A 144,179-nucleotide genomic window follows, 5' to 3' on the forward strand; every position below is an offset into this window, starting at 1 on the left:
AGGAAGACCTAACACCCGATGGACATGATCAAGGTTGATGTAATTACCAAGATGGACAGTGGATGATGTTCTCCATGACAAGTTGTATATGGACAGGAAGAAGTGGAAGAGGCTCATTAACAGTACCCAGGAAACTGGTATATGGAATGATGATTACGATAGTAACTGACAGGGGGAAAGCACAGAACCACAAGAAAAAAAAAAAAAACATGTGGCCTACAATTCCAATGAAACTATGCACAGAAACTGTTAGTGCGCAAACCACACAATAACAAACTCATTCTTTCATCCCGATTAATGGAGTCGCTAGTGCACACTTGTCTCTTGCTTGTAGGAAGATTGCAGTCCCAAATCGTCGACTGTAAAGCACACGCGCTGCTATGGTGATTGTATTGCTACTGTGAAAGTGTTTCATTGAGGAATAAGGGATGGTTTAAAAAGAGACTAGAAAAGATTGCATGATTACGTCCTCACACTTTTTATTCAGGTTACTGCATTACACAAAGCATGTACAAGTACCAAGTGAAGAAAGAATGCCCTGTGCACCTGCAAAGTAATAAAAACCTGATACGATTGTTATATAAAAAATCAAAACACTGGTGGTCATGCTTAGGCAAAACCTTAGTGCTAACAGGGTACAACATAAAGACAGTCATCAGTCTAAAAGTACTTTAGTATTAAATGTTTTTGTTGTGGAATGAATATTTTAAAAAAAAAGCATGCTTGTCCTTCTCAACAAAAACAGATCAACTTTTTTTTTAGAAACACCAGGTACTGATATGAAAGTATCAAGGGAATGTTACAGGTATTCAAAGTCAACTTTACATTACAATACTAAGACAAAAATTAATACTATTGTAACCTACTTAGCAAAGTCTGTCCAAAATTGTTGTATAAAGCACACTTTCAATAATAAAAAAGCTTGAGTATACTTTTCATACAAAGTTAAACCTATCTTGGAATATTCTCTATGTATCCACCGATAAACCAAGTTTATTTAAAAAAAGGTCTTTTCTTCCATCAATATTTTAGTAAACTGGAGACATTTCACTGAATAGGAATGTGTCCACCAAACACATGTAGGGTTCCAAGACAGGTGAAAGATGGCTTGGTGGCTTAAATAAACATCGTGGAAGCACTCGGCAAAACCATTCTTTCGTTGTCTAGTGGCCGGATAAGAAAACCCTCTATATTTTCCATATAAATAGTGACAAAAATGTCCAGCACAAATAAAAGAACCCAGGTGATGCTGCTGTGATGGCAACAGCTTCCCACACGGATGTTTTATGCCTTCTTTTCTTCATCAATAACTGCAACAAAGAATTCAAAGTAAATACAGTATTAAATTTCAAATTAAGAGTAGGCCTATGTTACACTTGCCAACAGTGTTAAGTGAAAGGGTGTAGGTAATCCAGAAGTATAACAGAACCCCAGTAATCAAAACAATTTGCAAGAGAAATCCACTGTAAGGAAAGGAATCCTAGTATTCTACCTAAAAATGACACTAGCAACCGTGCCATTCTGTCTAAACTATCCAAGTCTGCAAATTCTACCATCTCTAGCAATATTTAAAATACCTGCTTACAATTCTTATGGGCTCTGTTATAGCTAAATGTTCATGGTCCTGTGCAGTAACAAGTTCTGCACTAGATTGCACTTTATCGATGTTTTCATTACATATATTTTTCACAAATCAAGGATGCAGTGCAGAGAAGTGGAAGAATTTAACGTATTCATCTATGACTGTAGTAGTAACAATAGTGCAAGAAAGGCTAAGAAAAGAGTGTAGTTAATGAAAGAGACAAGACAGACAACTTTGATAGTGAAATTTAAGGTTATGTATTGTAAACAATTTTGGGTAAGCTTAAACTATAATGTTTCAAATACAACTTTTTGAATTTTAGTCCTAAGTTCTGTAATGAAAATGTTACGGGACATAACTTACCACACCAAAGAACATTAGGATAGCTTGTGAATTAGTGAAAAGGTATATACAATAATTGACTGCAGCACCCTGTAGACCAAACATAAATCCAATAGAGTTTTGACAGACAATATCAGAAGTGAAATTTATGGGCAAAATCTTCAAACCTTTTGGAATTAGAACAGATGACAAGGTGATGTCTGCACTTGGCGTTCAACCTGGTACTAGATCAACCTAAAATCCCTTTCCTTCACCGACAATCTAGCAATAATTACCTGGACTCCTGAGTAAGCCAGACATGTCATTGAAAAGGTTCACTAGATAACCATCAAAAAGAGTCTCCGAATTACTTACGAGAAAAAATTGACTCCAGGAACTAAAACATAGGATCAATTGTGACAAAACACTGCCAATTCAAGCAAGTTAATCACTTCAAGTACTTGGGAAAAATTATCAAACCAATCACCATTGATCTGCATTTAGGGCTGTCACCCAGGTGGCAGATTCCCTAACAGTTCTTTACCTCGCCTGTTCTTAAATGATTTCAAGGGGAAGTTTGAAATTTATCAAAGATCTCCCTTGATAAATTATTCCAATCCTTAATTCTTGTTCCTGATAACTAATATTTGTCCCAATTTGTCGTCTTCAATTCGAACTTCATCTTCATTTTGTGATCTTCCTACTTTTAAAAACTCCAGTCAAGCTTATTTGTCTAATTATTATAGGAAACGCTGGTAATGAAAGAGTAGCCAACAAAACCTGTGCAAATTATGTAAATCCTTCACAATCACTTGGAATAACTGCAAAAATAAATCTCTTTCCATCCAAGCTAAACTCTTGTCACTACCACACAATTGTTCTCCCAGAAGCACTCTATGCAACTGAGACATCATAAACCATGAACATTGAAGACATTGAGAAAATGGAACAGCAGATACAGAAGAAAATATTTGGACCGGCTGTCTAAGATGGTATCTGTATTCATAAAAGCTTGGAAGAACTTTATTCGCTGACCGAATAATTCACTTCAGTTGCACGGAAAAGAATATGAAATTCTATGGACATACAGCATGAATGTATGACTTGATTGACCAAGAAAATAATCATAAATGGAACCCGACAAACTAAAGTACCCTGGATAGTGGACACCCAAAGGGATCTCGTAGCAGTCTACATTGACCGAATGGCAAGTGCACAGACTTCATGTGCACCGAAAATCAACTTTCACAATTTCACACCCAGGAACGAACGGCAAGAAATTTTAAACTTAAAAAACATGGATGCAAGAAGACTGACTTAGCAAAAGGATAAAGGAGTTTCAGGAAGATAAGAAACAAGACGACCAATGCTAATTAATAGTTCCATGTGCTCCTTAAGAGAACAACAATGATTACGTTTGGTATCCAAATAGTCCGGGTGCAGGTCTTTCGTGTTTATGCCTATGGGTAACCGGGTGTCCAAGTACAGGGCCCTATCTAGAAACGAATGTTTTATTTGGCAACTATCAGAATGTGGGAAGCTGACATGATCAATAAATTATTTTCTCAACAAATGCTTTATTGCTTGGAAAACTGACAGCAGAAGAGTAATAATTTCAGTGTTTGTTTTGCCGGATGCCACACTGTACCCTAGAAAAAATTAAGGTGTGGGATGTTAACATACGATTACTCAACACTTGAACAAGATGGTTGCCACGCTCTCAAAAGAAGACTTGCCAAGTGAAGCAAATTCAAGGTCAACTCACAAGTGCAGTTAATACATAGCTTGGTACAAAGGTCCATGCAAGGAATGATTCTTCGTTGTGGACAAGGCTCTGGTTTTGGAAGTAAGGTCAGATTTGTAGAGTAAACAAAGGAAGAGGGAATGCAAGTTTTCAGAAAAAAAATTGAAATTTTTAAATTTCTATTCAAGAAATGAAATGTAAAGTATATTCTGGGAAAATGAAGTACTGTACAATTAATATTCGAAAGTTTATAGACGAATGAAAGTTGTAACAATCGCTGCTCACCTTCTTTTGTGGGCAAAGGGTTTTTCTCGTGCGTCTCTGTGTGCTTCAACTTGCTGGTGTCGAAGTTCTCAATTCCAGAGATCAGGTTCTTCTGCTCCTTTTCTTGCTCAATGGCTGTTTTAAACATAAAAACAATCACAAAATGGATTATTAAAAGAGCTATAAAACATTTTAATACAGCTTGTCACAACCAGTAAACAGATATGCACACAAGATGGACATACGAGCATAACATGTACTTGCAGAAAACACTTCAATATGGCCCTCATCTTCCAAATATCAGGGAAATTATACAAGAAAACAATATAATGCGAAATCCATCGTAACATGGAATGTTACATGTACATTAATTACATAAATTTTATGTTATTAATGCTATTTTACTATGGAGCAATGTATCAAGATAGTTATCCTGTTATGGCAATCTCTGATGCTGGGAAGTAAATTAATGGATTGTAATTCTTCAATGAAAAGTTTCTTGTAATAATACTTTACATTCTGTATACATTTGGTAAGAATCACACTGCCATTATCTGGGTAAGTGTGAAAAAGCCTACTAAAGTAACAATAGGGAATGTGTGATAATCCGTGAAGAAACCCAGTGTGTGAACTCAAGTGAAGAGGAAAAACTGTAAATCTGTTAACAGACATTGGTACTGTTAAATGATGCGTTTAGGGATACCCAAATAAGTGTTGATATTAAGAAAACAGTGGGTGAACTAGAAACTGAATTAATTTAAATTGAAGTTAACATTAAAACGTGGTGGGTTATATAAAATGTAACTGAAGTGTATGGCTGAATAAGGGTCTATGTACACTATTTCCACAAGCTATTTTAGAGAATTAACTTTTGCAGAATAAGGGTCTGCGTGCACACTTTCCCACTGCCAAGCTCTGAAATCTAAACAAGGCAGATGTAACAGACCCTTATCCAGCTGCACGCTTCAATTAATCAAGTTTAAGATTAAAACATGGTGGTACATCTAAAAACAAAGTGTACAAATATATATAAACTTGGGAGAATGAGAAAATACGTCGAAGAGCCGTAATATCAGCTATGAATTGTTGACTTCCCTGCTGTTAGTCACATCTAAATTAGTGTGAAGTTGTGGACATTGCCGTATTTTGATCATACCAGTGAAATAATTATCTATGAAGTGTGTTAGTTTCTAGACTTAATCTGTGGAACTGTTAAGACAGTTGTGCTAGGTGGCAATAGTCTTTCAAAGATCAGGAGTAACAGACAAAATATAAAAGGGACCATTCTGAGGGGACCAAATGTCTTTCGAGGAGACTAACCAACCCAGGTCTAGATCATAACTGTATAGATCCAAGTTATCTTAGGCTTCAGATTAAGGGATTTCAGAATTAGAGAAGGCTGAAACAATAAGAGTATCACAACAAAATCCCAGAGATAAATTTCAATATAAATGTGCAAAAATGTCAATATTAAAGTTAACCTCACACCAGACGACTTATTGTGATAAGCTTGAGATTTCAGTGCAAATGATCAGACTTAGTTCATATGCATAATATCGTACAGAAGTAAAAACCTCTTAAAGCAAATGATTTATCTGTTAACTTATCACACATGCTTTAGAGTAAAAACACCAAGCAAATGCAAGCACCAGCAATTTGAGGAATGATTATTACAAATATTTTACACGGAGGGAAATTAATATTTGAATACATTTCGTGATGGGGCCTGAATTTCCTCTGAAGTCGCTGCCAACATCCTCATTAACAGGCAAAACAAAACATCTCGATGAAGAAATATCTTATTTTTTGTATTGTTGATTTGTATAACTGTACACAGTGGCAAAAAAAATGACACCAACGCAGTTTATCATCTGGCTTAATATCCCATTACAGCGCTTGGGGTTTATTCAGCATAAGCTACAGCAATGTAGTAAATTTAGCTTTGGCAGTTACAACTACAAGGAATAACTTTACATACAAAACTGTCGTTCAACAGGTGCGGAAATGTCCTACGTCCAAATCTCTACGTCTTCACTCTTGATGCCTCTTCTGCCCACACTTGCCTGTCATTTCTACATGTTGCTGCAATGGTGGTTTTAAGAGTTCTTAAGCAAGTTACAAGCAGCTTTTCCATGTCACCCTATTCTGTACTAACCTTTCCACTTCTATACAACTACTGCTGCATACATCTACTCTGACCTGTTTTGTCAAATTCGTATCTGTCTCACAATTCTTAAACAGTATACTTCCCTCAATCGACCAAGTTCTGGACATCTTAAGAACAGTCCTATTAATCTCTTACTCCAACTGTTCTGCTAACTTTATTCAATTTCGCATTGAGATCTATATTCGTTTCACTGACAATATTCTTCCTTTACCACCACGTTTGTTAAACTTCTATCCTCTCAGCAGCAGTTATCTTCAGGTTTACTTTCACAGATGTCAAGATTATACAAACCTTCTCAGGAAGCATACCTGTAGCATGCTTGTGTCAGTTTACATCTTATGTCCTCTGGTTCAACCAGGTAGTTCATTAGGTTACATTTCATTATGTATGTATGTATATTTATTTATTTATTTATTTATTTAATCCATGACCGTCTATACTACTCATAAACTTGTCCAGATAATGAATGAGAAAATATGTCGAAGAGCCGTAATATCAGCTATGAATTGTTGTCGGACTTCCCTGCTGTTGGTCACTTGTCCAGATACTCCACAGACTAGAACTGAGCCAGGGTCTCTGGACCTGAAGAAAGCACCACTGTGCCAAACCTTTGAGTTTGGATTTCTTTGTAACGATTCCCTTTCGAAATTTCTCAAATTTCTTTAATGTCTATTCTATATACTGGTAAACATTTAAAGCAAGGAGAAGTTGAGTGAAATTTTAAGAACTGCAACCTCCATTAGCTACTTTCAGGATAGCCATTTCTCTTTCATATCTTGCAATTCTTATAATGCATTTTGATATTTGTATGGATTGTACATAACACTTCTTTCTCACAAAATGATTTCAAACGTCAGAATCTTAATGAGCCAGGGCCACTACATGTTTGTGCCATCAGTCCATAAGACTGGTTTTATGCAGCTCTCCAAGCCACCCTATCCTGAGCTAACCTTTCCATTTCTATGTAACTACATCCTACATCTACTCTAATCTGTCATTCATACCTTGCTGTTTAAGTCATGGATACCTTAAGAATAATATGGCTTTACATCCCACCAACTACTTTTATGGTTTTCAGAGACGCCAAAGTGCTGGAATTTAGTCCCACAGGAGTTTTTACTTGCCAGAAAAACTACCTACATGAGGCTGACTGTATTTGAGCACCTTCAAGTACCACCGGACTGAGCCAGGATCGAACCTGCCAAGTTGGGGTCAGAAGGCCAGAACCTCAACCGTGTGAGCCCCTCAGCCCAGCAAATTTTGGTCAAATTTTGCCAAGTTGTTCTCTCACCAATACGATTCAGTATCTCTTCATTTGCGATTCGATGTATCCATCTCAACTTTAGCATTGTTCTGCAACACCATATTCCAAAAGCTTCTGTTCTTTATTTTTCTTTCTGAGCTCATTGTCCACGTTTCACTTCCATACAATGCCACACTCCAGAAAAAAAGTCTTTAAAAAAATCCTTCTAATTCCTATGTTATTGTTCAAAGTGTGCAAATTTCTTTTAAGAAAGACCTTCCTTGCTTTTGCTAGTCTGCATTTCACGTCATCCTTACTTCTTCCATCATTAGTTAATCTAATACCCAAGTAAATCTACTTCCTTTTAAGACTTCATTTCCTAATCTAATATTTCCTGCATAACTGGACTTCATTCAATTTCACTCCATTACCTTTGTTTTGGATTTATCTGTATCTTATACTTCTTCACCAAGACTGTTCATACCATTCAGCAATTTCTCCACATCTGCAGACTCAGAATAACAATATCAGCAAATATCAGATTTTTTTATTTCCTCCCTTAGGACTGAGATTCCTTTTCCAAATTCCCAATTTCCTGTATTGCCTGTTCTACGTAAACACTGAAAAGGACAAGTGACAAAACTACAACCTTGCCTCACTCCTTCCTGGATTGCTGCTGCTTTTTCATAGCTTTTGATCCTTAACACTGCAGACCGATTTTTGTACAGATTGTAGATAATGCTTAGTTCTTGGTATCTAATCCTGGTCACCTTCAGAATCTCAAATAGCTTGCTCCAATCAACAATAATGATTGCCTTCTCTAGATCTACAAATGACGTGTAGACTTCTCTCTTAATTCGATCCTCTAAGGTCAGACAAAGTCAGGATCACTTCACGTGTTCCTACATTTCTTGTAAAGCCAAATTGATCTTCTCCCAACACTGCTTTAACTTGTCTTTCCATTCTTCTGTAAGTAATACATTTTAACATTTTGCAAGCGTGATACTAAACTAATGGTGCGGTAGTTTTCACACTTGTCTGCACCTGATTTCTTAGGAATAGGTATAATAATCTGTCTAAAATCAGATGGCACTCTTGTATCATACATCTTGCACACTAAATGGAATAAACTCCCCATGCTGGTTTCTTCTACATATGTACCTATTTTAATTACACAGAAAGCATTCCTAAGATGAGTAATATTTTTTAAAGACATTACAACTATTTAAAAAAAAATTTAAAATCCACCAACCAAGTTCATTTAACAGCTACCGACTATAGAGTGTGTTCCCCCCTTTAACGAAACATCTTCCCCAGTTCCTATTATTCCCTTTCTCACAGAATGGGTTTGAAGGCAGTTTGGTTCCTCAAAATGTGTTTATAAAGTGATACATTTCTCCAGCAACTTGGTTTGGTTGTGGAAGAAAAGATTTCCTGTTGAAAGAAAGTGCCTAATTTTGTATAATTTTATCTTTGCACCATAATTTAAATACAGCTCCCATACAGATTATGAAATTATGAGAAAACCGCACAAATCTAACCCAGAGCTCATGAAGCACATTATGCCAGGAGACAACACGGAATAAGGTGGCATTTCCTTTTCCCCGTCTACTGTACACAAGAATATTTAATGACAAAACTATTAGCTGTTAAAAAACGAAGGTAAACAATAGGTTTTCTTTATTTTTATTTTGTTATTGACAAAATGGTCTAATGGGATGTGCTGCAAAGAGAGGTTTCCCAAATTGTAAGCAGTTAAAATTGCTCTTCTATGCATTAAAGCTTTTACATTCTATACCTACCTGCAGGATCAGGCAAGGAGTTTTTCTCTTGGGTTTCGGTGTGTTTCATGGACGTCTTGTCAAAGTGCTCCACACCTTCCAAGAGGTTCTGGTGGACCTTCTCCTGCCTTACAACTGTTGCAAGCAAATCATAACATGCAACATCCATGCTTTGCAAAGCTTAACAACCATTCCATGCCATCACTACTCCAATAATAAAAGCATAAAAATATTAAATACCAATATAAATAATTGTTATTTGGAATCTTTTATTATAGACTTGTTAACAGATAAGCAGCAAACTCTTGATTATCTATGCATACGTAACAACAAATTATCCAAGTATTATTTACAGTTCAGCTAAAAGTATTCCTCTGAACAAGAATGATAGTCTTTCCTTACTTTTACGAGTAATGCCTATTTTATGTACTTTTAACAAGAGCCACAAAGAGTCCAAATCTTTAATAAAAAGGCTTCAGTATTCAGCATATGGCTTTTAGTGTCGAATGCCTAAGGGCATGTTATGCTTGCCTAATGCAGGTCTTTCTATTATGACTCCCATAGGCGACCTGCACATCTAAGTGGAAGATGGTAAGAGGTAGGGAGAGTGTGAAACGTGGTGTGTCTATCCAGCCTTCATCTTATCCTACAATTCCCACATCAAGATTGAAGATTTGTTAAGAGTCCCTCAATGAGGGTTTATGCCAGCCTTCCTGATGGAACCGGGAAACAAACAAGCTTCTGCCGAGAAGAAATGATTGGTCATTTAAATGCATAAGATGCAATTTTGTCATTATCAGACAAGTTATTATACGTCTGGCAAAGGTTATGGCAGATCATCTGCCAGAGCACATCTGTCATACGATGCATGCCTCCTTGGCAGAAATGATATGATTACACTAGTCTGCAATGAAATTGCTGCCTCCAAAGTTTGATTGTTTTGGGGGCATTTTTAGCATTCTGAATTCAAATTCAAAACCAGAAAGTTCCTATCACGTACCATATAATTTTTTAAAATTCTATTTTATTTTCCTTATAGTGTAATTTCTGTATGCCCAAAGCGAAATTATGTAAACTAATACTTTACCAGACACATTCTTATCTTATCTATGTGAAAACTTACACATCCTGTTTTAGTTCCTCACATTGCATTAGTGTGTGTCATCTGGGAAAGATATTAGTTTCAAGCTGTATTGTGGAGTAGAATAATGTGAGTTTGTAGTTCAGTACAAAAGTATATTTACCATGTTGCATCACTCATGTGTAAATGGTACAGATCAGTTTTGTTATACTGTATATGTGGGAAACACACATTGCCTAAGCAAAGGTGTATTTTTACAGATTATGTATATATCATACCTTGCCTATTTTGGAATCAAACTTTTTGAGACCAAAATAAACCTTGAGCACCCCACAAAGTATGTAGAGTATGAATTGAAGATATTCGACGTTGGGTCAACGGCAAATGACCGTCGCTATCTTTTGGAATGCCTATGGTTTGGAGACTGCTAATTCTGTTCGTGTGATAAGGGATACAATTCTAAAAATAAAAAGCAGCGCTCTACATTAGACCTTTTCGATATAAATTTTGTATCCAGTTGTTCGGTCAGCCATTTTATCTGTCCCCCATAGGCTTGATATACCAGTCCCTGTACGACCAGAAAATCTAACAGTTTTCATCCGAGTCTGATGTATAAGTGATGGAAAGTGATAGTGACTACCTAACAGGATCGTCTGCTGCAGAACGTGGGTGTTTTAAACAGAGTGAATTAAATGACTTGGCAAGGAATCTTGCCTTCTAAAGAGTTCCTGAGTTTTTGGTTTCTAGACTCCTCAAGAATAAAATCGGCTCTGTCCAAAAGTATCATTCTATTGGTACAGAGAACGCAAAATAGCATTTAAGTCCTTTTTCTCTAAAGATGGCTACCTTGCATATTGCAATAATGTGAAAGAACATATGCTAAAAATTGGACTTCCAAACTATGATCTAAGTGAGTGGAGACTGTACAATGAGGCTTCCAAACCAAGATTAAAGGGTGTTCTCCTTTGTAACAAATTTTTTTGGTTCAGTGCCTGTTGCCTATTCAGTAATCCTGAAAGAATCATACGCACGTTTACAACTGATGTTTTGCAAGTGAACTACAGTGAACACTAGCAAGTTTGTGAAGACTAAGTTCTTACTATGCTGCTGGGTCAACAATCTGGTTTTACCAGATTTCCATGTTTTCTTTGCCTGTGGGATAGCAGGGTACGAGTTGATCACTGGACTAAGAAAGACTGGCCACCTCTAGAAAGTGTGGAAGTTGGTTCTAAGAATGTTGTGCACCAAAGTCTTTTGCACCCTTCTAAAGTTTTGGTGACACCTCTCCACATTAAGCTTGGCTTAATGAAACAATTCCTAAATGCTTTGAATAAGGAAGGAGACTGTTTCAAGTACATATGTGAGAAATTTCCAATACTATCTGAAGCCAAATTAAAAGAAGGTATATTTAATGGTCCTGATTAAGAAAATTGATGTCAGATGCAGCATTTAAAAGCAATGTGGATGAAAAGGAAAAAGCAGCATGGATATCTTTCTGTGAAGTTGTTCCAAAATTTCTAGGTAACAAGAATCCCAATTACCGAAACACATTGTGGCTAACATGCTTGAAGCATACAAGGAACTTTGTTGTAACATGGGTATGAAAATTATTTCCTTGAAATTTTAGGATCTTTGAGCGAAGAACAAGGCAAACGATTTCACAAGGATGTGCTGGAGTTTGAAAGGAAACACCAGGGACGCTGGAGCATCAATAAACTTGCAGACTGTTGTTGGATGTTAAAGTGTGAAATACCTGAAGACAAACAAAGGAAAAAGGAACAGGAGGACTTCATTAAATAAGAAGCAAAGATTGTAAAATTTGTGGGATTTCCCAACAGTGAAGTAAATAAGACAAACTAAAGCAAGAACACTATAGTGATGTGTACTAACAACCATACGCATTAATTTCATCAAGTTGTGTATATTAAATATTGTTTTTCTTTAAAATTTAAATGTATTATGAAAACATTTGTGATGAAATTTGCATAATTTATACAATACATGTAAAGTGATTTTGCAATTAAACCTCACGTGATAGAAGCAAACAGATTGAAAACTCAGATTCAGCACATTTGACATATATAATCACATTTCTTACTGTAGGCAACAAACAAGGTTTAAATTTTCAGGCTAGTGTTAATCTATTTTTCTTAGGCAAAAAGTGGTATCTTCACCATGCAATTTTAATCTGTTTTTTTTTGTATTACCATTCCCCTGATCTGTTTTCAACTTGCATTACAATGTGATGGCTTCTATTAGTGCAATTTTGTTTTGGCAGAAGTTTAGTATATTAGGCATATTTTACTCTCAAGCAAATAGTTCTGATAAGGAATGCATTTATTTTGCAATTTTACCAAACTACACAATTTTCAGACAAACTCTGCAGGTTTTATAATTTTCAATGACAATCAAGAATTCACTGCATTTTTAATATGAAAATGCATTTTGTAAGTTTTATAGGACAATTTTAGTATGGCAATTAGCTTATATACAGCATTTTTCAGATGAGAATATTTTAGGCACAGTAAAAGAACATATTCAAACAACTTGAAGCTCTTATCACAAAATTATTAGATAAAAAATAAACTTGTTAGTAAAATAGCTATACGTTGGTCAGTTTAGTCTATGAATATAGAATAAAATTAATATGCCAGCTTTGTTAGTACTACATCGGCTATAAGTTGTCTTTACATTTTACAGTGGGTATAAAATACAGTGAATACACACTGTAGAAAACATCAGATGTCCTCAGGACAACATCTTAATTTTCTAGCTTTCTCACCAGGCTCACTAGCCTCAGCTTAGAGCACATACAAGATGTATAATGTTATCTCCGAATAAAAAAATTTCACTCCATGTTGGAGATATTTGGATATTATTCCTTTCTGCCACAGCTCTTATACTTGCAACAAAAATGAATGGCTAACTATAAATTTTAAACAAAAACAAAAAAATACAACAAATGAGGACTGCTTTAAATTGTAGTTTAAGAAAGATCAATATCCAGTCTAACTGTTCCATTTTACCTTGCTGCTTCTGTCCAACTAGCAACCTACATTTTGGAACCACAGTTTCTATTTACATCTTATAACATATGAACCAGCCAAAGCATTGACCTCCGAAGAGTTCCCAAGGAAAAATCTACTTTCATTCAGATAAAAAGGTTAACAGGAGCGATAATATACACAGTGAACTATTACAGCCACAGCACATAGAGCTCATTAGGGGACTTAAGTTTGCCAAGATTGCTCAGCCAGAAGGCCTACAGATAATGGAATGCCATGTGGTCAGGATGGCAATCAAACCTTGGACCAGAGATTTTACTTGGGTGAATGATCAATTAACAAACTAAGTTTAAATGGTTATCATTTTGCTGTAAAATCACTGGTACCGGTAGTGCTATAACTGCTGAAATAGCTGGGAGGCTGAGCAGTTAGCTGATTACTTTAGCAGTGTAGAAATATACCAAGTCCATTTTTTAAAAAGTTTTATACCAAAAATGAGAATTTGACAATACAATGAATTTTACTCTACAATCCTATTTTACACTAATACATACAGTACAGGAATGTATCAAAATAGTAGGATTTTAATACTCCTAAACAGAAGCTACAATCTCGTATTATGAAATCTCATCTACTTAACATTCATGCTATTAACACACATTAACTGCTTACTAGCACAAACTAGAAAACTGGTGGATACCTCTTCAAAATCCCACATTTTGTCATGCTGTGGACAGCCCACGCAACAAGAGCAAGCATGCAGCAATGTTCTGATGTCTTAATTGATCATCCCTAAGTTTCACTGAAACTGGTCTGGTCAAACCAACTCTGAAGTTCCCTCGTCAGTTGTATTGCTTGGATTTAAGTCTTTTGCCTCTCGTATCAGCCAGCTATTCAGTTGGTCTCTGAAGTTCAGTCCACCAATTTCCAATCTTTATTCTAGTATTGAAATCCTTGGACTGGCCTGTAAATGAATGCTACCCCTACACCATGGAATTTGCCTGTTTACTTGTAAAGCCTAAACTAAATGATTATATGATTACTATAGTACTTGCAAAACTAACAACCCCCATTTAATTCCCCACTGATGCCTGGCTCCACTAAATCATGTTTCAAAACAGTCCGACATTAAAAGTCGGAAACATCTCCAACCCCTCTTGTCCTTGTCTTGCACAACTCCAAGGCTGAGTATCGACTGAACAGGGAAGAACCCAACCTTAAGATTGGGTCGCTCCTGAACAATGGATCTCAAACTAACACTTCAGCAAGATTTATATGTTTGTCTAAGAGCAAGTGAAAATATATTAAACACACCTAGATGCCATCATGGGTTGCTGAAAGCACTAATCCATAATGCAAATATTCACCACAATATTCCCTATATTTCCTTTTCAACAGAATACCTTGAGATGCAACTGAACTGGATGATTCAATTCAGAATATTTTTATCATTATCATCCAAGTATAACTTTCAATTCATATTAAGACTACATTTAAGCCAACGACCATTCAAGGAAAAACTTGAAAAATGTTATCACTGTGGTTAAACTTAAGTCTTGCACTGTTTAAGAAATTGTGAAGACAGTCAAAAATAAACAAACTAATTCATAAAGTTGTTCCAACAACAATTAAATTTAAAACTAATGCACTTCAATCAAATTAAAAGAATTCTGCTCAAAGAAGAAAATTTCTTCCCCAAAATTTTGGTCTGCAGGCCTCTTAACACTTTGAGAACCACTGTTCTAGAAGTATCCTTTGTTAAAACTTTTTTGCACCAAAATTAAAGAACTAGAAATGAATAAACAACCATAGTAAACATTGAAAAAACACATTCAACTTATTAATGCAAGCAATCTAATTGTAAAATTTTCCAAAAAGCAACAGAGGAGAAACCCTTTATGAAAAAAGAATCCTAATGATAATTAAAAATTATTTGCCAACATACAAGTTTATACAATCATGCAACACACATAATTATTTTATCACTAGGGTAGAGCAAGAACACAGATAATTTATTCGGAGGGGGGGACACAAAGAAGTGGGGTGGTAACTATGAGCCTCATCTCATTACAATGCACAAATTAACCATTGTTACCAAACCATGCACAGGACATTTCCAATTAAATTTGCTACTTCCATAAAGTCATCAAGAATGATACAAAAATATTAAAAAATACAAAAAGTTTGCATTAACACAAATTAAAATATATTAGTTTTCAGAAACTAAATTCAGTCGTCAGCAACGTGCTTAATAGTTACAATTAAATCTCTAAAACGTCTACATAAAATGCGTTGTCGATTAAAAACTGGAGACTAGTTCGTTTTGATCTACGTTCTTCCAGTAAATAAGGAATCTTCCTCTGCAGATGAATTCAATCGGTCTGAGTCTTGCTAAGAACATTGCGAGTGTATTCGGCTGAAATCAGTCTCTGGCAGACTATTGTAAAATTTCAGTAGTACTACCAACTACTGGAATGAGCAGCAGCAGGAGGGATAGAGCACATTTACTACAATCAGTGTAATGTTCCTGTCGATCAGTTTTAGAACATCACAGGGCATTATTATTTTGGCCTGGGTGAGCAATATTAAAGCATCCATGATGGGGAGTCTTTCATTCCCTCAACATTCCCTCTAGATAACTCATTACCGTGATGACTGAACAGTATTTTCGTGTCCACATACCTCGCCACTGATGGACTTCACAACAACAAAAAATCTTGAAAAACTCCTGCTACCATAGTTCTTAGAGTAAAAATATAAGAGGAATGAAAGATCAGAAACTGAATTTTCTACAACTATAATTTTTTATATGGTTAATATCAACTGAGAAATTTGACATTTCCTGTTTTGGCCCCCTTAATGTTGCTATGTCACTATACATTAACGACATCTATAGCCTAGTGCATAACCCGGCTATCTTGAAACTTTAACACTGAGTTGAGAAATTTGATTAAACTATTTTCCTGTAATGTAGAGAGTAGAGAAAAATTAATGTTAGTAGGACATATGTACACATCTCTTTGAGAGTAACATTTCACTTACCACATATTAGCATTAAGGGTGAAGCTTTACTTAATTACATAAAAATGTCTTGGTTAACTTCAACCACATATACCAGTACCTCTAATGTCCAACCAAGATATAAACAAGCTTTAGGACCAGAGAGAGTATATGGGCAAGTTTCTGTGAAGTAGGTTACAGGTTTAGGGACCCCGAGTAGATGGGTAGTCTCAATTGAATTAAAATATATCAGGTTCCAGGTATCTACAACATTATTTTATTACAGAACATGTTTCGGTGTTTCATTTTGACACCATCATCAGCTGTATAGTAAGTGAAAAAAAATTGGCGATATAAACAATGAAAAATAATATATTGCTAAACTTAACTCCTAAGTTATACTAGGTTTGAAAACTAATTTACAGCAAGAAAACTCTTGTGATGTCGTAAATATAAAATCTCATCTGGGTGATGAGTTGTCTTCAAATTCCGTAATGGCTATAATTCAGTACACTCGTCATGTCGGATTCAAATACGATCTTAAAATTGAGGAGTTAAAGTTGAATACAGTCCTTTAATGCTAAAATGTTCATTTCCTATATATATTGTTAGCCATATGTAGATAAAAACTATTGTACAATAAAACTGTTAAACTGCGCCGTCTTCTAAGTTTTGTTAATGTGTAGAAATGTAGTTTTTTGTGCTGTACGTATAACGGTTGGAACTGATTTGATTTGCCCTGAAGTTGTTAGGTGGGTATAGCTTCTCAGTTCAATGCAACCCTCTACGGCTGTGTACTTCGCGTGACGACTGCAGCACTAAGAGTGCGGGTAGTCCTAACCACCCGAGCTCGAGGAGGGCCAGAATATGTCTGAGAAGCTTACTCTTATTCCACAGCAAATGATATCCCAACTCTTAGGACAAATTACTAGGCCACTAAGCTCTTACTGTGGATCAACGTTAACAAATCTGCCGTCAGAACCCAGTACTGTAGGCTAAAACCCACGAGAAGTAGCCAGATTTGTAAAGAGTAGGCAAGTCCATTCAATACTCTTCGTCACAAGATATCTGCATCCATTTTCCATCTACCTTTCATGACCGCGACATGCAATCTAGGTCAATAATTGCAATACCTCCACATCATACATCTACTTTCAGCAATTCTTTCCTTGCGTCAGACGCTAAAAAATGGAATGGCTTACACCCTGAAATTAGAAATTGTTCTTCATTAATTATCTTCAAAGGACTATCTAAAGATTTCCGTTCTTTCCTCTTGAATACGTTGAATATAGTTACATGTGAATGTCTAGTGAATAGTTCCTAGATGTTTCATAAATTACTTTTATGTTACATGAATTTCACCTAGAGTAGTTAATATTGAATTAATTATGGTTATTTCAGACTTAGGATGTAGATCTTTTAGATTTAGTCTATATTAAATTATTATATATATGAAGTTAGAACATAGGCCTATATAAATGTATTCTGTATCAAGCTGCATAATGTGGTTAGAGCCAATTAATATGAATAAACAAAAATTTCTGGCAACAATGTTTACTCGACAAAACTAATTAAAACTCTGCTATAGATAACCCAAAAGAGTTTAACTTTCTCCGCTGTTCAGTAATAGTAAAACAGGACATTTAAAATGATATGCAGGCATCCTCAACGGCATCAAATAAAAATGTTTACAACCTGGTGGTTGACAATAGTCAGCCAATCAGCTGTTGATCCTAGTTCACAAAGGACAACATGAAGTAAATTTGTGTCCTCTTCCCGAGGTGGTGAAGCTCTTTTCAGGCACATCCCCAATGGAGGTGAGTTGCATGTACTATTTCAACCACAAACCAGCCCTTCTGCCGTTCTTAAACTTCTGGCAGAACCGGAAATCTAACCCGGGCCCCCAAGGATGGCAGGTAACAACACTAACCATTACACTACGGAGGCGGACAACTACATGACAGGAAACCACACTACAAACCACCGTATTCATTATTAGTCTATTGAATCAAGTTTATTAAAAACTAATACAGGGTAGAAATTATGAAGTTATAATGAAAATATTAACTTAGAAAAAAGAAATTCTCTGTGTTCTTGTCCAACTACTAAAACCAAACTGTACTTCCCAACTGCTTTCATCAAATCATTACTTTGAACTTTTTAGTCTTACACTATATAAGTACTCCAACACACAAAAACGTCACCTCGCAAACTTACCATCCTTATCTGGAAGAGGATTCTTCTCCTGTGTTTCTGTGTGCTTCAGTTTCCCTGTATCGAACGCCTCAACACCTTGCAACAATGCCTTTTGAGTTTTCTCTGTTGCAACATCTGCAAGATAATTTTAGATATAACACTGCTATAAGAACCTTTTAAATACAAACAAAAACAGCTCAAAGAACTACTCATAATAAAGACAAACCTTCGAACAACAACAAAAATCTCTGCATTTTTACCCAGCACCCATGCTCTACATGCATTTCAAGAATGAAGCAGAAACAAAAAAGCATTCCATATAATCAGAAATGTCAATGGGACATAGATAAAAGGTCAGGAGTCATTTGTAGCCAAGAGGTGAGGGGGAAATATGAAGGCAAGGCTAAATGCAGTTTATTGACCTTGTACACATGAAATCCCCTTTCCACAATCAGTGTAGCTGCGTCACTGGATTAGAGGTACAGTGTATGATTCAAGATTCTAATTCTTGAAAGTTCTATCATCACAGGTAAGGAAAATTATTTTTTAAAGGTAAGCAATGATCTTGACATTGTATACTGTAATTATTGATATCTGATATGTTATAAAGATTCCTGGTGGTGCACTCTACATCCACCCAAGAAAATTAACAGTCTTCTTAAGAACAGCTTGAAAAGAGTTGCCTTACCACCAAACAGTGAAATCTGAATGTTTAAATTGTTGGCAGGGTGCCTAAATGGCATTCTCAAATCCTGTAGAAAAGGCCCATTGTTTTGTACTACTACTACTACTACTACTACTACTACTACTACTACTACTACTACTCCAGAAGCTGTCTATATCACAGACTAGATACACAGCTTACAGACAGGGAAGAAATCTGATTGTTTTCTAGCTGAAGCTAACCTATCAATGATCTACATTTAGGGCTGTCACCCTGGTGGCAGATTCCTTTCAATTTTTTACCTAGCTTTTTCTTGAACATTTTCACAGAATTTGGAAATGTACCAAACTTCTCCTTTGATAATTTATCCCAATCCATTACTCCTTGTCCTACAAATGAATATTTTCCCTAATTTATCCTCTTGAATTCCAACTTAATCTTCATACTATGATCTAACTTTTAAAAGCTCCACTCAAGTATTTGTCAACTTACGTCATTCCATGCCATCTCTACACTGACAGCTCGAAACATACCACATAAATACAAAGTATGTTACAAGTGTTATTTTTTTAATATCCACCTATTTAACACAAAGAGATCTTTTTTAGAAAATTAAATATTATTTTAAAATGTTAAGGGATATGTTTCACCCATATTAAGGGCATCATCAGCCTCAAACTCATACCTGTACGAGTGAAAAATCAGGATCCTGATTGCTCTTGCAAGTCATAAAAAAGAGGATATCAATGTAGGTGTCTATCCAAACATAACAATTATTAGAATGTCCTTGGCTAAAATCGCAGTATCAAGCTGCATGTCAAAAGTTCACACGATTATACTTTCCGGAGCGTTGAGTCAATGCGCCCAAAAAACTTGTTGGAAAACTTGTAGGGGTAGAGCAATAAACAGCTCAGTCTTTATAATGAAACACAAATGTGCCTCCTCTAACTCTAACAGGATTGAGCTGTTTATTGCTCTACCCCCAACAAGTTTTCCAACACTTTCCACTAACACTTTCCACTTGCTCTTTCAAGTCAGGTATCCCTTTTAGTAGCCTCTTTTGACAGTATTCCATAAGATAACACATCCTATTTTCTGAAGGTGTCCGAGGACGTAGCGCGTAGCTAGATTGCGCGTGGCGGCCATCTTGCGCGGTAGCCCTAGAGGTAGATTGCGTGCGGCGGCCATCTTGCGCATTAGCCCCTGGCCCAGAATTCCCTTTTTATCCCTACTACTTTGTATTTAAGTACATTTCAATACGGACCTAACATGAGAATTATAACGTGTAACATACCACGTAGTCTAGCACCTTTTCTCGAACACCTCTTTATTCTTAACACTGAAAAACTTTATTGACTGGAATCCATATATTACTCATTCCCAAACTTTACTCAAATACTTTCTTATGGATGCATGCACATGGTAACTCTCCCCCTTACAAAAGACAGATTTCAAGAGAAAAAAGGTTTAATTTTTATAGTAATTTCATAAGCTACAGTAAATTCTATGCACTATGTCAAGTGGTTTAGCCTTTAGTGCAAGGAGTGCACAAAGACTATGTTCGGCTCGCCAGTTCTGTAGCTGCAGATTTACAGTACTGAATGTCCAACAGACACTCCCACACTCCATACAATTCCATCCTTTTGTAGTCTATGTATTTAAAATATCTGCTAGCAATATCCTTCGATTATATACTAAAAAGCTTTCTTTTATTATTATTATGGCTACATTTTATTATACATGTCCAGTAGAACATCATCCTCTTTAATTTGCATCTTGAAACACCATTTATCATCCCAAGCAGTAGAGTACATAAGAACTGACCAATATACCTTTGTGTGTATTTTTTATTATTATTATTATTATTATTATTATTATTATTATTATTATTATTTTTGCAAGTCAAGTTGAAACAAACATGTTTAAAAGATAGAAATATAAGGTCTAGCCAGAAAATAGATTACTGGAGACAGGGTACCTAAAAACTGGATTAGTTAATAATGGTAAGTAATTATAGTGGGCAAAACACCAGCTGAAAAACATTAGGTATTCCATGCTAGATATTTCATGCACATGCATAGCGAACTATTGTAACAAACTAGACTTAGTATACATCCAAAGAGCAATGTGCTCTATGGTGTAAACAAAAAGAGTCAACCAAGGATTTTCATAAGGAGACTATTCCACCAATGCCTCGAAGGGCAGTCTACATCTGGAGCAATAAAAGTACTCCCTGCTCCTCAAAACTTGACAGTGAAGACCAATCAAGTCATTGTTGAAAATGAATGAGATTTGGGAGAAGATAATACGAGACGATAGATGAGGAACAATAGGGATGAAAATGTAATGTGTTATTCTCCTGGCGAAATCTAAATCATAACGCAATAGCAATAAGAACCCAGAGGATACTTCAGACCTCCCTGTGTACAAAATGAACCAATGAGTTGTGCTTCTCGAGTATCTCAGTACATATTCATAAACCGAATAACTGGAACGAATCCTGGTTTCATCACTAATATGAGTATATCTTAACCATTCAAAATAATTTTCACCTGTCTGCAAGAGCTTGTGTTCTCAATGAGAATTTTTAATTAGTTCCTAGAAGAGAGGTACGAGTTGCATTGTAGTGTGAAGTTCTGATCATTCCTTGGGTTGCAGTTTTGAGAATGTTTGGGCCTCCTTACTTGGTTCAATGGTAATGTGTCAGCAGCCTGATGTGAAGATCATTTGTTCAAACCTGGCAGAGGTAGTCCAATATTTGCAGAGCAGAAAAAAGTCCAAAAGAGGTTCATTCCTCTGTTGTGTGAAAAAAAAAATTTTTTTTCTTGGAAACAGACATGTAGGCAGTGTAGATTTCAAAACTGCCTGCACAGTATGGCTGAAGTCAGATCATCATCATCATCATCATCATCATCATCATCATCATCATTATTATTATTATATCTTTTCCTACCAAGACACTAGACCATTTATAGCTGGACTAACCCAGGAGAGAATTTAACTACAATGAATATTCCTTGAAATATCTGCCATATAGCTCTCAGTCAAGCCCCCATGGGTCAGGTGGCAGCACGCCAGCCTCTCACAACCGAGTTCTATGGTTCAAATCCTGGTCACTTCATGCAAGATTTGTGCTGGACAAAGCATAGGCAGGACAGGTTTTTCTCCAGGTACTCCAGTTTTCCCTGTCTTTCATTTCATCTGTCAGTCATTAATCATTACCCCAGAGGAAGTGTGACTGGCTTTGGCACCTGGCACAATTCCTATCCTCACCGCTAGATGGGGGCTTCATTCCATTCCTGGCCCGGTCGAATGACTGGAAACAGGCTGTAAATTGTCATTTTATAGCTCTTAGTTTCTTATAAATTTGCACTAGTAGCAAATGCTCATTTAAGAGAGATGTGGCCAGTGATTAAGTAATAGGGTGAATGCACCAATACTGGTACAGATTATGTTGTGGAGGGGAAAAATAATGAGGGAGAAGTTATAAATTATTTTTGAGGTTTCATGTGGTACATTATTGACCTATTTCCCAACTTGCACATAACAGTAATTTGTAAAATTAATGAAATCTGAAAATCTGGTAAGTAATTTTTCTTAGGTTAATGTAGGTTAATAAAATTCTTGGCGTTTTCAATATCAATCGGCAGATATAACCACATAACTTCACTATGATTAATGGGTCAATATGGATTAATACTTCTATAATGTATGTTATTATACAGCCATACAGTAATAAAATTAAGGATGGATATCGCAGATTAGTACAGTAAACTGATTAAGGGCACTGATGAGAGTGGTATATTGTCTTAAGAATGGACACCTTGTACCTGAAAATTTTCTGAAATCGTTTTATTATTTCAATGTGGCTATATGAGGACTCTGGCTTGTTCTGTGGAGACCACACAGCAATATTTTCAATAGAAATTTAATAAATTAACCAACAGTCATCTCATAAAACATTTTTATACAGTAGATACGTTGTAAATTCAAAATGAACATCATACATCTTCGTTATACTGTGTTATCTTTCAGCATTCAGTCTACAAGTCTCTGAATTCACTTACCATCACCACCACCACAATCCTATTTGCAACTGGTTCTGTGGCCTTGTTTAGTTCTATACCTCTTATCCTAAAAACTGTCAGAAACCAAGTCTAATCATCATCATCATCATCATCATCTCCCTCTACTTCTATTACCCTCCATAACAGAGTCCATTATTCTCCTAGGTAACCTATCCTCCCTCCATTCGCCTCACATAACCCCACCACCGAAGCCGGTATACACATACAGCTTCATCCATCGAGTTCATTTCTAAATTAGCCTTTATCTCATTCTGAGTACCCTCCTGTCATTGTTCCCACCTGTTTGTACCACCAATCTTTCTCTGTACTTTAAGTCTGAACATAAAATTTTTTTTAAAAAATCTACTCATAAAACTGAATTTATATTGTCACAAATTTGTTTTCCATTTTTAATCATATGACAGACTTTTCACTGTTATATAATCAGGTTTGTTATATACAAGGTCTCCGTTCATTAGCAAATTATATTTTTCTCCGTTCATTAGCGATGATATTTTTAAGTTCAGGAACGCAAGTTTTATCATCAGACAGGAATGAGGTGGTTTGGTTCAATAAAGCTCAATGCTGAAAGTAAAGGAATCCTGATGTTTTAAAACTTTTGTTTCAGTATGTTAACAACAATTTGGTTAAAGCACCCTTTTTAACCCAGCACAGGAAAATTAAAATCTGAAGCACAGAGCAACCAGGCAACTAACTACTAGCAAAAAGCCCATTTAGAACATACCTTCAGCGTTGGGAAGAACTATTTTCTCCTGCGTGTTGGTCCTCTTTAACCTCTCGGGTTTAAAGTTCTCCACTCCCTGAATGAGCTCCGTATGTTGGCGCTCCTGTTTCACATCTGAGTAACATAGTGAATCATGCAACGTGCACATAATACAAGCGTGCAAAGGCGGGCCAGGTGCAAACCCAATTCAACAATTAACTACCAACTCCTGTACCTGTATGCGATGCGATATCACACAGCATACAGTTACTGAGAGTGCAAGGATATTTTCTACTGCAGAGGAGCTCAAATATTACAACAATATAAATACAGCTGTGAAGAAACAGTACTAGTCCATGGTTCAAGCTTATACCAAACTGGCAGTAGAACAGACAAGTATCCATAATGAGCACAAATACATTTCTATATAAAGCAAAGAGTGGGATAAGAAAGAATGGTGATAAATATAGGTTCTTGTTAACGTTGAACATAGGTGCATCACTAATTTTTAAATTTATTTGAATTTTTTTTCAAGTGGCTTTATGTTGCACAGCCAACTCGCCCAGTGCACTGCTAATTGTGTGGGTGACCTCGCCTCATGCAGTTAAAGTACCAGAGTTATTTGAAGCCCAGGCTGGCTGCTGACTGCAGTTGTATAGCATTGATAAAGTGAATTCTTCTTAGACTTAGCACCATTGCCATTGCTCTAGTGTTAATGTGTATTTTGGCAGTGTAGTTTCTGCATAAACATTTGCAGTGGAGTGTTGTATAGAAAGTAATCTTTATATTAGAACAAGTTTTCATTGAGGAGTACCATACGAAGTACAGTATTCATGTCATGGAGTGCTGGTTTCAATTAGATCACCGAAGAGACAGCTGCTGTAGTGAGGAAATGGTACTGTGCATGGTCCGGCAAATGCAACAGAGGATGTCGGACCTCATACTGGGTGTATAAATAACAGTTAACAGCAGGATGGACAAGACGGATCTCTGTGCATTTGACTGCAGCCAGATTGTTTGCACCAGACTTATGGGCCACTTCATCTCTGAATCTTTGCAAGAGCCAATGTATCAAGAGTATACAAGTACATGGATTCAGGCAAAATCACTGCCGCCAGGGTCAATTATTGCGGTGTACAATATTAATGACTGATAGTCATGGACCAGCTCAGATAAGAGCAGTGGAGATGCCACAGTGCAGAAGATCACTCTTAAATTTAATGCTCAACGATGACATGGCAGCCATACCATCCAGAACCATTTCCTCACCATGGGGTACAGAGAGGGTACCTCATCTCAATACCAGTCACAAGGACCAATGATAGACATGGCCAAATGACCACCACTGGTTGCTTGAAGAATGGGAAAAGGTCACCTGGACAAACTAGTGGAGGCACCAGTTGGTACACACTGATGGCCATGGCAATGGAACCCAGAAGGATAAAGTACACGCCAGTGGTGGTGGTATCCTCTTCTGGGGACTGCTCATGTGGGATGAAAAGACACACCTGGTACTGACTGTCCCTCACCAGCGAAGTTTACAGGAACCTGTAGGCAGATCATGCTGAACCCTTTGTTCACCTCCAACACCCTCCAGGCAACTTAACTACAGCAAGACAATGGTACAGCTCAGCATTCCTGAATTCTGGCCAACTGGGACTGAGTACTCCACACATGCGAAGGTGCTTGCCTGGCCCCCAGCAGCCCAAATCTTAATCTTGCTGAGCACGTGCGAGATGTGTCTAGAGCTGGACGCTGCTATGGTCAATCTTGGCGGACTATGGGAGACTGCTCAGCGATCGTGGATCAGTGCGGCTCCGGTGTCTTGTGGAGTCTACGCCACACTGCATTGCCGCTGTGCTACATGCTACTAGCCAGGTATCTAATTCAATTGCTCACAAATGTATAATACAGTGAAGAACTTCTGTATCACCATGTCTGTTACTAACAAAAAAAATTAGGAGATTTACTCCTTTTCCAACTCCAGTTTCCAGGGTGTGGAGTACAAGCACTTGCCACTTCTTCCTGTCAAAGTATAGTTTGCTCCTCTATGTCCTCCCATTTGGCATTCCTCTTGCTGACTTCCGTTTCACTGTGTATCTATTCCTTGGTCTCCCAACTGGCCTCTCCCCTTTCACTTCTCTGTTCTTGTTCTGTCCATCATAACATGTCCAATCCATTGTAGCCTGAGTATTCCTAAAAAATGCTGCAACAGGTATTTTAATGCCAGCCTCCTTCCTGTTTTGCTTCATTTCTAATCTTGTCCTTCCTGGTCTTTTAGTTCATTGTTCTGATTAATTTCATTTCTGTTGACTGGATTTTACTATTTGCCTTGTTATGCAGCGTACAGGTTTAGAGTCCATATGTGAGAAATGGAATGAAGTAGGTATAAAACATGGTCAATTTTGCTTTCTGGGGTATTTTTATCAGCGCAGAGTAGATTTCTCACTCGAAAATAAAATTGAGAAGCTTTGCGAGTCTTATTAAGTATTTCTTGGTTTACTGTGTTATCTTTTGAAATTACACTTCCAAGGTATTTGATGTTAGAAACAGACTGCAATAGAGTTCCACCCAGGAAAATGATCTGTGCCTTTCCTGTTGACAGTCATTTCAACAGTTTTTGTTTTACTGATATTTAGTCCATATTCTTTGAACTCGCCATTCCAAAGATTTAGTTTCCTGTACTTCTGCTTCATTTTCTCTCCAGATCAGAACATCTGCAAATAGGGTGTTAGGCTCTTTGCATGTTCTTTGATTGACTTTATGATCTGATCCGTAATAATGATGAACAGGAGTGGTGATAAGCTAGTGGCTTTATGTCGCACCGACACAGATCTTATGGCGACGATGGGATAGGAAAGGCCTGGAGTTGGAAGGAAGCGGCCGTAGCCTTAATGTACAGCCCCAACATTTGCCTGGTGTGAAAATGGGAAGCCACGGAAAATTATCTTCAGGGCTGCCAACAGTGGGATTTGAACCCACTATCTCCCAGATGCAAGCTCACAACCGCGCGCCTCTAACCGCACAGCCAACTCTCCTGATAGTGGTGATAAGGCACTTCCCTGCTGGACTCCTCTTTTGGTTTCAAACCAATCTGATCTTCCATCCCCTACATGTACACAGCTTAAGCAGTTTTGATAGATCATCTTTACTTTATTGATCAGGAAGTTTGGCACACCTATACCTTCTAGGCATTCCCAAATTATGTCTAAGCACACTGTCCTAGGCCTTCTCAAGGTCCTTAAAAACCATCAACAAGTTATTACTATATTCCCAGTGCTTTTCTGTTAACATTCTGACAGCAAATATCAGACCTGTAGTTCTTCGGTTCTTCCTGCAACTGTGTTGTTCCTCCAATAACGGAGCAACTATATTCCTGATTATTCTTTCAATTATCTTCTCCAGAAGTTTGAGTGAGAAAGTAGAGTGATACCCCTATAATTTGTGCATTCTTCCTGTCTCCCTTTTTATACAGGGGTATAATGATGCATTTCATCCAGTCTGGTATCCAGTTTTTCCAGATGACCGTACTGTACACAACCATTGTATGCCTTGTAATCCAGCTGCCTTATATCATGTCAGCAGTGAGGTCATCAAACCCTGGGGACTTACCATTTCTCATGTTCTTCAGCTGAGACTCCACTTCTAGCCAAGTTAGCTGGTGCATGACTTGCTCTTAAGTGCTCTTCAGTGATATTTTAAAGATTTTCTCCGTTTAGTAAAGTATTGAAGTAGTTCATTTCTTCTGAGGCCTTGATCTGTCTTCACCTCTGCTTCCCATCCCAACTGTGGCATGTGATTTTATGGTTGCCTCTTCTGAAACCAAGAGTTTTGTATGCTCAAGTTATTCTGTGCACAGAAGTCTATCAGGTTTTCTTCCTCCTGGTTTCTGCCACCATAGCCATGGGGGTACAATGTCTTACAGCCTTGCCTATCTGTCCCAACTTGGGCATTCAGGTCTCCCATAATATTGAGGTCTTCCTTTATTTGGTCCTCTAGACCTACAAGGAACTGATATTTTTCATCTGCAGAGCAGCCTGCCTGTGGGGCATATATATGGAGAAAGGTATGGAATACCTGGCCAACAATTTCATTTTAATGATTCTGTCACTTAACTGATGTCCGCCTGCACATGAACATCTTTGTGGAGAAAGAAATTAGGGTTCCCACTCCAGTACAATATATAACCATTCCGTAAGGTTTTCTTTCCTGAACCTTTCCATTTTGTCTCGCACAACCCTAAAATCCCGAGTGTGTCTGTCCACGAGGTCTACAATTTCTTTGCATTTACACGTAAGGGTGAAGATATTGAGAGATCCAATTCTGAGTTTCTTCCTGTGTAATGGCTCTCTTCCTGCATCTCCGATGCGCTTCAAGTTGTTGGCCGTCATAAGTTTGCGAGTTGCATGAAGAATTTTTGTCGTGTCTGGTAATTAATACTTTTACATCCGAGGCTTCTTTTGGCTTTGAAAGCAACGCACTCATCTACTCTGTTCAGCTGACTTGTTAGGCCTAACACTATAGAGGATTTTCTGTTAGGGTAATCTCCCTTAGCCTTTGGCAGTCCACTGCCACATCTGCAAAGCAGCAGAGTTTTGGTGAATGTGTGTCATTTCCTACACAAAGGCTTCAACAAGCCTCCTAAGGGAGAACTCCTCGACCCTTAGCTGTTCGTTCTCCCTTTCGTGTTTCGTACTGGCAGCCCGAACCTCGGCCAGACACTCGCAGGTACTACCGTCTACTGCCACATATGGTACCAGGGTGTTCGTGACCTGATAGGAGATTAACTGTCGCTTGCTATATCTTCCAATTTAAATCCTGATAATTAAAAAAAAAATCTGGGAAATATACAAGTGTATGCCAATACAAGTGTATGCCATCAGTCAATCCATCAGTCACTACTGATCTGAATTTAGGGCAGTCGCCCAGGTGGCATATTCCCTAACTGTTTTCCTAGCCTTTTCTTAAATGATCGCAAAGAAATTGGGAAATTATTGAACATTTCCCTTGGTAAGTTATTCCAATCTCTAACTCCCCTTCCTATAAACGAATATTTGCCTCAATTTGTCCTCTTGAATTCAAACTTTATCTTCATATTGTGATCTTTCCTACTTTTTAAAAAGACACCACTCAAACTTATTCGTCTGATGTCCTCCCACGCCATCTCTCCTCTGACAGCTCGTAACATACCATTTAATCGAGCAGTTCGTCTCCTTTCTCCCAAATCTTCCCAGCCCAAACTTTACAACATTTTTGTAACGCTACTCTTTTGTCAGAAATCACCCAGGACAAATCGAGCTGCTTTTCTTTGGATTTTTTCCAGTTCTTGAATCAAGTAATTCTGGTGAGGGTCCCATACACTGGAACCATACTCTAGTTGGGGGTCTTACCAGAGACAAATATGCCCTCTCCTTTACATCCTTACAACAACCCCTAAATACCCTCGTAACCATGTGCAGAGATCCGTACCCTTTATTAACAATCATATTTATGTGATTACTCCAATAAAGGTCTTTTCTTATATTAACACCTAGGTACTTACAATGATCCCCAAAAGGAACTTTCACCCCATCAACGCAGTAATTAAAACTGAGAGGACTTCTATTGTGAAACTCACAACTTGACTTTTAACCCTGTTTATCATCATACCATTGTCCACCGTCCATCTCGCAACACTATCGAGGTCACCCTGTAGCCGCTCACAATCTTGTAACTTATTTATTACTCTGTACAGAATAACATCATCTGCAAACAGCCTTATCTCCGATTCCACTTCTTTACACATATCATCCATATATATATAAGAAAACAAAGGTCCAATAACACTGCCTTAAGGAATTCCCCTCTTAATTATAACAGGGTCAGGTAAAGCTTCGCCTACTCTAATTATCCGAGTTCTATTTTCTAGAAATATAGCCACCCATTCAGTCACTTTTTTCTAGTCCCATTGCACTCATTTTTGCCAATAGTCTTCCATGATCTACCCTATGAAATGCCTTAGATAGGTCAATCGCAATAGTCCATTTGGCCTCCTGAATCCAGGATATCTGCTATATCTTGCTGAAATCCTACAGGCTGAGCTTCAGTCCAATAACCTTTCCTAAACCCAAACGGCCTTCTGTCAAACCAGTTACTAATTTCGCAAACATATCTAATATAATCAGAAAGAATGCCTTCCCAAAGCTTACATACAATGCATGTCAAACTGACTGGCCTGTAATTTTCAGCTTTATGTCTATAACAACCCTCATACAAGAGAAGAATTGCAGGGAAACGTTCAACAAGTTATGTGGAACATTTTGTAAGATGAGATTCACCAAGTGTCTGCAAACCAGTCCAAGAGGAACCAAGAATGTTTTAAGGTTTGAGAGAAGTCATTTTGAAAGAACATGTGGTTTTAAAGGAGATGCTTAGTCTTTTAGTTTCACCAGAAATAGCTTTGTATAAAGTTCTTTTTAAATGTCTTGTAGCGCTGCAGACCAGCAGGTGAGTGTCTTTCAACAACTTTCTATGGCACGGGTAATGCTCCTGCACAGTTACAAAATAAAGACCCTACAATAGTAGGCCAGGAAAAAAGATTTCAATGTTTAAGAAAAGAACAACTCGTCTACATGATATAGCCTTTATGTAGCAGTATGTACAATAATATCTGTCAATGAACCTCTCCCACACTAACCTAGTTATTTCTACATTATCACTGGCTATATCCACTAAACCATTAAATTTAATGTCAGATCACATCACCTGGCCCATTTTGGTTCTTAAAAGAAAAATAACTGCCCTTCAGGAGAATCTGAATAACACCATGCTTACAAAAATTAAGTCAGTAACCAGCCTCAATTCTGGGGGAAAGGTCCAACCAATCATTTTAGAACTATAGTTCTATTTAATTTCAGATAAATACAAGCTGAATTATAAACTGATTTTGATAAAATTATGTATCACAACAGGTCAGTGCTTCCGAGCAACTTAGACGTGTTGGCAGTAGAATGAGTAAAAAGATAAATCTGGAAACTAGGTATTTTAATTCTTCCTTATGCCTCCAGTCTTCAGTGATCTTTCTAACATTCTATATTTTGCTTCTTTCTCTAGCTGTTTAATTGCAGTATGAACATGAGTTTTCAGCAACGCTGGGATAAGAAAGGGCTAGGGCTGGAAAGGTACTTTTAATTAGGATACAGACCTAGCATATATCTGATGTGAAAATTGGAAAGCAAAGCAGTAACAGTTTGAATCCTCAGCCTAATGTAAATTTAGACCTAAAATTTAAAATTTACACCTGCGTAATGGAGATTAGAATATGGAAAGTGGTATAACAAGGAGAAATTACAGATACTTGTAATGAAACTTATCACCAGGACAGTACATATTTATAATAAAGTAAATCAGACTGCATCTTAATCAACTGAGACCTCTGCATGGCTTAGCTAAAGCAGATAAACAAGAGACTGCTGTACCCAAAATCCATCCATGAGTAATTCTCATTCAGTAAAATTAAACAGGGCATTGTTTCATAAAAATCAGTGTACATTTTCCAACACAGGAAGTCATTTATCGAAACTGAGAGAAATCTATTTTGTCTAGTTTTGTGTTTCCGCGTTTGCCTTTGTCTCCTTTTTGCTGCTCCCTGTTTGCACACTAAATTGTCATTGGGTTTAACCTATAGGTTCGCATTCATGCTCCTCATCTTTCTACCGGGTGGTGCACAAATGGCGACATTTCTAAAGCAATTAACTTTTTAATCATGGGTTAAATGCCATTCAGCTTTTGAACACAGCTCAACTGTTTCCTGGAAAAATATGGAGAAGACGTTGTGGATCCGATCGTAAACTACCTTTGTTTCAGTTTAATTTTCACCATGGTAGATTAGTCGCCTTTCCATTCAAAAGCATGCTAAGAGACCGTATGTCTCTGACTGAAAATTTTGAGCCATGTTTCGGGTTCAGATTTAAATCCTTGAGACTTTTTGTTGCATTTAAACTGCACAGACTCAGAAGGGTCTTACGGTGATGATGGACTGAAAAGGGGGACAGGGACAGAAGCACCTGTGGCCTTAAGGTGTGATGTGGCCTGGTATAAAAATTGGAAACCATCTTCAGGCCTGCCAACAGCAGGGTTTGAAACCTTCTCCCGAACGCAAACTTACAGTTACGTTACCTGAACTGCACACCCAATAAGCCAGTACTCCTTTATGTGGAGTTTGACGAAGAACGTCTTTTCAAATTAAATAGAGTTCATCTACCCAATACTTTATTTACACTGCATTTAGGTAGGACTAACACACATTACTTCAGGACATATGACATCTTCAGCTAAAAATTCATTTAAAATTGACAGACAACAGATCCTATAAATAAACTGAAAGTCTTTTCTGTAAAATCCAACAAAGTAATTTAAATGTGCGCGAGGATTGTTGAAATATGCAGTGAATTACTGAAGACCTGTGCCACAAAGTACTGGACATGTGCACTTCTTGTGAAGAGGTTATTGCCGTAATGAAGCCACATTGAACGTGTGTTAAAGTAAAGTTTATTTTCAAAGATTACATTATCTGTGTGAGACATTATATACTGTGAATGAACATTGCAATATATATTGTAATACATGCCTCAGCTATTCTTGTGCCATCTTTTGAAGACATCACTTTTGTTCTTTTTTATTACTTTTATATCAAACCCACATTACTTCTCTATCAAAGAAATTAGGGTACATGAAATATCCCAAATCCAAGTCTTGTAAGTCTAAGCACAGTCTACAAAGGCTGCTAGTCTAAAAGAGAAATGCATCTCTCTCCTGCGCAGCGATAACCCAACTACGGAATAGTCTTGCAGAGACATGGAAAACGCAAAGAATGATGGAAGTCGGGTAAAGGAATAGTGACCCTTCCCATCCACAACAATAGACAATCTGCCACCCACATGTCTTATTCAAGACATTCTGGAACCTAGAAGCCATGGTAATGGTACTTCCAGCAGATTTCTCAGCTGAGGAATCAGTAAAGGAAAAATTGCCATCCATTTCCTTCAGATAGGCAGTGCCCCAGTCCCAAACTACATCTGCCTGGAATGCAACTCCCAAGAAATATTTGGCGCAGACCGAACAGTGTCAGAAATGGTGTTTAGAGAGGCCAGTTTGAGCTGCACAAGTAGGAAAACTTGCTACACAGAATGTGTACCACACTGTAAAAGAGTGAAGACACTGAATGTCACCCCTCCATTGAAAAAACCTCCCAGTAGATCTGTAAAAATATGTATTTATCCCTGTACCAGTACATAATATGTAATTCATATAAATACTGTAAACAAATAAATAGCTGCCATCGCATAGGACATCTGAAGAGCAGTCTCAACAAGAAAGTATGAACACTGTTTGGAATATCACAGGCATGCTAAAGAGACATCACAACATCCAAGCACATTTCATACAACATGCACCAAGACACACTTCCTTTAAAAGGAACACCAATACAGGCTTCTTAAGTTGCAGAATTATTCAGTAACCATGATGAAAATCCAATGAGATACCAAGTATGAGCATTTATCAATGCAAGCGAGGATACAGTGTCTTAACACATTGTGTTTTTTTAATCCTCCCTCTTCCTTCAGAAAAGAGCTCACAAAATAATCAAATTAAAAAATACAATTTCATATTTCAACAAACTGAACTGCACTACTATTTCATGAAACTTATAAGAATTTGATTTATTCTTGCACTTACTATCAAGCAAAGTATACATCAAGTTTATTAAATCCCCTCGACCATGGTACCTTTTTAAATTCAGCTCTCAATATTCCAAGCAAGTGCAGTACATACACCTCAGACCACTTAAAAATTATTAGTTCTATAAACTCTCATATGTAATGAAGTTAAGCAGTAACAAATGGCTTTGACAAGAAGACAGCCCATTTATTTGAAGATGGCAGTATATGAAGATTAGGATGTTGCCCTTTTTTAAATGTCTGCCCTTTTCTCCACTTCTATTTATTGCTTGTTTCTATTTCTCCATGCACTACCTGATTTGACAACAGTTTTTTCCTTTCCATTACTTACAATAACCCATTGGGCTCCTTTTATCCTGTGTTGGTCCCGTATCCCTAATCTTTTACCACCAGTTTTTGTCTTTTGTGTTTTCCTGTATTACCTGGCCTCCTTATCCTACAGCTCCCACATCAATATCCGACAAGATGGTCCTTCAATGAGTACAGATACCCTCCTGATAAAGCCAGGAAGCAGAAACAAACTTTGACATTGAGAAAAAATGGGTGTTTAAGAACAGGGATTGATAAGGAAAAAGCCGTCTATCTGAAGACTGCATGTCCATGTATTTCAGGTTTGCACTTTTCTTTTCTTTTGCACCTTATTCCTGCAGTGGCCTATCATTGTGTTTAACTTGTTCGTTCAACAAGCACTAGTAAGTGTTTAGTTTGGAATGCTCGAGCCTTGACAGATACCAAATATTTTCTGCAAATTTAAAAAAAAGAAAAAAAAGAAGGATGCTTCTCTAAAGAATACAGCAGTTCCCAGAAAATCTGGAAATAGAACAACCTATCAAAGTTACTGAATAACAGCATTACCATTTTCAAAAGCTATTTTAACTCCAAATAAAATTTAGGTAGCATACCCTCTGCCGTTGGTAAAACATTTTTCTCCTGCGTCGAGACTGTCTTCATCTTGTCAGGCTTAAAGCCTTCAAGTTCGCTTTTGAGGTCCAGCGCAACCTTGGGCAAGTCCTTGAGAGATGGGCTCACAGGGTTCGACATGGTGTATCTGTAAGACAGAATAAAGATTTATCAACATGAAACAACTGTAGTATTCTATTAATCCCTGAAAATAGTCGACAGACTGGAGCATTACAAGGGTCAAGGATCATTAATTCATTTTTCTTTCAGACACATCCAAGCATAGTTTGAGCTGAAGAAAAACATATGGCCCTTCTACTACGGATGTTGAGCACTTTACAAAGACTGGTTCAGTCAGATAGCCTGCAAGAGATCAGCATGGCTATGCTCAGCTTGACAGGGATAATTAAAATTACACTTGCAGAATAACGAAAGCTTACACAAGAAATGCCTCTTAAAACAAGGGAGAGAACAAAGAAAGGGACAACAGGATAGAAAGTATAGATAAGAAAAGTGTTTTTCCACCAATCAATACACAATTTATTCCAAATAGATTAAACTAGTACCGGTTTTGGCTCTTTAACGGCCATCATCAGCTAGTACATGATTTGTTTCCAGCCATTAGACAATTCACAAGTTGTTATTGTATTAGACATCCGGATGTCTAATGGGGGATGGAAATGTATACAGTAGCTGTAATTAAAACATCAGTAGTCAAGGTAAAAAGTTACAATAAGTTAGAACATGAGTATGTAGGACATTAAAACATATGGGCCATAATATAAAACACTTAATAAGTTTTAAACACATTAAAATTTGGTAAGTATAGGTAGACACTTGTTAAAAATTTTTAGTTCATGTTACATAGATTTCATTCTTCTATCTTCTTTGTAGTTCCTTTGCTTTTATGTTATGTTGATTTTAGCTGTATGTGGTAATCTTCGAGAATGTTCTGAAGCTGGTATGCGTCATATTGATATGGACCATTGCCATGAAGAATTTTTAAAAAAATATATATTGTGTTATATATTCCAACTTGTGATGTACTCTGGTAAGTTTTAATATAGTAAACAGCAGGTCTTGAGTTTGAATTTAGAAGTAGTTTGTGGCAACACCTCTCGTCTACGTTTGTGGTTGTAGTTATAGTTGTGGAAGTCTTGTGCCAATGTGTTTGAAGGCTTGTTGTGTTCTACTGCGAGTGCGTCTCCTACTGTATCCATTTCCATCCCCCATTAGACATCCGGATGTCTAATACAATAACAACTTGTGAATTGTCTAATGGCTGGAAACAAATCATGTACTAGCTGATGATGGCCGTTAAAGAGCCGAAACCGGTACTAGTTTAATCTATTTGGAATAAATTTTGTATTGATTGGTGGAAAAACACTTTTCTTATCTATACTTTGAATCTGTCAATACGGAAAATGAAATTTATAAATAATAATACAACAGGATAGATACGGACAGGTCAGCATGGGAAGAGGAGCAATAGAGGACAGGACAATCTACACACCTTCACACCCTGCTGTTTACTCTTTTCCAGACTTCTACTGACCTGCTGGGATCCTTTTCTACTTTGGCGTTTGTCCTATGTTCTTAAGCTTTATTTGACTGAGCAAGTTGGCCATGCAGTTAGGACAGTGTAGCTGTGAGCTTGCATTCAGGACATAGGGGTTCGAACTGCAGTTTGGCAGGCCTGAAGATGGTTTTCCGTTGTTTATTTTCCCATTTTATATTGCACCGATACAGGCCTTGTGGCAACGATGGGATACGAATTTTCTTTTTGCTATTGCCTTTATGTTGCACCGACACAGATAGGTCTTATGGTGACTATCGGAGAGGAAAGGGCTAAGAATGGGAAGGAAGTGGCCATGGCCTTAAGATACAGCCCCAGCATGTCTGGGTGAAAATGGGAAACCATGTTTTTAATTTATGACCTGCCACCAAGTTATCAGGTTTTCAGATGCATAAAGTGCCTCTGGTTTAACAATTGTTTTCTAGTGTCATAATTTTGCATTTCAAAGAGTATATTTTGTTGTATCTGTTCCAAGTGATTTTGCAAGCTCTTTGCAGTTTTTTTTTTTTTTGCTTCCTGGTTTATCCCTGCTGGTTGAATAATTTCGCCAAAATACTTCAATTTATCTATTTAGAAGGCTTTTGGTAACAGTTGTCAAATCTGGATTCAGTTCCTTCCACATACTGCAGCTTTTCATATGAAATTTGGAGTCCTGTTTTGGCCACTCTTTCATGAAGTCTTTCCTTTAGAAAAATAATCATTTATCTTCTTTAATGGAAATTTCATTTTAATGAACTCACTTTATTGAAAAACCCTTTTTTCTTTTAAATTTTGCACGACCAGTACTACTGTATATACTAACCTAGGTTAGAGTGGTCCAAATGCTTTCATTTCTGATTGAATAAGTTTGAAAATTATGGACTATATGAATTTTCAATGTTTAACTTATGTCTCAAAGTCATTCCCGTGGATACTGGAATTGCACCGGGAGGGCCGGGGGAGGGGAGGAAGGGGAGTCGGAGGGGGAAATGGAGAGAGTAACTTTGAGCAACTTTTCAAATATTCATTAACAATGACATCCTAAAAATATCCTTTCATGTATTTACGTCCTTCCTGTAGGCTACCTTATGTATTCTTCACAATTCCTACAACTTACATCTCTTTTGCAAGCACGGGCGTCAGAAGACTTGCCAAATTAGTAAATTACACCTCCTCCGAACACCAACATTTATAGGAAAGGGAGTTAGGGACTGGAATAACTTACCAAGGGAGATGTTAAATAAATTTCCAATTTCTTTGAAATCATTTAAGAAAAGGCTAGGAAAACAACAGATAGGGAATCTGACACCTGTGCGACTGCCCTAAATGCAGATCAGTATTGATTGAACAATAATATGGAAACAAAAGCAGGAAACAACTATTCTGACAACGGGCTGCTACATCAAGGACATTTTTTTTTAAATTTTTCACCTGCTTTCTTAATGGTTAGTTACTAATCAATTACCGAGTCATAGGTAGTTGAATACGTTGAAATGAGGAAGTATCTGTATGAAATGACCAATTTAATACCGGAAAGTTAACTTCTATAAAGCCGGCCCCGTGGTGTAGGGTTAGCGTGCCTGCCTCTTACCCGGAGGCCCCGAATTAGATTCGCGGCCAGGTCAGGGATTTTTACCTGGACCTGAGGGCTGATTCGAGGTCCACTCAGCCTACGTGATTAGAAATGAGTTATCTGCCAGTGAGATAGCGGCCCCGGTCTGGAAAGCCAAGAATAACGGCCGAGAGGATTAGTCGTGCTGACCACACGACACCTCGTAATCTGCAGGCCTTCGGGTTGAGCAACAGTCGCTAGGAAGGCGAAGGCCGTTCAAGGGGATAGTGCCATGGGGTTTGGTTTAACTTCTATAAATTGAAAATTCTACCGGCAGCCACCGTGTCGAGTCCCCTTCCGCTTATATGACTGATAGGGCTGGCAAGCATCCCTCTGCATTTCATCCGCAGCTAGCATAAATACACAGTCTTGGCAGCCCACCCCTCTGGAGGACGGTAGCAAGTCTACGCTGCGTGTTTAACTTCCTTATGTGCGCGGCGGCCAAGAGGGCAGACTCGCTTGGGCCTCTCATCGATTTCATTTATTTGAATAGACTCCTGTTATGCCTGTCACCTCATTTTATGAACTCATTTTCCTATCCAGCCCCGATAGGATTAGCTTTGCGAGACCTCGAGTGTCCACTTTCCCGTCTTTTCTCAGCAGTACTTTCCTTCTAGAACTCTTCTCCGATTAACGTTAGGAGGGGGTTTATGAATTCCTTCAAGCAACAATCACCGTCATCAAAGAACTTGAGGCTCGGCATACAATGTCTAGTACTGTAGTATCGCCACGCCTGTTGGCGCCGGTATTTAGTCTGGCAGGGACACGCACATCGACCCGTTTTGTCTTGAGGATGGGAACATCCGAATTCAGAGTGTGGTAATCGGACAAGTTCTACTGCAGTGCAGTCACAGTGTCAAGTATCTTCCAGGTTCACACAGGACGGGATGCAAACTACCGTACTTAACATCAAAATCCTAAGTCAAATCAATCAAACAATCGCTACTGATCTGAATTTAGGGCAGTCGCCCAGGTGGCACATTCCCTATCTGTGGTTTTCCTAGCTTTTTCTTAAATGATTGCAAAGAAATTGGAAATTTATTGAACATCCCCCTTTGTGAGTTATTCCAATCTCTAACTCTCCTTCCTATAAACGAATATTTGTCCCAATTTGTCCTCTTGAATTCCAACTTTACCTTCATATTGTGATCTTTCCTACTTTTAAATACACCACCCAAACTTATTCGTCCACTGATGTCCTCCCACGCCATCTCTCCACTGACAGCTCGGAATTGTCGAGCAGCTCGTCTCCTTTCACCCAAGTCTTCCCAGCCCAAACTTTGCAACATTTTTGTAACGCTACTCTTTTGTCGGAAATTGCCCAGAACAAATCGAGCTACTTTTCTTCGGATTTTTTCCAGTTCCTGAATCAAGTAATCCTGGAACCATACTCTAATTGGGGTCTCACCAGAGACAAATATGCTCTCTCCTTTACATCCTTACCACAACCCCTAAATACCCTCATAACCATGTGCAGAGATCTGTACCCTTTATTTACAATTCCATTTATGTGATTACCCCAATGAAGATGTTTCCTAGGTACTTGCAGTGATTCCCATAAGGAACTTTCACCCCATCAACACAGTAATTAAAACGGAGGACTTTTCCTATTTGTGAAACTCACAACCCGACTTTTTACCCCTTTATCATCATACCATTGTGTACTGTCCATCAACATTATCGAGGTCATTTTGCAGTTGCTCACAATCTTGTAACTTATTACTATATACAGAATAAATTAGAATAGAGTAAAAATTCAACGCGACACGTTCATCGTTACTGGTAATTTCATATGCGAAAAACTAATCAGGAGTTCCTAGTTTTTAGCACGTAAATGTGGAATATCACGGTAAGTCTACCAAGTCCACAATCCCCACCAAAAATATTTAAATAGGCTTAACTGAACATTGCTAAGAGAAAATCAATATTAAAAGATCATGTCGAATGCTGTGAAGACTAATATCCTATATGATGGTTCGTTCAATGGGAAGCTTTGAAATTTTGCATTTATATTTTTAAAGTGAAAATTCGTGGTTTCTCTTTCGACTGATCTGTCGATTTAAAAAGTTATCGCGATTCCAGACCCTTATGCTAAGAATCTTGCTGATATTTTGATAGAAATCAATATAGACCAAGATTAACAACAGTCTTCGTGGTTCAGGCGGCAGCGCGTCGGCCTCACAGCAGGTTCCGTAGTTCAAATCCCGGTCAATGAGAGATTTGTGTTGGACAAAGCGCAGGCGAGACAGGTTTTTCTCCAGGTACCCCGGTTTTCCCTGTAGTCTTTCATTCCAGCAACACACTCCAATATCATTTCATTTGTCGATCGTTATGTCATTGCCACAGGAGTGCGACCGGCTTCGACAGCCGGCACAATTTTTATCTTCTCCGCGAGATGGGGGCCTCATTCGTTCCATTCCTGACCCGGTCAAAGAACTGGAAAAGGACTGAGAATTTTTTCAGTCAGTATGTATCTGGGTGTATCCGAGATGCGCTTGAAGGAGGCGTGATTACCTCTCTAGCTTAGCTGGTGGCTTCCCACCCAGAAGAGGTTCGAATCTCGGTCGATTATGGGTTGAGATGTTCATCTCAAAGATCACATCAGGCCTTAAACCACCGAAAATACCTTGGGTGACTCCAGCGATCTCAAATTACTGCGATAAGTTGAAGAATGCACGAGTTGCGCCTGTGAGTTCTGTACGAAGGGATATTCCGAAGAAAAGTATCCCGGGAGTGGTACAGTTACTCCTCCCACCCCTAAACAGGTCGTACTGCGCCAAGGCCAACTATGGCGAAGATTGCGCTCATATTATAACTAATTATGTAATATTCTGCTTCACTGGAAATTTGACAGTGACATGTGCTGTCTGAAAGAGTTGAAATATGTCTAAAATTACACGTGGTAGTGCAACTTTCCCTTCACACATTATATTAGCCGCATTTTTAGGTAGAATGACAAGTTTTAGTTTCTTAACAGCAACGGTTCGTTTAATTCTTGCGTACATCAATTACACAGCCAACTTTCCGCAATTTGTTCAGGAGACTCATTACCTTACTAACCATCGTCAACGGGAATTCACACATTTCGTCGCACGCTTTTCTTTACATAGTAAGAAATAGATTATCGGCGGATCATGGTGCTTGGATTTTGGTTGAGACCCACGTAACAATAATTCTCACCGCTCGTAAATAAATGCCCAGACCAAGTCTTATTGGTGCACCTCCACTTTTGACCACGCTGTCTCAGCTCTCTACAACTCGCAATTCTGCCCTTCTTGTACAAAGCCAACATTGGCCTATTTCACCACGCCTTCCCAGCAGTCAGTCCGAGATCCACAAAAGAGAATTAAGAGAACACTGAACCAGTTCTCAGGAGGGGTAACAATCCATAACTTCTATTTCTTACCAAGACGATTTCCGCACCTACTCCTCCGCTCATTAGCGAGCGCAGTAAATCTTGCAAGGAATAACCCGAAGGGCGCGACTAGACTCGTCCGATGTAGGCCTAAGTTACCTACTTAAAACTTAGGTAAGTGCATGTAGTTTTCAAAACACGAGGATACCAAGTAAACGTCGTTCGGACAATTCTTACAAAGCGGCAGCATGATGTCAGAAAGGAAGAAAGACTGGTAATCCTTCTGAAACGAAGTACGCGAACTATTCTGCTGTGTAGATTACGAAATCAGCATGAGGAATGCCAAGTGGGAAGACAAACTATACTTTGTACACGAGAATGAGTTCTAGCTTGATCTTGATATGCTGGCAGACCTAAGAAATGAGTGCCACAACCTGGTTAAAGACTTCACAGCTTACTTCAAAAGAAAGGGAAGGGCCATAAAGGGCGTGTCAATGACATGCCCCCTAGGCCTCGCAAACCTAACAGTCTGGGTCAGAAAAGAGTAAAAGTTGACCAAGGGAGGTCGGATACGAAAGTGGGGAGGCAGATACAAGTCGAAGCAATGTCAGCTTCAGCCAAGGAAACTATAGTGGCCAACCCACGCTCGCAAATTGAGAGCCCCTGTTCCCCTTTTAGTCGTATCTCACGAAATTTAGGGGATACATGGATGTATTGTACGTTTTTGCCAGCAGTGCTGAAAGACAAAATTAGGGAAAATACACAAAAAATAAAAAATCATTGAACAAAGATCATATGATAGGCCTACTGCCCTGAAAAATGAATTTTACAAATATTCCCTCCGACAGTTTCATCAAAGCACGATTTAATCACCTCGAGTTTGAAGCCCATTAGGAAGATATAAATATATGAGCAAAAATGTTCAAAACTCTGTTCAAAGACACAGTACTGTAACATAATGTGTACCTATGGCCAATATAGCAAAATTCAGCCTTATGTAATTAAACTGGTTTCAGTAATGCAAGCTCAAGTACGGTATCTCGTTAGTAGCCTAATACTCTGTTACATGGAAGTTCCTAACTAATTACAATCTATATTGCTAATTACTTAACTAGACATTAACATTAACGGATTTTCAGAATACAATTCAGTCTTTCCCACCTGGTGGCTATGATCGTTAAGCCCGAGTCTATATGATCCGACGCTGTTTAGCCGGTTCAAAAAAGAAATCTTCAGAATCACAACATTGGCCGGTAGGGAACGAGAGGAACAATTTCTAATCACTAGATTGCGTGTCAAAAGCCTGAATTCAATTACAGACGTCTCCGCAGTGTTCATATGGAGTAAGGGCATATGACTATTCGTCCGTCGGATGGAGATTTTAAGTCTTGAACAGGCTCCTTGGTACTATTCGACAGCAGTAGACTATGTGCCAGCACCTGGATTCGCCGTCTTCCTTCTATCGTATATCACGTAATTAATTTCATTTCATAACTCTTCTGATGACGTTTATGTCAGGTAGGGCATCCGGTCGTAAGAAGTCTTACGAAGATCCATCTCACTTCATAGAGAAAGGGCTGGACACACACTTTAAAAATGTTTTTCTATATTGTCATGAGAATTAAGGTATTGGTGATACTGCTAACATTTTTTCATTCCTCCCTTGAAGGGGGAGGCGGGCTTCTTAGACTGACGCAGTCTCATGCCGGAAGATTTGTGACGGTGAAGGAAATTTACGGAGAAGGTGAGGAGGTTGGCGGCCGTGGCCTATACTAGGCACTGTCCCGGCATTCGCCTTAGTGCAGGAGAATGGAAAACCAGGAAAAAACTATTCTCAGCATAGCCGACGGTTGGAGCCAGCCGTGAGGTCCAGCCCTGTCCAGTCTCCCAAATGCAGAGGCGTACAGTCCCGGTAGAGCCGTGACCACCCCTCTGCTCGGTTGACCGGTCAGAGTGCAGAGCTGTTGGGCCACGGACCAGCCACTTACGGGCCGAGACCCACTCTGCATCTACCGTCCATTGGTGATATTTAAAATAATAGAAACAGGAGGGATGGTACTTCAGATTTAAAACAAATAGGAAACACTGCTTTATGACATTTATGGTCAAGGTTACCTATAAATAGGCTACTGGAAGTAATAACTTCCATGAGCCCTCATAGCCTTTACAAAGACGGTACGTACACAAATCTCTGCCAGACTGACGAGGAATAAAAATTGGCCCTATACAGCATATATTTATTCTGAACATTCATGATCCGCAACTTTCTACAATGAAGCACATTTCAGAACGTAAATGAAAACATATGATTTCAAAAATCTGAAAAACTTACGGCAAGTATATAGACGTCCACAAAGAAGCATTCCACTAATCCGTTGTTACCTTGAGACGATCTGCAAGTTTCATTAGACAGTACCGTCAACAGTTTCTGATAAAATGTTGCCAAGTTCTTTCAGTTACACGTATAAAATACATGCTCATCCGACCACCTACGCGAATTTAGGTTAAGGCGACTGCTGTGAGTTAATATCACCAGTAGCTGATTTTGCAGGCGAGACTAGCCGAGAGGGCCGTTTAAATTTTGAATTAATAAATAAATTATAAACAAAACCTAACAAAAAGTTTTCAGTGCACTTTAAAATCTACAACGCATTCACGAACCACCTTCCAGATACGGCAGCCAATCATCGTGTTGATTTTGCCACTACTGAGAATTCCCAATCACATAACATTCTTGAGCAATGGAGGTACTGCAGGTAGGTTACCCAAAACAGTCAATGTCTCTGGATTTCATTCAAGGGTTTCTTTGAAATTAAAGAACACAGTCTCTAGAAGCATGGACGGTTTTTTCCTATCCTAGTATAAATACATGACGTACACTGGTTGCCATGGTTACCGTGGTGTCGGAAAATTTTCGGCGCTAAACCATTCATGAGCCCAAAAACATACCCACGTGCGTAGCGTAGATCTACAGTAGTCGACCATGCTTTTTAATTTCGTCAGTATATTGATCGACATGATCGAGGAAATGCTTTTGTACTAAACACTGAATTAAAGGTGTGGGTGAATCTAAGTGCTTCTTGCTTTCAAAAACTCTCCTAGGGCTGTCCGACAGCCAGGACATGACATTAAAAAAAATTTATCTCGGCATCTTCCTACTAAAATAGCCTACGTGGCAGAGGGAATAGTACGAACAACAACCAGACAGAGAGAGTACGTTCTGGAAGTGCTTGTTCGAGGTTCAAGGAAATTCTCGCCTAGGTTCAACAACCCTTAATTCTAAGCGACCTTGAGAAGATCTCACAACGTATGTGCCTCATTCAATCTTCCAGCTATCTTGCCCCATCTAATACAATAAAACATGAGTCACACAATACCAAGGGCACCTACAGCCGTGAGAAATTGCAGTAGTTTAAATACTTCGATATCTGAGAAGCATGCTTTCTGAGAATTAGAGCTGGAGAAAAAAGGAAATAATAATTAAAAAAGAGCGATGTTGAAATACGCAATCGTTGGCAGAAATAGTCAAAATACTCTAAGCAGTAGGAATTGTGATAAATTACGGATACTGCCGGGAAATTTAGCACATCCTATCCGATGGCAAACCATCCTATTTTCCCGAAGACCCTGAGATAGACTGGAGATCCATTTAACTTTATAGTAAACTTTCACTAGTGCAGAGGAGCGGCACTGGGTTCAAAAGGTCCGGGTTAGATTTCAGACCTACAGAAAAGGGGGAAGTCTAAGAAAACAAATCCACGTTTTGGTTGTGGTTATTTTTTTCTACGAGCCTATCTAAACTGTACGTGTATCGGCAACATTAACGGTAATGCTGTTCGTTTTAACGTTCCTGCAACTAGTGTAGACACGAGACGCCAAGGTGCCGGAAATTTACACTGAAGAGTTTCATTAACGTTTGCTCTAAGTAACGCACGCGAACAACTTACGTTCTGATGTTGCTAAGTACTTTTAGCTTTTGGTAATCAAAGACCAAAGATGGTCTCAACTTTTTAATGCAGAAGACAGAAAGAAGGAAGTGGAAACAAATTGTTTACTTCGTACAATGTTAACAATTTATACTTCAGTACGGAATCCAAAAACTAACAATTTAATTTAAGACGTTGGCACGGTAAAATAGATTTTCTGAAGAATATACTCTACACGGAAGAGCCCCGACAATTTCATTAAATTGCTAAATCTTAATCCACCGTTCTGATGCCCTATGGTCTGTAGAAAAAAATTACATGGAGTTTCTCCAAAGACCTGAATACTACTTCAAGCACTCCTCGGGGTAAAAGGCTGGACAAGACCAGCTCACCCTTTCAGTCTTCTAAAGCTACATCCGGTTTACCGAACTAGGTCACGACAGGTGTTCCTGAAAACAAAAAGCTATTAAATGTGCGCAAAAAGGCCGAGAGCGCCTTCATAACGGTGGCGTGCCAGATGCGACCGTGCCGCATGCGACCCGTGCCACTAGCGACCGCATAATCTGTAACCGTGCCGGATGCGACCGGCGTTGACAAGCAAATTGTCATTTTATAAGTTGTGTCATCACCCAAGATAAGGTAAGCTGAACGAAGTGCAATGTAATTTCAAAAAGTCTTATAAGCAGCTACTGCCCCTACTTTACATAACACTTCTGGGGGAAACTCGTTTTGCAACACGAAATATGGTGATGCGTTTACGTCTTTTCCCACCGGGCGAGTTGGCCATGCGGTTAGAGGCGCGCGGCTGTGAGCTTGCATGCGGGAGATAGTGGGTTCGAATTCCACTGTCGGCAGCCCTGAAGATGGTTTTCCGTGGTTTCCCATTTCACAGCAGGCAAATGCTGGGGCTGTACCTTAATTAAGGCCACGGCCGCTTCCCTCCAACTCCTAGGCCTTTCCTATCCCATCGACGCCATAAGACCTATCTGTGTCGGTGAGACGTAAAGCCATTAGCAAATAAATAGTATTTTCCTAAAATATCTTCATATATGGAACTGCGCCTCCACGTCTGGGAGAAAGTACCAAGCAGGTTAGGTCAGTGCGTTGCCGGAGGAGAAATGGAGCATTAGAGGAGAAATGCTACGTGTTAATGTGGTGGTGGTGGTGGTGATTATTGTTTTAAGAGGAAGTGCAACTAGGTGACCATCCCTTATTTAACACTAATCAGGGAGAAAAATGGAAGAAATCCGACACTGCGAAAAAGGAAGATATAGCTACTTCGGTAGGCTGCTGGGTTCGAATACCCCGTCGGCCATTCTCGAAAATTATTTCTCGTGGTTTCCCATTTTTCATCTCCAGGAAAATGGGCGTGGTATTTCATTTCGTAAATCCCACAAATATTGGCCGGGAATCAAACTCGGACTGCCTTGGTGAGAAGCGAGCAGTGATGCCACTGGGCTCGTTTCTATTACTCCCCACTCTATCCGGTTCTTACTGCGGGTCAGGGTGTGGTGGGGTCAGGGTGGCATTCTTTTACGGCTGGATGCTTTTCTTGACGCCAACCATTAGAGGAGAAATGCTACGTGTTAATGTGGTGGTGGTGGTGGTGGTGGTGATTATTGTTTTAAGAGGAAGTGCAACTAGGTGACCATCCTTTATTTAACACTAATCAGGGAGAAAAATGGAAGAAATCCGACACTGCGAAAAAGGAAGATATCAGCGAAAGAAAGACAAGAGCCACGAAGGGCGTGAAAACGAACGACTCTCTAGGCCTAGAAAGTTCTAATCCCATCGGGATTGGAATAGAACAAGATTTGACCAAGGAAAGTCGGATAGGATAGATGAAAATGAGGAGCCTGGCACAAGTAAGTGGAAGCAGTGGTAGGACTCAACTCAGTGCCCTCGTGGTCACTAACCCACGCTCCCAAGTTGAGAGCCCCTTACGACACGCAGGGAATACCGTGGGTGTAATTCTACCGCCCCCCTCCACAGGGGAATGTGGAGTTAGATAACTTTCTTCTTTAGCATGACTTTCCTCTGGTTCATCGATTTTCTGGTACTACTGGTACGTAACATACTGGTTTATCATAGTACTCCACCTCCACGCATTTGATTCCTTCTCTGTGGCACTGATTGGAATGAGCAGTGTGCACACTTAAAGGAATAATGGCAGAGGATTGTTCACGGCTGTCTGCGGCCTGGTCATTCCAGGTCGGGAACTTTGGACTGTTAGATCGGCAGCATAGTACTGTTAAAAATGAGAAAATGTGCGGTTTTCTATTTTATCGAGTATTTCATAATTATGATAGCATTGCTTGTAACTGCGACATTTCTGTTGACTTCATTGTAATGACCTATGATGATTTCAGGTGGCAAAATCACAAAGACAGTCTTTCTCATGATGTAAAAAGACAAGTAGAGAGTGAGTGCCTGCCATTATCATCAAACTGCCCAACTCCACTGACTGGCAGTAGACAAGTGGGCCTACCATCATAATGAAAACTTACCAAGTTGATTGTGACTGACAGTAGGCAAGAGGACCTGCCATTATAATTTCCTAACCAAGTCTTCACATGCGAAAATACGTATGGTGACTTGCCCGTCGCTTTTCTGAGTAACTTTAAGAGCTATGTAGTTTAATATAATCTTATTCACAACGTGTAGAGTATTTAACCTAGAATTCTGAATACAATGTAGAATTCCGTAGCGAAGCACGGGTACATTAGCTAGTCATATCTAAATTTGTATCAGAATCTAATTACGTTGTACCGGGGACTCCGAAATTAAGTTTGAATCCCTTTCAGAAAACAATCGATAATGTTTGGTAACAAAACACACGAGTAGCGTTGCGAAAATATTGCAAATCTTGGGCTAGGAAGACTTAGAAGTAAGAAGACGTGCTGCACGACTAAGCGGGATGTTCCGAGCTATCAGTGGTGAGATGGCGTAGAATGACATTAGTAGACGAATAAGTTTGAGTGGTGTTTTTAAAAGTAGGAGAGATCACAATATAAAGATAAAGTTAGAACTCAAGACGACATATTGCGGCAAATATTCGTTTATAGGACGAGGAGTTAGGGATTGGAATAATTTACCAAGGGGGATGTTCAATAAATTTCTTACCGGGCGAGTAGGCCGTGCGGTTAGGAGCGCGCAGCTGTGAGTTGGCATCCGGGAGAAAGTGGGTTCGAATCCCACTGTCGGCAGCCCTGAAGGTGGTTTTCCGTGGTTTCCCATTTACACATCAGGCAAATGTGAAAGTCGATGTGTACTTTAATCAAGGACAAGGCCGCTTCCTTCCCACTCTTAGCCCTTTCCTATCCCATCGTCGCCTATAATATATATAATTTCGTGTGGCTATTTCTAGCCGAGTGCAGCCCTTGTAAGGCTGGGCGGCATCTGCCATATGTAGGGAACTGCGTGTTATTGTGGTGGAGGATAGTGTAATGTGTGGTGTGTGAGTTGCAGGGATGTTTGGGACAGCACAAACACCCAGCCTCCGGGCCATTGGAATTAACCAATGAAGGTTAAAATCCCCGACCCGGCCGGGAATTGAACCCGGGACCCTCTGAACCGAAGGCCAGTACGCTGACCATTCAGCCAACGAGTCGGACATCGTCGCCTTAAAACCTGTCTGTGTCGGTGCGACGTTATACCACTAGCAAAAAAAGAAGATCCTAATTCTCTGAAATTATTTACGACTTAGGCCTACTTACTTATCGTGTCCTATTAGTGCCGGGAGTGTCCGAGGACGTGTTCGGCTTGCCTGGTGCAGGTCTTTCTACCTGACGCACATGGGAGGCCTGCGCGTCTGTATGTGAGATTATGATAATGTGGTAGGGAAAGATGAAACCCGGTGTCGGCACGTACCCTACTCCTCTTGAATAATACCAAGGGGTCTGCTCAATGCTTTACGTCCCTATCCGACGGCCGAATCACCATCAACAGCATCATATTCCCTCACTTCATTTGAACACTGAAGAAGTTTAGATTTGAATCCAGGCTTTTGGTACGCATTCTAGTGATTACAAATTGTATACACCAACTTTCCTACCCTGCCGGCCTACATTCTCATGGTGAATTTTTTTCATCCGGGCAAAGTGGCTCGACGGCTCAGACGGTTGAGATGCTGGTCTTCCGACTCCAACTTGGCAGGTTCGTTCCTGGCTCAGTCTGGTGGTATTTGAAGGCGCTCAAATACGTCAGCTTTGTGTCGGTGGATTTACTGGCACGCAAAATAAGTCCTGCGGAACTAAACTCCGGCACCTCGGCGTCTCCTTAAACCATAAAAGTAATTACTGGGACGTAAAGCCAGCAACATTATCAAATTTTTCTTTCGACCAACGGCACTCGAACCTGCTAACAACGGTGTCAGACCTTTATCTTAGAAAAGACCAAGTTAGCTACTGATAAGCAATCTGCCACTTGGTGACAGCCCTTAATGCAGATCAATTGTAAGTGATTGATGGGTCGCATGCGGCACGGTGCATATCCGCTCGGTCGCTATTGGCACGATAATGGCCGGGTCGCATCCGGCACGGTCGCATCTGGCACGTAACCTACATATGGTTAGTGTTGCCAGATTGCTACTCTTCAACGTCCGTTTTCTACCGGATATACTCGCAAGACGAAAATTTGTAAGATACATTTTTTTATTGCTGGCATGTGAGGAGTCGCGCTGCGACGCCCGAGTGCGCGAATTACGCTTTACCCTGTATATATGCTCAAAAACGGTATTCTCTTTAGCTCGAAATTTCGATAACACGAAATAAAATTTAGCTCCCGAGGTGATTCGAGATATCGAAGTTCCACTGTATAATTGAATTTAGCCACTGCACCGATACGTGAAAAACAAGCGACAACAGAGTTCATGTATTAAGAGAAGCCGTAGAGCAATAGTGTGGAACAAGTCGGGACTATTCGTAATGTATTGTGTTGGGCTATTTGAACGTTGGAACTAACTTACTACCTAACGGGTGTCATTGCCCGTTAGTAACGCTTCTTGGAATGCGCGTCGATAACCAAAGGTCATTATTAATGACTTGACTCATTTACTTATATTTACTCATTTACCCACTAGACATGGACACAGCAAAATAAATTACTAATTCACAACAGGATCAAACAAACTAGACAAATTTTGTTAGTCTGGTTTGCTGTACGTGAAAGAAAAAGAGTACGGAACGAAAGCTTTTTTTAGCCTATCCCTCGGTCTAACTTTTTGCCTTTCAATAACGAACTCCGAAAAGAGGGATTCGAAGCCACAACATTAAATTATTTTAAAGAGTAAAAAGAAAAATTGACTAAGTTTCAAACATAGTTTATAATATTTAGAAAATGTTCTTAGTATACAATTAGTGTAGCCTAATTATTGTGATATACCTGTAAAGTGCTCGGCAGTTTGTGTAACATTATGTTTATGCACTTTTGTTATGTATGTATATTTGTACTGTTCATATTGTATCAACAGACTAGAAATAAAACAATTATGGTGAAATATTTTCAAAATCAGGGAAATAATCAAAAATTCACAATTCTGCAAATATAGTAGGCCTACGAGGAATTACTCTCAAAGAATCCGCCCCTAATGGCGCAACAGCCACGAAGCGACCACTGCTAAGCCCGCAGGCCTGCAAATTATGAGGTGTGGTCGGCACCACGAATTCCCTGTGCCGTCATTCTTGGCTTTCTAGACAGTCTTCTAACACTTCTCAAAAATTATCGACATGACTGAGCAGTTTTAGACATTTTCTTGGACCGATTTCACAAGGACAAAAACAGTATTATATTCATTTCTTTTGTCTCTACCCCCACATTGTACGGGTCATCGTTTATACCATCTTGTGGGCGGGGGCAGTAGAATACACACACAGTATCCTCAGTATACCTGTGGTAAGAGAAGGCTAGAAGAGGTACCAGGGGCTCTCAAATAGGGAGCGTGGATTGACGACAAAGTTCTAGCTGAGTAGTGTTGCTTCCACTTGTGCCAGTCTCCTTACTCATGTTTCCTACCTGGCCTTCCTTTGTCAACTTCGTATCTTCCCACTCCGACGGTATTCGGTTTACGAGGCCTAGGGAATCTTCATTTTTACGCCATCCTTCACTTTCTTTTGCCGTTATAGTCATTCTTCGAAATGTGATCTCTTTCCATTTTTCTTTGATTAGCGTTAATAGTGGATAGTTGTCCAGTTGTCTCCTCTGGAAGCAATCACCACCTTCTGCATATCCACGTTTCAGCTGCGTTCATTCGCCTTTGCTCGGCTCCATGGCTAAACTGTTAGGGAGCTGGCTCTTGGTCCAAGGGGCCCCGGGTTCGATGCCCGGCCGGATCGGGGATTTTAACCTCCATTAGTTAATTCAAATGGTCCGGGGGCTAGGTGTATGTGCAGTCTTCATAATTAAAAATCATCATAAGGTCCCATCCTTATAGACACGCAGGTCGCCTTCAGGCGACAACTCAAGACCTGCATCAGGTCTCTCGAGGCCACACTACATAATAATAATAATAATAAAAATAATAATAGCCTTTGCCAGGATGAGAGGCTGAGACGGTTGAGACTGGTCTTCTGACTCAACTTGGCAGGTTCGATCCTGGCTCACTGCGGTGGTATTTGAAGGTGCTTTAACACGTCAGCCTCGTGTTGCTACATTTACTGGCACGTAAAAGAACTCATGGGGGACAAAATTCCGGCAGCTTGACGTCTCCAAAGTCCGTCAAAAAGTAGTGAATAATACTACTTATTTTAGGTATCATATTATTATTATTATTATTATTATTATTATTTCACCTTTCATCCTCTTTCCCTAAAGGCCATCTACCTGCCAAACAAAGTGAAAAAACTTTTAGAAATTTTAGAAAAAAGTCTCGTGCCTGTTAATAGATTCCTTTTACGTATTTGTGAACACTACTTGCTAGAGCAATTATTCTTTTCCCTCTGAAATTACGCTACCAAGTATGCCTTCACTTTTTCTATTCTTGAGTTTCTAATCGTAACGTTTGCGTTCAGAATTTTGGCATTTTTACTGAACACATGCGTATAAGAAAGATGCCTCTGAAGACTTCTGTGTGGAGCGTGACAATGGATAAAGACTCATTATCTGGAGCAGAAAGAACTAGGAAAGAAGTGTTTGAAATGTAGTATTACACAAGAATGCATACGGGTGAGATTAGTAGATCTAATCACAAACGAAGAGATACTGGATAGAGTGAGGAGAAGAGAAGATTGGGCTAAGAGATTGTTAGGAGACATCTCGAGGCACTCAGAACTTTTTCAGTTAGTTTTCGAGGAGAGAGTAGCGGATAAGAAAATTAGGTAGACACGAATAAGACAGATTACAGATTAATGCAAATTTAGGATGCAATACTTACGTAGAAATGAAGAGGTTGGCAAGGACAGGACAGCATTAAAACAGTCCAAAGAGTGATGACTAGGGCCCGGATGTTTATGGCGTGTTATTTTTTCTTCATACTCATTCCATGGAAAATACAACTTAAGCATGATTTTATATACGGCGACTAAAATTATCCTATTTTCACGGTTCTCAAAGTCATTTTGGTTTTTTAACGTTTTCGTAATTTTCCGGTAATTTTTCATATTATGGTCATATTTCCCCCGTGATTTTTCGTATTTTTGTCATATTTTTAGCCAGTTGATTCCATTTTCGCATACCTGCTTGCAGTCGTCTCAAAGACTGATTCTTCACATCTAATTGTCTAATTTCCTATAACTGTCTTCCTTAAAAATATATGTGGATTAGGAGAGTAAGCTGCACAGAAGGAGACGGATGTGTATAAAGCGGCATGAAGGTGAGCCACAATTTAACTCAATTGATTTGACGTACTGTATGTCAAATATCCCCCAATAACATCCTGCGATGTTGAGCGGTCTTTTCCTCGTTACAAGTCAATATTGTGTGAAAATAAAGGAACGTTTTTATTTAAACACGCTAACATGTAATTTGCTATTGTATTTTTTTCCGATTGCCAATCAAAATGTGACGTATTTCATTTTATGCAGAGTCGAGAGTTACCTCTGGATTAAGTAATTAAATTCAAAAAACGTATAATAAAAATTATTACCTATTGATTATTTAATGTGCAAAATTATATTTTCAATATAATGTTAAACAGCGGCAAGATTTTGAAGATTTCGAAAATGATACCTAAAAAAAATGTTGAAGTCATATTTATTGTATTTTAATACTTTATACAGAAGAATGCTGAAGGTGAGATGGATAGATCGAAGCACGGAAGAGACACTGAATCGAATTGGTGAGAGGAGATCGATTTGGCTAAATTTGACAAGAGAATGATAGGACACATCTTAAGACACAGGACTTGTTCAGTTGGTTTTGAAGGAAGTGTAGGTGGTAAGAACAGTAGGGGTAGACCAAGGTTTGAATATGACAAGCAGATTAGAGCAGATGTAGGATGCAGTAGTTGCGTAGGGATGAAAAGGTTAGCACTGCATAGGGTGGCATGGAGTGCTGCATCAAATGGACTGATAAACAACAACAACAACAGGTCATAACTGCTTACATATTTCTAACATGTTCAGGTCAAACATTCTGGCCCTAGTGATAATCCAAACAACCTCCGTGGATGGGGTACAGTGCTCCGAACACAAGCGCGACCAATTCTGGGTTTAAAATGAGTTGGTACAGAGTAATGATGTTAGTAAGATGTCCTACAATTTGTGGTTTTTAGAGACGCCGGGGAACCGGAATTCGGTCCAGGGGTTCTTTTACATGCCAGTAAAAATCGCTGGAAGTTGGTGTATTTCAGCACCTTCACATACCACCGGGACTGAGTCGGGAAACCAGCGTTCTACCGGCTGAGCCACTCAGCCCGGCATAGATGAATGAATGAATGATCCTATTAAGATGAAGGAATTTTACTAAAAGATAAGCCTATGTTAGTAATGTCATGCATTCTTCTGGTGTCCAGTTGAAGCATGACGTGACACCGAACTATGCAGCGGGTCATTAGCACAAGATCCACATTCCAAGAACACCAATATGATTCATAGCACTGAAACGAAATTTATGTTACCAATTCACTTCTAAGAAATGTAATGAGTAATGAGAATGGCCTTTGTACCTCACTGTAACATGACAATGGAGTTCAAAAGTTGAGTGTCTCCCAGTTTCTCTTTATTCCTTCAAACTTGAGAGATTAAAGGTCGGAATTCATATCTTAGAAGTGAAGCTTCCACGGCGTGTAGAATTATTTAGTTCTTTTTCCGGAAAGAACCGTGTTGATTTCTGTACATTTCGAACAGTTTGCGGAAGTTTTGAATACACTGCAGTATTCTTTGTCAAGGCGACTGAAATACCCCTACTCGATCCGAGGTAATCAGTCTCCTAGGCAGCAATCACACTTCTGCTAATCACGCTATGCTGCCTGGGTTGAATATGGGAGTGATCTTTCAGTCGTTTCAAATTTTATAAACGTACGGTTTTGTTAGTTCATAATTAAAGTACCCTATCATCACAATATGCCACCGTTACATTTAACTGCTACTTTTTCATAACACAAAACCTACCGGAACAATCCAGGGGAACAGGAGAGAAATTATCCAGCTTTCAATACAAAACTAAATGAAATGACAAAATTACACCATTCCATATTTCTCCCTTGAGGTCTTCCTCAGCCATATAATTAAAAGCTCTTCCTGTGGCCTAAAATCTCAGGCAATCTAGTTTTAATATTGGAGGAACAGGCAAGCCTCGGTTTCAGTCTGGTAAAACTGGTTCCACATTCGCAGTACCTCAAAATAATGTTATATGAAAACTGAGCTTCACTTTTGAAATCACTCATTACGGAATTCAAAGAAGTCCATAATATTTTGTCAATTCTGCACGAATACTTTGCCTTTCAATAATTTATTCTGTAATTCCTTCGAACCCACCATCCATTCCAGTGATCAAGGCATGGTTAAAACAAAGAAGTCAAGGGTCCCTTTGACTTTATAAAGCGATTTATTTCATCCAGTAAATTTCACTTAAATGACAACTGCAACGAGTTCAGCTTCGTGATGTTCACTGCTATTAAAGTGAGTTTTATTTGCGTCGGAATCTGGAAGTCTAGATTAAAGTAAGACATTAGGTTAAAGTATTACTAATTGCAACTATGAATGAATACCGGCCTGGCGGAAAACAAACTCCTGGCAACGATGTACAGCCGTGTATTTTGTGAATCACACCAACATTGTAATGCTAGTCAGCTTTATTCAGGGAGGGAAGTGCGCATTATTCAAGAGTGCTGGACATTGTGTCTCCTATCAACTGGCGCTGTGGACAGCGTGGCAAACAAGTTTCCTTCTTTTTTATCACCGGAAAAGCTTACAACAGAACGCGTATGTTTTCAGCAGGCATAGTGACGTGGTTAAAAAATTACACGCGACACCAATTCTGGCATTGGAACTCGGCAATAAAAATTGTGACTAGTCAACGTACACAGAAGCTTTTTTTCGGCAAACACCGACTTCATCTGCTACGTCCTTGGTCCTGAAATAATGACAAACTATGTAATCATTACACACATTTGATCTTAACTTTGCTTCGCTTATCCTCCCGCAGTGTTTTTCTTGATGTATTAGTGTACTATATGTTGACTTCTTGGTTTTTTCCCCAATTACCTGAATTAATTTAGTCTATTTTTACGACCGTGTCTTTCCTAGCGCCAATCCTATGTGGAAGGATGTATTGACCACTGAGTGATTCCGGTGGTGGTGTGTAGTGTGATGTGTTGCCTGTAAAGGAAGACATTACCACGAACACAAACATCCAGCTCCCGAGCTAGAGAAATTAACCTGACAAAGTTAAAATCTCCGTCCCGGCCGGCAATTAAATCCCGGCCGGGAATCAAACCCGGGGATCTCTGAACCGGAGGCTACAACTAAGAACATTCAGCAAACGAGGCAAAAAATATACGTATGCTGACGGGTCATAATTTATTGTCCTACTTCGCACAGCGCAAGCGGCAGCGCGTCGGCCTCTCACCACTGGGTTCCGTGGTTCAAATCCCGGTCACTCCATGTGAGACTTTTGCTGGACAAAGAGGCGGCGGGACAGGTTTTTCTCTCCGGGCCTTCCGGTTTTCCCTGTCAACTTTCATTCCAGCAACATTCCAATATCATTTCATTTCATCTGTCAGTCAATCACTGCCCCAGAGGAGTGCGACAGGCCTCGGCAGCCGGCACAATTCCTATCCTCGGCGCAAGATTGGGGCTTCATTCCATCCCTGACCCGGTCACTGACAAAAACAGGTTGTAGGTTTTGTTTTCATGCACTGTAGACTACAGCAATCAGTATTTGTCTAATAATCAACGTTTACAGCATCCACTGCCCGTTTGTGTCTTAATTTGTGCACCTGCCCATAAGGGGTCTGGGTTGCTTATAAAAGTTCAGGGTTTGCCCATACATGCTCCATCTTAAAACCTTTTTAGAGAAATTTGTTTTGTAACTTCCTTTCTGCAGTTAAAGTTTTGGACGAAGGTAAGCAACACCTTGGCAGCACTATTGCGTTCAAATCTTTCTTCAGGACACAAAATTCACGAAAGTTAAAAGTATGCTATTTGAAGACAATGAGAATCCAACGATACTTATGTTGGGTTCAAATATCCACATGGCCGTCACAGAAAACAATGCTGGTGAAGCAAGACTATTTGTGGAGCGAGAAGGCGTACACCTGATAAACACCTGTTCCTTATCCCATTCATTTAGCAAGGTATAATTGTAACGATGTTTCCACTGACCCCATACCAGATGCTACAATGCCACACAGCACTATTTTAACCTGACAGCAATAAAAATATGCTTAGATAATCCCCTAATCATTACCATCAGGGCTGTATGACATACATAATGCTCAAGAACCATGACGAAACGTTTAAGACGGCAATCGGGAATACCTTGGCCTCGTTACAACACACTTCAGCATGCAGATCTAAATCAGCATTAGATCAGCGAGTGAGCAGATGGTTGACTCCGATGCCATCTGTGTTTCAGCGACGCTGTAAGCCCCTTAAAAAACAGTTTCACTAAAATAGCTCTTAGCAAATATGTTGATACATGTACGCCTATGTATTCCTCCGATGACACTTCTCCATTTCAATAAACTCAAAACATAAGCGATTTTATTAATACCGCCGTTAGAATGATTTTATATATCGTATGGCTTTTAGTTCCTGGAATGTCCAAGGACATATTCAGCTTGCCCATTACAAGTCTTTCTAGTCGACACCAATGGGCGACATGCGCGTGTCTGTGGTGGTGGTGGTGGAGGAGGAGGAGGATTACGATTATCAGGTAGGAAAAGGGTGGGGCCCAGTGTCGGCACATAGCCTGCTCCTGTCTAATAACACTAGGGGTCTGCTCAAGGCTTAACGTCCCCATCAGACAGACGCGTCACCAACAATGTCCTATGCCCTCGCTCCATATGAACACTGCGGAGAGGTTTGGAATTCAATTAAGACTTATGGGACGCAAACTAGTGATAAGAAATTTTATACCATCATCTCTCCTACCCTGCCGGCCAACATTCTAATGGTGAAAATTATTTCTACCAACGGGACTAACCGGCTAACCACGATGTCAATTTACGCTTCAAGGACGAAGGCTGCCTTATCTGAACACCTATTTGTAGCGATCAGAATTTACAGCCATCAAATATCCAATACGTCTAATAAAAGATGAATGTATGCGTTTTAAATAGAGGCTTTTAAATTAAAAAATGGCTTTGACTCCTTTTAATACTTATCCTCCAGTACAACATCAAGCGCTCACCGAGAACTCTTAAGTCCATGTTAATGTTATAAATAATCCACGTCCAGCCTGATCGACAAGTTTCCCCACCATACTTTCGTGTACATTCAGTGTTGCCAACTTATATTTTCAAGATCCGCTAAATACTACTAAAACCCGCTAAAATTCCGCCAAGAAATCCGATCTCAAATAATAATAATAATAATAATAATAATAATAATAATAATAATAATAATAATAATAAATGTCTGCACTCATCTGCTCTGTGGGTTTCACTGGGATTAACCCCCTGCCGGCGAGCTAAAACTTGTAGGCGTTTTACTGCCAGGTGCAAACTAGGTGAATCCCCTACCTCCAGGACCACACAGAGAACAGGCCGGTTCATTAAACGGTCTTCCTTCATACATAAATATAAATGCTACTCTCTAAGTTTCATTATCTGTCGTCATTCGGCAACTAAGGGATAAGTACCCATTCCCTACGCATTATAAATGATACCATGATCTCATAACATCAAATCCAAATGACATGTTTTCCTCATATGACTGCTAGCTCCTGACAAGAAATACGGAACAGCTCGGATACAGACTGGAGTACAATTTGTTTTTAAACGTAAAATGGATAAAACACTAAATTCCGCTATAATAAATCTAGAATTCCGCCAAAAAATCCGCTGTCCGCTAAATGATATATTTCTCCGCCGACAGTCTTCTAATTCCGCCAAATTTAGCGGAAAATCCGCTGAGTTGGCAACACTGTGTACATTATGTTTTCATATGACGAATTACGAAACGTGCCTTAGCGCTGGTCGAGACATACTGGGAAGAAGAGGGAGGAGTGAGCCATCAAGAAACGCCTTGCTGCGAGCCTGATACAGTATGGTCTCATCCAGCTAAGCAAATATACTGCAGGCGGTACTGACATGTGCCAGCAACTATGACTACCACCTTTTTAGTCCTGGAAATGCTAATTTTCATCCCTTACCTTACTTCATTATTTTTTATCATCATCTTAGGAAGAAGATGGTCATTACATTTAAACTAATTCGTAAATTTCTATAGTTGACTGGCGAATTCTAGGCTTAAATATCAATTTTTGCATGCCCTTTTTGTGTACTAAAATATGACATTAACCCTAGAAATGAGTAACAGGTTAGTTATATGCAAGACTTAGCGACGAAAAAGTTAAATTACTTCTTAAAATTTAGGAGTATTAGGGCAAACGAAATGTATGCTACAGTGGTTTAAATTAATTGTATTGATTAGGCGGACCTCTTGGTTATAATATTTAAGTTTATCTTAAATATTTACTATTTGATATATAGTCAATACTGGATTATTAGAAATGAAGCTGTTAAAGCTTGTTATATGTAATGTTAATCAGCTCTTTCATGCTCGTTTTGCTGATCGAAAGAACTGACAACTTCGTTTAGAGAAGTGGATGGTACATACTATGTTCTTTCTCCCCAGTGAGAGTGTTTGAGGTTGGTCGCCAGTTGTGGTAGGCCTGGCCTTGTCCTTGCCGAGGGTAGAGTTCTGTTCGATCAATACCGCCCGCCACCCCTGCAGCGCACGAGCTCCGGCTAGCTCATTTCAGGTTCATTGCCTCCGCCCGGTCGCCGCGCCGGCCTCGGCAAACTACAACGTACGTGGAAAGGCTCAGCCAGCAACAGTCTCTACAGTAACAACGCATAGGCGTGCGTCATCAATATTTTATTTGGTGTGATGGAAGGTCTCTGAAGACACCTATTAGATAAAATATACAGTATAGTGCAATTTCGTACTATACCCACAGAGATTTATTTATTTATTTATTCATTCATTCCTTTGTATGTGGTGAAGTTAGGGCTCACTGCCCCCTCAAATTTAACACACACTTTGAACGTTAAAAGACTGCGTTATCTACAACCTACCTAAATTAACGTAATATATATTTAGTTAATTTAATGATTAATATTATCTGTCTACATTACCTAACAATAGCTCTAAATCATACTTTCTCTCATTCCCACATACAAGCTGCTCACAAAATTATTCAACAGGAAATCTTGACAAGACCACTTAAATGAGGCTATTTTTTAAGTGCTATTGCGTATATTGACGGGGAGTGTTCCACAGCCTTGCTCCGGACACCTAGAACGAGCGGCTGTATACAGATGAGTGATTAAGGGGTAGAAGTCAATCTGGTATAATGTCCATGGATAGAGGAAAAGGTTAAAATTTAAGGATGGGCAGTCAGGTGTCGATTCGTTCAGAAGTCGAAATATTAGTGTCATATGTAGGTTTCTTAGTTTAGAGATTTTCAGCCCGGATAGCTTCACATGAAAGATGTGTCCGAAAGTTCAAAGAAAATTATCATTACTGTATGACTATTACTTTTATTATTAAACTACAGCTCCCAGTGTGCATCTGTGGTAGAGTGAGTGCCTCCAGATCCCAAGATGGCGGGTTCAAACCGGATAGAGGTAGTCTGACTTTTGAAGGGCGGAAAAAAAAGTCTATGCAACACTCCATGTCTTCCGATATCTCCATGTAAAAGATCTCTAGAAAAAAAATATTTAATGTTTACCCGACAAAATTAAAACCCAGCCAAATATGCGCAAGAGAGATTGTGTCTACTTCACCGTATAGCAGGACTAAAGTAAAACTGAAATTAGAAAAACCACTGTGCTCCACTTAATGCAGAGATTATGGATAGTGAAAGCCTTTATCTTGCACTCCTCCGAGGGCCTTCACAGTATGCACGGAGATTACCGCTTTTGGTGGTAGTTATTTTGAGGGGAAAAGAAAGGAACATCCACCACTCTCCACATATATCGTAAGAGAAAAGGTAGAATTCTAATCCTTCAAATCATGAAGGTACCAGAAAAAAATAATAATAATAAGTTCGTAGTTTTATACAAATACGAACGCCAGAAACTTTTGACTCTTCACTTCAAAATACCCACACGAAGAATTAAAGGAAACGGCTATGAAAGGCGTGAAAATTAAAATCTTAGGGTTCGCGTAGGATTCACTCAAGGTTTTATTAACGTGTTTCATAGCAAAGGCGCCTAACAACCTACTCAAAATAAGTCCATAGCAAGCAATTTCACTAGAAAAAAAAAAACTACTGTAATAACCTTTGAAGAAAAAATGATAGGCTACTCAATTTTCTTTACTGAAGTAAATACTGTATTTGTATAATTCGGTTGACTACAATAAATTTTTAAAAACGCGCTAACATTCGCATTTCAGTATGTCAAACAGTTATTAGAGTTTAAAAAAAACACTGAATTGCTTTAGGCTTTTTCAATCGTGAAGTTATTAGAAATCATTCTCCAGAAAACAATGCAGAGCTGGTAACAATTGACAGCTGTCTCACTGCAGACGAATAGGCCTACGTCATGTGATGTATTACACGGGAAAACATCCACTAGGAAAATAACTGCTGCCAATGTGAAGGCTCCATCTAAGGTTGGTAAAAACAAGTTACAAGAACAATTTACATAACACATTCAATTCCAATCGTTGTCCAGAATAGTACAACGAAAACAGGTCAAGAGATGAAAGATTATTCGCCCACTACATACGGCAACAAGTCCGGTAACTAGCCTTGAGTCCACATATCTAGTGCCATATTTAGTTATCTGTATCACATATTTTGGACCAAACTGGAATGGAGTAAGTCATCTTGTAGACTAAGAACGGCGTACAACAGTTAGCAGCGTATTCTGCTCTAAACCGAAGACCGATATGGAATGCGTACGAATTTTATACCTTTATTTAAAACCGCAAGACGCCGAACCAAAGTCACAGCGCAGCTGAACGAGTCTCTGCACAAAAATAAAAACTACAACTATAGTTCTAGCGGTAAATGTAACATTTCCGATAAGATTACCAAATTATTAAAAAAAAACATTTTTTCTGTTGACTTGAATACAAAGACATTTTATTTATTTATTTATTTATTTATTTATTTATTTATTTATTCTTTTCGCTTTTAACCATCCAAGGACGTCTGAAAGTAACCCTGTGCATTCATCTTGACCCTTTTCTACACCGCGAAGTTCATCTTTCCACTTTGCTGTTTCTTCTTGTGACCAGACATTACATTTCCTCTTCTCCTGCAAATCCTTGGAATTTTGCATCAATCTTCTGAAAGTTATTCTGTTGTATTATTTCGTCTGTTATTCCAATCTCTGCTATTTCTTTTACTCCTTGGATCCACCGGTTGCCATTCTTGCTCTTGTAAGCATGGTTAAACACTGTCAATCTACCGTTATCAATCCTCATGTGATCAAAAAGTAATCCTCTTTCTGATCTTGTCTAACATTTTATTTTATTTTTATAAATCTTTATTCCTCCTATGTCTAAACTATCCTTTGTTTTCAAAGGTCTGCAGATTTTCCCTTTTCTTTCTATCGCCTCTATTTCAGCTGTTTTCATAGAGAACATTCATGCTGTGGTATACAGATTACCATGTAGTGTTTGAGTGTAGTTTTCCTTGATAGATTACTCCTATTGATTTTTTATTGCATAACTAATACAAATATGTACAAATCTGTGCGCAAGGAAGCTATGGTCAACGAGCAAGGATTTTGGTTCGTAACGTTTATACTGATTATGCAGTATGCGGCAAAACAGTACATATTTAATATGTTCTGAGCATACAAGACACGTCGTAATAAGCAAGGAGACTACGGCAACATGCATCTAACTGCGTCGTTACAGCAGGTGTTCAAAATGAGCACCCTTACATCTCTTGCCTTGTTCATAACTGTCTTGTAGATGTGCAATATGTCACAAACATAGGTTGCCGAAAGGACACAAAAAATGACTACCTTCTCTCATAATTCGGAAACATTTCAAGGTGGGTCATGTGACCGGAAACATTCTTCCAGCATATGGGGGCGTGGGATGGGTACGGGAATTCCGTTCCATGGAAAATTTAGGATCTCCCAACGTATTGTTGAACAAGACCAAGTGACTCGCTCGCGGTGCGGACTGTAGCCCCATTTAGCTACATCAATAATCTGCATTTCGGGCGATCGCCCAGGTGACAGATTCCCTATCAACTGTTTACCTCACATCTGGACTTATTTATAATTGATTTTCTAGCTTTCCCTTAAATATTTTCAACGAACTTTGAAATTTATCGAACATATCTTGACAATTTATTCCAATCCCTTACCCCTCCTGTAAATTAATATTTGCCCCAATCTGTCCTCTTGAATTCCAAATTATCTTCATATTATGATCTTTCCTACTTTTAAAAGCTCCACTCACGCTTATTCTTCTATGTATGTCATCCCATGTCAAATCACCACTGAGAGCTCGAAACATACCACATAGTCGAGCATCTCGTCTCCTTACTCCGAAGTCTTCCCAGGCGAAAGTTGGGAACATTTTAGCAACATTACTCTGAAATCGCCGAGAATAAATCGTGGTGCTTTCCGCTTTCCTTTGAATGTTTTCTAGTTCTCGTATCAAGCAGTCCTGGAGAGGGTCTCCTCACACACACACACACACACACACACACACACACACACACACACACACACACACACACACACACACACACACACTGGAGCCATACTCTTAACTGCGGTCTTACATGAGAGACGTATACACCCCCTCCTTTACAACATTACCACAACCCCTAAAATACTCTCACAACCATGTGAAGAGATCGGTAACCTTTCTTAACTACCTCGTTAGTATGATTACCCCAATGAAGATCGTTCATTCCTTATATTAACATCTAGGTACTTACATCGTTCCCCATGAGATACTATCACCTTATCAACACAATTAAAACAGAGGACTTTTCCTCTTTGTGAAACAACTTTAGTTTTCATCCCATTTACATTCATACCACTGTCTGCTGTCCATTCACAACATTGTTTAAGTTGATCCCAATCCTGCAACTCATTTGCTACTCTACAGTATAGCACCATCCGTAAATGTAGTTTCCTCATATCATCCATCCACTGTTGCAGTGGCAGGTTTCTGGCTGTATTTAGAGCCCTGCGCGGATATACAAAATAACATCCGCACTTCATCCGCAACCGCGAATGCTTATCCGCAGATGTTATAAATATTTACCTATAGTACACGACACCAAAGATTTAAACGGATAGATCTGTTAATAGAATAGGCCTGACACCTTGGCACCACAACCCCTACAGTCACAGGTTTATGATGAGAAATTCTCCCATATCAATCAAGGGTTGCCTAACTGCACGCAAACGTAAGAGTATACCTGAGTGAAAATCAATAAACATCACTGTTTAGAAAATATCAGCAAAATTATTCGCACTGGTATACAGTTTGTAACCAAGACACGAACTTTGCAGATATCCGCATCCGTGCAGGGCTCTAGCTGTATTCGTAACAGTTTGCGGTTCCGCAGTTCCAGTAGTTTGTTTTGCCGGTTACTATAAACTACCATAGCCTATAGCCATTTTGACGATAACCTGTACACAATGCTTACACAACCAAGCACTTAATCACGAACTCTGTAGTCAGCTTTCAATCAGTGTCCACTTAGCTATCAAAACAAATCCTATTAGATCCCTGTCAATTGGCATCAGTGTGCTTTCGTGATTCAATCAATATAGCGGTGAATACATGGCAGGTAATGTGGACCCCTACAAGCAAGAATCTGTAGCATCCCGCTAGTCAACGTCAGAATATCTACAAGATCAGTCTCATTTCTTACCGCAGAGGCTCGATGTCATGCCAGATAACCGACTAAAATTACCGTGCATCATGTCTAGTTTCTCGCGACAAAATATTCATGCGACCTTCGAGTTTCTTTTTATCCCAACAATTAGTTTTTCTAGGAATGTGCATATTTTCCGAGACTTCTTCCCGATCACTTCTTTCAATGTAACTTGTCACGCATTAAGTATTTCAACACATACGCCACTTCCAATATCCTTTCATGACGAATACTTATGTTTTAACTGATAAAATCTTAACGAAGTTTAAGAGTCTGGCTGCATTAAGACTCTTTGCAAGGTCGGATGGACTTATTTCATTCATCCCCAGGAAGGGATGCGGGCCTCAGACGGTGACCCCGTCTCAGTCCAGGAGATCAGTTACGGAGGTGAGCGGGTGAGCGGCCGTGGCCTGTGCTAGGAACTGTCCCGGCATTCGATTTAGTGCAAAAGAATGGGAAAACCATTCTCAGGATAGCCATCGATGGGAAACAGTGCCTCTCCGTCACCCCGAATACAGAGGCGTAGAGCCAGAGTTTTTTTTTTTTTGAGGACGACTAAGCTAGAGTCCCAGGGAGAAAACTTATGCCCCTTTACTCACGTTTCCGAGAAATGCCGACGAGTCGGAAAAATCACCGATTCTGCACTGAGAGGGAAAATCGATCCGGCTGAAAAGCGGTATTTGCCTCTCGTCAGAGGCGAAACTCCCCGCTCTTCACAGAGCACCGAGTTAAAATTTTATTCCGAGTCAGAGCTATTGGGGGGGGGGGGCATAGCGAAATGCTTCCCTTCTTAAGAAACTGCACCTTTTAGGGATTTAATTGAGATTTATTTAGTGAGAGTTGTTTGAATTTGTAAAAGTCCGAAAGAATTTCGATATCTTATTAAAACAGGCCATAAGTGAGCAAAGGGCAGTGGTGTTTGAAACGTGTGTTCGGCTTTGTCCTTACGACCTGTTTTAAGAGTAGTTTGCCAGGCGCATTTGTGTGGCTAAGGAGGGTTGTAGATTTGGTCATTTTAACTATTTTGTTTACCTAAAGTTCCAATAAGCGGGATACCAAGTTTATTTCGTACCCACCTATTAGATCTCAGTCTGGTGCATGTGGTCATCATTCTGAGGATTTTATTCTGAATGGTTCGTAATTTAGAAAGAGGAGTTTTAGGTATATACATAGCTGCAGGCCTCAACCATACAGCAGGATGGGCCTGCCACATATTAGGTGAATATTTCTCTTGATATTCGTAGATATATTTATTTCCTAGCAGAGGCCTCAAAGCTTTCGCCCGTGTGGTGGCACGTTGTAAGGCCTATTCTACTGTACATTATATCTCCAGGACATATTTGGGTTTAACTATGGACATTTTGTTTGTCTAAGACAAGGGGACGTTATTTATGGTAAGCTGACCAAATCCAGGCCGACGCCTGGTGAAAATAATTTGCTGTGTCTTCACAGGGTTTATTTTCACCTTGTTTTGGATTCACCACTCCCAGAAAGACGTGATCCATTGTTGCAGCAGGTGGACGGCATGGTCATTTCTCCTCAGAGGTATAGTCGAGACAACCCTCGCGCTGCTCTATTGGTCTGAGTACAGTACAGAGCTACCGGACCACGGACCAACCGCGGCAACTTGTAGGCCGAAGCCTACTCTACAACCGCCGCCCCTATACTAGGTAATTACTCCGATAATGCTACACAGTTCAATCGAACACCTGGTCAAGGTGGAGCTGCGACAGGACTCAAGGACACTAATAAGCAGGTGGGAGTTAAAAGAACCCTGGTTCGCCAACATGCGACTTCGGTATATGTAATAGGTTCTAGGACATTTCGTACCACTTGACCGGCTGATTACCTGCGAAGTGTCAGCTAATGACTAAAATATTTAAGAGCGGACATTTCGTACCACTTAAAAGAGTGGGAAGTATTGCGAATTAAAAACGATATACTAACGAATGTAATCAATTGTGTATCTTGTCCACTACTGGCGCAGAAGCCTCCGCACGGTGTGACCACTACTGATGTTAACCTTCCATCGGGCGCAACTGATCTGACTAGCACACTTTTTAATGACATTTATTCGGGGCGTCGACTTAAGATCATCTGCCCCTACTTTGCACCCTATGTTGTGAACCTGCGTGTATTTGGAAATGGTGGAAGTGCAAAGTGTTGGAATGCGAGGAAAGGAACATTTAGGACGACACAAACCCCAGTCCCTAGGCTAGCGATATTAATCATTTACAATTAAAAATCCCTGACCCGGCGGACGCGTTGCTCCCTACACCGCGGGCCGGACAGCACACGTGTTAATTCTTACTTCGTATTCATTAGCGGGGAACCTAGCTACTTCCACTATTCAGTAGTTTCCAGTTTCCGCGTGACCTTCAAGCCCATAATCGGCCGATTCATCAGATCTTTTGACTTAACTTTATAGTGAAACAATGCAGTAGTTTACAAATAATCACAATAATAGTAATATTATTCATGCTTATGCTCGTCAGACACATTGCGCCCAAACACGATGTACATTTAAGTATATTTCTAATGTATTGTTCTGTTTCAGGATTTATACTTAAAAATCAACTAATGTTTACGTAAACATAAGTGATAAGTATAGTTCAAAAGAAAATTGTCGGAAATAGTCCAGAACAAATCTAGCTGCTTTTCTTTGAGTCCGGCAACTAATGCAAACTATTCTCTCACAGTACCGATTTCGCTGACAAATTAGCACTGCTCGCGTGGAGACGTGCGAGAGGGCAACTTTCTTCTTAATCAAGAAGAACTGAACACTTTCTAGGACTTTAATATTACGGTACGTAGAATGCCGTGTAATACTGCCCAGTGGCGAGCATTTCTTTCTCAAACAAGGTGTGTTTTATGTCTCTAAATGTTTGCTTTGAGCCTTAGTCTCAGAACTCACGAGTCTCGAAATTCACGAATTCCAAGAAGAGGATTAGTAAGAGTATTTTTTCTTTAGCAGGGCCAGTCTCAAAACAAACGAGCCGGGTCAGTTCTCTGTATGGCTAAATGTCCATCCTTCCTACATAACGATTGTATATACACCTATTTGAAAATTCAATCTGAATTACGCACAAGCGCCAGCTGGAACTGCGTGCGCTCTTCTAATTGCCCACCTCCCATCTCGCACAAAATATACGCGACAGGAGGGAGAGAAACCCACGGACATCAAGTACACACACTAGTGGACTGTTTCACTTGAAACCCTGTTGCCACTTCAATTATAATTTGACCAGCACACGGAAATGACAGTTTTAACAAAACCATGTTTCACCCGACATGTTTTCTCTCTGCTTATGAAACCTAACCGTTGAAATGGCGTATGGTTCTTAGTGCCGGGAGTGTCCGTAGGCGACATTGCGTGTCGTGATAAGGATGAAATGATTATGAAGACCAACACATACACCCAGCCCCCGTACCAGCCAAATTAACCAATGATTTAAAATTCCCGACCCTATCGAAAATCGAACCCGGGACCCTTGTGATCAAAGGCCAGCACGCTAACCATTTAGCCACGGAGCCGGACCCTATAACCGTTGTAGGGCCTACAATATACTTTGAGAATTTGGTCTGTGATAGGGTGATAATATCTGTTAATACACGGATATTCCATTCTAAAAGAGGGTGGACAAACGGATTGAAGGGAGCGTGAGTCACCCACCGCGCACCTTATCCCTCCTGCGGTCATCGCAGGCACCACCTGTCCGGAGTCGTGAATTTTGAGACTCATTAGAATGCTGTGTTTTATTTTTTATTTTTTGTCGTGAGTTCTGATTTTTCTACTAATTTTAGCCCGTGAGTTTTGAGATGTAACCGTTTCGATTGAGCAACCTCACATCTCAAATTAAACAACAGTCTGGAGCCTGCATGAATGACAGCACTGCGGATATATTTCCTTCAGTCCCACTCTAGAAAGAAACTGAGTTTTCGACTCTGGACTTTGACTCTTTGAGATTATGTCTTTGAGCGGTACTTAAATGACTGGTATACACAAGCTCAAAGTCTACAAAATTATTCTATATTATGGAACATAAAATGCCGTGTAATACAATCAAACGAAATCTGAAGCACACAATGCGTGTTTCATGTCGCTAAAAGTTTGCTTTCAGCCTTAGTTTGTCACAATTTGTAAAGAGTGTCTTTGTATATGCATTACACACGGCAAACACGAAACTTTTACCTCTCAGGCTCTACCTATCTCGCTCGGCACAAGTGATCTTTACAGATATTTGCTTAATAGTGTTAACTTCGCAATGCCATACGGAAGGTTTTCGGCGCTGCGCCGATGAGAAAAGGTAGTGGGCGTGGCATTCAGGATCTTTGGCTTTGTTTGGAAGGGAGGGGAAGACTTATAATTTGTACTAGGCTTACATAAGTCCAACCACTGAGAACTGACGCAAGAACATCCTCGGCGGGCACTTGCCAAAGTCTGGCGGCAACACTTTGGTATCGGGAACGAACGATACAAAACAATCGTTTATTTGTATGCATGTTCCTCTTGTTTGAAATACTGGCAGTCTACCCGTTATTTTGGTTTTCGTCGGATAATGTATGCGCCAAGAACAGAAAAGCATTTTTGCTGGAAAACCTGGAGTTAGGAAACAAACTGCACGGAAACTTTCTTCTAGGAAACAACTTCAAATACATTTCGCAGTCTCCATTTCTTAACAGGACTAACCGTATAGGCCAGGGATGGCGAACCTATCCCACGCGTGTCACTCGGTGACACGCGAACACGATTTTGGTGGCACACCACGTGGACATATTAACGTTTTTATGTACGTCTTGTACTATAGACTATACACATCTCATGCATCGTATAGTTATAGTGTTTCAGGTTTAAGAAATAAATACCGAAAATCTAAATTCTAGTTGCATTTGGACATGCATTATGGCAACACTGCAACACTGATATGTCCGAAAGTCAAGTGAGATAATGTCGCATGTTGCCGACGCGCCATTCGCTCACCTACATCAGTCAATTAGCGAAGTTTGGCTTGTGTGTGGTTGCCAGCATCGCGTAAATCTTACTGTGTAACTGTTTATTGTTTCGAATTTTGTAAGACAAATAGTTGCCAAGAGATTATCCCAATTTCGAAATTTGGAGAATTTGTCGTACTTCATTTCTAAACCTCATATTGCACAAATGAATGACATTAAGGTCCATTTTTTGAGTGGTTGGATACTGACAGTTTTGAAATGGAGTTGACTGAATTTCAAAAAAGCAATACATCGGTGAACTAATTCCTACAAATTGGTGAAGAGTTGCTGAAAATCGAGCGTGCTCTTGATGGTGAATACCGTTTCCAGAAGCCGGAATACTTAATACTTGAACAGTGGAACAGCCTCCTACAAAGGTTTCGGGCATGAAGAAACTTGCTACAGCGCTACATACTTTGTTTGGGTCATCGTACGCCTGCGAGCAGCTATTTTATGCAATGAACGTTGTGAAGTCAACAGTTAGAAATCATCTTGGTTCAGACTTAAGTGCTCCTTGTGTGTTATTGAAGACATCGAGTTATGAACCTAACATAAATGACATGGCTACTAAGATTCAGCAACGAATTTCTCACTAAAGTTGAGATCACTTAAAGTCCTTTGGTAATATTAGTATTTTTGATTTCTATATCCAATAATACTCAATGACGAGGTGTGTTACAATGGGCGCTCGTTATATTTAAACAAAAATAATGTTACGAATTCTCAAAACTGACATGATTGAAAAAGTATTTTTGCGGTATTTACAAAATACGACTACCGGTACGGAACGTGCAATCTTCCTTTTCCCACACCTGTAGGGTCGCGGGTGCGGACTGCGTCGCAGATGTGGTTTTGGCAGTGTTTTTCGGCCGGATGCCCTTCCTGATACCAACCCTACATGGAGGGATGTAATCACTATCGCGTGTTTCTGTAATTATTGATAGTGTAGTGTGTTGTCTGAATAAGAAGAGGAAAGTGTTGGGGCAATCACAAACACCCAGTCCCCAGGTCAGAAGAATTAATCAGAAGGGACTAAAATCCCCGACCTGGCTGGGAATCGAACCCGGGGCCCTCTTAACCGATGGCCAGTACGCTTTCCATTCAGCCAACGAGTCGGACGGTACGGAACATGCAATAATATGTATTAATTAATTCATTCATTCATTCGTGTCATTTTTGCCCTTATGGACAGTGTTTGAACTCGAATATCTCATGATGACACAATTTTTACTTCTTTCTCTTCCTCTTCTCTTCCCAAAATCTCTTCATCCTTTGGCTGTGCTCCTGTTTCTTTTGTTCTGTCCACAATGTTCCTGCCTTCTTATTCTCATTTACTATAAATTTTGTATTCCTAATTTTGTTTCTGAATTATTTTCTGTCTCCTATCATTTGCCTGTTGATCCCCACCTGACTTAAGTCGTCTTCTATTTCATGATACCAATTTGTTTTCTTGCTTGAACTTTTTACTTCATCAAAGATTTTCTTTGTCTGTTGCTGTCCATTCTCTGTATGTGTCCATAAAATGTTAGTCTGGGTTTCCTGATCATGTCTGTGAGTCTGTCAGTGTGCTGGTACAGCTCTTCAGTGGGTCGTTTCATCCATATGCCATCTCTGTGTATTGGTCCAAATATTTTTCCGAGAATTTTATGTTCTATTTTTTCTGTCTCTATGATGCCTGATGCTCCAATTGTTGTCGTTTCTGACGCATACAATGCTTCTGGTAATACGACTGTTTTGTAGTGTCTAAGTTTGGCCTGTCTTGATATGCTTTTCTTATTATAATGTGACCATGTGAGTGTGTATGCTTTCTGGAGTTTTTCCGTTCGTTCTATGTTAGACGCCTTGTTTGATCCTACTATTTGTATGTATTCCCCTATGTAAATTTTTCTACTCTTTTTAGGGATCCATATACAGTATGCATGGTGTGCACATTGTTGTTCTGTCGTTCCATGTATTGGGTCTTCTCGTAAGATATCTGTAGACCTGTTTTGGCAGCTATTTCATGCAAGCGTTCCAGTGCTTTCTTTGCCTCCTGTGTATTATTGCTAAGTATGTGCACGTTCTTGGTGAATAATATGTATTATTTTACAATATATATGTAATAACATTATGAAACATCATCTCGAAAAGGGACACAAGTCGTGGCGAGGGGGGGGGGGGGGGTATTGGTGACCGGTTGTAGCCATTCCAAATGAAAATAACAAATGGCACAGTAGACAGTTGAAAATAATAAACCGGACTTAAAATGGCACACTAGTTGGAAAAGGTTCGCCATCCCTGGTATAGGCAGTGCATTCACTTCCAAGCCTCCCAGGCGCAGTACATTTTCCAGGGAGCGTCTTCACATTTTCTTTCGCTGCATGGCCTCCGTAAGAGAATGCATGATGGTAAGTATAACCCGAAGTACCAGCTATAAGATTCACAAATTTGACCTCAATCGGACAAGTAGATATTACGTGAAAGGCAAACAATTCAACATACAGATTTATATATTTTGATGATGCTTGTTTTAAGGGGCCTAACATCTAAGGTCATCGGCCCTATATATTTTTTAATGTGGCGTACCATTAATTAAAATATTCGATTTAGAAAAAGTCCCGGCAATATTTGTGAATAACTATACACAAATCTTAAACAAAACTGTCCCAAAAGTATATTGCTCATTAAGCTACACAAGCAATAGATGAAGAGAAGCAAAATATCCTCAAGGAGGATAAATTCAACAGCAAATGGTGAACAGTTGTTTAAGTTACTTTGTCTTTTTAAGCAAATTCTGTCTTAATATTCTTGTAACTACGTATTTAGAGAAAGCTGTTCGTCAAAGTGAAAATGTTAATTTTTTATTTGTTTATTTACTTACACGTTTCATTGCGCCAGTGTTATGGGGTATTCATATATTAAATAAACTAACCTAAGGAGAAAATGCATAAATCGTTACTGCCCTGTGTTTATTGGCATCATTTCAATTATCTTCTATAGAAGCACATCTTTTAACATTAACTTTCAAGTTCCTGCAGAATGTAATTGAAAATGTGCAAGTTTCTCGTCGAAATGGAGTCATTTTAACCGACGACTAACTTAACTATGAATTTCTTAAAAACGAAGTCTACTTTTAGCAGCAAAATCTGCAGGCAAAAGTAGGCCCGTGCTCTGCACCGCACGCACAACCCCACCCTTCCTCCGGCCACGTGACACTCCCCAGGGAGTCGTTACTGGAGTACAGAAGAATAGAAAATGCGTAATACTCCCAGCTATTTCCTGTTTGCATCACTCAAGTTCCAAGGAAAATAAGAGACTGGAATGAAGTAGCGCACTCATTCGTACATCAGAGAAGACAGTCTCAACTCAGAGATACAGTAACTTGTCACCGAACACTTCAGTCGAGTTTGGTTGGCAATGAATATTGTCTGGCAATGAAGACGCTTACATTTCCTCCCTAGTATTGACGATGAGGGTAACATCAGCGCAAAGCTGGCTCAGTCTGAAACTGTCACACATACATCTTCATTATGGACTTGTGCCTTTCAGCATCTAGTCTGCAAAGCCTTGTGAATTAACTGCGCGCCTCCACAATTCTTTAACCTTCACCTCTGTGCAAATTTGCTCAGAGAGCATTAAAAAAAACTTACCACTTTGTAGCTTTCATTTCAGTTTCGATGTTTATACCACACACACACACACACACACACACACACACACACACACACACACACACACTCACTCTTCTAATTCCCAATCGCCGCTACTGCGGAGAATACACCTGAACACTTTAAATGATCCAGCTGCTCCAGTTTTGTATTCCGGCGTGATATTCAATTTCCTTGGATATTTTCACTTTAGTCTTTGAAATGCTAATTATCCTACTCGCTGTGCCTGTTTTGAAGCTTCAAATCCAATGGACGTGTTGAAATGTTTGAAGCAGGCTGATAAAACCTACAGCCGGCTCAACAATAAGATCAAATTAAAAATAAATTCTACTTAGCCAGGCATCGAACCTGATAATCCGTTTGAGAACTAAGCGAAAGAGAACAGCTGTCATACTGTAGGGGCGCGATTAGTAGAGTACTTCTTCACCTCCACATCGGACGTCTCAGGTTCATTGAAAAATAAAAGCACGTGACGTCACGAAGTCCATCTGGTCTTAAATCCCCAGCCAAAATTCACGAAGAGCCAAACATATTCGGGATAAGGTGAAGAGAGTTATTTGTTCTTTTCGGTAAGAGAACAGAATTAACAATACATTTTCAATTTTTTTTAAAGTAGAGGAATATAATACAATTATCCTTTACAAACCATTATATACAGTTCTGCAATGAAAGTTACCATCGACCAGAGCTTGGTTCTAAAACTCCGTTGGGAGACAGTTAACACCCCCATCTAACAGCCAAATTTCGAACACTTTCTACGGCTGGTGGGCAACAGAAGCAAGAACTGAGTGCCAGGACATTTGACTACCCATACAATATCTGCTAAAATGTTAACATCGCGCCCGCCACCTTGAGATCCAAGTCTGGTCCACCTAGGAAGCTTATTACGAGAGGTGCGCGAATGCAGACTTTGACTCCGGAAGGGGAGTCTGTATTCGCATGCGAAGAGCGCCCATTAACCAGTCACTTGAGAGTGGACGAACAGAGGGAGTTTGCTAAGCCACGGAGCAATGGGCTGGATTGACCTATGCGTAAATACACATCTTGAGTGGCATTCAAGTTTGGACATATGAATTTAAGTTGAATGTTAATTTGATAATATCAAAATTTATTTAATTTTCCTATATCCGAGCGAGAATGTATAACACATTTTTGCTCATGGAGTAATCATGCGCTTTCAATTTGCGATATCCAGAGATAGTACCTAAATACAGTCTGATACCGTTGATTTTCACAAGGCTTACAAAGGGAGATCAGAGATAAGGGGTTGCCAATTCATTCAAACCTCGGGAAGCTGATCTGTATGTAAAAAATAAAATAAAAAATAAACAGGTGTCCCAGAATGTATGCGGTTGGTCCTTATTTAACAACCTGCAAGTCCGGGACGCTAACCGCTAGACCAGCAGTAGTATACGTATTCACTTGCAAACTGCCAACAAGTATGCCGACTTAAAATTCAAAAAGAGCCTTCCTCGTTAAATATGGGCCAATGGCACAATCTTCGGACATATCGTCCCCAATATGGCAAACTAGCGAAAGTGACAAACTAGGGAACCTGTTCTAAAGTTTTGGTCTAGATTTTTTATTATTTATATAATGTCTATCCTGTGACAAAGTCTCACATATGCAGCTCGTTCTGTACGACTTAACATAGAAAACGAATCATTAAATATAACCATTGATCTGACATGAGTAATCAACTTTTTTCAGCTCTAATTTTTTTAACAATTTGCAAATTCGTTAGTTCGTCAGAGCGGGAAAGATGGTGGCGGGAGGGGGGGGGGGGGGCGACATACTGTGTTTATTTTTGACGTGCACCAACCTCCAGAATTTGAAACATCTCACTCCACAGCTGAGGCCTCCGCCTCCGCCTTAGTACTCACGCCATGACTATGCTTTTCTCCTAGACAAGACTCTTCATAACTCCGTTCGTAGCCTACCTCTACTTATCACATCACCCAGGAAACCTCTAGCAGCAGTCTTAAGAACAGCTAGCACGGCACCGGACAAGACGGTATCCACAGTGACTAATTTCAACTGAAGGAAAGCAACGAAGAAAGCGAAAACAGGTTCTGGGTGCATGATATATTTCAGAAGAGGAAAATATGGTGAATTTCATTCTCTTTTCACAGATTATTACAAGACGAAACTGTTTTTTCTATATATTTCCTGGCATTAAAAAAAATCAGAACTGCCGTGCCTGCTACCTTATAGCAAACAATATACACCCTTTCGAGAAGCAGTGCAGCCTAGATGAGAGCATTAGTGCACATTTTTTCTCATTAACAACTAACAAGTGAAAAGGTAAAGAAATAAGATCACTTACGATTTACATAATTCTTATTTGTTTCAGTTGAAAAGAAAAAAAAAAACAACTATAAAGTTTTATCGTTGCTCACTGTTGGTCAAAGAATCAGAGGGAACTGTCTTGAACGGGTTGCTGAGAGGCTGTTTCAGGAGACTGAAGGGGAGAAGTGAAGGAGGGCAGGAGGAGGCCGGGGGGGGGGGGGAATTGCTTTCAAGAATGCGAACCTGACTGATTATTGCATTCAGATGAGGACTGCTGAAAGTTTTTCATTTCGTATTCATTCACTATATTAGCAATTTTTCCTTTTTAATTTCGATCTACAGAGGCGTTGAGAAAGTTCTCACTGTCAATTCCATTGCCTTGAAAAAAGTGCACAATGCATCCGAAGCCGCTCCATCTCCACGCTTCTCAGTATTGTGACATGGTGTAGTTTCACAGGTTTCATCCTTCACCGTTACACGTCGTGGTGGTTGTTCCGAGTTATTGTCAGAACTAGGTACATAAAGTGGCGCCTTGCCGACGAAAGACATCACTGTTTCGTACTTTCACAGACGTAGGCCTATTTGTTTAGAAGCCTAACCTGAAGTAGTTTTTCGCTTTCTGCAAGCTTTTCTGAAGCTGTCTTGTACCGCGATCCTTTTGTTCTTGCACTGATCAGCTGAAAAGAACAGAAAACTTTGCACAATCACTTTGACTCGGAAATGAAAGCGTTTGTTTTTTCCTCCAGGTTTCTTGCTCATGTAAATTCCCTCTCACACTATTCTTCAGATATCGCCTTGGGTACACTACAGTGTGCACCATTTATAAAATTAGACCTTATATGGGAAAGCTTGAGACCAAATTGTTCTACCTGTTCCTACCACAACGCACTGGGAAGAAATTAACGGAGAATTTTGTGAAATTTGGAACTTTCCAAACTGTTGAATGGAAGGTAAGCACGTAGAGATAAAGAAATCTCGCAAAAGTGGTTCGCTTGTTTTAAACTACCCCAACATAGTGTCGTTTTGATAACATTAATGGATGCAAATTACAGATTTATTACCACTGATGTAGGTACATATGGTAGGAACAGCGACGGCGGAATAGTTCATCTTTTCTCGAAAGAAAAAAAAAAAACACCAACCAACCGGGCCTTCCTCCTAAAAAGCAACTCCCTCGCACGCATACTGTGTTATAGTATGCCATAGTGGGTGATGCAGCTTTTCTATTGAAAAATAACATTACGAACCCCGAAGGAGAAATGGAGGAAAATGAGATCAAAATAGTTTAAAACTACAGATATTGTCGGACTCGAAGGGATGTGGAAATCGACTTTGTTTTGCTAATTTCTCCACAGCTAAATAAATAAATAAATAAATAAATAAATAAATAAATAAATAAATAAATAAATAAATGAAATGGAACGCATTTCAACTAACGATAGTCACCATCTTTTCAGAAAAGCTTGTTCCCTTTCTATATATCTATTTTATAAGTTGCATTACGTCGAACCGACACATACGTCTTCTGTAGACGACGGGATAGGAAAGGACAAGGAGTGGGAAGGAACCGGCCGAGGTCTTTATTAAGGTACAACCCCACCATTTGTCTGGTGTGAAAATAGGAAACTATGGAAAGCTATCTTCAGGACTGCTGACAAAAAAGGGGTTCAAACCTACTGTCTCCCGAATGTAAGCTCACAGCTGCACGCCCCAAACCGCACGGCTAAATTGCTCGGTTTTCGAAATAAAAGAGGAAGGGCTGCGGCAGGGGCTGCGCAGAAATGAGTTGGATATCTACCTCCCGAGTAACTGGCTATTTACAATGTTACTTCCAGTAACACGATGTCTGATGCTGCATCACATGCTCCAAGGAGTGCCCAAGAGAACGTCATTATTGGCTACCAACGTAGGAGGTGGCAACCACCACAACTGTGTGTGGCAACACAGCCAGAAATACTGGAGGAAGAAAAGTTTTTTTTCCATCGAGAGTGAACGTAACTTCATAACTCAATGTATAAATATCCGGAAAACTGTAGCACTAACGAAGATTCTAAAAATGCCCTCTTAAGGATATCATATCCTATGGGCATGCCATCAGGTGCCGTAATGCAGGTCTCCTGAGCAGACGTCACGTACGCGGCTTGCGCATCAATTTCGAACTGACGTTTTCGCTAGCAAATCAAGCCACTGCGGATTGCAGTAAGCGCCCCAAGTGGCCAAAAACAGAACCATATAGACTGACCACTCAACCGGCAGATTTTGTAGAGTATCACGCATGCTCAATAGGGTTCTCCCAAATGCCTACATGACGGGCCGATTACTTTCCTGCGAACCCGCAGTCTTAAGCATAGGATCCCCCTGTGGGTGGGGGCGGTAGAATAACACCCACGGTATCCCCTGCCTGACTTAAGAGGCGAGAAAAACGGGCCCCAGGGGCTCTCAACTTGGGATAGTGGGTTGGCGACCACTGGGCCCTTGGTCGAGTCCTAGCATTGCTTCCACTTGTGAGGCTCTTTCACCTTCATCTATCCTATCCTACCTTCCTTGGTCAACTCTTGTTTTCCGACCCCGACGGTATTAGAGTACTTGAGGCCTAGGGAGTCATTTTCACGCCCTTCATGGGCCTTTTCTTTTGGCCGATACCTTCATTTTTCCAAGTGCCTGATCCCTTCCTTTTATTCTTTGATTACTGTTATATATAGAGGACGATTGCCCAGTTATACTTCCTATTAAAACAAGCAGCACCTCACCACCACTTATGCATATGAGCTAACCGCTGTACATCATTCTAGGACACAGCGCCGGCTGTAAATTCAGGAGAAAAACTCAAAACGTGTAAGATATACAATTTGGCGTATACTTCGATGTACTGAATACCCTCAACGAAAGTAAGGTTCCTGAAACCGATCTTCCAAGGAAGGAGTTTACACAGCATCACCGAACACCGATCCCTAACGAAACCCAATAATTCTTTCCCGACTACTACCGAAGCTGGTGATTTACAGTTCTTTTCTAACTATGAAGAGACCCTGCTGATACACCATACTGGCAGCATTGTTCGTGATTTGTAAGGAGGTGAAATATTATCAACGTTGATATCGCATATAACGTGTAAAACCCTACTCTTACATTTCGAGGTGTAATCGATTAATATTTTTCTTCAGAAATGAAGATCTATTAGGTAAAAGGCATTGCGAGTAACATTCAGGTACACGAATCTCAATTATTGGTAATCTCATTGAGATGAGATTCATGTACATTATGTATTTAGCGTATGGCTTTACAGATACAATACATACCAGTACATACATAATTTTGGAAAGCAAACTTTTTTTTTATGTCCAGGTTGTTTATAAGACTAATTGTCTCTGGAAACTCATAAGCAAAATCACTTATGTTGCCACCACTTTCTTTTCGGACACTGAAAATGTGTTTGATGGTCTGCTTGAAGGCACCACAGTCTCAGTTAAAACTCCCTTTTCAAAATTAGAAGTCTTCCAAAATAAATTACTTCGTAAGATGACTAGAGCCCTAATCCTGAAATCTAATAAGACGGATAAGATCCGAACTACGTATTCCGACTCTTAGAACTCAGGTAAGGAAGATAGCCAAGATGACCAAATGTAGAATCCTGCGAACCCCGTCAGCCATACCGGGCATCTCTTAAAACAGGTCATAAGAACCAAGAAGCCTAACACTCGGCTTAAGTATCGCGGCCCTTGGCTTACTTATGGCCTTGTTTAATTAATCTTTCGGCCTTTTCCAAATTGCACTACACTATCACTAAATGAAATCAAAATTAAACCCTGAAAGGGGCCGTTTGTTAAGAAGCCTGCCCTCCCCACCCTCAATAAATACGTAAAATTAATATATTTTTATCCAAATTAATATCGAAGAGGGGGTTTCAGCTCTGACAGAAGGCTGCTAGCCTTCTTGGCAGATAGTTTTGTCCCCCACCAGTGTAATAGAACAGATTTTCCGACTCATCGGGTATCCCTCGGAAACAGATGAGTAAAAGGGCACATATTCGCCCTGGGACTCTCCATTTATTCTACCCCCCCCCCCCCCCAAAGTTAAGATTAGACCAGGTTTTACGAGGAAGCTCAAATCCAGGTGGCAGCGGTGAAGCAATCTGTGGCAGAGTTGACTCAGGCTTAGTAACTTCTCTGCCATTCGACCAGACATTTCTCTCCTGGTCAAGATACAATATTAATGTACATGTAATTATTCAAGTTGGCAGCAATGGTCTTAGCTCATTGGGGACCGATTTTGCATCATTTCAACAATACTCCTAGTCGACAATGGAAAGTGAATAGAAACAGCATTTCAAAAATTAATGCAAGAAATATGCCTATTTTCAGGTGTTTACAATTCATCTCCAAAGAACCGATTGGAATTATTTGCAGGATGAAAAAACGAAAATAAAAACTATTCCAGCCTCCAAAGTCTTACCATTACTGTGCTTGGTAAAATTCGATATTATAACCGTGGCTCTAACAAAGGGGAACATAATGTAATCCTTTTGAATGTGTGTGCAAAATCACACTCCCTTTATTCAACGCAAAGAAAAAATGAAATGGCGTATGGCTTTTAGTGCCGGGAGTGTCCGAGGACAGGTTCGGCTCGCCAGGTGCAGGTCTTTTGATTTGACACCCGTAGGTGACCTGCGCGTCGTGATGAGGATGAAATGATGAAGACAACACATATACCCAACCCCAGTGTCGGCGAAATTAACCAATGAAGGTTAAAATTCCCGACCCTGCCGGGAATCGAACCCGGGACCCCTGTGACCAAAGGCCAGCACGCTAACCATTTAGCCATGGAGCCGGATAATGTAACGGTATGAAACATTTTCCCTTTATGATCTCATGCTTAAAAACGAAGGTCTCATTGCCTTACTACGAATAACGCGAATTAATGAGAACAAACAGGATGACTTATCACCGCTACGTCACTGCAACACTTCCTGTCCACCAGGACATGACAAGCCCTTCCTCAAAGAATAGTACGCTTCCTAATACAGTGATGACATTTTTAATATCACATGCTTGCCCAGATTCATCTCAAGTAAGAAGAGATTTTACAGTGTATTCAGGCCCTGGACTGAGATCTAATAAGCAGAACACGAACCGAACTTAGTATTCCACTTATTAGATTTCAGATTAACAAAACATATGACCAAGTCTAGAATTCTTGTTAGCTACTCAACCGAACCTGGCATCCTACTCTTAAAGTGGGCCGTAACGACCAAGAAGCCGAACTCACGTTTCAAACACCGCTCACTTACGACCCGTTAAAAAATGCCTCTTTTCCGGCCTTTTCCGAATTTTAAACCATTTTCTCAACTGACTTACCTCGAAATTAAACCCCAGAAAGTGGATAGAGTTTTGGGTTAGCATGCAGAAGGTCGAGGGGGTCGATCCTGGTTTGAGGCGTATGTTTTTTATTTCGTAAATGTAGTCCAGGTGGTATGGTATCTGGCATCTTAATCGTCAACAGCGATTGCAGCGGGTCCTGTAGAAACCATTTGCACTTGTATACTACGATCCTAGAAATGCACGAACATTCGTTTTCATTGGTCAGCTTTGAAAGAAGACCTTTTCACGTCGTGGGCGTGAATTTATTCGCACCACTTCATCTACTAGATGCGTTACGTGTTCAGCATTACTGAATTTGGTAAATGTAGGATACATGTGACCTAAAAAACGGTGTCTTACTGTATTACTGCATGTAAGTGCGCCTCAAGCCAGGATAGAACCCTCGACCTCCTGCATGCTAACCCAAAGCTCTATCCACTGCACCAACTGGTACAGCACGGCTAGTGCGTGCTGAGGTAGTTACCCTACATGTGGTTACAGTGTTGCCAGATTGCCACTCTAACGTCCTTTTTCTCCCGGATATACTCGCAGGACGAACTTTTGTGCGAGATTTTTTTATTGCTGGCATGTGAGGAGTCTCGCTGCGACGCTCGAGTGCGCGAATTTCGCTTCACCCTGTATACAGAAAGATAGAAACCGCACGGAAATTTAATGCATTTCCCAAATCCATGCTACCAATCTGGAACCATTATTGCACCGATAAGTTCTCTTCACCTTGAGGAAATGTCTTATAGGAACTTAGCAAACTATATGCATTGTATACAAGTTGTACAACGTTCTTGCCGACGCATTTGGAGAACAGACGACAGCACATTTTCATCGCACTGAAGGAGACTATTGACTACGCTTACGTTATGTAAACAGGTGGTAAAACATGTTAATAAAAGAATGAATGCAGTCAATTGTATTGGAGCACTCAAGATTGCTCTGATACACCGTGCTGTGACACGTTGTGAATCATCTGACGTCACAATACTGCTTAACGTGTCTTGACACGCGTCAGCGCAAGATCTGGACTGCCAGATTTTCGACAAACGTGTTGAAGAAACAGATGTCGCTAACTATTTAAAAAAAGCTGCGTTTATTTTATTGCTAAACATTTGATATTTTCATTTAAACATCGTTTTTACGGTTTAATGAGAAATGTTAATCAATAAAATTACTTTCAGTAAGAGATACAAATGTTACTTTCCTTAGGCACACAAGTCTGCTGAAACGATACTCTGTTCCTGATTTGAGTGATTTTTCTATGTTTGGCTTCATCATGTCAAGAAATATAGGAAACTCTTCTGTCGACATTCTTGTGAACAATTTGAACGCTCTTAATCTTTAAGGGTTTCCGGCCATAAGGTATTAAATTCGCCATATGCTTTTGCTGGAAAGACTCAAATGTTTACAGTGCACTTTGTCTTCTGGTATGGACAATATGAAATTTATTTTCACTGACTTATCAGTCTCATCCTAGGGTCCGGCGATATGCAAGTTACTGCGTTATGAGCGATGCTAGTACTTCTATTCCTTACGCAGCCAGTCCCTGTTATGTATGGTGTAAAGGTGATATTACTGAAAAGTCTGTTGGTGCATGAATTTCAGTGGACTTTGCAGAAAGATGTAACAGCAACGTCTGGTTCAATGAGGAAAGCAACGGGAAACTCCTAGCTTCCCTGGAATGCCTTTTCGGTTAAGCATAGGCCATCTCTGACAGCTGATGGCGGGGCTACTGAGGATCAATCAAGCCCTCGGGCTGAATACTTAACAGAGCATTTGCAGAATGTACTAACTCCCTTGTGTTCCCACATGTCAATGCTATACCAATAGCTGCTGAAGTTTCTTCCTCTTCACTAAGTTCCCCTAAAATTTATTAATCCATTTATTACTCTTCCGTGAAAATTAAATTCAGTAATAGTGTTTCAAAGAACAGCAAACTGTTAGAGCCTTGACAAGACTAAAGGAAATTTCATAATCGAACAAGTTAGGGCAATGCGATGACTTGAGGCTGATGCAGTTTTGCTGACACGTAATGAGTAAATATGAAACGCCAGCGTAGTCTATAGTCTCCGGGATAGATGCAAGACTAACTGCATTACTCTGAACAGTAGACACTATAATGAACGCGAGGTCTCAATGACCGCTTAATTTTATTCCGGAAGTTTTTTAAACCATCTGCCTTACGTCGCACCGACACAGATAGGTCTTATGGCGACGATAGGAAAGCTAGGAGTGGGAAGGAAGCGTCCGTGGCCTGAAGGTACAGCCCTAGCATTTGCCTGGTGTGAAAATGGAAAACCATCTTCAGGGTTGCCGACAGTGAGGTTCGAACCCACTAGCTCCCGAATGAAAGCTCACAGCTGCGCGACCGTAAACGCACGGCCAACTCTCTGTTGGAAAGTATTAACAAAAGGAGTCAAAACTAATTTGTATTTTTAAACCTTTAAACGATCATTTTTTTTAAATATTCTTCATTTAACACTTGTAATCACAGCAAACGGTTTTCATGGGTAGCTTTTGTGGACAAATAGAAATATGCGTACGAATTATGGAAGCAAGCTTCCAAAACAGCAGTCTTATCACTGCAGGTTGAATACTGAAGTCTTTCATAGGTTGTTGCATTTGTGCTAACAGAATAACATTGAGAGTACTTAACATTTATCATGGTTGTCTGATAAGGTACTACACTATAGGATTGGTCTGTAATGTCTCCAGATACAAAACATGAATATGCGATCATTCGGACCACTGCTTATTTTCACGGCCACATACATACTAACGGCAGGAAGACAAACGTAGCCAACATTGTGAAGAACTAGAGTGACGAGAGGGATTTAGATTATTGTTCTGCTATTGTAACAAAGGCCGAACGTCCAGCGTTTAAAGATTAACCTCAAACGCGAAGTGTTCCGAGAAGTTAAAATTCTGCAGACTGGGCGGATACAATTCTGGCACACCGTGTGTTGCAGGGGAGGGAACGAACGGGTTCAAGTCCCAGCGGGTAGCAGCTGTGACGAGAACACAGCTGTCGAGAAACTAGTCGAGAGCCTCCAGTATCCTTGAACGCTTTGTACCCTAACTTCAAGGAACATTATTTTGTACCGATATTTAGAATAATAAGAGGAACCTACGTGGCTCAGGAGGCAGCGCGCCGGCTTCTCACCGCTGGGTTTCGTGGTTCAAATCCCGGTCACTCCATGTGAGATGTGCTGGACAAAGCTGAGGCGGGGCAGGTTTTTCTCCGGGTACTCCGGTTTTCCGTCATTTCATTCCAGCAACACACTCCAATACAATTTCATTTCATCTTTCATTCATCAATAATTGCCCCAGAGGAGTGCGACAGGCTTCGGCAGCCGGCACACTTCCCATCCTCGCCGCTAGATGGGGGCTTCATTCATTCCATCCCTGACCCGGTCGAATGACGAAACAGGCTGTGGATTTTTATTTTGAATAAGACGACTTCACCACTTTGGGGCACCGACTTCGAGTGTATTTGAACAATCAATACTTTTAGCAAATTCTAGTACTTCCATAATTCGCAGGAATATTCCCATTTGTCTACAAAAGCTACCCATGAAAACTGGTTTATATGAAACGTCTAAGAATAAACAAAAAACCGCACACACGCACACGATGGTTATACTCTTGTTTTACAAAAGAGAAAGACGCTGAAGCAGTGGGAGGATAGACAAAAGCAGCTAATTCGTTCACAGACTTCCAATATTAAAAATGTATCGGTAGGTATATAGGAAAGGCAATATAGACAATTCAATACCATACATAAATAGTACTTTTCGTTACAAGGGCCTAAAGTGAGGTTTTCTGTGCGAGTTGAAACGTTTACACTTTCGCCCTTATAACGTGCAATATTTTATCTGATAAGTACAATTTTCAATTTATTCAAATAATATTAAGACGAACACATTATGTTCCTCAAGCTCGGAGCCATGAAAGAATAAGACTATTCAAGAATAGATCAACAGATTTATTGACTACTGCATAACGCAATGTAGCCATCGGGTACCTGTCAGGTCATCAGTTCGAGGGTTAGTTGGATCCGCAAACAGCGCTACCAAAAGTTGTGTTACAGGGAAACCGTACAAACTGATTACTACGACAAAATTAGTCGTACAAAGCGGAGTGAGGAATGGCCACTGCTTGTCCCACACCCGCTATCTAAACTTTTGCATGCATTGAAAAGGGTTTCTGATTGTTATCTTTTTATTGTAAGCTCAAGGAAAGCAATCTTTGTGATTATATTAGACACGTTTGCGAAATTACTAACTAGTTTGATAGAAGGCAGTTCGGATGAACTTTAACTTCACCACAGGAGATTTTAAATTCAGGTCAAATTGACTGTATCGCTATTGACCCATCCAAGTCTTTTGACAGGGTAGATTATGGGTGATTACTTATGAAAATGAGGGCTATTGGAGTAGATAAAAAAAGTGGGGTTTAATAGGAGGCTACTGTTCTAGAAAACGGAATTCAGAATGAGAGTAAGTGAAGCGTAATCTGATCCTGTAATGATCAATAGGTGATTATCGCAAGAATGGTCTTTAGGATATTCATATTAAAGAGATTATAAAGAAAGGTTACAGACCTCTTCACATAGTTCTGAGGGTATTTAGGGGTGGTTTTAATTATGTAAATTAAAGGGCATATGGTAAGACGCCCAACACTAGGGTTCCTGTGTACGGAACCCACACCAAACTACTTTATACGAGAACTGGACAGTCTGAGCGGAGCTTTCAAAAGTACGAAAGATTATAACGAAGATAAAGTTGGAATGCAAGACGATAAATTGAGGTAAATATTCACAGGGCGAGCAGCAAGGGATTGGAAACTTAACAAGGAAAATTTTCGACAAATCTCGAAGTTCTTTGAAAACATGGAAGAACGCTAGGTAAAAAACTGATGGGGAATGTCTCTCCTGGGTTATCGCCCTAAATGCAGACCACTGATGGCCGATTGGTTGGTTGGCTGATGCTTTTAGAAGTTGAGTGCGGTAAATAGACACAAAATCGTGAAGTTCCGTATTATTTTTAAGAGCGTGAACATGAAATTTGACACAGTATGAAACAAACTATTTTAGTCAGGCAGCTTAGCCGAATGGCTAGCGTAGGGCTGGGTCAGGAAGGGCATCTAACTGTAAAATTACGCCAAGTCCACGAGTACAACACATCGCCGTGCCAGCGGCAAGACGACGATATCTGCAAAAAGCACGTTATTGGAAAATACGGAAAAGTTTTTCCAAAATCTAAACAAAGCCCGCGCAAAACGCGACAATTACAGATTTGTGGTCTTGCACTGTAGGCGAATCAATTTTTAATTGACAGAGCAAAACAGATGCATCCGCGGATAATGCCACTTTGCACTGAACTCAAATTTAAATCGAATTATAATTCAAGAGTCCAATGTTATAAATTCAAGAATTTCGCACCTATGCATTGAAAAATCACACTAAAGTATACCAAGTGGTGTAGAAAAGCGAACTAGAAAAAAATACTTAAATTTTGTTTTGAAATCGGGAAACAGGGGACAAGTTGTATTTACAGAGGTGCCAACCTTTGAAGTGGGTTATCAGTAATCACCCTCCGCCCCTCAGAAAAATTTTTCTAGTTAAGTCCAAAACATGTCCTCCCTTCGATTATAACCCCTTTTCCCTTCCCGACAGCAACCTACTCTAAAGTATATCCTATGACACAATACCTATTAATTCAGTGATAAAACATTCTTTGTAACTTGTTTCGCATCCGGCATATGCTTTTCATTGTAGATATTCTTGAAACGTCCTTCTCCCTGTGATGACAATTTCGTCTTCTGAACCATAAAAAATTCAAGTGTACATGTGCTTAATGTGGTCCTCGATTTAGTAAATACAACATTACTTAAGGTCTTGTACTGAAGGAGAGCAGAGTAACTAAATGTATGTATGTAGGCTATGTATGTATGTTCAGTCCGTCAGCGATTCCGCTGGTGGGATCCTCAACAGCTCTGCCGTCAGCTGTCATAGATGGCCGAGGTATCACTGAAGAGACGTACTAGGGAAATGAGGAGCGAGGTAGTTTCCCGTTGCTTTCCTCACAGTAACTACATACATACATACATACATACATACATACATAGAATTTCACAACGCTTATGGGTAGCAAAAAGACGATCGAATTAAGTACCGTTGCCAACTCACAAGCAATGAAACTGGGGGGATTGATAAGAAGTGCTGAAAAGGAGTGAACATCATGCCTTCTTTATTCCTTCGTAGAATATTGATTTTTTCGTGATAATGGCGCTTTTTCGTAATAATTTTCCCTTTGACCGTAATCATGAGGTGAAATCCGTAATTACGGACACCCGTAATAGTTATCATCTCTATTTGGACGTAGAATGAACTGAGTTACTAAGAATTATTAAATTGTAGAAAACCAGTAATTTTCTCTTAATATTTAGCTGTCCAATTAGTTTCCTGAAATATTCTTTAACATCTTTATTTCTGCTTCTCTACGCCCGTATTTTGTTTTATTCCCCACCCCTGCCAAAATAACATTTCACCAAATTCCGTTCCAGTTTTGTATTTTAGAATCAATAGACGATCCTCGCCCTGAAATAAGCCTTACTCAACCGCTTTCGTCAGCAATGCTCGCGAGACACCATACAAGCCAGCCCGATACCACCCACCGATGTCATTCCTCCCAGCCCGAATGACCTTGGCAAGCGCGTTCCATATGTAGCTTAGGAATCCACGTCAGATTCCAGCAGCGCACCGTGTTCCGAACCTCGAAATTTAAGTTAATAGGGATCACTTGAGATATGAATAAATTCATGGGATGGCGTGAAGAAACGCCCAAGCTATCTCAATCGCATTATTGAGATACTATACGTACACTTCCTGACAAGTAAGCAGGGGTAACGAATGCGATACGGACCCGCCTTCTAAAATAAACATTTGGGCCTCCTAAAATAAAAATTAAAAACATATGAACCATGCAAATGTAACTAAATGTATGAAAATGTAGAACTAGAGCAATATATTGACAAGTTATATAAACAAAGGGATTATCCATCACTACTGATATGCATTTAGGGCAGTCGCCCACGCGGCAGATTCCGTATCTGTTTTCCTAGCCTATTCTTAAATAATTGCAAATAAATTGTGAATTTAACATCTCCCTTGGCAAGTTACTCCAATCCCTAACTCCCCTTCATATAAACTAGGCTAATATTTGCCCCAGTTTGTCCTCCTGAATTCCAGCTTTATCTTCATATTGTGATCTTTCTTATTCGTACAGACACCACTGAAACTTATTCGTCTACTCATGTCATTCCACGCGTTGCGAAGACTGCGAGCAAGCTGTACTGTGTTACACTCAACACAATTCTTACAACTGCTGCTAGATGAAACCGCATGGCAATTCCTCTACGTACAAATTGTAAAACAAATTTTTATGTAGACTGACCATTTCCGCGCAGAGTGACATTAGGCTTCGTATTATATATTTTTACGAAGGGTCTGCGGGGCCCCTTAAAGGCCCCCTTGCAACGAGCACTTGAAACTACGTCAAATATTGAATACCACGATCCGTGCAAAGGCCTTAGTAGTGAAATATGCCTTGCCCTACCATTTAATACATGTACTTTGCAAACAAACTGTTAGTTCTATTATGCTAAGGAAGTGACTAGCAGCGTTTTAATTAGTAGTGATTGTTACAATGCATACTCTTCCTGTGTTTAAAAAGTTATTTTTTCGGCAAGAAAGCCGCCAAAACGTGTAAGCATATACCAGCTCTTACCCTTCTTAAATCTCCGGCAGTACTGGGGACCGAATCCGAGCCTCGAAGACTGCAGCTAGAGCAAGCTGTTCCGCTATGGAGGCGGACGTTCATATGGAGCAAGGGGATACGACTTAGCACCGAACAGACCCCTTAGTGTTATTCGACAGGAGTATGCTATGTGCTGACACTTCGTTTCACCCTCCCTACACCACCAGGCCTTCCTCACGCAACACAGCTCCCTTCATGATCAATGGATTCTACGATAGTGGGTTCAAGTCCGAAAGAAGATAGCCGGGAGGTTTGAAAGGCGGAACAAATCCCATTCGGTTCGGCACTCCATGTACAGTAGTACGATGTATATATGTAAAAGATATATGGACACATTTGGTGTTCACCCGACAAAATTACTTAAAAATCAGCCACAGATCACCCAAGGAAGTCAAATTTCTCTTCCACCTGTGATTCGTCCGACGGATGAAGACGTTGAGCGAGACCTAGGAACTAGACTTTGGTGGAAGCTACTTTATTTTGCCTGTGCCAACAGACGTGTGATTAAATATATATATACTTCAGCCATCAGGAACAGCAAAGGGTGGAAACAGTATAATAAGAATGTCGAAATTTTCAACAGGCCGTCTAGATTTGAAACTCATTTTTTTTATTATTATTATTATTATTATTATTATTATTATTATTATTATTATTATTATTACCGGGCTGAGTGGCTTAGACGGTTGAGGCACTGGCCTTCTGGCCCCAACAGAAGGTTCGATCATGACTCAGTCTGGTGGAATTTGAAGGTGCTCCAATACATCTCCCTTGTGTCGGTAGATTTACTGGCACGTAAAAGAACTACGGGGCCAAATTCTGACACCTCGGCGTCTCCAAAAACCGTAGAAATAGCTAGTGGGACGTAAAGCCAATATTATAATAATGATTTGGTCAGTTTAATATTTTAGTGATGGTCACTTTGCGCGTCTTTATCACGTGATCATTTAAACACGACAGCTTAAGAGAAAAAGAAAGTATTCATTGCGATGTCGACTATTGTTATTGGGAAATTAACTGAGCATTAAAGATTCCAGCAAGTTAAATACTTCCTGGCCATCCGACAAGGAAACAGACACCTGTATACCCAAAGGCACCCCAAAGTAATTACGCCTGACGAGTGCAGAGAATGTGAGTTTTCCGCTTATTGACCTACGACCTTGGCACGCACCGCCTACACATCCCTCGAGAGGATCGCGCTTACAACTGAACCGTTAATGAGTCTTGACGAGACGCAACCATTTTAAGCAGATGTACAAACATTAACCCGCCCCACATCACAGCAAACTTTCAAAATCGTCTCTTTGCACATCACTTGCCGGCTATAAACAGGTCAGAGTATCATATCAAGAGTGCGGTCGAAATGATTTTTGATAAGAAACACTTTAACAGGCATACTTTTAATATTCCCAGCCAATGATAAACTATATTGGTAATAGGTTTGACTTCACAGTGACCGGTTTTCCTCTTCCCTACCTAATCCTCGAGACAGCCAGGAGGTTTGTTTCCGGCACCGAAGTAGTCCTCTTCCGGACAACAGTATGTGAAAAGTGTATTAAAGTTTCCTGCAGCCGACCATTACAGAGTCCGCACTGCAGGATTTGAGTGTTGCAAGGGAAGTTGTCTGTTCCGGTTATATTAAATATATTAAAGCCTTTGGTTCTAGACATGGCGCACATTCTTGTTAATTCCTTCATTACTGACCGTGTTACCACAACCATTACAATACCTAAAAGTAAAAGGGCTTAATGCCTATCCCTGGTGAACTACCTTTACCGAAGGAGTATCAGTCTCTTAATGCTTATTTAACATCTGTTATACGGTTCCTGTACATATCTGATTACTTTCAACATACTGCTCAGGTACATCTTGCTTCCTCAACCATCTCCGATAATTCATTACCCAGGATCCTATCGAATGTTTTCTCCAAGTCAATAAATATCAATGAAAGCTCTGTTTCCCCTCTCTGCACTTTCCTATCAAGTGGCGCAGAGCAAATATAGCATCAATACTTCCCCTGCCCGGCATAAATCCGAACTGCTGCTTTCCAATCTCTGCTATTTATCATTAATATAAAAAGTAATCGCACTTTTTAACTTTAGTGTATTTCGGTTTGGTCGTTAGGAATACTCACCATACTGCCATATGTGTATGTAAACGGTCACCCATCTATAAGAAGACGCATGTCCAACGTTGCTTAACTGTGTAGCTGGCCACATCTCGCTGAGTTTTGGGAGCATTCTGAAGGGATCGAAGCATTTCCATTATTATTATTATTATTATTATTATTATTATTAAAATAATAATAGCTAGCAGTTTAACAACGCACTAACTCAGGTATAAGGCGACGATATGGGATATGTAAGGGCTAGGATTAGGAAGGAAGCGATCGTGGCCATAAATTACTGCCCCAGCATTTGCCTGGTGTGAAAACAGAAAACTTTCTTCAGCGCTGCCGATAGTGATTCCAACCCACCATCTCCCGGATACCAACAGCTACACGGTTAGAGCTGCGAAGCCTACTCGGTCGGCGATGTATGGACGAAATCAACACTGAAGTTATCAAAACTATTATTGATTTGTATTATTACATACAGATCTAATGCTATTTGCCTTACGTCCTAACTACTTTTACGGTTTTCGGAAACGCGAAGTGCCGGAATTTAGTCCCACAGTAGTTTTTACGTGCCAGTAAATCTGGCAACACGAGACATATGAGCACCTGCAAATACCACCGGACTTCAGCACGGCTACTTACGGATCAATAAGGCGGAATCAACGATAGACAAAGGTTAATACTCGAGGCAGTTGAAATGGATGGCTTACGGCATAATAGTGAAGCTACCCGCCTAGATATACTCAGACATTTTAAGAGCACACATGGATGCTTAGGTCTGTCCGGCTCCTTGCCATTTGCATAACTTCTAAATGACATGCGGAACAGCTGACCTTTCTCTCCTAGAACACATCTTTATAATAAATACTTGTCAGTTTGGAATTTGTCAACTGGACAGCCTCTAGTTGGAAGGTGAATGGCATTTACTGATAAAAATATCCTGAGGACATGAATATGGAAAGAACTAACTAAAATTTATAGTCTAGTCTATATTATTCGTAAGTTTCGAAACGAAAGAACCTGATTAGACATCAATGAGGAATACAATGGTATACATTTTATCGCCTAGTGTTCGGCGCAGCATGGGAAATTCGTTCCTGAAAGGAAATCCAGTCTGTTTATAACAGGTGTCGATGGAAGAGTAAATCATGCCGCCTAGATTATCATAACGAAAGAGCTACCTACTCAGACTTAACGGGAACAATTCACGGATACGCCTTAATTCACGTTGAATCACAAAACACCGTTCCTCGTTCCCAGAGCACCAGAATCTGCAGAATCACCGGCTCATAACGAGTAACAGTTTTCGTAACGGGAAAGCCGTATTAGTGTCGCTTCGTGTACCAAAATGCATAGCACACAATAAATGTGTGCGTTCTTGACACGGTGACAGCCAGGAAAGGTTAAATATTCCTATTCTACTGCAACAAAGAGGAAACCGATTGGAACAAAATCGATGCACTAGTTGTGAAAGTATTAATCGTTACAGGCCCAACCTTTTCAGTAAACCATGGGAAACTATTGCGTCATACCCTGAAACTGCCTCTCCTAGTCTCGAAGTAGTGTACTACGTATTTACCGTCCAGCAAGAATTCTCGTGCAGTACTAAGCAGCAGTTTCGCTCTGTGCTATTTTTATAATTCCCTACAATTTATTGCATTTTGAAATAATTTAAAAAAATAATCCGCTATGACTAAATCCGTCGTGCTGACCACAGGAAACCTTCGTAATCTGCAGGGCTTCGGGGTGAGGAGCGGTCGCTTGGTAGGCCATGGCCCTTCGGGGCTGCTGCGCCATGGAGTTTGGTTTGGACTAACTAAAGCTTGTCCAGACTTACAGAGCTGACAAAACCATGTTTAAGATATGAAACTATATTTTAATCCCCCCATGGCGCTAAAGTCCTGACGAGCCTTTTCCTACCAAGCGACCGCTGCTCTGCCGGCAGATTACGAGGTGACTCATGATGAATATGGCGAATCAGCTTCGCAGTTATTAGTTTTCTAGTGCGGGGTCACCATCTCACCGTCAGATATTATAGCTCCTCAATTGTAATCGCCCAGGTCGAGTGGACCTCGAACAGCCCTCAGGTCACAAGGAAAGATATACAGTAAATACAGCCTGATACAAGTGATCACAGAAGGATAGGAGTAGGATGTACGCCGAGCGCTCAAGCCCGATGACTGGTTGCATCCCCAGTAGTCATTCTGCATATAACCCAAGTGTCGCAACGGAGACGTTATAGTACAGTACTGTAGTACTAGAGCCAATGAGAAAAGTGGTAGTTTCCACTTGGTTCGATCACAGAGTTAAAACTGTGTTATACTCATCACCTCGCCAAGCTCACTGAACTGCAAGCCCTTACAGACTGATTATATAACACTTTCACACCATTTATCACAATGGCCGACTGTATAACGGTGTTACTAGCATTCCTCATACTCAAAGTCGAGAATAAAACGGGCAGGTCAATGCAAGTAACAGAACTATCTCACTAGACATAGATCTGGGTTTAAGAGGGCAAAGGCAGAAGAAATTATCTTCGGAGCCAGAGTTATCAGGTCCTCCGAAATTTGGGAAGATCCTCGAACTTAAGTGGAAATCTTCCGAATTACCCTCCATCCTTACTTCACAGAAAAGTAACCACGTGGAAATCTCTTCCACTTTGTTCGAATGCAGTATGGTTAATTTTTCATCAGCTACTATCATTTGTAAGAGAAGCTGGGATGTAGACATCGAATTAGTAGGCCATGTGGTTAGAATCTTGTAGCTGTCAGCCTGCATTCGGGAGGTTGTGGGTTCGAAACCTACCATCGGCCCTGAAGATTGTTTTCCGTGGTCTCCCATTTTCACACCAAGCACATGCTGGGGCTGTAAATTAAGGCCACGGCCGCTTCCTTCCAACTCCTAGGCCTATCTGTGTCAAAGGAAGCAAAAAAAAAACCTTCGTGAATATACTTCCGTCCACATAGGCGCTCGGCCGTAAAACTCGGCTAAACTCGTACAAAAAGCCGACCCCACGCAATTTGAAAAAAGCTAGAAAGAAGACCTTCCTTGAACTCTTGAGGTTGTCGAAAATGAAGAATACGGACCAAGCTCTACTCCTGACAAAGGAAAAAGTACGCTACGTTATTTTGTTACTAGTCCATACACAGCCAATGCTTTACAATTAACACGAGTACACGGTAATTAGACTAATGACAGGCTTCAAACTAATACCACAATATGCTGGTAGTACACGTTTGTTCCCCCGCCACAATGGGAGTGTTCCTCTAACACTGCGCGCAAGGCTTGTGACGATCAATACAATTCACTCTCACTGCTCAGACGAAATCGAAATGACTAGACGGAACACCGGAGGGGAGAGAGCTTCATATATTTTCGTCAATGCTGGCCACGCCCAAATCAGACACGGAACGTACTGAGGTCAGGCAAATACAAAGAATGTAGATGCAATGCAGAGAAAAGCTTCTCTGATTAATATTCCCACGTTCAGCTTCGCCGAGAACAATGCGACAACCTAGATTCCATTAAATATTCGTACAGCAAACATGATATTCGGATGACTACAACAGTTTCTTAATAGACCACACAATGTGTATATAAAGCGATTACATGTCATTTAAGCATAAGTCTATTATAGGCCTATTTCGCTTAGAACATTCCACAATATGGTAACGAGGACAAGACAAATCACACAGTGCACACACACAACTATTGTCAGGTTCATGAAAGATTCTAGTTTTGCAGAGTTTATAGTGGTATCCATGAACTGCCATAAAACTGACAAAAGGTCGGAGATCCAGGTTTGTATTGGTCCAAGTTCTATTCGTTATTGCTTCAGTCGAATAGAATTCAATACAAATATCATTCCTTTTGGCCAATCTTTCATCTAAGAGTTTTTTCAAGTGGTCTGTATAAGGTAGAGCGAGCTTGAATCTCAAATCTTCAATTAAAAAAGGCTCCTTTGCAAGTTCATAAACCAGTCTTGATCTAGTAAATCTGGACAGAGTGTTGTCTTTAAGAATCGGGCTTTGATTTTTTCTAGAGTGTGTAGGTCATTCTTTGTTAGCTTATCCCAAATGATTTCCAGTCCAAATAGGGATTATTTTTACGTCAAACAACAGTTTCTTCCACTTAGGCTTCTTTCCGACCTATAATGAGATACCCAAGACCAATCAGAAACTTCCTGTTTGGGCCATCGGTCTATAGACTGGTTTGATGTAGCTCTCCATGCCACCCTATCCCGTGCTAACCTTTTCAATTTCTACGTAACTAATACACGTATCTACGCTAATCTGTTTGTCATATTCATACCTTGGTCTACCCCTGTCTTTTTACCGTCTACATTCCCCTCAAAAGCTAACTAAACAAGACCTTGAGTAAAAGCTGTCCCCTATATTTCTGTCTTGTATTTCGCCAAATCGTTCTCTCACCAATTCGATTCAGTATCTACCTATTTGTAATTCGATCTTGCCATCTCACCTTTAGCATTCTTCTGTAACACCACATTTTAAAAGGTTCCATTCTATTTCTGAGCTCGTTATCGTCCATGTTTCACTTCCGTACAATGTCAGACTCCAGAAGAAAGTCTTCAAAACTCAACTTTCTAATTTCTATATCAATGTTCGAAGTGAACAAATTCGTTTTCAGAAAGGCCTTCTGATAGTCTACTTTATATCCTCCTTACTTCTGCCACTATTAGTTATTCTACTACCCAAGTAACAATATTAATCTACTTCCTTTAAGACGTTCATTCGACTGCACTCCATTCCTATTTTATTTATATTTATTTTCATCCTTTATTCCCGATACTAAGACTACCCCTACCATTCAGCAATTTCTCCTGATCTTCTGCAGACTCAGAATAACTATCATCGCCCAATCTCTGTTTTGATTTCCTTACATTGGATTGTGATTCCTTTTCCCAACTCCTCTGATTTCATTTATCACCCGTTCTATGTAAACACGGATCATCACTGCAGACGGATTTTTGTATATATTGTAGATAATTCTTTGTTGGTATCTAATCCGGAACAGCTGAAACAGTGCAGGATACTCCAAAAAAAAAAAAAGAAAAAAATGGAGGTCCTACGTCTCATCGGGTGATGCAAGAAAATAGTTCCAACCAACCTGCGAAAACAGGATACGCAACCATACGAAAACATCGTGATTTTCGACCAATTGATAAATTTGTTATGGCGGACAGATTAACATGGCTACGAGCTTAGTTCAGAACCATCTCCCACCTAGCAACTTGAACCCAAGGTTGGATGGCACGTTGAATTACGCGATGCTAAGTGGTTGGCGAGCATTCCAGCCAGCACTTCACTCTGGCTAGTGTACACATGAGACGTGCCAAACGACTATCCCACAACCAACTACCGGGCGGCCGAGCAGTTCTGTAACTCAACACACTCGTACGGTAATAAGCAGAACATTTCGAAATATTGTTAGAAACTCGAAAATAAAAAATTGCTGCGACATACCAATTCAAACCCTACTTTGCGAAATGCCACGAAACTGGAAATGAACGGCATCCTAGAGCTGGATATCCCAGAGTGCCATCTCAGGATAAATGGGGATATCAATATTTTTACCGCATCTAGATCATACCGATCACTCATGAGTCGGAAAGACACTATTCTGTTCTTTACCCGAGCTACAGCACACGATCTAAGCACCTGCTATGGCCATGACGCATTTCCCTCATCGCAAAGTAGATGTAACAGGTTAAGACATTTCATTAACGGACGGAAACGGAATAAAACATCTAGGAAAATTTGCCTGGTAAGAATTTAAGGTAAGATAAGAGATCGAAGAGATTTATCAGTTTTATTTACTCCAATTTGGCGAAAGCATCTGTCAAGGCGCCGTCGAAGTTTGAACCGCAGTGGTAAAAGTGAGGTCTGCCGTCGGCAGGTTTCCTTCAGTACGAAACCCTGAGACATTTCTCCCACTGGGAAATGTATTTTAAAACTCTTTGGTAAATATTACTTGAGAAACCGATAGGTCCCAAACTGTTCGCAAACATGATAATTCTGTCAGTTTGATATTACATCAAGGATTTAACTTTTCAATTATTACCATCATGGTCAGGTATTACAGATTTAAATTCAAAACCAAGACATTTTTAAAATCTATAAGGTTATATTTTATGTTTTAATTGATCAATCTGATAAAAATGAACCACAAAAGTTAACGATTCTCCTATGAGCTAAAAAGTCGCTTGGACAGAGAACAGTCTTTACACCTGCCACTGATCTAATATTAAAAATGTATTCTCTTTTATAAAAAAGAGAAAAATTTCCCTTCGGAGAAAATCAAATTTTATCCGTAATTTCTCTGTCATGGCAACCCATCAATGAAAAAAATGACGTATGGCTTTAAGTGCCGGGAGTGTCCGAGGACATGTTTGGCTCGCCAGATGCAGGTCTTTTGATTTGACTCCCGTAGGTGACCTGCACGTGATGAGGATGAATTGAAGAGACACACACCCAGCCCCTGTGCCAGCGAAATCAATGATTGTTAAAATTCCCGACCCTACCGGGAATCGAACAAAGGGGCACCCGTGTCCAAAGACAAAGATCGAGCATGTTTAATTCACATGGATGTAACATCAACCGAACCATCAGATTCGAGACTCGTGCGACAAAGTCAACAGAAGTAGACAAGAGAATTGTCCGTTACGGTTAGGGTCAAGTAGTTGCGAACTTACATTCGAGAGATGGAGTTCGAATTCCTCCGTCGGTAGCTCTGAAGATGGATTTTCCGTGGTCTCCCCATTTTCACACCAGGAAAATACTGGCGGGGTGCACAGTAATTAAGTCCACGGCCACTCCCTTCATAATCCTAAGCCTTTCATTTCCCATCGTTGCTATAAGACTTATCTGCGCCGCTGCGACGTAAAATAAATTGCAAAGAAAAAAGTCGAGAAAGAGCAAAAAAGACAGTAGTACTACCAGCGGATCCCCTGCCAAATATCACTTCAGAACGTACGAGTTGTGGGATTTATTACCCGACTTCACTCACGACGCTAAAAAGGATCAATGAGGATATTGAGACACCATCTTCATGCTCTCTCTTGTTAACGCATACAATATGTATCATATCACGTCTCCTCGATGTGCGTATTTTACGTTTATTCATTATTCCAAAATTCCATTTGGGAAAATCAAACGATCATAAATATGTCTTATGGCTGGGAGTGATCTGAAAATTTGAGTCACAAAATTGACGATACAAACTGTGACACAAACTGTTACCTAGCAACCACTCAAGCTGTGATTTGAAGTACCAATGGTTGGCCACGACAGACATAAAGAAGGCCCTTTATCAAAGAGGCCTCATCTCAACACTAGAGATCTGATTATTTCATACACAGTACTTTCTAAGGCCCTACGCTAGTTTCTCCCCTTTCGAAACCCTGAATCCTACCCTTGACACCAAATTCCATACAGATTTGCGTCTAAAATTATTCGTTAGATGCAAATAAATGGTTGTCAATCTATGTTTCATTTGAGACACAATCATTTGATTTTCCCAAAGGGAATTTTAGCACCATTTTTATGTCAGTAAAAAGAGTTTTCCTTGCAAATTCTTCAGTCATCGAAACAAATTAAATATGCTACCACGACTATGAAAGGAACAATCCATGACCTCACGTCAATGGAAGGCGAGGGACGGCGACACCCGTAGAGAGGATTGATCACCGATTCGATGCAAATATCCCACACAATAGATTCATTAACCGTTGTATATGGAGCGGGAAATCCTTCCACCACGAAAATAAATCCCTAGTTAGAGAACCAAATATGTTAATCGATCAGTAAACAAGGTCATCAATCCAAAATCCGAGAATGAAACTACTAACCCTATTTCTTGAATCAGAATGAGGAAACGCAGAGTTCCCGAAGCTTATTTAAGACTTAAATGGGTTCACTGACGAAGCTTCAGAAAAGTCTCACATTGGGGGAGGTGGAAGATGTCTCTAAAAAAGTTTTGTGTCTCATGTTCATAGCACTGCACGTTTACAAGCTTCTTTAGTTTTGTCCCATAATATGTGTATTGCAATATAAGTTCCTGCCATGAGAACAAACATTGAATTAACGCTATTCAGGAACACGAACAAAACAGGGAAACTTAACACTGCAGACAGCTGCCGTGCTGGCTATGAAAATCCTGGATATCTAATTGGTAATGACCAAATCTACAGCGTAAGAGTCACAACACTCTAGCATCATTATATGACCTTCCGTCGTATAAATTCGAAATTTTGATTATTACTCCCTTATTTAACGATTACTTTGAAGTACTCTAGTGTAATCCTCCACTGATTCACAGCTCCCACTACCCTCGACCTGGTTTTGACGGACCGACAGCCGGGTAGGTGAGAAATAGGCCTAACACTCCATCAGGACGCTCAAATAGCGGATAGTCGAGTAAATATGACATCAGGTCGTCACTTCCCCATGCATACAAATTATGAACTGGTACAATACAGACACCGAACGTTTTGAGAAGCACAAGTCGGCACTAATGTGGATTAAACCCAGTTTTACGACTGGACGCCCTTCTTGAGGCCAATCCCATGCGAATGTTTCTGCGGTGTTTGGTAGTGTGACCGAAGACATTAAGACTATCACGAACACCCTGAATTTGAGAAAATAACCATACCAATTAATTTCCTCGGTCAGGTCGTGGATCGAACCCGGGGCCGTTTGATCCGAAGGCCACTATGCTGATCATTCAGCCAAGCAACGAATCGTCCTACATGAAATGAGCCACAACAAAGACCCGCTTACAAATTGAAGACACTAGAGCAGCTGCAAAATCTACGCACTCCTTTGAGAGAGATTGGCCGAAACTTTTCCATTCAAAAATCCATATCCTCAAATGCCACCAGCACAGACGCCTCAGTGAATAGCATTTCATTAATAAACAAGCTTAAAAGCTTACGGCACATCCTATTCCAAGCCCGCATTGACGGCGACCGGAGCTTCATAGTGACATCATGCATATTTCTGACATCAGTCTGGAGGACGCCTGCTGCGCGGTTGAGATGGCGGGAAAATATCTTCACACAACGGAGTAACATCTAACCTCATCAGGTAGACCCTACTCCAGTGCGCGCATCACTTAAACCAAGAGTCCAGAATTCATTTAACGAAACAAATTTCGTAGATAAAACTGGAAGAACAGTTCCCTTCATAACACACAATATTTTGAATGAATCCGACCAAGTCCACACTTCCCAAAACATTACAAAATGAGAACATTCGAAGAAAACTTCACTAGATAAACGAAAAATATCCAATAGAAGAGTAGTAATATACCAAAATAAATAAAACATGGTCCGCGACTATTCCTCTAGATCTAGGCCGTTCTTGGCTTTCTAGACCGGTATCGCTATCTCACCGTCAGCTAGCTTCACAGTCTTCCGTACACACGCTGAGTAGAGCTCATACCACCTCTGGGATACACGTAAAAATCCCTGGTCTCGCCGGGAATCAAAGTGAATGTCTTCGGTTAAGAGACAGGATCGCTATCCCCGAGACCATTTTAAAGAATGTTCATGCACTATAAAAAAGAATCATTTGTTTTACAGCAAGAGTGCTTACAAACGGCAGACATAAGTTTGTTCTGGGAAACATTGCTTTAACCTTCTTCGGGAGGGCACCCATTAGGACCTATATATGGAAATGCATAGGAAATATAATCCACTTTGTAACTTGTGAAACTCGGGACCTCAATGTCCGAGTCACTTCAGAAAATACAAAACCGCACAGAAAACCAATTATTCTATGTTTTGTCTAAATTCTCCTTCCCGCCAACCACTATAATGTTAACAGATTGTCAATTCTCTGCTCCAGCAATCTCAAACTATCTTCTAAACATTTTATTCCAAGTCTAATAATGAGGCTTTACGTCTTACGGTTTTCGGAGACGCCGAGGTGCCGGTAAATCTACTGACAAAAGGCTGACGTATATGAGCACCTTCAAAATACCTTCTGAATATTTGCATCATAATCTAAAGTTTTAAACTTGGAATTCTGCAAGCAGCGCGATATTTTGTACATTCACTAAAATGAATAGAGACGACCACCCCATCTAGGGCCTAAATAAATACCCTGCAGGAGTTCCAGCATTAATCGCACGTGGTGCAAGCAGCTCAGTACAGAGCCAGAATCATGTCTAATTTTGTACAGGGCTGGCATAACTTAATCTTTACGTCAACATACATGACTGGCTCAGAACATTAATGACTCGCATATAACGTCATCGTACAAACAGGATTTTTTTTTCCTACTGGTTGTATACGTAACGAAGTGGTTCAGAAAGATTTACAAATCTGATTAATGACTGCAATCTTAAGCGGGAACATAGATTTCGAAATTTTAGACCTAGTCATCTCACGGCACCTGTACAAACTAAAGAGAGATTTGAATTCTAACAACCATAAAGACAGACTGCAGTACTGGGGCAGCTGTACAAACTCATGAGACTTTCGAATTCGAACTTGTGTTATAAGCTTGAATGGACTTTTATAAGTAGGAAATACAAGATAAAGTTAGAATTCAAGAGGACAAACTTGGGCAAATATTCCTTTATAGGAAGAGAAATCCTGAATTCACCAAAGGAGATGTTCGATAAATTTCCAACTTCTTAGAAATCATGTAAGAAAAAACTCAGGAAAACGAGTGGTAGGGAATCTGCCACATGGGCGACAGCCCTAAAGGCATGTCATGACAATCATCGCATACCTAAAACTACTGAACATAAAGAAATGAAATTTTGAGGATACATTTTTCTTAGTATAGGTGCTCACTAAGGAGTATTTTAGGATATTCCGTCGCTCAGCGAGTGGAAAAAGGGGGGATGGTTTAAATGACTATATCTCAAAAACTTAAGGTTGCAGACGTAAACATGGAATCACCTTTAAAAATAAAGGAGCAGGTATTTGTTGTTTGAAAATCCACTTAAGAGGGCCAAAATATTCAACAAGCCGATGATTTTTTTAAATTAGTATAGACCTATCTCAAAAACTTAAGATGTTGCAGACGTGACAATTTATACTTTGAATTTCCCTTAAAAATACAGGAACACATTTTTCGGAAAAGCCACTTAACGGCGTGAAAAGTGAAAAATGAGCAATTCTTTTTATGAGGATACTTACATCTAAAAAGGAAGATATTAGAGACCTGAAGATTGGTATTTAAAATCTGCTTTAAAAATAGAGGTTTTCTTGCGTTCGACATGAAAGGGGACCGTTTCTCACATGTACAGTTCTATGTCGCAAGTTCCAGAGTAATTAGCTCTGCCAGCAGCCTGATCAATTTAGCCCAAAAAGGCCAACACCACAAACTTGATGAACAAAGAGGTTCTGGGGTAAATGAAACCCAATTCGGCGAGTTTGTATACTCAAGGAATTTTTTTAGATAATGTCTTAGTGCAGTACCGAGGAACGATTACTTCAACCAAAGTACGAAATCCACGTGAGAGAAGCCGCGGATAACAGCTATTGTAACTATATAAGCGCTGTCCATGTTATTCATTGCAGGTGAAAAGAATCCTCGGCACATACCTCACTTGCACAGCCATCTGTTCCCATTAACAAGATATACCGGCTCTATTTCTGCCTATTGTTCGATACATAAGAACAGCCCACATTAAACTCGTGAATGACAATTTTACACGCTGCACTATGTACACAAAGCACCGATACTTCTTTTGATTCAAAAATTGATACAGTATGACTATGACAAGGAGGATCTTAAACAAATTAATACAAATTTGCTATCGACAAAACAAATTAATTTACTAATAGAATTATGACTAATATACATTTTAATTCTAACAAATACTTTAATGATAATGAATGCAGTATTTTTCCATCAGCCTCTTGGCACAGGCCATAGTAAAATGTAGCTTCCACCAAGTAATTTATGGCTGTGACTACGGATTCTGCTGGGGTATGTGTGATTCTGAGTAATGATAATTCGAGCACGTCCGGATGCTCATGAAGTCAATAATGCTGCAATAACTCTTTCCAGTTCAGTGAGGAAGGCAATAGAAAACAACCACACTACTCATAGCACTGTCATAGGATTTGTAGTTTCCCCTCTCATCGCATGACCTTTGATGGTGCTATTAAGACGATTCAACCTGCCTCCGGAACGATGACACACACATGGAAAGGAAACAACCTTATTTCCAACCCCTTTAAACTGGAACAGAACAAAATGCTACATTAGGAAAGGAAGAAGACACTGGCCCCGTGATCAAGCAAATGTTTCCAACCCGAGTCCTCTGTTCCAAACCTGGGAATTTCATACGACCGGCATACAGTGGAGCATCTGGCCTTAAGCCCCTGACTAAATCCCAACTCGAGCACAGATAAATGTGAATTAAAGAGAGAAAGATTGTTATATTTGGTGTGCAAGAATATGGATTTCTTATGGCGTATTCGAACTTTACATTCGTGCACGACTGAAAGAAATAACGCAGCAGCAGAAAAGGATCAATTTCGAAGAAGAGAAGACCCTCACTGACAGCGATTCTAAGAAGGTTCCAGCCACCAGTCATTTCTTCTGTGGTTTCTCGGTTATCGACACCAGCAGCTGCTATAGCTAAAGCTACTTCCGGTAGCTGCCACATCGCATGCTTCCTGCTGCAGCTTGGAACAGCGAGGACACTGACCTTGGTTTTCAGCATTTGCTTGCAAGCCCCGTACAGCCATCTTAAAAAATAAGCGTTCTACAATTCCTCACACCTGCTTTGGCAACCTCCCTTTCTCCGAGACGTTAATATCATGCACACTTCGTCATTATAGATCGATAAATCTTCCGGTGTTTGGCATGCGGGCCTATAAGAGAACTACTGTAACCGCCTCAACAACTATTTGCGAGCTGCCTCTTCTGCATCTGTCTCATACCTTGAAAGAACCTAATAGTCTAACCACTGACCTCCCGCCCCACCTACCGTTCTTCAGAATCTTTCAATCTGCCCAGTGTCTCACCATGATTGAGAGTAGAAGAAAACAACCACAAGCACGTGTTCATTAAGATTTTTTTTTTTTTTAAATCACAGAGGAGTTAGAACAATATATGACTAACGTTTAGTCCTATATAAATATCACGCCAGCCAAAATGCGCCCCTATTAGGCATACAAAATCATGGAAATATAAGCTGCCTGTTTAAACAATAGGCTACATACAACAACAAATCCACAAAATAAAATTGATCATGTATTAATGGGTGGCAAAAAGACTCTCAGTCTCGAGCAAGCATCTTATTACATGTTAAGCAGACGACGCAATGTTAACCGGCGAAAACTACTATCCCCCCCCCCCCTCCCCGTACGCGAATGAAAACTAGGTGGACTCGGGATATCGATAAGTTGGAAGTGAGGAATACGAAAGTAGGGAGAACTGCCGGTACAAACAGGTGGAAATATGGCAAAATGGAACTGGAAATGAGAAGATAAAGGCTGTTAAGAGTAAATTTGATGACAAGCTGTAGATACAAACTTCCCTTCGGTGCTGGAGTCGTGTGAGGCGAATGGAGAAGGATAGGTTACCAAAAGAGTATAACTGACGTGCGAGTCTAATTCCTGTTCTCCGGACGATTCGTTAACTGATGAACTAGGTCAATTGATTCACAAGAGTATTGTAAAACAGAGTCAAAAAGACATCTGCCAGGAATGGATTAATTTTAACAAAGTAGGTCAATCATCAAAGGCAAGAGAGACTGGGATATTGTTTTAAAAAAGAACCATCTTTTGCAATTTTGTGCCAATAGTTCTATAAACACTAGGCTAATTAACTTTATGATTATTTCAAAAATCTCTATTAGATAGCTCGGAAATTATTCCATTAAAGAAGTCCTGCCAAATAGGGACTGAGGACAAGGATGCTTAAATGAGAAGAGAAAAAAAAACAATGGAGAACACTTCACTGCTTGGAAGAGTGCTTAAGGCGAGACCATAGCTACATGAAGAAAATGGTTCTGAAGGACCCCCAACCACTCTCATCAACCCCCAAATTACGAGCCCTTATCTCCCCCATAACACATTTCCAGCCCCAGTAGAGTTACTACACAATAGGTCCTTAAGGTCATCCGCGAATCTGTAAACATGAGTAAAGCAAGGTCGATAAACCACAATTTCACGGGGACGATGGACTGAACCTGCAAGGTTAACTGAAGGGGCAACAAACTCCAGATGCATTGATAAAAATGCAAACTCTAATCAAACCAAACTAAGCATAGGCTATTAAGACACTGAAATATGACCGCATTCGCCGATCTTTGTTTTTTCGGGTGCCGGGGGAGAAACATTAAGTCTTTGCCGGGATTTACAGCCGGAAGCACTTTTTTTCCGCCACGTGAATTTTCCATGTGAAAATTCCACCAAGGATCTATCGAAGTTTGAACCCCGTCTGGGTGGAAAGCCAGCAGCTAAGTCTGCGCTAATCAGACGCTGAAACATGAAATTTGCACACGAAAAGTGATTGGCTAAGCATACAGACACCAATCTCCCGCATTAACACCATACCGGGCGGTTAGCGGCACGCAGCTGTGAGCTTGCATCCGGGAGACAGTGGGTTCGAATTCCAGCCCTGAAGATGGTATTCCGTGGTTTCCCATTTTCACACCAGGCAAATGCTGGGGCTTTACCTTAAGGCTACGGCCGCTTCCTTCCAACTCCTAGACCTTTTCTATCCTATCGTCGCCATTGAGACCTATCTGTCAGCGCGACGTAAAAGACACTAGCAGAAAAAAAGCACCACTAAATAATTTGCGCAAACCCGTTACCCGTAAAGGATTTTAAAACTAAGGGAAACACGGAATACAGGATTGGGTAAAAGGCTCGGAAAACATACAGGGTACCATCTTGCCTACAATAGAATAACTGGTGAAAATGATCACTATTTTATCAATACCCCATGAATGTTAACTTGTTCTTTCAATGTCTGCACAATTTAAAGAGAGACGAGGTCGTTAGAACTACAAGGAAACTTTAGTTAACAAAATTAAACGATCCCGAACAGTGAAATCTAAGGAACTACAAGATACACGACTGACCTACCTCAACTTACGAACTCAAAGTCGAAAAACGCTACATATCAAGCCCTTTCGTTCAGGTCTTCAGGTAGAGCATATTCTTATCCTTCTGTCATCAATCTTTAGTCTATCCGTTCCTACGCTGCTGTGCAAAAGCAGCAGCTTACATGGCCAGCAGAAAGAAATTAATTTGTTCTAGTCCACACCAGAAGACAAGAGCGCTGTAAATACTAGGTCTCGCCAGCAAAGACAACTTCAACAATGGGATGAAATAAGACTTTTTTACAATTTAAAGTACGTTGCACGATCATGGATAGGTCTTACGGCTAGCAGTGGGGAAAGAAGTGCCCGTTGATTTAATGAAGGTACAGTCCCAGCATTTATCTCGTGTGAAAATGGGAAAACATGGAAAAACATTCAACGAAAGTTGGGTTCGAACCCACTAGCTCCGGAATGCAAACTGGTAACTACATGACCCATACCGTGTAGCCACTTCCTCGGTAATAAGACTTATTAAAAAGAAATTATCTCTCAGAGAAAATAACCAGCATTCCAATAGATCATAATAAAGTGTGAAGATAAAGTTCGAATTCAATAAGACAAATAGGGGCAAATATTCATTTACAGAAAGAAATTATGGATTGGAATAATTTACCAGGGGAGATGTTTCATACATTTCCAGGTTCTCTGAAATTATTTAAGAAAGAACAAGGTAAACAACTGATAAGTAATCTGCCACCTGGTCGACTGCCCTAAATGCAGATCAGTGGTAACCGATTGATTCATATTAGGCCTATATTATGATCCGAGCTGGAAGTAATTGAGTAAGTAATCTAATTACTTTTAAACGATTACATTCTTAGTAATTTTTACTTGTAATATTTAACTTAAAAAAGTAATTTGCACTTTTAATTTACTTCTTGAAATGAAATTTTAATAGTTCCATTCAAGTAATTGATATACATCGCACAGTAGCAGAAATGACTTCAAAAGGTGCTATTTCCACCTTAAGAAAGTTGTGGAAAAAGCGCAAGAAACGTAAAATAGAAGGTTCGTGGGAACGTTTGGTACAACTTTCCAGCAATTACTCTTTCTGGTCTGGACTATACAGGGCAATCTATAATATTCAACTACTGTAATGCATTTGGACGAAACACTGATTTATTTTCTGGAAGTGGAAATAGGCTAACACCTTTTGAACTAACACCCCTCAAAACAATGTGAAAAAAAAAAAATTCAGTTCTACCACAGCAGAACCAGTTTCTGCACCACAGCTGGATGAGGAACTACCTCGCCTCTCCAGTACCGTATTTCCAAAGACATTCCAACGATGTTCTTGAATTAAAGGTATTCCTTCAAGTGCCCCTGTAGGACGCCTTGTCAGTATATGTAAAGAAGTAGCTTTCCCCTTAAGACGTTGAGGATTAGAGGTGAATTTTAAGAACAAATTAATTTATTCACAAAGTAAAATCATTTCAAATGTTAAGTCATTGAAATAAGAATGATGGGAATAGATCATTTCAAAAATTCCAAGGCATGATGTTTAGTCTCACCTAATGACAGTCATTGCATCTACGCTAAAAAATCCACACAAAATTAAGTAATATATTCCTTTTCCTTGCAAACTTATTCCAGCTCCATGCAAATGCAAATTCACGATTTCCTTAAGACTATCGTTCTGTAAATTTTGTAATTTTACTGATTACTTTTTGTAAAAGTGATTTGTAATCTTACAGTAATTCGGTAAAATATTTCTGAAGTAACTGGAATCGAGTCCGATTACGTTTTTCTGGTACTCATCCCATCACCGAATATAATCATGGCCTCTTTCAATAGTTTAAGACTACTATAGTTTCCGAAGAAGTGGTCTTCAGATGCCCAGATTAACTTTACTAAACTACTTCACTAACACGCGCTGACAACAACCCTCTCCAACTAAACAATCCTGCATTGCCCTTAAATCTTAATGCACGTATTGGTTAATCTCTCAGCGTTTTCTGCAGGAAGGATAATGCTCGTATGACCTTTCTGCAGAAACTGCAGACGATGGTCTCAATGTAAAACGGCCTAAATTCCATCTCTGCATAAAAGCTTGACTGAACATTTTTCCTACCATGAGGCATCACCATAGATCCTTTGCCCTACCAAGAGTAAAAATTCTCAAATTAATCCTCATAGCAGCTATCTTTATGCAACAGGTTTAGTAGTACATTATTATTTATTCTATTTTTATAGATCTCATGACGTTCGGTTTACATGTCACTTTCACTCAATGCTAGTCCAAGACATCTGGCAATTCCAACACAGGAAAAATATAGTCGTCACAGGCACTTGGGCCATAACTTCTAATGTCAAAATCAGACAAATCAGGTCTCGAGACAACATGCAATAATCATCATTAGCATCATCTAACGCTCTTCAAAATACAAGCAGTCTTCAGTGAAATGAAATCTTGTGATCATATACTGCCAAATCCAAACCACAAGCAGGAAACCGTTTTACCAGTAAAACCGGAACAGTCTTCCTCAAAAGACCGAGGCGAGCTATCGCATCCGCCTAGCTCTTCACTACTTCCTTGCATTGTATGGTAATATCCATTAAAAGACAAACGAGTGAATGATCTGCTGGAACACCTCACAACCTAAGAGTCTGAGAAAACCGCTCGCCGCCTCTCCTAAAGATAAATTTTAAAAGTCTAAAGCCACTTCGTTACCGTTGTGCGAAAACGAATAATTACAAGTATTTTGAGTGTTTAGAGAAAGCAGCACGTTCACTTGTAAACATACTCTGACTGCAAGAAATAGTTCTCAAACCAATTGACTTTCATCAGACAAATACTGCTGAACTACGAATATCGTGAGCCAACCCGAAAAATACAAGGAATATGCGAGAAAAATACATCGAACAGAAAGACACAATCGTAAGCAAGTATTTGTATTGAAAATACGTTAAGAATGAGCATGCCAGGATAGATGGACTGTTTGCGTGAAGAGACCTGTGTGTCTGGGCCAAGTGAGACAAGAAGGGTAGACCCCTAGGAAGATACTAATGTTAAGAGTTTGCCTAGGATGCTGGTTAGTTTATATGACAAGACGCAGAATAAGGGCTGCAACTTCGCCATAAAGGAGATTTAGTTCATTTCAAAAATACGTTAATCACAAAATCGCAACGTGGCAAATCTGAGATTAAATCATTTTTATTTAATTTATTTAGCGTACCGGTATGGCTTTTAGTGCCGCGACTGTCTGGCACTGTGGGGTTTACCCTAACTGAATGGTGTATTTGTGATAAGTTAGAATTTCGAATTTTCGTCATAGCTGGCCAATGTGTAAATTTTAAGATGTACGGCTCTCCTTGTGAAAGTCTATTTAACGCGACCTGCATAGCTATAAGTTACCGTATGGTCATAATGAAGTAGAGAGATTGAAAAATCCGGTGTCACATAGCCTACCGTCAAATAATATCAAGGGGGTCTTCAAGGCTTAACGTCTCCACCCGACGGACGAATCGCCACCAAGTCATATGTCCTCACTCCATATGAACATTGTGGAGCGGTTCGGAATCTAATCCAGGCTTTTGGCACGCAAATCAGTGATTAGAAATTTTATACCACCACCTCTCCTACCCTGCCGGCCAGCATTCTGATAGTGATTTTTTCGACCAACGGGATTCGAAGCGGCTAACCACGATGTCAGACCCTAGGAAACTTCCGACGCCTTAACGATCCTGGCTACCACGCGGGCTTTGAATAACAGTTTCTAACGAACATCAACGACAGGAAGCTTCAGCATATTAGTTACGTCACGAGAGGCAAACTTATGCATTTCTCCAAAATCATTTGGGGGAAAACTGAAGATACCTAAGAATTCGCAGGCATTATTCCTGGTTTAAGATGCTGTTGCGTTAATTCGGACAAATATCTCCCGATGAAACATTCAATGGGTATTCATAATCAACTGGACTGCCAACCTTTAGAGGGAGACTGCATGCTAAAATTACCAGGCCCAGGTATTTGGGTATGGAGTCTTGTCAAATAATCCGATTGTTGAGGATGGTCACCCGGTTGTTATCTCCCTTAAAATTATCACCGCAACTGTCCATACTCTTAATACTAGCAAACAATTGCTTGTAGGGTTGAGAAGTGGTCGTTGCCTGTACTACAGGTTACGATCACGGGATTCGCTTGGAGGGAAAGAGAAACATTGGGAACCCGCAGGCCACGTTTCATGGAACCAGTCAAATTCGTGGCAGGGTCGGGAATTGAAACAGTCAAAATGTTAAACGATTGCACAATGTCATAAAATACTGCGCACAGTACAATTACTAACAGAGAAAGGTGCTCAAAATCCTAACGTCACACTTAAGAATAAGTTTTCCTGATGTTAAATCAGGAAGTATAATCTAAAGCAACTTCCGCTTCCAGCAATGTCAATTGCGTCAATTGCTCGACAAAGTAGTCGGCAAGAAATTCCGCTCCGAGTGGGCAAGGTCGAGTGATTTTCTCCGTGCTGCTCTCCATAATATCCTGAACTCATCTTATGAAGCGGAGAACTCGTCAAACAAGTGCACGGAATAGCAGATTAAGTTGCTAGCTATATATAGGCATGTGCAGTGTTGGCACACGGCTGACTCACTCAGCCCTGCCCACACTTTCTCCGTTGAACCAACAGATAGCGACATCTTCGTTAATCAATAAGTAATAACAATATAAATACAATCTGACGTCACGAGTGGTGAATTCCTCTCGCTGGGAAAATGTTTTTGTCCAATGATTCATTTGAAATGTTCACTCGCCAAACTAAGGTAAGCTTCGTCTGCGTCCTCCAATTTCATCTAATAATAATTATTATTTCGTGTGGCTATTTCTAGCCGGGTGTAGCCCTTGTAATGCAGACCCTCCGATGAGGGTGGGCGGCATCTGCCATGTGTAGGTAACTGCGTGTTATTGTGGTGGAGGATAGTGTGTGTGTGTTACAGGAATGTTGGGGACAGCACAAACATCCAGCCCCCGATCCAATGGAACCCTCTGAACCGAATTCCAGTACGCTGACCATTCAGCCAACGAGTCGGACTATTTCATCTAATGAAAACTGTCAACTTTACTTACTTGCCATTAGCAACAGTGAACATCAACACTTGTTTATCCGAGCACAACACAGCAGTACCTACGCAATCTTACATGTACATGACCGGAAAAAACTCAATACTGGATTCGTACTAAACGGAAAGCCATAAACTGTTAGAAACTTGGTAACATTTAAAAAACCAGTAGGCTTTCGTTCCTTAAAAACACATTAACAAAGTTCATGGTCACCAGTTCAAAGTATACTCGGGAACCAAATAAAAGAACCGCGAAATATACCTCTTCACTTCCGTCCGCATGACAGAAGGGCTAGTCTCACCTTTAAATGTGGCAACAACGCTCAAAAATGCTGGTTACCATGGAGACTTTCAGTATATTAACTACACCGTAAGGCTTTAGAAGAAATAGATCACTTTGGCTCCCTTATACTAAGTAAAACATAAAACAATTTACGTAGAACAGCGCAGGCAAAAGAAAAGAACAATTCTTCCCTCACTACTGCTAAGCCCTTCGCAGCGGTCCCTCGAACGCTTACCTCGATCAGAACAACGCCCAAGAGCATAGTCTCTTCAAAAAGAAAATCTACTAAAATGCAAATTATTCATGAATGAGCAGTCTCTGAAACCATGAGCATGACGAAATAAAGCCTAATTCGTCAAATATTACAACAATACAAGAAAACTAGTAACAATACGCACGGCTTACAGAAGTACAAGAACCACATCCAAAAGGGCTTTCCAAGTACCTGAATATTTTAAATCACGCTAAAAACGAAGTTTTCTAAACGTGAAAGTAGTTTCGAAATCATGGAGCCATACTTTCCCTTCCAACAAACAGCCGTCTGTTGTTTGCCTTACAGAAACTATATTAATATTCCAGCTAAAAATAACCGAAATCCTCACTTAAATACACTTCTCTACACAAAATTACAGTTCAACTGTTCAACACACAGTTTCAATCCACTATATATTTCGTAAATGCGAGAAAGCCGGCCAGGTGCAGCATAGCAACTATTAGGTTCGTAGGAGTGAAATTTTGTCAAATGCGACAATTCAACTCAACCTACTTATAAGTTCAAAAATAGTTGTTCATTCTCTTCTTCTCGTTGTATTCACTTCAAATCGGACACCGTTAACTATTACCGATAACGCAGCATAAAAGCATAAGAACCACACCCAAACATCGGTTTCTAAACAGAATGCTACTCGTTTGAAAGCTGACGAGAAAAACAATCAACATCATACGAAAATAAATATACATCGTAATAAAAACGTGATTTACCTGGTTCAGAGAATTCACAAAGTCTTGAGATGAAACGTGGCCGACTGGCTTGTTCACAATTTTGGTCCCTCAACACCTTACTGACTGAACGTCACTGACCAACTGTCAGAAGGTAGCAGCCGGCTTTTGAGGTGACGGCACTTGGTAGCGCTAGCTGCGCTGCGCATGACTCATGCAACGACAACCCTATCGTGGAGCGCTCTGGTGTCAACGAGAACACAACCAAACCCATCACCCAACGAGACTCGGACTGCAGCAGCTCATTCATAAATTAATTACACCTACAATTCAAATTAGAGCGCTTCTTCCTAGTTCATTCTATTAACCCTGAAAACGTACACTTATGTTTCAGGGACACTAACCGTACACCGGGGCACTGAATACCCCATAAAAGAAACAATTCTTTTACACATTCAGACTTACGATTTATTTTAAAATGTCATTAAATCACTGAATGGGATTCTTTTCAGTGCGTGAATATATGTTTTTCAAATTAGATCACCGAATCAGCTTCTAATGAAACAAAATAAAAGATCATATTTTTAAAAACAAATCCTACCTTTTGTATGTTAGTACTAAGTTTTACTATAAGGTTCTTTCTTTCTTTCTTTCTTTCTTTCTTTCTTTCTTTCTTTCTTTCTTTGTTATTCTGTTTACCCTCCAGGGTTGATTTTTTCCTCGGACTCAGCGAGGGATCCCACCTCTACCGCCTCAAGGGCGGAGCGTCCTGGAGCGCAAGACTTTGGATCGGGGTAATACAACTGGGAAGAAGGACCAGTACCTCACCCAGGTGGCCTCACCTACTATGCTGAATAGGGGCCTTGTGGGGGAATGGGAAAGATGGAAATGGACAAACAAGGAAGCGGCCATGGCGTTAAGTTAGGTACCATCCCAGCATTTTTCTGGAGGAGAAGTGGGAAACCACTTCCACGATGGCTGAGGTGGGAGTAGAACCCTACTCTACTCAGCTGACCTCCCGAGACTGAGTGGACCCCGTTCTAGCCCTCGTGCCACTTTTCGAATTTCGTGCAGAATCGGGAATCGAACCTGGGCCTCCGGGGGTGGAAGCTAATCATGCTAACCACTACACCACAGCGGCGGACTACTATAAGGTTCACTCTACAAAATTTCGTCACAACTCCAGCATATGGCTTTTCACAAAATATCTTTCGTTCACTGCAAATAATATTGATTTTAGAATATTTGGATAGCCGTTAAAAATTCCAGACCTGAGACTGACTGGTGTTGGCTGACTGGGTATCGTAAATACCACTTTTTTACGTAATAGAAAGGCGGATTCCTCTGCGTGTTGATGGGATTTCCAGTCCTCTTCATATTCTGGATCTCATTCAATTCTTCTGCCAACGTGAAAATAAGTTCATCCGAAGCGCGAAGCGAAGATATATATCACATCATCTTCTTCAACAATGTTTATTTTCATTGTCGTCAAGAGAAGCAGTGGTCACTCGTTAGAATTAGTGCACGAGCTGAGATAGTACGAAGGCCAAAGAAAAGTCACGGAGGTAGGAGACTATAGGAATTGCGATTACCAAATTACTGCGAATTAAAAATTATCTGGGCCACTCAGTGCCCTGGTGTATGGTTCCAGAGTTAAGGCACATCCCCAACATTTACCTGTTTAAATTTAATTTAATATGGATATTGCTAGACAGGAACAGGCCTTGTGCGGGAGACCATGCGACGAGGGTGTGACCGTCGTACTAGGAAACTGCGTCTCATTGTGTTGGAGAGTGGAGGATAGTATCGTATGTGGTGATTGAGTTTCAGGGATATTGGGGGCAGTACGTATACCCAGTCGCCGAGCCAATCCCTGACCTGGCGGGGAATCGAACCCAGGGCCCTCTGAACCGTAGGGCACTACGCTGACCATTCACCCAAGGAGCCCGACATTTCTGAAAATGCGAATCCACGGAAAACTACCTTCAAGGTTGTCGACGATGGGGTTCAAATCCACCATCTCTTGAATGCAAGCTAATAACTACACTGTATTACTCAGCCAAGTTGTTCTGCGGTTTAAAAATAATAATGTACAATTTGATTATGGACTGCTGTAGCTTTAAGCGTTCAGTCTGCAAGTCTCTATGAACTAAGCACCTCCACATTTCTCTACACCGTCTAACAGTATTCGTAACTAATTCTGTAGCCTCGTTTAGTTCCACACCTCTTATTATAAATCATTAAAATATAAAACTATTATTATTACTATTATTATCATCATCATCGTCGTCGTCATCATAGTGGTTGCCTGGCCGAGGGGTCAAAGACGTTTTCGGTTCGCCCGGAAGGACGTAGGTTCGATTGCCGTCAGGAAGTTGAAACTTTTAACAAACGAGATTTCGTCTTCCTCAGATGCACATGACACTAAGGTTCACTTAACCTACACCAAAAATGAGAACCAGGGGGCAAAGGCGGTCGGGAGGAGAACTAACCATACTACCCCATCAAGTACCGACATTACAGATAGTGGAAGCCTTTACCTCCCACCCCTCCAAGGTCCTTCATGGCCTATGCGGAGGTTTCCAGACTGCCTGTCCTTTGTAACGACGTGTTTTAGGTCAAAATTCCAACCTCAAATCCACGCCAGCATCCGAACTACTGAAATAATAATAATAATAATAATAATAATAATAATAATAATAATAATAATAATAATAATAATAATAATAATTGTACCGTGAGGTACACCTCTACGCTGCTCATTTAAATCTTGCGCCTAAAAGAACTCCTCTTCTGGAGAAATCGTGAACTTGAAACTACACCTACTTAAACCGTTACTCAGAAGATGTCACTACAGAAATGTAATGAAATTTTGTTATTTTGAAGTTTCATGTACTGTATGAAATTCTACGTGTTTTGTTTACCATTTATCAAGAAGTTTTTTCAACAGATGTCACTGCTAATTAACTATGATCATGCACCCTGGTGCGAAGTGGAAGAACTTTGATTTGAAGAAGTTTTGTATTCATGAGTTTTTTTTTTTTTTACTAAATTATGTTCATTCATTTTTGAGTTGGCAATATTGATCTTTTCTTTCCGCCAGTTTTGAATTTAGCCAATCATGAATTTCTGTAATTAATTTTCCGCCCATCACAGGCTTCTTACTCGATTCTGAGTGTCACTTTTGATGTTAACCAATAAAACTCTGTGGGTGTATCTTGATTATTCATGAAAGGTCTCGAACTTTCCCCGAGGGTTTATAAACTGCGGATTTTTACGTCTCTTGGCCATTTGATCGTCATCTAACTAAGTGTGTGTGTGAAGCAGGAGGCGGGAGGCGCCTCTTTCATCAGGCAGCAGTTCTTCAGCAAGGTAATGGCCAATTAACATCTTTCTTTCTTGCTAAATCTTCAGTTTAACCCGAGGGAGAGGTCCGAAACTTTAACTATGTAACCTACTTTTCTGAAAATGTAATTGCTGCCGGCTAACGTAAAACCTTCATAAGATCTTTAACTGTAAGTCTGGGATAGAGAGTGATGTACCCTCTCGAGCTCCCCTTCATATTGGTTTGAGGTGACTACGTTTTGTAACTGGATTTCTTCCTTCCCATAAAGTCTTAATTTATTCTTATGCGAGTCACCTCCATAGTTTGGGAATAGCCCCTGTTTCACAGGCCTAGTGCCCCTTAGGTTTTAAGAATACATATTTAGGAGTGCAAGTACTCGCCTCCATTCAATTTGTGTTTCGGACCATTTTCTTAACCTGTTCTTTTCCGCAACGACCCAATAGGTTGGGTACGAGATACCCCTGTTTTAAATTTTGTAAGTTGTGCCTTGCTAGCGAGTGATGGTAATTTTCTAATATTGCCTTGAATAAGCTTGGAAAACTGAGAGCACGCAGCTCTTTTTCATGTGTTGTAAAAGTGCCTCTGGGAGGCTTAACATTGCCATTTTGGGAGCAAGTGCTCCAGGTATTAGGGAATTTCTGCCCTTTTGTGAATTTATGTTCCTCTGTAAAGTTTGAGCTGGAAGCTCAAAAAAAAAAATAAATAAATAAATAAAACTAGGAGCTTGTAGCCCAAGTGTGTTAAAGTTTTGAAATCTTGGATTTTTCTAAGTCTTGTTTCTAAATTGCTATGTCATTGTTATATCACTAAAGTTGTTAATTTTGTTGTTTTTCAAAATATATCCTTCAGTTAAGTTTTTTTTAATTCTTTCCTTGATATTGTAGCTAGACCCATTCACCCCGGCAGCTTCTTTCACCTCTGCGTTCCACGGGTAACCCCGTAACAACAACAACAACAACGAAGTTTTGTTTTCTGTTTTGATGTCCGCTATATACCACAAACTCGGGTATGTTTTGTTGTCTGTACAAGTATTTGCCTCCTCCCCCCCCCTCCTACTTCTAATACCCAATCGCCGCTACTACTGTTCATCCACACTGTAGAACGGTATTCCGCTGCTGAAAAAAACAAAAACAAAAAGCACAGTCCGATAGCTGAAGTGCGAAGCGTGGAAGCAGAGGCTTCCCTTGTAGAATCAGCAAGTTTGTGAAGAATGTTGATACTTGCAAGCCGGGCCCGTGGTGTAGGGGTAGTGTGCCCACTTCTTACCCAGAGGCCCCGGGTTCGATTCCCAGCCAGGACAGGGATTTTTTCCTGGACCTCAGGGCTGGTTCGAGGTCCACTCAGCCTACGTGATTAGAATTGAGTAGCTATTGACAAAGATAGCGGTCCCGGTCTCGAAAGCCAAGAATAACGGCCGAGAGGATTCGTCATGCTGACCACACGACACCTCGAAATCTGCAGGCCTTCGAGCTGAGCAGCGGTCGCTTGGTAGGCCAAGGCACTTCAAGGGTTGTAGTGCCATGGGGTTTGGTTTGGTTTGGTTGATACTTGCTCTCAATTTAGCAGCACTGCCAGTTAGATATTTACAGATATTTTCAGAAAGACAAAGTTCGAGTAACTCCAAGGTACTTCGGATGAGAGTAGTCGGGTAGAGCGGTCTCACTGAGTGGCACATTTAGGGTAGTTTTTGACTGCCTGTTGTTTCGATGAATGAAATAGGTCTTTGTTTTGCTGGTGCTTGGAATGAGACACCATTTTCTAAAATACACTTTCAAACTGGTCAGGCCAACGCTTATATCATCATCATCATCATCATCTGTTTTACCCTCCAGGTTCGGTTTTTCCCTCGGACTTAGCGAGGGATCCCACCTCTACCGCCTCAAGGGCAGTGTCCTGGAGCTTGATACTCTTGGTCGGGGGATACAACTGGGGAGTATGACCAGTACCTCGCCCAGGCGGCCTCACCTGCGATGCTGAACAGGGGCCTTGTGGAGGGATGGGTAGATTGGAAGGGATAGGCAAGGAAGAGGGAAGGAAGCGGCCGTGGCCTTAAGTTAGGTACCATCCCGGCATTCGCCTGGAGGAGAAGTGGGAAACCACGGAAAACCACTTCCAGGATGGCTGAGGTGGGAATCGAACCCACCTCTACTCAGTTGACCTCCCGAGGCTGAGTGGACCCCGTTCCAGCCCTCGTACCGCTTTTCAAATTGCGTGGCAGAGCCGGGAATCGAACCCGGGCCTCCGGGGGTGGCAGCTAATCACGCTAACCACTACACCACAGAGGCGGACCGCTTATATCATAATAATAATAATAATAATAATAATAATAATAATAATAATAATAATAATAATAATAATAATAATAAAGGCAGACGTTGGACAGGGAGATAGGCTGTTACCTCTTTTGTTCAACTGCGTACTTGTGAAGGAAATACAGGAGCGGCGAAAGACTTTAAAAGACACTTTTACAAACCCTTAAGGATTGGGACAAAGAAACATGGAGTGGAAATAGATTGCTTAGCATTCACTGATGATATAGCCCTGGTGACAGAAAATGTCGAAAGTGCTACAGAACAGATCAGTGTGTTGAAGGAAGTAGCAGAACAAACAGGATTGCAAATTTCCTCTCAAAAGACGGAAGCAATGCCGAACATCAAAGATAATACGGGACAACTAAACACCAAATATGGAACGATAAACCGTGTTAATAAATTTAAATACCTTGGGGAATGGATCCATTGCCAAAGCAGCAAGAATCAAGAAAATGGAAGTCACTTTCCAAACCAACGACAGGCAGTGTTTAACGCGCTAGAGGAATTCTAAGTTGACAAGAAAACAAGAGAACTGATCAAGCAAACATTGACCGACACAACATCCAAAGTAAATTTTTTAGGAGAAATTTCTGAACCATTTTAAAAGTTAGACAAAGGGATGGATTAGCTCTCCTACAGTTTCATATAGTTCTGGAAAAAGCGATTAAGATTTGATAAAATGAAACTAATGGTAGGCTATATATTGGTAGATGACCCCAAAACAAAATTCAACTTAATTGCCTAGCATTTGCTGATGTCATTGCTATTCTATACGACAACAGACAGGAAGCAATCCAGTATGTAGAAGAATTCCATGAAATAGCAGCCAGAAAAGGACTCCAAATTTCTTGTGAAAAGACAAATTATATGCAAGGAACTAGATCAGGTTTCAACAGTCAACCGTTTAATCACCAAATATGAAAATATCGCTCAAGTAGACAAATTTAAGTATCTAGGTGAAATTAATGAACCAGCAGGGTTAAATTAGCAAGCTAACAAAGAATTGCAAAACTTAAAAGAGCATACAAAATTATTTGGAACACATACAATAACAAAATTATATCACAAAAGGCAAAATTACCACATTATAACGCAGTAGTAAAAACAGAAGCACTTTATGTATCTGAAACTATTATAATTGGTGTCAAATCTCGAATAAAGATGATCGAAAAAAAAAAAGAGAAAAATCGTAGGACCAAAATGCAAAAAATCACAGATACAATCAGAAACAGCGGTTATAATTTTATGGTCACTTATATAGAATGAATAACAGGCTCACAAAGACAATTTTAAACTCAGCCCTATCAATGAAAAATCGCAATACATGGCTAAAAGAAATCAGTGAAGACCTAAACGAAATTGGCATTAATGAAGGAACCATTCAAGACAGAATAACATTCAGAACATTAATTCACAAACACAAATTTTCTGTAAAGCCTCCCCGATTAAATACAAGATGGAGCACATAACGTAAAAATGAACATAGTGAGAGGATGAAGATATACTGCGAAGAGATGAAGAAAAAAACAAAAAGTGCTATTAAGTTCAAGCGTGCTCCTTAGTTGGGCAAAAAAAAAAAAAAAAAAAAAAAAAAATCAAGAAATAATGATAATCATTTTCAAAGCTGACTACATATGTAAATCATCAATCACTATCAGTCACCACTGATCTGTCCGACTCGTTGTATGGACGGTCAGCATACTGGCCTTCGGTTCAGAGGGTCCCGGGTTCGATTCCCGGCCGGGTCGGGGATGTTAACCTTAATTGGTTAATTCCAATGGCACGGGGGCTGGGTGTACGTGTTGTCTTCATCATCATTTCATCCACGTCATGACGCACAGGTCACCTACGGGAGTCAAATAGAAAGACCTGCACCTGGCGAGCCGAACCCATTCTGGGACATCTCGGCACTAAAAGCCATACGACATTTCATTTACCACTGATCTGCATTCAGAACAGTCGCCCAGGCGGCAGATTCTCTGTCTGTTCTTTACCTAGGCTTTTCTTAAATAATTCCAAATAATTCGGAAATTTATCGAACATCTCCCTTGGTAAATATTTGTCCCAATTTGTCCTCTTGAATTCCAACTTTATCATCATATTGTGATCTTTTCTACTTTTAAAAACACCACACAAACATATTCGTCTACTAATGTCATTCCACGCCATCTCTCCAGTGACAGTTCGGAACATATCGCTTAGCCGAGAATCTCGTCTCCTTACTCCCAAGTCTTTCCAGCCCAATTTGCAACATTTTCACAACGCTACTCTTTGGTCGGAAATCACCCAGAACAAATCGAACTGATTTTCTTTGTATTTGTTTCCAGTTCTCGAACCAAGTAATCCTAGTGAGGGTCCTGTACACTAGAACCATACCTTAATTGAGGTCTTCTCTCCTTAACATCCTTACTTCAACCCATAAATACCCTCATAAACACGTAAAGAGATTTGTCACCTTTAATTACAATTCCGAGCCCCCGTGGTTCACACGGCAATGCGCCGTCCCCTCACCGGTGGGTTCCGTGCTTCAAATCCCGGTCACTCCATGTGAGATTTGTGCTGGACAAAGCGGAGGCGGGGCAAGTTTTGCTCCGAGTACTCCGGTTTTCCCTGACATTTTTCATTCCATTAATACTCCTCAATATTATTTCATTTCATCTGCCAGTCATTGAGGAGTGCCACAGGCTTCGGCAGCCGGTACAATTCCTGTCCTCGCCGCTAGATGGGGCTTCATTCATTCCATTCCTGATCCAGTCGAATGACTGGAAACAGGCTGTGGATTTTAATTATCATTTACAATATCGTTTATGTGATTATGTAATTACATGTGAAAAAATGTCGTATGGCTTTTAGTGGTGGAATATCCCAGGACGGGTTCGGCTCGCCAGGTGAAGGTCTTTCTATTTGACTTCCGTAGGCGACCTGCGCGTCGTGATGAGGATGAAATGATGATGAATACGACACATACACCCAGCCCCCGTGCCATTGGAATTAACCAATTAAGGTTAAAATCCCCGACTCGGCCGGGAATGGAGCCCGGGACCCTCTGAACCGAAGGCCAGTAAGCTGACCATTCAGCCAACGAGTCGGACTACGAAATATGCGATCTTTCCTTATATTAACACCCAGGTACTTACAGTGATCTCCAAAAGGAACTTTCACCCCATCAATGCAGTAATTAAAACTGAGAGGACTTCTCTATTTGTGAAATTCACAACCTGACTTTTCACCCGTTACAATTACAATTCAGTTATTCCTCCTACGACTGGCGCTGATTGAGGCCCTTCGAAAGGCAACAAGATAACCGATTGAATTAAATTATTGTTTTTCATTTAGGTGGTAGGAACATGCTAATCGCCATGCCCGTGTCCTCGCGAATGTGATTTATGCCTCATAAACCGTATTATTAACAACGACTATAACACTGACCACGCTAATGTGCTTATGTGGGAGAACACATGCATCGATGCAAATGAAGTTGTTTTAATCTTCTATAGTAATAACAATAATTGTTTTTGTGTGTGCGTGTATGTGCGTGCGATGCCCAGCGTAAGCTACGACACGCAGAGATCTGAAATGCACCTCGAAGCCGGATTCTTAATTCTCGCTTTCGTTGGTGAGCTATGAACGAAAAATCGTCGGAAAACATGTTTTGAGATATGATAATCCAATGTGTTGTCATCAAGATTAAATGTATAGATTCACTGTCGCTAGGCAACGTCCATAACATAGGTAATACAAGTCAAGGAGCCATGGCGTAGGAAGCCATTTTCGGTCCCAGACACGAACAGCCGCATTCAATCTGCAATATCCGGAAGTGTTTGTCTGTGTGCATGTGTGCGATGCCCACCCAAATCTACGGCACGCAGAAATATGACATTCTTAACATAGGCGTACTCTTAAATGAATTTTTATGCAGGTAAAGATCTGTTTTCACAACGGCATGACAAATATAGGTTTTAATACCAATATAAATGATCCGTTATTGGACATTATAGGTTTACCAGGCGAGTTGACCGTGCGGTTAAGGGCGCGCGGCTGTGAGCTTGCATCCGGGAGATAGTAGGTGTGAATCCCACTAATGGCAGCCCTGAATATGGTTTTCCGTGGTTTCCCATTTTCACACCAGGCAAGTGCTGGGGCTGTACCTTCATTAAGGCCACGGCCACTTCCTTCCAATTCCTAGGCCTTTCCTATCTCATTGTCGCCATAAGACTTATCTGTGTCGGTGCGACGTACATGGTCTTTGAGAAGGCGTATAAGGTGGGAAAGTTGAATAAATAAATAAATAAATAAATAAATAAATAAATAAATAAATAAATAAATAAATAAATAAATAAATAAATAAATAATGCGATTCATAATGCATCACATAAAAAGGACATCTTAAGTGATAGCAACAGAAGAGAAAGACCATTAGACTTTCTCCATTCGTTTCTTGGAATTACAGCTGATGATTTCCCCGAAGAGTGAAAGATCTGCTGCGTTCCACTGTTGATTTTAGAGTTACAGTTAACTTGGGACATCCACAGGAAATGGCCAGTTTACACCCGGAAAGTCCTTTGGGAGGTTCATTGTGGTTTACTACTTTTCTGCGAACTAACGTTCTTAAGAACTACTGATATTTAAAGTCGTTTAGTTGTTTTAATCATTTATTTGTGAACGAAAATATCCCTTTCCAAACGTAGAAAAGTGGGCAGTGAGTGCCGTGTTGTTAACGACTATACACTGAAGAAAATGGAAATTGCAACACCCAGAAGGAGTGGTGCTACATTGCTGCAATTGAACATGCAGGACGAGTGTTCGGTTGTGATTCGATGATTAAACTTTCAGGTCCCTCTGACCGCAAGTTTGGACAACAATCAATACAGGATGTGCCCACCACGAGCTGCAATACATTGATGAATTCGTCGAGGCATGGAGTCAATAAGCCCTGGATCGCTTCCTGAGGAATTGTGGCCCATGCTTGCTGCACTGCACGGGTCAGTTGTTCCAGAGTTTTGGGTGGCTGAGGACGGTTGGCCAGTTGTCGACCCATCATGTCCCACACATGCTCAATAGGACTGAGGTTCGGGGATCTGGCGGGCCATTCTAAGGTTGTGATGTCGTGGAGAGCTTCTCTGGAGATGCGTGCGGTGTGAACCCGGACATTGTCCTGCTGAAACATCCCATTAGCAATGTTCTCCATCATAGGGACAAGCACTGGATTGAGTACCCTATCAACGTACTGTCGAGCAGTCATAGTGCCCTCAACAAGCACTAATTGTGATCTCACATTAAAGCCAATAGCTCCCCAGACCATAGTGCTGTGTGCCTGTCGACAATAAGATCTGGGCGGCCCCTCTCCCCGGTACGTCGGCGCACACGATTCCGGCGATCACTGCGGGCAAGACAGAAGCGTGATTCATCACTAAAGACGACCCTATGCCATTCGTCGACCTACGTCGATCTTTCTCGACACCAGGCCAGCCTTACACATCGCTGTTGTGGGGTCAATGGAACACCTTCTGCAGGGACACGGGCTCGTAAGCCAGCTGCACGCAAGCGATTACTAACTGTTTGTTGTGTAACGTGGGGTGCCACAGCTGCTCGAATTTGCGCTGCTGTTGCATGGGATTCCATCCGGGCCATCCGAATGATGCGACGATCCTCTCTCACAGTAGTCCGTCGCGCTGGGCCTGTGCCAAGGTAGTTAGAGTAAGGCCGCGTGCACACCGAGCGCGCTTCGCATAGTGTGTCGCGTGTTGCTCAACGCTAAGCGTCACGCTAAGCATAACCAGTGCTTTGTTCGTAATCCAGGTGTTCACACCGTCCGCGCTCTGCTACGCTGAACGCCTACCTTACAGCTAAGCGAAGCGCCAGACAACGCGCAGTGTTGGTTAATTGCTTAGCGTTACCTAGCTGGTTCTGAAGCTATGGAAGAAGAAATTATTCATTCAGTGTTTCAAAGAGAAGAAATATGGAACCCAAGACACAAAAACTATAAAAATGTAACTGTTTTGCAAAATAAGTGGACTTAAGTATCTACAACAGTTGTATCGCATTCCTACAGTAAACATACACAGTAATATTACTTCTACTGTCACACTTTACTGGGCTTAACATTGTGACAGGATGAGATTGGGTATGGATTTTAGTGTCGGAAGTGTCCGAGGAGAAGTTCGGCTTGCCAGGTGCAGGTCTTTTGAAATGACGCCCGTAGATGACCTGCATCATGATGAGGATGAAATGATTATAAATACACACATACACCCAGCCCCCGTGCCAATGCAATTTACTAATTATGATTACAATTCCCGACTCTGCCGGGAATCGAACCCGGGACTCTGTGACCAAAGGCCAGTGCGGTAACCATTTAGCCATGTAGCCGGACACTTTGTGACAAAGTGCATAGAATCTCCCAGACTCCGTCATATCGGCTTATAATTTTGCCAATAGAGGGTGGTAACATGAAGAATATCACTCTGCAGGCTAGTAGTGGGCTTGGAAGTAAATATTTCTGTTTATTAAATATATTTGTCACACATTTACTCCACTTTTGTTACGATGATTAATTGTGTATGTTAATTGTAACTATATTGCAAAATACTATTTATAATGATTATATAAAGAGCGTGATTTAGTCGGAAATTTAATTTCCACGTGTTTGTTACACGGTGCTCCTAGATAATACGGAAAATTGAATTTCTCCCAATACTTCTCTGCTACTTGATGCCACATTTCAGTTGCAGGCTTTGGAAGGTCAAAGGTATTTTTTGTCATTCTTAAGTAATCATAAAATGTATCGCGATAAAGCATCTCTGTGCAAACGATAGAATTCTCTGAAAGTAATTCGTTCTTCATTAAATTCATGAACCCACTTTCGATTCTTTTTCCTAATTTTCAATTTTAGGTAACTGTTATCCATCAGTAAACTGTTTCTTGTGTACTTGGATAACGGCATTAGCTTGTGACCACCCTAAAACGCCTCGCACCAACCTAAGCTGAGAGCACGGCGTAGAGTTTTCGGTGTGAACAGCAAGCACGCCTTGCGCTATGCATAGCATTTCACGCTACACGCGACACACTATGCGAAGCGCGCTCGGTGTGCACGCGGCCTAAGAGGTAGGGATCACGCGCAGGTCTCCCCACCAAGCTTGGCCGTCGATGACGTCAAGGTAAACCCTCAGCGCCTTGTCTTCTGTATGAGGTAGGCTAATACACAGCTGTAAGTTATTCTGTTTTAGCCACAAGTTAGAGATAAGAGAACTTCATAGATATTTTAACATCACCTAAGAAAATGCATTCCACTTCACTATTACAATAGAGTAATAAGGAGATCAAATACAGTGTGAATCCAGCAGCGTTTCTGAAGTATTTCGATCTGTATAAAAGGTTGTAACAATGCTAAGACTATGATCGCAGTGGAATGGCCATTCCATATGTTCATGTTCTCAACACCTAACAATAACAAGGGGCTCTAATTGTTACAGACTCGAACATTAAAGCTTAATGACTGCAAGAAATATGTCGGTTGTTACAAGCAGTATTGGGAAACTATATACACTGTCAACAACACAAACAGCAAATGTTCGGAAACTGTCGACAACACAAACAGTACAGTAAATGTTCTCCAAGTGCCAGGAAATGACAAATTCCACGTTAACATTTGATAGGCCTTATTAATGAGCCTGTATATTAATATTCTTAGCACTGGTTTCATATACAACATAATAAATTGCCTTTCATAAAAAAACAGGTATGTTATACACAAAGAATAATGCTGATATTAAAAAAATATCAAACACACTTATCCATAGCATCAGTGGAATTTCTTTGTTTTTCTTCTTTCTTTATCGGTGTTGTATTAACTGAAACCCGGTCTCTTGAATGTCTTACTTTTGTTTAAAGCGTCCATTCGAATAAAAGAACGGCTTCTCACGAAGCAACTTGCAAGCTCATAAATTTCGGGGAATTTCTTTCTCAGGATATCCGTAAGATTTGTGATGATGTTAGAACCCTCTTTCAGTTCTTTCCCGTGGTAAAATTTAAACTACCGAGCTCGATAGCTGTAGTCGCTTAAGTGCGGCCAGTATCCAGTATTCGGGAGATTGGGTTCGAACCCCACTGTCGGCAGCCCTGAAGATGGTTTTCCGTGGTTTTCCATTTTCACACCAAGAAAATGCTGGGGCTGTACCTTAATTAAGGCCACGGACGCTTCCTTCCCACTCCTAGCCCTTTCATGTCCCATCGTCGCCGTAAGACCTATCTGTGTCGGTGCGACGTAAAGCAACTTGCAAAAAAAAAAAAAAAAAAAAAAAAATTGGGACCCTTTTTGAAATTTAATTTCCACCCCTTGTAGTTTGACCTGTTTTCTCTCCGTAATTACTTTCTTTATCGAGGTTCTTCTTCTTCTTCTTTATCCTAAAAGCTATGTAGCCAGTGAAGTCTTCAAGCAGCTCCTTGGTTTCACAACTGTCCTCGAGCTGTTTTACTAGATCTTCAAGGGCTTGCTCATCCTCCGATAAAAAATAGGATGTTGTGGGCTCAACGCTGGCCTTAGACTGGCACACGATATCCGAGTTTTGATCGAGTTCAGCAGTACATATTTGGGCGTAATATTTCATAATCTTCCGGAGAACAGTTGGAATTTCTTATCGCCTCGGAAGCATTGAGGCTAGAAGCAATGATTTCACCTTTCGCGTCACAGCTGTCGGAGGAGGATCGACATAAAGCCTTCCGAACCCTCGAAGCTGTGAAAGATAGCTTTCGACAATGTCTTGATTACTTCTGTCACCATTTATTTACGTCAGTGGTTTTAGGGAATACATGAAAGTGTATGTTTCGTTCCTTCGCGTGCCTGCTATGATTTGTGCAGCCTGCAATGGCATGACAAAGCATACTGAAAAGTGTACACTATTACTGCTTTTTACGTTTTATCTCATAAAATAAACACACACGGTTTCTTATACACCACAGATATGTTACTATCATGTATTATTAGCTCCTAGCTTCTGCGTGCACAGCGATTCTTATTCGAACTACCTCTACCTCATTCAGAGCAGATTCAACGTGAGGGTCCAGCGTGACGTCACAGCTCTGCTTTGCCACTGCGCACCTCTCTCGTGATCCCTACCTTGTATTCTACGTACATTGGGCCTGTGCCAGGTCTACGAGTGTGGGTACCTTCATTTGACCACTGCTGCCATACACGTTGTACTGTAGATGCCTGTCGGCCAACACGTGCAGCGACAGTACTTAACGATAATCCAGCCTCACACAGCCCAATTAATTATCCGAGCCCTCTCAAACGGTGACAGTTGTTGATAGCGTGCTCTTCTCTGTCGCCGAGGCATGTTTGACGGGGAACACTTCACTGCGCAGACTGCAAGTCAACTACGCTACACCAGAGTCCGTATACTGGAGTTGAATCCTCCGCGACCAATCACGTGGGGAGACCTGTAGCAACAATCCAATGGGTCTGAAACTTTGATCGTTTACATACCTACATGGCATCGTTCCATATTTTGAAAATCAACATAAACGACCAATGCCTTCATGGTGTTGCAATTTCCATTTTATTAAGTGTAACACTGGCCACGCTAATGCGCTCATATGGGAGAACACATGCATCGATGTAAGTGAAGTTGCTTCAATTTACTGTATTGAGAACATGGAAAAGTAATTCATGTGATATGCAAGGACAATATTTCAGTGTTTAAAGAATATAACGCCAGGCGGCATTATGATTCTAAGCACAGACCTGTATGTGATAAATACCGTACCGGGCGGTACACCTCCACGCCGCTAATTCAAATATTGCGCCAGTTGAAACCTCTCTACAGGAGAAACTCTGAACTTTAAATCTGTATGAAATCAAAGGTTTCTCGGAAGATGTCTCTACTGTAAATTTTTGGAGTGTTTTGAACTATGTCTATTTCGATTTGTATTTGTTTGCTCTGTAGCAAGAAGTGTGGACATTCTCTTCTAGATGGCACTACTTAAGAACTATAATTGTGCACCCTAGTGCGAAGTGAAGGAACTGTTTTTTTTTTTTTTTTTTTAAGAAATTAGGTATTCATAAGTTTGTTCTTTGTTAAATTTCTTTCATTCATTTTTTGGGTTGGCAGTATAACCCTTCTCTTTCCGCCAGTTTTGAATTTGACCAATCAGTAATTTCTGTAATTAATTTTCCACCAAGCCTAGATGTCTTCTTCAGTTTTGACTTGTAATCTTTAGCCGACCAATAAAAGTTTATGGGCGGGTTGTTATCATTCATGAAAGGTCTCGAATGTTCCACGAGGGTATATAAACTGCTGATTTTCTTGTCTCGGAGCCACTTCAGTAACATCTTTCGCAGTGTGTGAACATATATAGCAGGGGGCGGGAAGCGCCTCTTTCTCCAAGCAGCAGTTCATCTACAAGGTAATGGCCTGTTAACATCTTCATTTCTTGCTAGCTCAGCAGTTTTAATCCGCGGGGGAAGGTTCGAATCCTTTTTAATGTAAACCTTACTGTATTCGTGTAAAGTAGCTGCAATTTGGGATAGAGAGTGCTTAACCATCTCGAACTCCCCTTCATTTTTTAATTTGAGGTGACTATGTTTTCGTAACTGTTTTTTCTCTTCCTTCTTAAAGTCTTTAACTTATTTGCCAACTAGTCACCTCCCTAGTATGGGATTAGCCCCTGTATAACTGGCCGAGTGCCACCTAGGTTTTAAGAAGTTTCATGTAGGAGTGCAAGCTACGCCTCCAGTCAATTTGGTTTTTTGGGCCATTTAATTAACCAAGAGTTTGTTTTCTTCATGTGAAGGCCCGGTAGGCTGGGTACAAGATACCCCTGTTTCTCTGTATGTGTGCCTTAAGGGCAGTTAGGAAAGAAGTTTGTTGTAGCCTGTGATAGGCTTGTAAAATTGAGAGTGGGTCTGCTCTTTCCCTCTTAATATTGTAATTAGGAGCAAGTGCTCCTTGTACTTAGGGGTTTTCTGCCCTGTAACTATTGTGGTGGTGAGCTGAGAGCTCATAAATTAATCTTGGGGCTCGAAGCCCAAATATTGTAACAATTGTAATTTCTTAAATTGTTTTCTGCTACTTGGTACCTGTTACTCTGTTGTTGTTATCTGTTGATTTTGAAAAGAAAATATAACCTTTGTTAAGGTTTTAAATTAACTTTAATTTCGTAAGTTGAGACCTATTCCAGCCAGCACCTTTTTTCACCTCTAACTACCACGGATAACTCCGTAACAAGTGGTAGCAGAGCATGGTTGAATGAGTCTCAATTTAGCCCCTTTTGATGGCTAAACATTGTTTTCGTTTCGAACTCTAACAATTTTCTCAGTTGCTGGAATTTTTGTTTATTTTTCTAAAAATTTTCTGTCATCATGTCCGGCTCTCGCGACGTCCTCCATCCCGGCTATTTGCGCAAGGAGGAATTGATCTATGAATTAACGATCAGGAATGTTCAATCTGGAGGCACGGTTGCGATAGACACCAATAAGTTAAAAGATTCCCTTGATTTGCCTATTACCATCCCGACTTTGGGAGAAAAAGAGATCGATGACGCTCTCTCCACGATCACTGATAATGCTACTGAGCTAGCATCTGTAGTTAGTTTTTTGAAGTAAGTGATCCATCTCCTAATCAACTCAAAAGAGTACAGGCCAGATTGTACCACTTTTATAATAGGGTATGTGATCTATTGTCCTTAAAGTTAAATGACCTTCAGGGTAAGGAAGCTAGTGCTGTTGCTGAAAACCTGTCTAAAATGTCTAGTAAAGTTAGCCAGTTGTTATCTGGATCTGCTATTCCAAAAACCGACCAGCCTATGGTAGTAAATATCGTAAGTGGGGATTACCCCTCTAAGGAGTAAGGAGTTAGTACTGCGGAGGCTACCCAACGAACATCTGCCTCATTAGAAACTGTGTCCGATCGTCGCACGTCCATTCCACCCTTCGTGTTAAATAATCCTCCTTCTGAATCTGCTTCTCCGCCACTTAGGCCCCTTCCTACTACGTCCCCGGGTTTCAGCAGTTTGCCCCATCCTTTAGCAATGTTGCTCAGTGGTATTTCTAAGTTTTTTGTTTACTTCACCAGTGACGTAATTTCATTCTTAAGGTTTTTAGTTGAGTTTCAGGATCATGCCCTTGTTTTTTCTCTTTCTCCGTGTCAAATTTTGCAGATCATTTATCCCTATGCAATTGGTGTTCTCTCCGATAAGATAGTCAGGGCAATTGCTGAACAGTCATCCATAGAAGACTTCCATGCCCATCTGTTGGCAAATTTTATCCCCGCTCGAGCTAGGTCATCGCTCATTCAAAAGTACTACTACCGAGTACAACGGTTGGATGAAAATTTGGCAGACTTCATCCAAGACATTAAGTTCTACACTAGGGTATTTGCTCTACATTTCCCTGAAGATCAAATTGTACAGGCTATTGTGGAAGGAATTTCACCACCTTATAGATCATACTTGTGTTTTGCATCGCGTCCGCAAACTTTTGCCGAGTTAGAGGCTATGGGTGTCTCAGCCGAAGGAGTTAGATACGCCGATACCTTGCGTGTCGCGAAAGAACCCCCTTCATCCTCTAGTAGTTTTCGGCCACCACCTCCCCGACCCGTCACACCCCGTAAATGTTACGCTTGCGGGTCGCCAGAACATCTTCGCAATAAATGTCCATTGATCAAATCTAGTAGGACAAATAATGGAGCAGGTTCATCCCAAGGCTGCTTTAAATGCGGCGCGTTTTCACATATTGCCAAGAACTGCCCTAATGCTAGCAGCACTCCCTCCTGCTCAACTTCGGGTGCAACTTCCACCAACAATCAAAAATGACTAGTGGCTTCGGCTGAGTCGGCTAACCCATCTTCCCGAGGCTCAGCCCCAAGTAAACATATCGAAATTTCAGGGAAAACTCAGTCTTCAAATTTATCTTTTGAAGGTCCCAAAGAATGTCTTAGGATTGCGGCGGATACCCCCGCACCTGTTCCATTTCCCAAAATTGAATTGAATAATGATGTTTTTTAATTATTATTATTATTATTATTATTGATATATACAGTCGTATCAGCACACACGTTATTAAAACATAACCGGTTTTCCGACACTAAGGTCCATCATCAGTGTTAATATTTAAATTTAATTTCACATAAGTGTGTCGTCAAAATGAGTTAAAAATGAGTTTAAATTTGTAGCCCTGTTGACATCAACATGTTAAGGCTGGCTTTCATTCGTGCTCAGGCTGTTGGTTGAGTACTAACAAGCGTTCAGTTTTAACTACGGAATAATGAGCCCGTAACAGCTCTATTAGATTCTGGCAGTGTTTGTTCCATTATTTCGGCTGAGTGATATTCCAAATTAAAATCCATTTGTAAACTTCCTGATTTTTGCTTGTCTTCGGTTCAATATGTTTCGGATAATTCTTCTCCATTAGAAATTTTAGGTTCCTTAAAGGCCAAAATTCGTATTTCTAAATTTACTTGGAAGGTTAAACTATTGGTGGCAAAGCACTTGTCTTGCCCCATTATATTGGGAGCAGACTTCATGTCCCATACTGGTCTAGTGCTCGATCTTCAGAGCAAGTCGTGCACATTCAAATTTGCTTCTAATTGTAAAATCCCTTTACGTAAATGTAGTTCTGTGTCATGCTCATCTGTTTCGCCTACCCAGGATGAGATGTTGTTAGATCTTAGACATCTATAGTCGTCCCCGTGTAAGGACGTACCCTAAGGGTGCAACCTTACCCTTTCTCCCCTGTAATATTAAAGTATTGATTTATAGTAACTTTTCTTGCTGTTGGGTCTTTTTCAGTGTCGGTAACCATACAGTTTAGGGACCCTACTTGCCGATACGACGTCTTACATTTACCGTTAATCTGGCACGTTGGCAACGTTCAATCACTGTTCTAGCGTGAATTGCGTGTTGCCACCGCATTGGTATTAAAGTCACTAATGATACATTTGCGATAATATTTAAAGAATATTTTCTTTTTCTGTGGGATTGTAAATCTATTTGGCTAATACCAGGTAAGTAGAATTGTGGCATGTTCGGATAATGCATTTAATAACATAGTTTGTGTGAAATGATGAGCACAACATTTTATTAATTACGTTCCTATTTCGTCCCATACTTATACGAACAGAATTCGATTGGGATGTCTAAGAAGGAAGAAAAATCCGCAAGAACTCCTCCGAAAAGGAAAGCAAGGTTACGGCCTTTACAAACATCAGGTCAAGAAATGCTTGTACATTGCTACGAGCAATTGAAACACGAACTACGACGAAGAAGGTATCAGTCGCAGTGATACGAAGCTAATGGCAAGAGTTTCATTATTAACTGGGGTAAGTGTTCGTTTTTATCTTGTTTCTATAAGTTTCTGACATAATGACAATCAGTTCAAATGGAGCAGCATTTCATTCTGAACCTAACCACCGCATTGGTATTAAAGTCACTAATGATACATTTGCGATAATATTTAAAGAATATTTTCTTTTTCTGTGGGATTGTAAATCTATTTGGCTAATACCAGGTAAGTAGAATTGTGGCATGTTCGGATAATGCATTTAATAACATAGTTTGCTACGAGCAATTGAAACACGAACTACGACGAAGAAGGTATCAGTCGCAGTGATACGAAGCTAATGGCAAGAGTTTCATTATTAACTGAGGTAAGTGTTCGTTTTTATCTTGTTTCTATAAGTTTCTGACATAATGACAATCAGTTCAAATGGAGCAGTATTTCATTCTGAACCTAACCTAACCTAATCATGTAGGCCTATACCATGTCTTGTGTCGACTTCGATACGGTTTGTAGACTTAACCTTTGTATATTCCTGTTGACGTACGGTGTATGTGTATGTAATATATTTCTGTGTGTGTATTCTTACAGGGTAGTGGTGAATATATATGTTATATATATATTATATTTTATTTAAAAATCTTAGAATAATTTATCTTCATCAGGTGTCTTTGGTTTCAAATGTGCATTTCTCTTTCAGGGTCGCCCACATACTCCTGGAATAAACCACACAAATCTGGACATGATGTTCAAGGAGTAATTCATCGACCTGTGTCTGAGGGAGGAAGACTGGTTATGGTTCATGCTGGAGCTTGGCAGAATGGTAAGCTTGAAGCTTGAAGCTTGAAGCTTGAAGATATAACCAGCCTGCAGGCTGAAAATATGCCCAGTAATCTCTCTCCTTACTGGTTACCGGTATTGAAGAGAGAAGGAAATGTTCGCGCAAAAGAAAGGGAAGTCATTGGATGTCTGGAACTTTCGAAAATCACACTGCAAAGATTTATTAAATAAATTGTATCGTTTAACACGCCCCTCTTTTCAAGAATATGGTTAGTACGCCTACTGTATATCAAAATAAAGACAGATACATGTAACATTAATTTGAGTGAGAAAGTGTGTTTATTTCCTTAATTCCCCATTAAGCGTGGAAACCGACTTAATTATGAATATTTTGATTTATTTCATCTTAACTTTTAGCATTTACTAGGGTAGGGAAACATTCATTATCGGTGTTTACATTGAGGTTAGTTTGTTATTGTTATGTCTGGTGATTTTAATATGTAACCAGGCAGTTTGGCAGCAGTGATCAGCCATTACAAAAAAGAGAAAAAAAGAGCATCGGGCGGCGATATTTACTTTCTGGGGTATATCCTTACGCGGCGATTACTATACCTGAGGAACAGGCTGATAGTATTCCTAAGCTGTGTCAGTCGTTTCCAGAGGTTTTCTCGGATACTTTTGGTGTTACTGACCTTATTGAATATAAGATTGAGGTTACGGATTCCATCCCCGTCAGGTTTCCACCTTATCGACTATCTCCGCCTAAAATGAAGGCTCTGAAGGAGATCATTGATCAGATGTTGAAAGATGGTATTATTTGGCCCTCTAAGTCGGCGTATTCAACGCCTATTTTTCTTGTTCCCAAACCCCAAGGGGGCTTCAGGCCTGTGATTGATTATAGGGCTCTCAATCGGAAGGTGGTGTTACAATCTGTGCCCCTTCCTGACCTTCATTCTTGCTTTTCCTGGTTTTGTAAAGCTACGTTCTTCACCATCTTGGACCTCAACCAGGCTTATAACCAGATACCATTAGCAGAGGAATCCAAGCACCTGACAGCGTTTGCCACGGATTGGAATTTGTATGAATACAACCGCGTGGCTTTTGGGCTCCCCACGGGAGCAGCTGTACTCACTAGACTGCTAGACAGGGTCTTCTCCGACATCAAGTTTGAGTACTTGTACCACTATCTTGATGATGTCGTCGTATTTTCGGAGACCTTCGAAGAACACCTAGATCATCTGAGATAATTTCTCAATAGCCTTCGTAAGGCTGGGTTAACTATGAAGTTGTCCAAGGTCGCCTTCGCTAAGCCTTCCATATCATTCCTAGAGCATATTGTGTCGCCCGATGGTGTTGCAGTCGATCACTCTAGAACACAGGCAATCCGTGATTTCAAGCCTCCCAAGGACATCATTAAAAGTATTGCTAGGTTCATTGGTATGGTGAATTTCTTCAGGAAATTTATTCCAAACTAGCAAGATACCCGTGCTTCGCTACGGTATTATACTGAAATTTATAATTGAATGCTTATTGTTTTAGATATATAATCCGCCGAAAATCGCGGTCTGACTCGTTTTCTGCGAGAACCCACCAAAATTCCCGATCTGACTCGTTTTCTATTAGATTACGGCATGTTTCCTCCCATTTTTCAATCTTCTTTTCCAGCAATCGATTTCATACTTCCCGGGCTAGGCTCAGGTATTCCTCCCGGTCAGTTGGGTCCGTTAATCTTTGCCATCTTTTCATATAATCATTTTTAATATGGATAAAATCCTTCAGGAGATCCGGCATGGTGTCATATTGGGTGCCTAGAAGGCACTGAACCCGCGGCCGGACTGCATTCTTAGTCATTACCCGTCCAGGAGCCGTTTCCAGCGCGGTCCGCACATTTGACGACGGTCCGGAACATTATTATTATTATTATTATTATCATTATTATTATTATTATTATTATTATTATTATTATTATTATTATTATTATTATTATGTGTTGCTGGAATGGATGATGACAGGAAAACCGGAGTATCCGGAGAAAAACCTGTCCCGCCTCCGTTTTGTCCAGCACGAATGTCACATGGAGTGAACGGGATTTGAACCACGGAACCCAGCTGTGAGAGGCCGGCGCGCTGCCAAGGATCCTTATAAGTACATTAAGAACAGTAAAATCAATTGGTCTCACCTCCTTCTACACCCCACCGCCGTTAAGTTTATTTACCGCCCCCCCCCCCGCAAAAAATAATTAAAAGAAGGCTTGTTTCTTATGTTTAAAGAAGATTTCAAACACCAATGTTCACGTCTATTACCTTCAGTTTTGAGATATAAGTATCCCCATAAAAATAATTTATTTTTTCACTTCATTTCACACTACCCCCCCCCCAAGTCAATTTTCCCGCAAAAAATACGTGTTTCTTTAATAGTAAAGGATCTTCTAAATACCAATTATCACGACTCTAACTTCTTCAGCTTTTGATTTATGTGTCCTCATGAAAGGAATTCAACTCCTTTACACTCCCGCCCTCCAAGATGGTTTCCCCCCAAAACGCGTTTTTCTTTGTTTTTAAAGGAGATCCAAATACGAATTTTCACGTCTGTAACAACTTTAGTTTTTATTAGATGTATGTATTCTCATTCAATTAAATCAATTAATTTTTCAATTCTTTCACCCCCCCTCCCCTTCATTGGATTTTCCGAGAATACGTGTTTCTTTATTTTTAAAGCAGATTGCAAATATCAAATTTCACGTCTGTAACATCTTCATTTTTGAGATATCAGTAGCCTAATTAAAAGAATTCAAGACCATTTTCAGTCACTTTTACCCCCCCCTCCACCCAAGTGGTATTTCCGAAAGCTAAAAATACACGTTTCTTTATGTTTAATACAGATAAAAAATACCATTTTTCACTTCTGTAACATGTTAAGTTTTTTGAGATAAACTGTAAAAATTCTCATTTTAAAATTTCACCCCTTTTGAGTTCCCCTTAAGTGGAGTTTCCAAACACAAATCACCTATGTTTCTTTAGATTTACAGCAGATTACAAACACCCACTTTTTACGTCTGTAACATTTTACGTTTCCAAGATATTCTGTAGATATAGTCTTTCAAAAATTCACCCAATTTGTCACTCCTGTTTAACCACCATTAATTGGATTTTCCAAAACTAAAAAATACGTGTTTCTTTATTTTTAAAGGAGATCCCATATACAAATTTTCAGTTCTGTAATATCTTTCGTTTCTGAGATATATGTATCCTCATTAAAGGCATTCAACCCATTTTTCACCCTTTTACACCCCTCCTATTGGGATTTACAGGAAACAAAAAATACGTTTTCCTTTATTTTTAGAGGAGATTCTAACTACCAATTTTTACATCTGTAAATTTTAAAGTTTTAAGATGTATACACACTCATTTTAAAAAATTTACCCTCCCCCCTTTTTACCCCCCAATATTTGGATTTTCTAAAAACGAAAAAATACGTGTGTTTATTTATTTTTAAAGGAGATTCTAAAAACCAAGTTTCACATATATAACCTTTCAAAATTTTGAGATAGATACACTCATTTTAAAATATTACTCCCTTTTCACCCTCCCCTAAATTGGATTTTCCAGAAACAAAATAATACCTGTTTCTTTATTTTTAACGGAGATCCCAAACACCAATTTTCAGGTCTGAAATATCTTCAGTTTCTGATATATAAGTAGCCTCATTAAAGGCATTCAACCACTTTTTAGCCCCTTTTCACTCCTCCTATTGCGATTTTCCGAAAACAAAAAAATACGTGTTCCTTTATTTTTAATGAAGGTTCTAAATACCAATTTTTACATCTGCAAACTTTAAAAGTTTGAAGATATAGATTCACTCATTTTAAAAATTCACCCCCTTTTCACCCTCCCATTAATTGGATTTTCCAAAAACAAAAAAATACGTGTTTCTTTATTTTTAAAAGAGATCAAAAGTACCAATTTTCAGGTCTGTAATATCTTCAGTTTCTGAGATATAGGTACCGGTATCCTGATTAAAGGCATTCAACCCATTTTCCCCCATTTTCACCCTTTTTCACCCCTCCTATTGGGATTTTCTGAAAACAAAAAAATACGTGTTTCCTTATTTTTAAAGAAGATTCTGAATACCAATTTTTACATCTGTAAACTTTTAAAGTTTTGAGATATAGAGCAACTCATTTTAAAATTTCACCCCCGTTTTCACCCCCTTAGCGAAGGAATATCCAAAAATCCTCTCTTAGCGAGCACCTACGTCTTAATATGAATATATCCCCAAAATTTCATCTCTTTATGTCCAGTAGTTTTGGCTCGGCGATGATGAATCAGTCAGTCAGTCAGTCAGTCAGTCAGTCAGTCAGTCAGGACAAGTTACTTTATATATATAGATTTCGCCAATAGAGCGGCGCCCTTGAACTTACTACGTAGGAACGGCGTCAACTTTGAGTGGGGACCTCCTCAACAAGCCGCTTTTGAAGATCTCAAATTATCTCTGTGTAATGCCCCTGTTCTGGCTATGCCCGATTTCTCCAAGAAATTCATCGTCCAAACCGACGCGTCGTCGTCGGCGGTAGCTGCAGTCCTTCTTCAAGAGACTGAACTAGGGAGGCGACCCATCGCCTATGCCTCTAGGGCTCTATCGACTCAAGAAGCCAACTATTCCATCTATGAGCTCGAAGGTTTGGCAGTCTTATTTGCTTTAGAAAAGTTCCGTCTCTATCTGGAACATGTCAAATTCGACTTGGAGACCGATAACCAAGCCTTAAGTTGGGTCTTAGCTAGGCCGCGTCGTACTGGTCGTATAGCCCGGTGGGCCATCCGAATTTCTGCCTTCCAATTTGACGTTAGGCATATCAGAGGTACTGAAAATGTTGTGACAGATGGACTAAGCCGTATGTTTTCCAATGATGTAGAGACCCATGAACTGGTAGATAGTTCTTCACCTCCCGAGTCCATACGACCCGAGGTTAATGCCATTTTAACTGATGCTCCCATGTTGTTTAGGGATCTTGAGAAATATCAACGTGAAGATCCGACGCTGGCCCCTATCATGGAAACCCTTTCTTCTGGGGAACATGTTGTCCCTTATGTTCTGAGGAATGGTGTTTTATGTTGCCCGTCGAGGCATGATAATAAGATGAAGGTTGTGGTTCCAGCTGTTCTCGTGCCCATGATCTTCAAGTACTATCATGAAACCCCATTAGGGGGGCATTTAGGTATCTTCAAAACCCGTGAAAAGATACGGGAGATGTTTATTTGGAAAGGTATGGACGGTGAAATTCGTGAACTAGTAAAAGCTTGTAAATCTTGCTTGCTTAGTAAACCCACCATGTCCACCAAGGTAGGCCTATTGTCTTCTCATCAAGCATCGCGCCCAATGGAACGTCTGTATATCGACTACGTCGGACCCTTCCCCCAGTCAAAGGGGAATGCCAACAAGTTCATCCTTGTGTGTGTAGATGGCTTCACTAGATTTTCATGGTTATTTCCGACTAAGCTGGCTACCGCTCAGTCCACCATTTCCTGTTTAAATTCCATCTTTGCTTCTTTTGGTCCTTGTCAATATATTGTGTCCGACAATGCTAAAGCTTTCACTTCCAATCTTTTTCGTAAATTTTGTTTCGATCTATCTATCTCTCATGTAACAACTTCTGCTTACTATCCTCAACCATCTCTGGCTGAACGGGTCAATCGTAATTTGAGGTCGTCGCTGATTGCATATCATCATGAAGATCATTCTAGGTGGGACACGTCCCTGCATTGGTTAGCTTTTGCTTTGAATTCGGCTGTTCATGAATCTCATAAGTTTACTCCTGCTTCCTTGATGTTCAAGTTTGTTCCCAACACGCCGCTCTCTAACCTTTGGTCTCTTAGTGATATTCTACCCGAGACAATAGACCCTGATAACATTAAAGATCTTTGGAAGAAGGCTAAGGCCAACCTTAAAGTGCCTCATGAAAAGGTTAGGGAAAGATATGATCGTGGACGGAGACCCACCCATTTGAAGGTAGGCGACCAGGTTATGGTCAAGAATTTTGTTCCCGCGGGCAAGCTTGCCCCCCAGATTTCATGGGCCGTGTATTATTCTCGATTTCCTCACACCCGTTACTTTATTATTAAGCAATCCAGACACCGAGAGGATATTAAGGATTCACCTGTCGCAGGTGAAACCTGTGTAATTTCCGTGCTAACTTGGTCCTTATAATTTTGTAAGAATCCTGAAAGTTATATTTTTTAGTTCATTTTAAGGCCTTCTGCCCCGTTGTTTTACATTTGGTTGAATCTGCCTTGTATAAATTGTGTGAAACCTTCCCTCAGGTTACTCTGCTGTCCTCTCCATAAGGCCATTACCAAGCTCCCGTCTCCTGCTAAACCACACCAGTGGCTAATTAAAATGAAATAAAATCTTCCTCGCCGCTGGCCCCTCAGCCTCACCACAAAGACTGTACCCTAAAAACATTTCTGTCCAACAAAACTTCTGCCGCCGAGATCTTAATGTTTCAATGCCCCCGCAGCCGTGCGGCGCCGTACCGCCACTGTGGTGGAGTACGGGCCCGCTCTACTCCAGTGAGGTCAACCAGTGTACGGCGAGTCGGAGCCCTCCTTCCGGCCAAGGCTGATGTGCGGCGCACCACCTGCTAACTGCCTGCGGTCTGTAAACATCGCCGCGTGTGCGGCGTGCTTCACCACCACTACCCCTCTCATAGTAGCGGGAGAGGTCTATCTCAGGGTACTTGAGGGGTCCGAGCGGCCTTTTCTGGACACAAGCAGCGGCGGCTGGTCTGGCCGTCAAAGTAATCGGCAACTAATGCACTTATTCAGCTACATGGACATTCCATATCCACAATTACTACGTTTTTGGATTAAACATCAACATCTGGTGGACTTAGAAAAAAAATTTCTCTTCTTCCAAGAATTAAAGTTTTCCTTTGGAATTCATAGAGACCATAGAGACCTTTCATCAAAAGCTACTACTAAGAAATTCCAAAACTGGATTTTATTTAATCCCACGTATATCAAATAACTTCTGAGACTTTCGACTACTGCAAAATTAGATTTCTCTCTTCTAAATTCTGCAACTCATCAGAAAAGCTTGGACTTTTTTTAAACACATTTTTTGTTTTCTCCTGTGTCACCCCCTTTGTAAGGACTTTTTGCATTATGATTCTAAGCACAGACCTGTATGTGATAAATACTGTACCGGGCGGTACACCTCCACGCCGCTAATTCAAATATTGCGCCAGTTGAAACCTCTCTACAGGAGAAACTCTGAACTTTAAAATCTGTATTAAATCAAAGGTTTCTCGGAAGATGTCTCTACTGTAAATTTTGAAGTGTTTTGAACTATGTCTATTTCGATTTGTATCTGTTTGCTCTGTAGCAAGACGTGTGGACATTCTCTTCTAGATGGCACTACTTAAGAACTATAATTGTGCACCCTAGTGCGAAGTGAAGGAACTGGTTTTTTTTAAAGAAATTAGGTATTCATAAGTTTGTTCTTTGTTAAATTTCTTTCATTCATTTTTTGGGTTGGCAATATGACCCTTCTCTTTCCGCCAGTTTTGAATTTGACCAATCAGTAATTTCTGTAATTAAATTTCCACCAAGCCTAGATGTCTTCTTCAGTTTTGACTTGTAATCTTTAGTCGACCAATAAAAGTTTATGGGCGGGTTGTTATCATTCATGAAAGGTCTCGAATGTTCCACGAGGGTATATAAACTGCTGATTTTCTTGTCTCGGAGCCACTTCAGTAACATCTTTCGCAGTGTGTGAACATATATAGCAGGGGGCGGGAAGCGCCTCTTTCTCCAAGCAGCAGTTCATCTACAAGGTAATGGCCTGTTAACATCTTCATTTCTTGCTAGCTCAGCAGTTTTAACCCGCGGGGGAAGGTTCGAATCCTTTTTAATGTAAACCTTACTGTATTCATGTAAAGTAGCTGCAATTTGGGATAGAGAGTGCTTAACCCTCTCGAACTCCCCTTCATTTTGAGTTTGAGGTGACTATGTTTTCGTAACCGTTTTTCTCTTCCTTCTTAAAGTCTTTAACTTATTTGCCAACTAGTCACCTCCCTAGTATGGGATTAGCCCCTGTATAACTGGCCGAGTGCCACCTAGGTTTTAAGAAGTTTCATGTAGGAGTGCAAGCTACGCCTCCAGTCAAGTTGGTTTTTTGGGCCATTTAATTAACCAAGAGTTTGTTTTCTTCATGTGAAGGCCCGGTAGGTTGGGTACAAGATACCCCTGTTTTTTTTTTTTGCTAGGGGCTTTACGTCGCACCGACACAGATAGGTCTTATGGCGACGATAGGATAGGAAAGGCCTAGGAGTTGGAAGGAAGCGGCCGTGGCCTTAATTAATACCCCTGTTTCTCTGTATGTTTTGCCTTAAGGGCAGTTAGGAAAGAAGTTTGTTGTAGCCTGTGATAGGCTTTTAAAATTGAGAGTGGGTCTGCTCTTTCCCTCTTAATATTGTAATTAGGATCAAGTGCTCCTTGTACTTTGGGGTTTTCTGCCCTGTGACTATTGTGGTGGTGAGCTGAGAGCTCATAAATTAATCTTGGGGCTCGATGCCCAAATCTTGTAACAATTGTAATTTCTTAAATTGTTTTCTGCTACTTGGTACCTGTTACTCTGTTGTTGTTATCTGTTGATTTTGAAAAGAAAATATAACCTATGTTAAAGTTTTAAATTAACTTTAATTTCGTAAGTTGAGACCTATTCCAGCCAGCACCTTCTTTCACCTCTAACTACCACGGATAACTCCGTAACAAATACGATGGAGTATTACGGAAGGAAAAGATTTCAACTTTAATGAAAGGTCTCACTTCTCAAACAAAAATGTTCATGACACAGATCGAGGAAAATACAGCTGCAGCCCGCGGTAGTTATAGAGATGCACATTTATTAGTCGTGAAAGAGAAACCATTTTGTGATGTGGAGTTTGTGAAGCTCTGTATACTTTCTGTAACAGAAGAAATGTGTCCTGAAAAGAAACAACTGATAAGTTTGGTTACCTTATCGTAGAGCACAATCACGAGAAGAACAGTACTCGGGGCTAATTTGTGCGAAAAATCAAAATCATTCGAGTGCTTTACGCTGGTTCTGGATGAAAGTAATGACTCCGTGATACAGCACAATTTTTAATTTTTGCGCGTGGCATTGACAAAGCGTGTGAAGTAACTGAGGAGCTGGCGTCTTTAAGAAGCAATTTTGAAACTACAACAGGTGAGGATTTGTTTCTCCAACTGAGGGAAACATTGAAGGATTTCGATTTGGGATGTGACGGATTGGCAGCTATAACATCAGATGGAGGAAGGTACATGAGTGGTACAAAAGCAAGATTAATTGGAAGAACAAGACACGAATTTATTTACGGTATTTATTTATTTATGTATTTATTTATTTATTTATTTATTTATTTATTTATTTATTTATTTATTTATTTGCCAAGGCACCTGTGCTAAAGCTCACTGTGGTGCAGTACATTCTAATATTATCAAGGCTACAGAGTATTTATAAAGTAAATTAATACACTCCGTATTAGGCCTATAAGTATGTAACATCAAATCGATAATTTTGGTTACATGAATAGACATTTAAACAAGTTACTTCACGTCGCACCGACACAGATAGGTCTTACGGCGACAATGGCTCAGGAAAGGGCTAGAAGAGGGAAGGAAGCGGCCGTGGCCTTAAGTAAGACACAGTCCCAGCATTTGCCTGGTGTGAAAATGGGTAACCACGGGATAACAACAGTGGGTTCGAACCCACTATCTCCCGAATACTGGGTAATGGCCGCACTTAAGCGACTGCAGCTATCGAGCTTGGTATAAATAGATCTAAGTACCGTACTACATATCACACTTACGCTAGTATCATTGTTGTTGTAGTTGTTCGAGTCATCAGAGTGAGGAGTGAGTCAGGATCGAACTTGTGAAGTTGGGGTCAGTAGGCCAGCGCTTCAACCGTCTGAGCCACTCAGCCCGGCTCTTAAATAATGAAGAACGTTACTGCGACCAACAGACGAGAGGGGAAACGATCTGGTGCATTCCTTGACTGACAAGTGTGTCTTAATTACAGTATGTCTTGTACTGTGTGTGCAGTTCTTCTTTTTAATCTGTTTACCCTCCAGGGTTGGCTTTTCCCTCGGACTCAGCGAGGGATCCCACCTCTACCGCCTCAAGGGCAGTGTCCTGGAGCTTCAGACTCTAAGTCAGTCGATACAACTGGGCGGCCTCACCTGCTATGCTGAACAGGGGCCTTGTGGAGGGATGGGAAGATTGGAAGGGATAGACAAGGAAGAGGCAAGGAAGCGGCCGTGGCCTTAAGTGAGGTACCATCCCGGCATTTGCCTCGAGGAGAAGTGGGAAACCACGGAAAACCACTTCCAGGATGGCTGAGGTGGGAATCGAACCCACCTCTACTCAGTTGACCTCCCGAGGCTGAGTGGACCCCGTTCCAGCCCTCGTACCACTTTTGAAATTTCTTGGCAGAGCCGGGAATCGAACCCGGACCTCCGGGGGTGGCAGCTAATCACGCTAACCACTACACCACAGAGGCGGATGTGTGCAGTTACGGCTGTTTAATAAACGAACTGTGAATATTGCCTGTAAGATACAAGGACAATCCTGTGAGTCGAACGAGGAAACTGGTGTATAGGCCACGTGCGAAGCATTATCTCTGTCTCCATCATACACCCCACTTTCCCTCCCTCCCCTTCTCTTCCCTGAAGCACGGCAGCGCCTTGTGCTATCCAGGACCTCTCAGGGTGCATGCGCGTGGTGCATGCACAGTGCACGGTGCAAAAGACGACTTGGCTTGGTTGACCAGAGTGCAGACCCCCCACTCCTCGATTTGGAGCAATAGCGCTTACTCTCTCTTTCCTCACGCCTGTCTCGCTCGCTCCGCCTGTTTCCCTCTGCCCCACTTGCGCCGTAGCGCTCCAAATCTGAGCTGACTTGAGCCGAGTATCGGCGAGTTGAGCCGAGCTTAGCCGAGTAGCCGAGAGACGAAGCGTTGATCCGAGTCATGCCGAGCGGGAGCGATGCACAGTGCACGGATCTCTTGCGCCTCTATCTGCACGCGTGAGATTTTGGGCGTTTGAGAGGCCCTGTGCTATGCCATAGCAAGTACGGCGAGGTCGTCAATTTGAATCGCGCTTCACGAAGTAAGAAAATAACCTAATTTGCTCGAAAATAAAAATATTATCCGACAATCCGAGTGCACCATTATTCTTTACATAACACGAAGATTATCCCAGATTTTTTTTCCCGGTATTGTTCTGATACAACCTGTATTGAGAGCTCTTCACGGCTGATATTTGGACAGCCAAGTGATTAGCTCGTAGCCTTTGCTTTGCAATACTTCTGCGCGGCTCCATGGCCAAATGGTTAGCGTGTTGGCCTTTGGTCACAAGGGTCCCGTGTTCGATTCCCGGGCAGTGTCGGGAATTTTAACCATCATTAGTTAATTTCGCTG

The 144,179-nt window shown here is 40.3% G+C and overlaps 1 protein-coding gene across 4 annotated transcripts; it reads right to left on the bottom strand.

Moving 5' to 3' along the window:
* Positions 1 to 462: 462 nt before the first annotated feature.
* On the bottom strand, positions 463 to 112,178 carry cib (thymosin beta cib). 4 transcript variants are annotated; one of them, XM_067142539.2, is made up of 7 exons: positions 112,034 to 112,178; positions 34,461 to 34,606; positions 23,861 to 23,974; positions 18,406 to 18,519; positions 9,124 to 9,237; positions 3,933 to 4,046; positions 463 to 1,310 (listed from the first exon to the last, which is right to left on the bottom strand). In XM_067142539.2, the coding sequence occupies exons 2-7, from the start codon at positions 34,597 to 34,599 to the stop codon at positions 1,285 to 1,287; spliced, it is 621 nt and encodes a 206-aa protein (XP_066998640.1). In that variant the 5' UTR covers positions 34,600 to 34,606; positions 112,034 to 112,178; the 3' UTR covers positions 463 to 1,284. The 4 variants fall into 4 exon arrangements, with proteins under 4 accessions (XP_066998640.1, XP_066998641.1, XP_066998642.1 ...); XM_067142540.2 differs by lacking the exon at positions 23,861 to 23,974; XM_067142541.2 differs by lacking the exon at positions 9,124 to 9,237.
* Positions 112,179 to 144,179: the final 32,001 nt, after the last annotated feature.

This window comes from Anabrus simplex, chromosome 3 (assembly GCF_040414725.1).
Source record: "Anabrus simplex isolate iqAnaSimp1 chromosome 3, ASM4041472v1, whole genome shotgun sequence".
Lineage (NCBI taxonomy): Eukaryota > Metazoa > Arthropoda > Insecta > Orthoptera > Tettigoniidae > Anabrus > Anabrus simplex.

Coding starts and splice junctions, on each gene's coding strand:
- cib (XM_067142539.2), bottom strand. CDS start 34,599: ATGTCGAACCCTGTGAGCCCATCTCTCAAGGACTTGCCCAAGGTTGCG. Junction 9,238..18,405: donor TCCTCTTCCAGATAAGGATG/GTAAGTTTGCGA, acceptor TGCTTGCAACAG/TTGTAAGGCAGGAGAAGGTC. Junction 4,047..9,123: donor CTCCTTGCCTGATCCTGCAG/GTAGGTATAGAA, acceptor TGTTTAAAACAG/CCATTGAGCAAGAAAAGGAG.